Source organism: Oenanthe melanoleuca, chromosome 4A, assembly GCF_029582105.1.
Source record: "Oenanthe melanoleuca isolate GR-GAL-2019-014 chromosome 4A, OMel1.0, whole genome shotgun sequence".
Classification (NCBI taxonomy): domain Eukaryota; kingdom Metazoa; phylum Chordata; class Aves; order Passeriformes; family Muscicapidae; genus Oenanthe; species Oenanthe melanoleuca.
This window is the reverse complement of record NC_079338.1, coordinates 12,477,550-12,599,445: the sequence shown is the minus strand read 5'-3', so window position 1 is coordinate 12,599,445 and position 121,896 is coordinate 12,477,550. Positions and strand designations below refer to the sequence as shown.

The following is a 121,896-nucleotide window of genomic DNA, read 5'->3' as shown; positions in this document are numbered from 1 at the left end:
ATGACAGCCGGGGCTGAAGGAAGGGAGGTACGGCGGTGGCCTGGGGACAGTGGCGATGCACCCTCAGCAGGTGGCGGTGGCTTTGGGGGCAGGTGGGCTCGGTCGGAGCGCGGTGGCTCCGTGTGGCGCGGCCGGGCCCGCGGGTCGCGCGGGCGGGGGTCGCGGGGAGGTTGCCATGGCAGCAGCCGGGCGGCGCGCGCGGCCGGCGGGGCGCGGCGCGGCGCGGCCCCGGAGCGTACCATGTGCGCCCGGCGGCGGGAGGCGGCGGCGGAGGGGCCACGACGGCGGCGGCTGCTGCTGCTGCCCTGCTGCTACAGCTCCGCCGCGGCGGGCCCGGCGACCAGGAGCCGCTGCGTCAATGTAACGGCGGGGACGGGGGGCGGAGGGGACGGGGAGGACGAGGGGGGACGCTGAGTGGCATTTCCACGCCGCGCGTGGCCGCGGGGAGAGGGGGGTGAGGGGGGCGGAGGGCGGGCGGGAGGCGTTAAAATGGCGGCGCGCAGGCGGCCCCCGCGCTAAACCGGCCCCCGTGGCTCGCCCCGCGCCGCCGCGCGTGGCACGGAGCGGCCGCCGCTGCCTGCGAGCGCCGCCGCCGCTGCGAGGTAAGGCCGGGGCGGCCGCGGGGCGCTCGGTGCCCCCCCGAGCGGCGGGGGACGGGGGGCGCGCTCCGGGGAGGGGGCGCGGCGGCCGGTCCCGGTCCCGCTGTCCCGGGAGCGCAGCGGGCTGGCCGCGGGTGCTGGCGCGGCTCCGCATCGCTCCTTTGTCTGGCGGCGGCGGGCCCGGGCTCCGCTCCGCTCCGGCGGGCGGCTGCGGAGGGCGGCTGGCGCGGTTGGAGCGTGGCGGGGGCGGCGTTCCGTTCTTTAATAGGAAAAAAAAAAAATCACAAAACCCACACCAGAACTAATTTTCGCAGCCGAAAGTGTTGCAGGCGCTGCCGTACCCCCGGCCGCCTGGTAGCGTGGCAAACCCCCGCTCGGAGCAGCGGGAAGCGGAGTTTTACTTCTGGAAAAGCAGCCCAAACTCTCCGGAGGGCTCCGGCCGCCGCAGCGGCGAGAGAGGGGCCGGAGGGGAGGGGGGATTTTTTTCTTTCCTTTTTTTTTTTTTTTTTTTTTTTTTTTTTTTTTTTTTTTTTTGACTCCTATGAAGACATGCGCATTTGTTCATTCTTGCCACCGCACTGGAGTCTGCCTAGAAACAAAGAACACAGCCTGGCGAAGTTGATGCTGGCTCCTAAAGTGTCTGGCTTTTTTTTTTTTTTTTTTTTTTTTTTTTCCCTTCTTTTCCTTCATTTACTTGTGCTATCGGTAAAAGCCTCGAGATGTTTCCTTCAATTATTCCCATATGCCTGCTGATGGAAACACACCCCGCTCCCCCCGCCTCTCCCCTTCGCCCCCCTCGCCCCTACCAGGCCAGCTTACGCATTTTGGAAAGTGCAGCCATGATAGACAGAGCAAGTTGTGTCTCCCATTTTGCCCCGGCCCCGCGGTGTGACAGCTCGCAGGAGGTGTGCCTTCTCACCGGGAGCCACCCCCTTGCTGAATCATCGCCGAGCCATGGCCGGACAGCGCGTCCGCCCGGGCAGCGGAGCGTTCCCCGGCCGGGCATGAGGCAGAGACCTGTTAACATTCGGCTCAGGCGCGGGCGGCGAGCGGCTGCGGGGACAAACCTCCCCGTCTCACGGCAGCGGGAGCCGCCGATGCAGCTTTGAGCTCAAAGGCGAGACGTGCGCTGCTGTAAGGAACATCCCCTGCCTCTGAGGTAGTGAAAGTCCGACTGCCTGGTCTTGCAGCTTTTGCCTCTGAAAACTCCCCTCTTGCTCAGCTAGGCTCCGTGTGTGCTACCAGGCTCAGGGAGCGACGTGCGAATCCGTGGTGTTGTGGCTCTTAGCAATCATTCTGTATTGCGTTTGCATAGAGAAGTGTATGAACAGTAGTGTCACGTCTGTGCTATTTGCCTAAAACTAGTTTATTCTGCACTGATGGAAGTCATTGCCTTTGTTACCGCAAGGAAATAATGACTTAATCTTTATGGGGCTTGGGGTGCGAGTGTGTCAAATGCTGAGGTGTTGCTAGGTATCCCTGCCTCCATTCAAAGGTTTCCAAAAAGTAAGAGAGTGAGAGGTGGGATGAGCAATTTTCAGCTGGGATGTATCGGGCAAGACTAAATTGCAGCAGTTGTTGGACATGTAACATGATCCTGTAATTAGAGTGAGGTTAGTCTGTACCAGGTTGAAACTATTGAGTGTCTGAGTTGGAGCAGCCTGAATTAAACTAGTTATTCTGGGATTATACAGAAGCAGAAGTAATGCAGTTAAAGTTTCCATAGAGCAGCTTCTATGGAGTTGCAGAGATGTTTTTCCTCTATGGGTCCTCCTTTGCTGTTAAGGTAGTATGTGGAGGCTGCTCTCCAGGTTGGAGAAATACCTTACATGGCACAGTCCTGCTCCTTGGAGCTTGATTTATTAATGAACATTCAAATTGTGCATTCCCTGGGAGGGAAAAAATCCTAAAGAGAGGACTTGGGGGTTCAGTTTCATGCAGAAGTGAAGGACTTAAAGGACTCTAATTCGATCTTAAAAGTTCCCTGCCCCCATTACTCTCCATACCCCAAGAAAGATGAGTGTTAGCAAGTCTGGTGTAGAGCCTGGTGTGGTGGAGAGCCTGCAGGCTGTGGTCTTTTCATTTCTCCTGCCAGTGGGGCAGGATCTTCCTGGGGCAGCTTGAAGAGGCTCTGTGGGGTTGTGGTGTGGAGCTGCACGGGCAGAGCTGGCAGGCTGTGCAGAGGTACCGTGTGTGGGCACCAGCTCTGCTCACGGGTGCTGATTTCCCTCGGTGTGTGTGCCTATATATAGATGTGGTACACATTTAAATGAAGTCACTTTAAAGTAGAGATGGCCCAGAAAAGTTTTGAGAACTATTTCAGTGTTTTGAGTGTTTCTTTTTCAAAGACAGTGGACTGTGCTGAAGCTTCTAGGTATTATGGGATGTGCTGATAGCAGGAGAAGGAGCAGTCTACTTCAGGCTTTGTTGGCCTTCCTAGAGTAGCTGAGTTTTATGTGTGCACCTGGTTCAGCCTGTTTACAGCTCTGTGGCTGCTGCAGATCTGGTGCTGCCTTATGGGCCTTTTGGGATATGTTGGCAGGGGCCCAAAGCAGACCTGGTGGTCAGCAAGGAAATGAGCCCCACGGTGCTGTAAACTGTCCTGCTCAGCCTCCTGCAGCATCTGGCCAGGTCAGCAGAATTCAAGGTGCCACATCCTTTCCCCTGCTGTGAGGGAGAGAGAGACTCACCTGGAGAAAGAGGAAATGGATCTAGACCCGTCAATCCTCCCTCCCAGTGCTGGACCATGTGCTGCAGGAAGGTTACTGACAGTAGGGATGCTGGACAGTTGTCCCTCTCAGATGTTGAATCCACACAGAGGATTTCCTACTGGTTTTCATGCCCAGTTCCACATCACAAGCAATGGGGGCCTGCTCTGCCCTCTTATTCTCTGTTGGGGAATGGTTGGCATAAGCCTTAAAAGTTATTCTTAGAATTTTACAGACCTAGAAATTTTCTCCTGAGCTTGTCCCATCTTGGCAAGATGAGTATGTGGAGCTTAGAATTTTGCACTTATGATGCCATCAGATGTGAAGTTTTGAGGGGCTGTTCTTCACATTTAAGAAAAACTCAAAACTTAAAAACTTGTGACTGCAGAGAGAGGCTGGCTTTCTTGCTTTTTGCAGCATAGCTTGCAAATCAATTTTGAAGCTGGTGCTGTGGTGGAAGTGGTGCTGCTTCTGGCCTTTTCCTCCAGTCTCTTCCATCCTTGTGATTTAAGAATAATTTTGCAGAATAACAAAAAAAGTAAGGACGCTCATTTTAGCCATCACTCAGCTTCTCCATGTGGCCACAGAAATGGTTGTGTTGGCACAAGGACTTGGGGGGCCCAGGCAGGACAGGATGAGGCTGGACCATGGAATAACTGCATTACTAATGCCTGGCAAGTGGACCTTCCTAAAGGCTCAGGTCAAACCATGGCTGGCCTAGTCACCAGTGCCTGCAGCTCAGTTAGGAGCTGAAAACAAATAAAGATTTTCTTTGTAGCTAATGCAGGCACAGGTGAAGATGATGAATCTACAGTTGGGATTTGGTGACTGATGCCCACAGTAGGACACCCCTTCTGTGCTGGTGGTGACAACTTGGCTTTGTCAGTGGAGTGAACCATTGCATTACTCAGATATGTTGGGAAAGAGTATGGGGCATTCATAGGAGCAGGCTTTTTGAACCGTGAGCATGCTAAAAGTCATGTGTGGAAACTGAGTACTAGAAACACAAGGCTGCTCATTGAAAGAGAGGCTGAGCACTGAAAAACACGGTTTGCTTAGATTTCAATATCCAGAGGTAATCATAGCAGTGATGGCTGTCTTGGTGTGCTTTGAGAACAGTGCAAAAATCCAACCAAAGAACTGCCATGTCAGACAGACATGGATGGCATCTTGCATTTCCATTGCCCAAATCCAGCTCCTCCAGCCGTCAGGAAAAATGTGAGAAAAATCTTTAGCAAAATGCTAGAAAATCTTGTTTGGGGAATGACTGCAGCCTGGAAGCAGAGAAGAGAGGATGTCTTTATTGAACAGTGTGTGTTTGCTCTTAAAATCCCTTAAAAGCTCTGAAGCTCAAGCTTGCTTGGTTTGCTGTGTTTGCCATCTGTAATATTTCAGTGAGAAGTTTCAATTCATTGTGGCTGAGTTGATGCAGGAGTTCCTTTTTAGGTGATAGGGATCCACTTCCCCATGTGTGATGTACTGGTTTGCTTTTTAGGCTCTTTGGAGGGGTGGGTTGTGAGCTTCTTTTTAATTGGTGTAGTCCAGACCTCTGGGCAGTGAATGCATTTATGTCTAGGGCAATATTCAGGTCCTAATTTGTCTTATGATTTGAGCACAGACTTATCTCTTTTGCTGAAATTCAGCCTTTAAGCTGGAGCATTTATAATAAAACATTTTGTAATTCTCTGTTCACCTCCAATGCAACACCACAGGTTCTCCAGACCTTGTGTCTGCTGCTGAAATGGAATTCCTTATCGTGCCCCCTAAGTATAGAAATTGTATAAATGGATCTTTTTAGTTTGTTTTCTCCAGATATCCATGTGTGCAAATTGCTGCTCCTGGATAGATGATTTACCTGAATTTGTGCTTGTGATGCTTTTGCAGGTGGTCACCTCTTGCCTGCTAAGCTGTGCAGTGCATGTTGTTCTTTTAAAAGGTGTGTATCCTCCCCTTTTTCCATGCCATCTTCCAGGAAGGATTGTCTACCCAGAGCGATGTTATCGTTTCCCATTTTAAATGGTGTCAGCAGATATTTGTTTTTTCCCTTCTCTCATTCTGATGCTAAGTACTCACCATGGGAATGAGTCGTCTTGTATTATTCACATGGAGCAAATCTGTGGCTTGGCCTGCAAATTATAAGGCCCTGCTGAGCGAGGGTGAGGGCCTTGGGAGCCCATGTAAAGGTGCCAGGATATGTTTGCCTGGGGTTTTTCTTTGTAAAAGCACGTAGGCCGATAGCAAGCTGGAAAAGCAGTGGCCTTCTGAGCCGGGTATTTTATGTCTGAGGGCTTCTGAATGCATAAAATCAGAGAGAATGTGTCTGTGTAATCCGATCTGCTCTTGAAAGCCTTGTGGAGGGCTGCATGCTGCAGACATAAGCTGTGTCAATAAGAACTCTATTCACCCTCGGAAAACGGCCTCGTGATCGGGTTTGATTGGCAGGCTTCCTAAGGGAGGGCCTTTTTTGAGAAAGAGCTCTGATTTTTTGGCGGTACTTCTGACTGCCTTTTCGGACTCCCACTTATTGTTCTTTCCTTGGCGTGATAAACTTGGATATTTTTGCTGGGAGCTTGCTGGGGCAGAGGGAGGATTTCATGTAACAGGAGCGTGGGGTGAGTTTCCTTCCTTGCAGTGCAGCTCCTGTGCCAAAGCTGCATTTATGAGCATGAAGGTGAGGGATTTAAAGCAATATGAGGTAGGACTGGAGGTTGCTGTGTGCAGGAGTGTTCCAGACCCTTGTGCGTGCTCAGGGTACTGTCTTGCAGAACAGTGCCACAAACACCCATCCTTGTAAGAGTCTTGGATGGTAATGCACACAAAATGTGTGGTTGTGCATGCTTATGTGCTTTTTCCCCCCCTTGTTTCTGCTGATGTCTGTGTTATCCAGAAGTGTTGTTGGATAAAATTCTGCTTTTGGTAATGCTACCATAAATGTGCTGTGAAGGCAGTGTTGTACTAATGGCTGTAATTTGCTGGTTGCTATCATATATATAAAATTTTTTAAAAAATCACACAAGGCAAAAATTGAATTCTGCTTTATGAAGTATTCTATACCTGGCATGTAATCTCTTAAAATCTTGTAGGAAAAATTTGCTTGAGCTGATGATGATACTTATGAGATTTGCTGAAAGCAGAATTTTAGTCAGAATACCAGGTTCTGAGCTGCTGTTCAGTGTGTAGCATTTGTGTAAATGGCATTTTCTACTACATTACGTGTGTGTTATTCAGCTTTTGCTCTGGTGAGGTCTTAAAGCCGTTCTCTTTGGCACTGAGTTACTGGCTTTAACAAAAGAGATAATGGGCTTTCAGTTTTGCATGTTTCATTTTTTCCTCCCAAGGTCTTTGGTCTATCTGTCAGTTTTTTTAAAGCTTCATGTCCTTTGTCAAGTGATGAGTTGAAAATTAGCTCATCTGTATGTCTTTCTGGGTTATTCCTGTAGCTGCAAATGAAAGCTTTAAAATATAATTAAAATGTAATATGCACGAGCTAAAAAAATAACCCAACCCAAAAAAAACCCAACAAAAAATGAAATAATGCAAAGCTATTATTTAAGAGAAATGCAATTATGTTTCGAGCCAATTGAGGCTTGACTTAATTTCTCAGGGTTTGCTGGTGATGATGTAGTAAAACCAAAATTAACTCTTGAAATATGCTTGTCCTGAGTCAGGAATTTGGCTGGTGAAAATCTAGAGAGCCACTGAAGGAAGAGGAATCTCCTTGTAGAGGAGCCTGTCCCTGTGCAGTTTGCAAATGGATGCAGCTTTTGGGGTGATGGCTGCAGTTTCATTTTCCTGGCTCCTCCTAGCAGAATCCCCTTCAATAAAGGCCTGATCTTTAATAACAAACTGTCTGGTTTAGGTGGGATTGGCCCCTGAGCAAACAGTGTGCAGACCTTGGCAGCCGTGGCCAGGGCGAGGGTGGGCAGGAAACACTGGCTGCTGCTCCTCTTAGTGTGGGGAGGCCGCAGCTGGGTGATTTGTTTTTACTTCCTGTTCCCAATCTGTTTGGGTCAAAAGTAGCGGTGTTTTTCCATATTAAGATGTTTGGCTTCATTCTGCTAGGCAGCAATAAATTTCACACAGTGCACAACGTGTTTCTTATATTTCAGAGACACTTCATTGCTGCCTTTGACTTTTAATTTGGACGGTGAAACCTTTATTGGTGCTTTCTTTGTTGCACGACCTGCTTTTCAAGGAAAACAGAAAGCTTTTTCTTTTTTTTTTTTCTCCTATCCCTCTGTTTTGGAAAGAGCCTTTGAAATATCTCACAGGTCTGTAGCTGAGCAGAGAGAGGGAGCTGGCAGGTCTGGCCTCCTCAGCAGGCTCACAGGGAGATGGGGACACCTCAGCCTGCTTCTCTGCTCCTGGAGTTAATTGGGATGCTGAGACTTAATTCATTAGTGCTAGTGAAGCATTTGGTAATGTTTTGGTGGAAGGTTCTGGGACTATGTAGTGGTGAGGTGTGGTTGTGCAATGCAGGGCTGTGATGCTGGGAGGAGCCTGTGTGGGTTGATGGACCAGTTAAAGTGGTCCTGAAGGCTGGAATGGTGAGCTGTAAAACATCCTCATGTCATTGATGGGGAATCCTGCCTGGTGAAGGACAAGCTCTGAGCCATGGCTGACTGCTGGGCTGCTGCTGGGAGTTGGTCTCCAGAGCATTGGGTTAGTCCACAGCAAAATGTTACTGCAGACCATGGGGTGCAAAACTGATGGAGAAGACAGAATCAGGCTCTTTGGGCTGTGCCCTGGTTGGGCAGCAAAAGTGTTTGGGTTTATCTCCCCAAAATCTTATCAAAACTCTTAATCAATGCTGGTTCACTCTTCTTAAGTTGCTCAGTTTTAGGATCTCCTACTCTGCAGCCAGCAAGTCAGGATGGATGAATCTTTTTATAGCCATACCAGGTATCAGTGGGCTCCTTTCAAATATAGTCTGAACATTTTTATATAAATAGTAATAAGCAGTGCTGGCTCAGGGGGCTTGTATTGCATTCAGATACATTTCAGTGGAGTTATTTTTGAAGTGCAAAAAAGAAACAGTAGCATGGAGCCATCCACTGGGTTACTGGTGGTTTATCCTCCTTTCTCTTGAGCCTCCAGATGCTGGAGTTGTACCTGACTGAGGCAGTCAGAGTGCAGAGGTGTTTTGTGAAGCCTCCATGCCTTTAGACAGACTGCCCAGGTTTTGGCACTGACATCCCCCCCTTGCGTTTGTGCTTGGCTCCTGGATCCACAAACATATGCCTCCATTCCATGTACTCTGCTTGTTCCTCAGACCAAGTCCACCACTGATGAATTTGACTGGACTAATTACTGAGTGAAACACTCGGTGTGACAACCTCAGTGCCCTTCGTTAAGCAGAGCCTCAGTAACGAGCTAAGGTTGGCGCTGTCCCAAGTGCCCAGGCGTGGTCTGCCTAATGAAGCAGCACCTTTCACATGGTGCTTGAGGAAGCTGCACTTCAGGTCATGTAAATAAGGAAACCAGAGTGGGCTGCTCTCCTGCAGGATGAACAGCGAGCCCCTTCCCTCCTGCATCTCTGCAGTGAGGTGACACCTCCCCTGCTGCCTCTGGGTGCAGCCAGCCTCTCCCCCGTGCTCAGAAGTGCAGGCAGGTTATCCCCACTCCTCCCCATGCCTGCACTGCACACTCCCTTGGACCAGTCTGCCCAGGGCACCTCTCTTTCTGACAGGATTGACCACCTTCATCATGATTTTCAGGGTCTGCAGAGCAGTGGGTTGAGTAGCTGTGATCCACGTTTCTTCTGAGACTGTGGAGATGAATATGGCATGTAGGGCAGATTCTGCAGGAGGTTTTATGAATCTTGCTGAAGGGAGAGACCTGCTGAGTTGGGGACTTTCCAGTTCTGGTGACTGTTGTAATATGACTCATTCATAGCTGATGCTCAAGTACCAAGGTTGGAATGAGGATGCTGCTGCCAAATGCCAGATTCATTCTGTGTCCTGTGTTAGGTGGAAGGTTATCCTTCTGACAAGAGATTGAGAACCTATTAATAAGGTATAGGGAAGCTTTTAGTGTGTTTAATAACAGATTTATTTATTTTCTGTATAGTGCCACCCATCTTGTTTTTCTAGAGATACCTGTATTTCTAAATTCAGGTGTAGAGACTGTCATAGATGCCCCTAGCTGGGTGGTGACACCATTTTGCATGCCAGCTTACATGATAAAGTTTTCCCCTAGATCTTGGAACCTCTTGTGAGGAACGTGTGTATTTGGGACAAGAGGTGGAAACCCCTTGACAATGGGGCATTGCCAAGGCAGAGCCTTTGGCTGCTTGAGCTCCCTGGCTGTGCCAAGTGCTCTTGGCTTCATGGGTGCCAGGAGGAGCTAAGCCTGCTCCTTCATGCACTTCATATGTTTTTTGGCACTGAAGGGTGTGTTCTCTTCCCTCACTGCTGCTGTCCTCCTTCCTCTGCTTTGTCAGTCTCATGAATGCTTGTCCTGGCTGAGGCAGAGGGCAGGGATGATGCCTGGGCCAATGCAGTTTGGGTCAGCTGGGAAAGGGGTGAAAGAGGAGCTGGAGGATGCCCAGTGCTGCAGGAGAGCGTCTGCATGGGTGAGGTTGAGTCAGTCTCTGGCAGCCTTTTGTAAGGTGCTGGGGTTTTTTAGTTCAATAAAACACTCTAATAATTATGTAGTGATTTAATTAGAAAAATGCTTAGAGCATCCATTGCAAGGCTGTGAGCTAAGGCAGGTGCCTTTTAGCAGCAGTAATTCCCTTTTTGAAACAAGAAGACTGGGCAGCTGAGTTGGACTGATCCCATGCAGCAGCAATTCACCACACACTATGTTTCAGAAGCTGCCCACTAATTCTGATTTTGTAGGTATGGGATGTGTTGGCTTGACTTCCCAATGTAGGGACCAGGAGAGCAAGTGGGGAATGCCACAGTCCAGCCAAGCATGCCAGATTTGGGACTGACTGGCAGTGATTTGCAGGTTTATTGACATGAAGTTCCCTTTCTCTCAGTAAAGTGTAGATTCAAACACTTGTGAGACGCTTTTTTAACACAATCATTTGTGATATTCTGCAGCAGACATGACTGGTGACTTGCTTGCCTGATAGCTTTCTCCTGAGCATCCTCAGATATTTGTCTGTCAGTGTCATGATGACTGAGGAGAGGGATTTTACAGTTGAACTGAAACTGAAATTTCAAAATGAGTTTTTTCTCATGAAAATAAATCTGTGTCTGGCTTTGCTGCTGTTACTGTTCTCCATCTTCAGTTTGCTGTGCTGGCTGTAAAACCATTAGATTCCTAGTGGGGTGGTACAGAGCAGTGTCTTCAATTTGAATTTGAATGTTAGTGAGGAACAACTCAAATTTAAAATCAAGTTTGGTCACCAGCAACAGACACTTTTTTGTTGGTCCCATGGGCCTGTGACATGTGCTGGTGTTGTGGCATGTTCCACACTGGTGAGTGTCAGCTCCCTCTCCATGGTAGAGCCCAAGGCTGAGCACCACTTGTTCTGTCTGCAGGAGTGACACTACTACAGCACAAGGGAGACTTACCCCTTGCCTGTTGATAGACAAGGAACCCATAAGGATTGCAGAAACTTCTTTAGATATTTATGCAGCAATTGTAAGCATCCTAATGCTACAAATACTTTTTTAAATAAGACTCCAAATACAATAAAACTGTCGAGGGGAGAAGTCCACTGTGATTATTGTCCAAATATAATAACTTTGTGATAGGCAGAAGGTGAGGCTGACTACAAATGGGAGTGATTCTGGCAGAAAAGTAAGAAACCCTTAATATTCTGAATGATGGAAGAATGAATTTAAATTCATTTAATGTCGGTAATCTTTGTATTATTAACCATAATCTGCTTTTGAGAAGCATACAGACGAGGCTTCTTTTTTTCCCCAGCTCTCTGTAGAACTGCATTAATAAGAACAGAGCGTTTCTCCTGACCTCTGCCTTTAGACTATGAGCTCCCAGGGGCACATATTTTTCTTCTATATTTTTGGACAGCATTTGCAGGTAGTGAAAGCTGCCACAAATAAATAGTAAATCTGGCAGCGTGTTACCATAGCCCCAAATCATTTAGCAGGGGGTTAATCCTGCGTGATACTTACAGGAGAGTGAAACAAGGGCTGCAGTCTGATATCCTTTAGTGTGTGTGGTTTTAGGATGGTCTTGAACCTTTGTGTTGCCAAAGAGATTCTCAGCAGGGTGATCTTAGAGGAAACTGAAAGAGTGTGAGAGGGTGCAGGCTGCTGTAGTTTTGTATGCATGACTTTCTGGATGGTTTACCAGAGGGGAGGTACAAATGCAATGGTATCAATGAATTTGATGCAATATTGTTAGCTGGATTGTGGAGGTGAGGAGGCAAGACTAGCTTTAGGATTGCTGTTTGGAGCTTTCAACATGGGGAAAAAGTGCTGTGGCACATCTGACATCTTCGAGTGGGAGGGTATCACGATCAAGCTCATGCATTTCCCTTTTCTGAGGGAGAGAGCTGCTGCACATGAGCTTAGGTTTCTGTAGGAATGTGATGTTGCTCATCCAGGAGATCCAGGCAACCAAAATGAGAGAGAGAGAGAGAATTAAAGCTTGAGATGTGCTTGCTTATGACGTGAATCCCCTAATCACAGCCCCGTGTAAGTGAAGGTCTTAGGCTGGGTTGTGTAGAGGGCATCTCCACCCAAGAAAATGTACATCCACCTGCCACACTGCAGAATTAGAGCTTACTCCTGATGAAATACAGTTGTAAGAACCTTAAACCTTGCCTTAAACCAGACCTGCTGTTTGTGACATTTCTTCCCCTGTGGCAAGCACATAGTGAAGAGAGGTGTGTGCTACCTGTGCTCCCTGTCCTCAGGACATCTACCCTGGAAATGTATCCTGGTGATTCCATACCTTTTGGAACTGGTCCTTCATTTGATGGCCTGGATTAAAGCCTTAATTGTAATTGTTGTGATGCTACTTACTTACTAGAAAGTAACATTGATGCAGTTCATGCAACAGTGTGGCCACTGTCACTGACCCTGTAATTTCCTTTTGACTGTGGCTGTTTATCCTAGGGCGTCCCATTAATGCCAAGCCCATAGTAATCCCGTGCTTTTCAGCATGGCCTTCAGTTTATTCCAGGTTGTAAAACTGCAGCCAGTGATGTAAGACTTGCTGGTTTTTTCATGTATGTAGCTAAACTGAAAAATAAATTTTTAAAAAAAAGGAATTTATTCCATTTTGAGTGGCGTCTGCAAAGAAAAAAGAAAAAATTGTCAGCACATTTTTGGCATGGAGGTGAAGAGAAGAGCATATTTTTCTGAAAAGGTACATAATTTGTTTATTTATTAGATGAGAGGTAGAAATGTTTCAGCTGAGGAAAAAAGGAAAGGAAAAACAAAGAGGAAAAAAGTAATGCTCTTTGCCTTTTGTAAAGAAATGCTTCAGTTTTTCTTTTGAAGCAGTCTGGAAATTCAGGTTAGTCACTGTAAAGCTGAATAAATAATTTCTCTGAAAAGCACTGCCTAACTTTCACACATAGCAGGAAGATTAAAATATTTCATAAAAGGACTTTAAAAGCACCTTTGGCTCAAATCTGTGGCACTGTAAACTGAGGGAGAACCTCTGATTTTTCTGTTACCTGAGGATCTGGCTTTTGGTTTTAATCTCTTTTTTTCTCCCTCCCTTCCTCCTCCCATGATATGAAAGGTGTGTTTGTATGGAGAATTTCTTGCAGCTCATTCAAAGACTGTTTCAGAGCTCAGACAATTTGATCCAAAGGCTCTTCCTAGCCTTGATGGAGTTTTGCTTTTACAGCTCCTATGAACTAGGAGAGTATTGGTTCAGCATCATGTCAGATACAGATAACTGAGGTTTTGAACATCACCCACAAACACTTAAAGCACTGTGCAAGTGTTTTTGAGAGCTAACAAAAACCTGCATTGTTGCCTGAAAGTTGAATCCACAGCTAGCTGCCTTCTTGGAATTAGCAGATAGCAAATTAGCTACTAGTACCTTATTTATGGTTTGATATTCCCACTGCTGCTACTGATGTGTGACTGGGGTCGAGGTTTTTGGGTCACAAGGTGGAGTGCAGGAGTTAGATCCTGCTCAGTGTTGATACCCTGTTTGTATGGTGTGTTTGGGCAAGATAGAACAAGCTGTTGTCCATCCATCTCTAGCCTGTGCCTCCTGCATATTGGCCACACGGGGTGGGGACAGCAGGGACCAGGGCACATGTGGCAAAATAGAGGAGCCAGCTTGCTCTTTGACTATTGCAGCAGGTCACTGAGCTGTGCCTGGTACCCCTGTCAGGGGGTGATGTGGTTTCTGGTTAAAGTCCTTTGTGTTCATTTGGTGTCCTGACTTGTGTTTCTGACAAAGGATGAGTAAGTGCTCAAGGCTGGGTTGGATAGAGCTTTGAGCAACCTGTTTTAGTGGAAGGTATTCCTGCCCATGACAGAGGCATTGGAAAGAACTGATTTTGTAAGGTTGGTTTCATCCCTGTTCTAACCTTTAGATGAAGCTGGATATACCAAACTTGGCTATGGTTTCAGTGTGAGGCCAGAGCTGCTTCTGAGGAAACTTTGGGGACTGTTGATTTAAGGTTCGTGTCCTGTCGGGTGAGCTCTAGGGTAAGGATTCAGCTTTCAGAAAGTACTGTGTCTTTTATTTGCTTTTTGGCTTTTGAACATGTGTGGTTTTTAAGAACAATCAGTTCTGAGTGAGCCTCCTGTCAATAATTGTTGGTATTTGTGTAGGGTGATCAAAAGAATCTGCAGGTTGAAGGGGAGACTGAGCACAGACAGGCCCATGTTGGAGTCGCTGTGTGTTCGCTGTGCCCTTAAGGTATAGGATTAAACTCACAGAAAAGGAACGAGGTCAGGTCTGGACCAAGAAGTAGACTCTGGAATCCAGCCAAGAGTGTAAGGTTTTTCCTGTAACAGCATCCTAGATGTGGCAGTTGTGTTGACTTAGCCGAAATGAGGCTGACATCTGTAGGTCAGGCCTGATTAAAAGGGAAGAAGGGTGGAGAACAGCTCTGCAGAGTAAAGAGGATTTGAAGATAACAGTGGAGGGAGATGTGTGGCCCTTACTTGCAGAATTTGGGTTGGCCTTGGGAATCTCTCTCTGCCTGGGACTTCCTGGTCCCTGAGTTCTCTGTGAGCCGCAGGACACTGAGGCTGCTGCTGCAGTTCATGGGTGTCTTCTGACTGATCCCTTCCCCCCGAGTCTGACTTTTTGGATAAAAGTCTGACTTAAGCTTTCCTCTTCTGCTGTTCAAGGGAAACCTCCCACACAAACCTTTGGCTTGGTGTAAAACCCTGCTGTGATGACAACACCCACCCCTCACTTTGTTGTGCTGGAGGGTTAAGTGTCTGGGTCTCCTGCTTGGTGCAGATGAAAGGTGCTGTATTGCTGAGCTGTGCTGTATGCTGGAGCATTATGTGCTGGAAGCTGCTTCAGAAAATGTCTTTTTGCTCCTTTTGACCTCCATTGTGTCTTCCTGCCCAAATTCAGTTGTGCTGGTGGCTGAGGATGTTGGAGGCTGGTTTTTTTTTTTGAGAGAGAAGGAAAGAGGAGGGCGATGACACTTCAGAAACCAATAACTAACCCCATACTTTGGTAGAACAGTGTAGTGTGCCCAAAACTGTGCTTCATGATCATTAGCTGCTGCTTACACATTAAGTATGTTGCTCTCAGAAGAGCTGTGACACTAGGGATCTCTGTCCTTTGGGATTGGCCAGGTGACACTGCAAACAGTAGTAGGAAGGAATATGCCACCTCCAGGGCCAGGAATGTAATTTATCTGTACTTCTTATCTGGAGAACTTCAGGAGCTGGTCTGCTGTTTTAATTTTTTTTTCACAATGATGCCTTCCAGAAAAAATGTCTGATTTGATTAGATGAAACCTTCTGTAGTATAAATCAGAAAGGAAGAGGGTGCTTAGCTTCTTCTTGAAGGAGGAGTTTTAGTTTCCAAATGAAAAACTTTCTTAACATGATAAAAATAGAGAATTACTTTATGGGGAAAGTACTTACTTCCCTCCTGGCTCTGCTGGGCAGCCTTCAGCCGGGAGGAAGTGGGGAAATTACCCTCAGCTCCCTTGGACCACAACCAGTCCTAGTGGTTTTCCAGTGAAGTAACTAGGGTTACACCAGAGCTGTGCTTTTGCTCTTCAAAGTTAAGGGATAAATGACTCCATTTGAAAACTGAATTTTAAATCCTGCTAGGCATGATGTCCCTCCCTGTAGGACCTGCAACCCATGTGGCACTGCATCATGAAGCACAGGCCACGCTGAATGGTCAGATTCCTCCTGCTGGGGTGCTCAGTCCAGCTAAGCAGCATGTGATCACCACTCATGTCAGTCACTTAGTAACTTGTACATCTGGAGAAACTGCATAAGCAGCAGTGGCCTCACATAGAATTCTGGGCCTCTCTGTCAGGGGATGGGCAACTATTTGATGATTTTGTAGAAAATAAATTATCTTGGCCTTTATTCTGGTCCCTAAATTCATTTTCAACTGTGACAAGAGCCAGGATTTAAGCCTGGGTTTCCCAAAGTAAAATGCAGTTAATTAGCCCACTCCATCATGTAGCCTTCTCTGTTAACAAAGGCAGTATACTTAGCCAGACAGCTCTTGCTCACAAGTGATGCTCACCTTTTGTATGGCAGAGTGTGCTTGCTCAGAGCCTGGAGTCCTTGTTTGCATCCCTTTTCAGCAGTGCTTTTTAACCCCTCTGTGCAGCCCCATTGTAGTGCTGCCTGTCTCCAGTTGAGAAACTGCTGGCACCAGGATGTGTTTAAGTTTGAATGATGGTTTGTGTTACTGGTAATGGCTGTGGAGTTTTACCAAGGTCAGAGACTGCTGCAGGATAAAGGGGAAGAGGGTTTTTGTCCGAGGATCTTGTAGCCCTCAGGGTGATGTGACATTAGTGTTAGTAGCTGTAAACTGTGAATGGGGTTCAAGCAATGCTGGGGGGCGAAGTGAGACAGTACAGCTTGATTTCTGTGCTGGAAGAAGGATGTATGAGCCACGTTCTGGGGTCTGTGTTTGCTGTTCCCACCAGACCAGATCTCCTCACTGGCTGGAAGCTTGTTTGCATCAGACACTGATAAACTGGAGCTCAGCATCAAATGCTGCTGAGGTGGATCAGGTGTGGGGAAATAAAACAGCAAGAAAGATGGGTAGCTGGGAGACTCTGCAGCATTGCTCCAGGCAGATTAGGGGATGTGTTAGACATTTTTGTTTGCCATCTCCCCACTGATTTGGGTTCAGAGGCTGGGGAGAGACAGAGTGCTTCCTGAGCAGGGCAGGCTGTTGACAAGTTTTCCTAACTGGCTGCTGACCTCAGGAGGATCACTTAATTCTGTTCTCCTGCAAAGGAGTTGCTTGGGTTAAATGTCAAAAACTTCGAATTTTGCAGTATCATGATACTGTACAGTTTCAAAATACTAGTTTTCTTCCCTGTGAGAATATCTAAATTTGCCTGTTGTACCTGTAATGTTATAGGATTTAGTAAACTGGGGAGAGGGACAATCCTTAGTCTAGGTATAACTATTGGATGTAGTCTGTAAAAATGTGTCTGCACTTTAAAAAACATAGGGAATTATTTTCAGATCCTATCATCTATTTAAACCCAGGCTCTTCAATACTTGGCTGCTTCCTGAAGACTGCACTCACTGATATTGTAATCCAGAGCCTGTGTGTTCAGGCAGTGCCATGTGGTTGAATGCAATCCTTGCACAAAAAATCATCTGTATGTAGATACTAGAATGTGAACAGTGATGTCTGTGTGAGTGGATAGCAGGTCACGACCCCCTGAAAATAGAAACATATTGATGTTGTTAGCAAAAGCTGTGGAGCATGTTTTCCTTGAAAATTGTTATTCAATGTTGTTCTTGCTGTCTTTTGAATTAAACATACTGTAAGAGTTGGTTTGCTGGAATTTTGACTGTTCTGGAGCACTGGATATTGGGTAGTCATTATTAACAGAGAAGCCAGAGAAGGTAGCATGACCTACTGAACAGACAGCAAGATGCATAGACACTAGCAGCAGGGAAATCTAAGACAACACATGGAAAAATATGTACAAGGTAAATCTTGCACAGCCAGCCCTTATGCAGCAAATAAAGCAAGGTCTTACTGACCTTGGCAGCTGTACAGGGCAGTCTTTGCATAAGAATGACTTGTGCTTAATATACTAGAGAAATTGTTCAGGGACAAATATTCCTGTTTTCTGCGGTACTGGGGACAATGTCATCTTCCATCTCCAGTCGCAACACAAACACGAATGCATTGCAGACAGGGTACAGGGAGGACCTGACCCTCCTCAGGCACAGCCAGTTCTGCTTTCCATGGCCTAGAGAAAGAGATTTGGTACTGTCCTCCTGGCAAAGCTGAATCCAGTGCCTTGTAGCAACCACCTTTGAGACTGGCAGTGGCTGGATAGAAAGGCAGCATGATGGGTGTCTTCCTTAATTAGTAATTAATCTTAATCTGCAGTTTGTGTCTGCTCATAAGAGATCTACTAGACTCTGAGATCAGAGGGGCACTTTGCTGTTCCTGTTGTTCTGTGTGGAGGCAAACAGGGGGACTAGACCTGCAGGCTGGTTAAATGCCAGGAGATACTGAGCCAGCCAGGCATCTCCTGTGGCCCAGTGCTTGTGTGCAGCTCTTGCACAGGCCAAGCCCAGCTCACCCACTGTTTGGAGTGGGCAGCAATTACAGTGGAGCCTACACTTGGTGGCTTCCTGCTTCAGAGTCCAGTTTTCCTCCAGCCAAGGTGGGAGTGGGACAGATGGATGTTGAGCTGGCTGGAGTTTCTGCTCCCCATGTGCTGGGGCCAGGCCAGTCCCTGTGCCACTACTATAACCAGGTCTGCACCTGGTATTGCTTACTAAACCTTGCTACTTACTCACCATTGTTGTTTCTCATGACTTTTTCCTTTCTCCTCCTCTTCCACTGGATAGATCAACCCCCTAAATGTCCATGTTCAAGAGCAAAGCTGTCTTGAGTGTTTGGCAGAGCAGGGTCTCCAAGGTCTCTCTATCAGGAGAGGGCCAGAGACAGTGTTTGTTGATATTGATCATGGGAAATGTAATTAATGCTGGTATAAAGTGTTAAATGTTAAATTAAAATGTGAGATTTAAAGACAGTCAATAGATCAATTCTGAGGCTGGGATGAAATGCTCAGACTTTCAAACAATAATCAGATTTCCGATAAAATCTCACTGTGTGTAATTAGAGGGGTTGAAATACTAAATCAGGTGTTAAGGGAGTGATATTTAGATTATGTTGAAAGAACAAAGATCCAGACAAAAAGAGCCCTCCTGTCTGCAGGCAGAGCTCAGGCTGGGCAGAAATAGTGTGGAGCTCGGCAGATGTGCTGATCTAGCAATTAAAACTGCCAAGAGATGAGAGTGATGGGAAAACTGCACAAATCTACAGTGCTGAACATCTGCCTGGATGGAAACAAGACCATTTGGACCTCATAGCTCTCTTGGAGTCTGATAACACTTCTAAGACCTTGGTCCATCCACATGCACAGATGTCTACATCTGATGTGGTCTTGGTGAGCCTTCCAGAGGAGTGAGGACATGTTAAGACCAACCCCGCAGGAAGTACTGCCATAAAAAACACTTCCCAAGAGTTAAAAATACTAATTACCAACTGCCACCACATTTCAGTGGTATTCCAGCTAGTCAATAAGTGCAAATGCATGCAGTTGATATTTTGTTAAGTGTAACAGTTTAAGGAGAGGGGCAGAGTTAGGCTCAGTGTCCTAGGGCACATTTCTTTGAAATCTATATTTTGCTCTATAATCCATAAAAAATAAGCAGAAAAGAGTCTGGAGTAGCCAACTCCCTAGTTTAACTGGCTTATGAGTAATGATGCTAAATAACTTTTACTTCAGGAGCAGCATCAGGCTTTGCTCTTCTAGTCATCTTAATTTTCTGATGCTGCAAGCTGTGCAGGAGGCTGCAGGAAACATCAGTTCCCTGAATATGTATCTTTGCTTTCATCCCTAAAGGGATAATTCAGAATATGGGACAGACATAGTGTTTACTGTGGGCGCTGCACCTGTCAAGGTAACATTACTATGGAATGGAGGGTAAAAACCACTTCTCTGCTAGATAAAATGGATAAACTGGCTCATCAGCTCTGGGCACTTGCTTGCTAACCTTGTCCTGTACCTGTGATTATCTGTGAAGATGTAGCTGTAAGGCTCTCCAGAGCCTTGAAAGATGAATGTTTTAAAAGTATCTTCTCATTTTGTGTTATAATCCTGGTGCAACATCTGGGCAGTTCCAGAGGTTGAGATGCTGATTAAGTCCATGGATGTGATGTAACCCCACCCAGCTGGTCATCAGTGCCTTGGAAATGCTTTGTGGTTGTTATTGCTTAACTGCAAGCCCTGCTTTAGCCATATGTTGAGCCAGGCTCCTGCTCATCTTGCTCCTTGCAGAGCAGAGGGTGAAGAGCAAATAGGGCAGTTTCAGCACTGGAGAACTCTTCTGAGCTTTTAAATAAAGGTTTTTAAGATTTTCACTGTGGTGTGGCTGGGCTGAGGTAACCTGATCTTTGGAAAAGTGCCTTTGTGCTGTAGTTTACAGAATGGCTTCTTGATTAACAAAGCCTGAGTGCAGGTTAGTTAAACTGTAGCCATTGTGTTCAAGGTCACTGTTAATTTTTTTAATTGCAATATTTCTCCCACTTCTGGGGTTGGAAATGAGACTTGCCGTGTCAAGCTCCCAGAAAGGGTTGGAAATTGTGGCATTTCATCCTGCAATTACTCTGTTTCGCTCTGCCTCTTCCTTTTATCCAAGGAAAATAAGCTTTGTAAACCACTGTACATAGATTTTAAGTTCATTGTTGATACTAGAAGCCCCAAGAAACATGTGTCTCTGGGAAGAGACTGATGCTCAGTCTGTGAGGTATCATAAAACCAGCTGGGGGAAGGCAGAGATATAAGGGCATGACTGTGGCTAGGGACTTACAGGAGGTCTTTCCCTTCACAGGAATCATAGTGGAGCTCTGGAGGTCCTTGCCAAAAGGTGTTGTGGGCACATGAAGCTTTCAAAAGTGCTGTGGAGCATGGGCAAGCACTAAGCAAGGTGTTGGATAGGGAATAGTGAGCAGGCAAACAGTGGCATGCTTAGGGAGTCCTCAGGAGTGGGAGGCTGGAGCACCAGGGTGGGAGATTGTGCATGCCTGCTGTGCTGTTACTCCTGGGCACCTCTGAGGCTGCTGGATCTTTTTCACAGTTGTAGCCCAGCTGGAAGGAGGGTCATTCCTCCATTCTCCTGCTGCTCCTGCCTTCTTTGCCCATACCTGCCTGTGGACAGGAGCAGAGGAAGGACCCACAGCACAACGCACCACTCTGAAACATGATGGTTGAGGGCTTGCATGCTGGAGGGGAAGTCCAGTCTGTCATGGCTCCCTGTCAAGAAGCATTTTCTTGCCCTTCCTGAACCATTCCTGGGGTTCTGGTTCCAGTCTTCTGGGTTGTTTCCATCTCTATATTTGGCACAAGTTAGAAACCTGCAGTACTTGACAGCACAGGAAAGGGTGAAAGAGTGCTTTATGCCTGGTCCTGCACACTTTCCCCCTAAAGAGTTTTCCCTTACTCCTTCTCTAGACAGAATATTTCAGGAGGCAGAACAGAGATTCTAGTCTCTGGTCTTCTCAGATGCCTCAGTGTTCCCTAACTAATACTCCCCTGGGTTAATGATGTCCTTGCACCTTTTTAAGGTGAAACTCCTTGCAGTCTCATTCCTAGCAGGCAGAGTTGGCTGCTCTTTCACTTAGCTCTGGTGATCCTGGCAGAGCAGTGTCTGCATGGTGCGTGTGGCGAGTCCCAGTTCTGTTTTTTGTGACCTGAATGCATGGAACAGCTTGTTCTCTGCTGTCTGTTAACCCTTGGAAAGACACTTCCTCTTCTGCTCCTTCGTTCTGCATTGGCAGTGCTCAGCAGGGTCAGCTCTGCACTTCGGGTTTTGGGGCAGAGCCTGCGAGGGAGTTAATTGCTGAGTGATGATGGCTCTCTCCAGCTGAAGGTCTGCTCCCATGAGCTATTTAAGCCTCTGTTTCTTGTATCTCTGTGCCAATCAGATTAGCTGATGCCAGGAAACAGACCACAGCCTGCTTGCTCTTGAATGCACCCTTTTTCCTCCTTACCTGTTTATCCTAGTCAAGCCCCTTTCCGCTCTGCCTCGGTTCTTTAATTTAGCTTTGTTCCTTCCTTTTCATTTTCACAGCCTTACTCTGGCCCATCTCCCCTCCCTGAGGCTGCCTCTCTGGGTTTTGACATCCAGCCTTAACAGCAGTCAATCCTGTTTCCTGTCCTAGTCATGACTGCTCCCTTTGCAGAGCAATGTGCCCCTCTGTGCTTCTGCACTGAGCTTTTCTTGCTCTTGATTCCCTCCATGTTTACCCTTGTTACTTGTTGTAACTTGGATTCTCTTTAAATTGCAGTAGAGAGATCCACAGATCAGTGGAGCAGCTGAAGGGGCTGATCTTCCCAGGAAAGAAAGGGGAACAGGCTGGGGAGGGGAGTGTGGCTGAGAACTGCCCCTCAGTCATTCCCCAGGGCTGCTGCCACCCTGCTGTCTGTGCACCCCCAGGCACCACTCTGCTCTTCTGCCAACTGGACCCCTCCACTCAGTCACTGATTTTGGCAACGGATTCGTTGTTGTAATTAAAAAAAAGCTCTAAACCCCTCAGGCTCACAGGACCAAGCGTTCTAGCCTGTCCCTCTGTGCCAAAACAGGCCCATCCCCTGCCTCTTGTGAGGCCCCACCTTTATCCTTCTTCTAAAAATAAAACGCAATGACATTCCTTCCTAGTTACTCTGTTCTCTTATTCTGACCTCATTAGACTTTCCCAATAGAAAATTTCATTGAACTCCTCTATTAGTGGTGAAAACAAACAAGACCATTGGACTTCCTCTGGAAAAAATGCATCTATATAACAGGGAATTGCAGGGAGCCAAATTTCCACTGCTGAATTTGTGCTGTACACATATGTTCCCTCGTATGCGTTTAGTAAACAAAGTTGTCTTCACACTAAGAAGAATTTAAAACAATTTATCCTTTATATCTGATTTTCCTCCCTTGTTGGAAGAAGATTGCTTCTGTAATATTATAAGGAGCAAAGTACTGTTAGCTGGGGTTGCAAGAAAAGCCTCTTTTTTCCAGATCCCCTGAGCTAAATATATTTTGAAGCTTACGTATGTGCATGTACACAGGAATGATAGCCAGGTGATGGATTGCTAAGCCACATCATAAATTCAGTTTGTTGGACACCTCTGATTACCTCCTCTGCACTCTGCCCGTAATCATTCTCCTTCAAACATCCTTCTAATGTTCTTAACAGCAGCCAATTAAAACAAAGACTTCACTTGCCATCTATCCCCTCTTCCCTCTGCCATCACCCAAGCTCCTTTTCTTGGGTGGAGGGATAGAAGTGCATTAATGGACAGTGGTTCAGAGTGTGTGCTCAAGGTTTAACAGAATATATCCTTACTTGGGGCTTTTTTGCCAATTCTTTAAAATTCAGCTTGGACAGACACCCAGCCAGGCAGGGCTGGTTCCTTGTGTGTTTTCATGTGGCTGGGGCTGCAGACTGGTGGCAGGAAGGGTGGGGCACATGGAAGACATTGTTCATCTGTACATCTGCCCACCTTCTTGGGCTCCTGGTTTTGATTCAGGGGTTTCATGCTGGTTCAGATGCTTTCTGAAGAAAAGCATGCCTATGGGCATTGAGGGGGAAATTGAAAATAATTCAGATCACTAAGACTTCCATGGGGGAGAGGAGTAACAGGTTGTGGTGTTACAGATGCAGGAGGGTAATGAGATAATTGAGGATCTGAGGATTTCAGTTGGTGTCAATGACTCAGGCATGTCAGGGAAAACAGAGGATATTCAGTCCCTGTAAAGTTGATTCACCCACCTGGCAGTGAGATAAAGAGTAATGAATAACAGATTTTGGGGTGCATGGAAGGCAGGAGAGGCCAACACACTAACTGAATGGCTTGGGAAGTGCCTTAAGGGTGATTTTTACTTCCTCTTGCCTTTTTTAGGGCTTAGCTGTGCTGGCTTCTCTCTGCATGCACCCCTAAACCCTGTTTCCCACAGGGGCACTGGACAGAGAGTAGAGTGGGTGGTGCTTGGTGCCAAACCTCACCCTTACACCTTTAGGTGCCCTTTGGTTTGGGTGCTGCCCTGTAAGTACAACAGCAGTGCCTCCCCTGCACGCTGGGAGGGTGTTTGCTGCTGTGCAAGCAGGATTGGAATTGTTGGATGTGCCTTTCATCCTGTTGCAGCCTGCTGGATTAATGGGGCAGATCTCTGTGCGTGTGCATGCTTCCTGCTCTCTCTCCTCTATCCTGCTTCATACTGTAATGGCTGTGGGCTCTGAAACAGATCTGTTCATCTGGTGCCTGTGCAGCCTTTACCGCAGCAGTTTCTTAATGCCTGATTGCAGTTCCTGTGTTTTATCTGCCAGACATCACTGAGAGATGGGAAAGTAACAACCCCCATTTGCAGAGGGATTAAGTGACTTGTCACTTGTGGCACCTGTAGCTGCAGCAGTGTTTGAGCCCCTGTTTCCAGGGTCCCATTCTGACAGGACAAGAGCATCTTTCCTGTCAAAATGATGACTACCTGTGCAATGATAATGCCTTTGGGGTTTGGTACTAGGCTGCTCTAGGTTTTCACTGGCATATGGAAGTGATAAATATGCTCTCAGTTACCACTGTGTTTGGTTTTCCTGCTTTCCTACATGTTCTAACTTCTTTATTTTAATTCTGAAAGAAAATATTGTAAATACATTGGATGTTTTTGTTACCAGCCTTTCAGTCTCCTGCCATTGCACATTTGATTTGCAACCTGAGGATGCTGTTAGAGGTCTGAGTTGGGAAATTAGTCAAGGCTTTACTTTTCTCAAGTGCTGAATTGTTTGACCAATGTATTTTGGGTACCTTTGTGCACTGTATTCCCTTCCATGTAGCCCATAAATGATAGGTGTTTTCTCTATTGTGAATGAGTCCTCATTTTTAACACATCATGTAACTCAGATGGACTTGAATGTAGGAGCACAAAGATTTTGGAGGCCTGCCCTGTGCGAAGGGGAAAATTACTGTCTGGCCCAGAGCGGTGGCTTTGTGATGCCTGCATTGTGTTCTGGTGTGCTCTGTTTGTACCAAACTGGTTTGCTGCCAAGTTACTTATGGCTTATCCAAGCGCTCAGTACAAAGAATGTTCAAAGAAAAACTTTTTTTGTTTTCTCCGAATTCTTCCAGCTGAGAAAGAATTCAAACCACAGTCCAAATGCTGTCTCCTCTTTCTGCAGGCCTGTGCCCTACCCTGCCAGGTAGGGCAGTTAACACTGGGGTGTCTTCAGCTGTAGTGTGTGTGTAGGAGCATGTATGTGCTTATAGAAGATATAATATGGGACCTGCAGGGAAAGTGCCTTTTTGTTAGAGAAAAGCCTGTCTTTTTGAGCAGAAGGCTCTATGATTGAGAAGTCTGAAGAGGGAATTTTCCAGGCACAAGTATGTGTGCCTGGGCAGGGGTGCCTATGAAGCACCAGACCTGGGTTGGTCTTGTCTGTGTATAGAACACATCTGATACCTCCTCAAAGTCCCAGGCTGCCTTTCCAGCACAGTTAATGACTGAGCTGGGCTCCTGTTCCTGTTTTTCTCCTGACTGACGGGGTATATTGCCTGTCTTGAGGGATAGGATCATGCTTGGAGCTTAGGAGATACCTGTAGGTTGTTCCTGTCAGCAGAATCTCTGGAAGGGCAGTGGGGTAAAAGCATTCCCTCCTCTCAGCTGTCCCAAACACATGCAGACACTTACCTGATTGGCAAGGACCTTGGGGGTTTCTTGAACACTGAGTAGGATAATCAGATAGATTGTGGGATACATCTGCTTGATCCTATTTCTTACGATTACATGGTGGGGAACAAGCCTTAATGAGCCTTGGCCTTTCCTGTCTCCTTTGTAAATTTGTTTGACTCAATTGAGCTCTCTTTGTGTGAGACAGCTCTCTTTGTGCTTGGATATGGAAGCATCCACCTCTGAAGCTGGCTGTGCTTTGAGACAGGGTTTGGATTAGCTGACCTCCAGAGATCCCTGCCAACATTTTTTTTTCCCTTTTCTTTTGTGTTTGCAGCTGGTGTAATTGTGGTCCTAACCCCTCCCAAGTGGTGCTGGCACTGGAGAGGATTTTAGCACTGTTTCACAGCAAGTGCAGTAGCTGCTTCTGCACTGCAGAGGAAATGCTCCTTTTGGGTCAGCCACCCCGCTGTAAGGGAGCTCCTGGCCCTGAGCACTGGGAAGTTGTCTCATGTAGGAGGACAGAAGGGATTTGCCAGGCAGGTCCTAATAGAAGGGAGCATTTTTCTCCATGTCTCTTACTGGTGCTGTTCTTGGTCAAACAAAACTCTCACTTGGCTGCCTAATCAGTAGAGCATCCCCTAGATCCCACAGGGCTGGGATGGCAGTGAGTCACTATCAGTCCTGGTAGAGAGCTGGAGTAGAAAAGGGGTCTTGACCTCTTGCTGGTTCCAAATAAGCTGATGGCAGAAAATCAAAAGCCCAAAAGAACAGAAATGTGCATGTGTGGTTATTCTAACAACAAATCTATTTAGTGAAAGGGGGAAATTCCCTTTGAAGCACCGCAATGCATGCTGCCCTGGAACACCCTATGGAAAGGTATTTGTTCTGCCAAGGCACGTGTGTGGGTCCAGCACAGCAGCTTCTGTGACTTTGTTCAAAGACCAACAAATAAACAAAAAAGCTCCTTAAACTGCAATGTTTTTGTAGTGCATTTTTGGCTTAGAAATCCCCAGCAGATAGCGAGAAATAATTCCCAGCCGTTTGCCTGTGGAAGCATTTTGAAGAACTAATCTTGTAGGAGTGAAGGGGAGAGGAGTTCCCTGAATTCTGGTGGACAAGAAGTGCAAAAACAAAGGGATTTTTTCAATATTTCCTTAAACTCAGCATTAATTTTTCCTGTGATTGTTTGCTTCAGGGTGTAAGTGTGGAGAATTGCATGTACACAAGGGAAGATAAAGTTCCCTGTATTTTTACATTCTTTTTCTCTGCAGTGAAGGGCTTCCTTCCATCATGATACTTTATTTTGCATCTTTTCCTTCCCACCTCTTTGTTTTTCGTAATTGCCCACCTCTGCATGTACGAGAGGTGCTGAGGCTGTGTTAGGGCATCTAAGAGCAGTGGGAAGCACCCAGAGGCCAGTGATGCATGATCCATTTTCCCAAGGACAGTGGCACTGCTGGCCCTGCAGAGCCCCACAGCCATCTTCCAGAGTGCCATAAATCCAGGAGTTTAGCAAGGCTGGAGAGCCTCTGAAGAGATGGGATGCAGTATGTACAGCCTTCCCCACTGAGGAGCAGGAGGATGTTCCTTGTGCTGCTCTGCCCAGAGAGGTCACAACCAGTATCAGCCACTCTGCAAAGCTGCCCTAAGCCAGCAGAATGAGAGAGTGTGAGGAAGGAAGGACAAGGGTTGGTGATTCCTTCAGCACAGATTTGTGTGGTACCTGCATGCCCAAACATCCACCCTGTCACTTCTGTACTGTAGTGGGTTTATATCCTGAAAATGAGGCTTTTCCATTGCAGCAGCACTGGGGGGTTGTTTTACTTTCATGGCTTTATTATTTATTTCTGGGTTCTGCCATCCTGCTCTGAACAGACGGCACTCAGAGCTGAGTTGACTTTTTGGCACAGGTGTGACCCCTGGTGATTCACGGCCCCTAACATCTGTGATTAGACCTTGAACAGAAACTTTTCATGCATGCCCATGGTAGAGGAAACTTGCTTTTTTTTTCTGAGTAACTGGTAGAAGAACAAAAGGTTTATTTTCTTTTAGCTCTTAAGGTCTACCTTAAATTAAGTAAACTGTTCCCTGAGGGAGAAAGTGTCCAGGTACAGAATGTTCAAAAAGGAAATATTCAAAGTGTCTACTGTGTCCCTGAAGTGTTTGTTTTAAAGTATGAGGGCCAGAGCAAAAAATAGATTATTTTATAATTTGAAAGCAAAAATACCTCTTGCAGGTGACAGAAACTGAATTGACCTTCTTTGGTTTTGATAGTGCAGCCCATCAAGTGCAGGAGCGCTGAGCAGCCCTGGAGAAGCTGCCATTGCCGAGATGGCTCCAGTCCCAGCACACAGCCTGGAGCCCGTGGCCCAGGCAGCCCTGCTGTGTGCAAACTGTCTATGTTCCACCATTGGAACACGGGGAGGAATCGTGTCTCTGGGAATCTGAACACTGCTGTGTTTTATGTGAGGGAGGGGAGGAGCATTGTCACTGGTGCTTCAGCAATGGAGGATCCACGCCTGGACTTTATGGGGGTTAACTTTGTGGTTTCTTTTGCTGTCACGAAGCAGCGCTTTTGAATCAATCCCAAGTAAAGCCTTGTGATCCAATGGTGACAGCACCTAACTTGCCATGGGCTTTTCTGAGGCCCAAAATGAATTTCTTTACTGCCAGCCAACTCAACTAATGTCACCGTGTTCCTGGCTTGGTAGATCCTAGATGAACAGTTTTTTTTAAACTTTTTTGTTTCCCCTCCTCTGACTTGAAAAGCTGCCCACAAATGTGCATTATCTTAATTCATGCATCACTGCCAATAAATGTAACAGTAGAACACTTTTCAGTAAAACCTTGCCTTTGACTATAACTTTTTGGTTCCTTTGATAAGCAAGGATATAGTTTCATGTATTCTTTACTACTTGCTGTGAAAGTGGAAGAGAAAGGAAGGCTGTTTCAGAACAAAACAGTTCAATGTGCTAATTTCATTGCTCCCATTTCTCTTTGCCTTTCAGTGTTTCCAGGAACACTGTTTATTTGGGAGATTGTTTGATAATGGAAACATCTCACTGCTGTTTGGGTGAGGAGTTCCCTATTCTGGCTTATCAAGGATATGGTGGTGGGCACACCAAGCTCTTCCATACTCATTAAGGTGCAATAAAAATACCAGGTGACAGAATCATCTCAAAGGTGCAAGGACTGATGAGTGAGTGTGGCATTTGCACAGCCAGCTGAATTTAGTGCTTTAAGGAAAGCCCATAGACAAAAGTCTTTTTTGGGCTGTGACAGTATCTAGATACTCAGTGAACATTAATAGTAATATTTAGTTTTAGTGGAATTGGTATAAAATTTGAGGTCTTGATTTTGCAAGCACAATTTCTCTGTTGTTGTGCACCCAGGATATCCATCCATCCATCCATCCATCCATCCATCCATCCATCCATCCATCCATCCATCCATCACTTGCAAAGCTAGGTAAAGCACAAAGCTCACTGCAGCCTTGCAGGGCCGAGCTTGGACTCAGGAGAGCTGGTCCTCAGTTCCAGGGTCACAGGCTGGTGGTTTGGGTGGAAGAGGAGCATGGACAGAATAACATATGATAAAGAACAGGCACGGCTGGAACTTAACCTTGGGAAAACTCCAGTGTGTCTGCAGCATCCCTGTTCCTCTTTAGGCGAAGGGAATAGCTGTGTTCTTACTCACTGGACTGTGAGTTAGGGCAACAGCACTTCTGTTTCTCAACTGAGCAGTTGTGACCTAGAAATCCTTGAGAAACAGTAAATAAGGAACCCACCTTGGCACTTCTACTGAGTCATTTTTTTCTTAAAAAAAAAAAAAGAAAAGAAAAGAAAAAAAAATATTTTAAATAGCATCATTTACACTTGGGAGCTGCTCAAATCCATCCTGTCACATAAATTACCATTTCTGAACTCGGCTGTCAGGAAGTGTCCTCACAAGTTGACATCCATGGGGGCTGTCAGTGGAAGGGGATCAGTTTCGTGGCAAGCAGGAGGAATTCAAGCGTCAAGTGAATACACTCGTCCTCATGTTACCTCAAGCAGTCAGGGCATCCCAGTCCCGCCAGAGGCGAGCCCTGCTGTGACCTTTGCTCTCAGACTGCCCTTGTTCCCTGCACTTTGCTAGCTGTAAGGCTGGGTCTGACATCTGGAGCAAGCCCCATCCTCCTGCAGCTCAGGCAATTAGAGCCAGGCCCAGCAAGTGGCCCTGGAGGGATATTGTAGTTTCAGGGATTTTGTAGTTTCTTTACAGGGACAAAGGCCACGGGCTTTTCTCTCTGCTCTGCTGCTTTCTCCAGCTTTGATGCCGATGCCGTTGAAATGAGATTGGCTCATCTGGTAGTGGAGGAGCTGAGCCCTGCCAGACGGATCTGGCTTGCTGGGAAGGGTTCAAAAGGCAGCACCTAGCCTTTGTTGTATTTCCTGCATGCTAACAAAGCCCCTGATTTCTGGAGCTACTTTTTAATCCTTGTAGGTTGTATGTTGGTTTTGGCATGGATGTTTTTTGTTAAATTCCTCCCATTTGAAATCTGCAGGAGAACAAAGGGAATAAAATGCCAGTCACCCCACACCCTCCCCCCCAAAAAAGGGTAATACAAGGGAATTGTAAGGGTGCATTCTGGTGAGAAGAGTTGTTTGCTGCCAGGAGTTGCAGCCTGGAGAGCTGTGTTGTCGGTGGTTCCTGTCTGAGGTGCTGTCCTTGGGCTGTGCGTGGGAGCCTCGCTGCAGCAGTGAGCAGCGCTTGCTGTGATGTCAGCCCTGCATGCACGCCTTTCCAGCCTTCCCCGTGACCACATGGAGAGGGATTTGCAGCAATCCAAACACTGACAGAACTGTATTTGTTGACTTGCAGAAAAGCCTAACTCGTGCTCCTCTGGGCTGTGATCATGTAAGCCGAAACACGGTGACTACTGCCTGTGCTTGCTGGCCTCCCAGTCCTGATAAACCTGTGAAGCAGATTCATTTATTTAGGCCCTAATTCAGCAAAGCACTTAAGTACATGCTTCAGATTTTCTTTCCAGAAAGACTGTTGGCATGCTTAGAGTTAAGCATGTGCTTAAGTGCTCTCCTGAGTGCCCAGCAAACAAGTGATGGGGCAGTGTGTGCTGCTCTGTGCTCTGCCAGGTGCCTCGCAGGCTGCAGAATTGCAGTATGAAGAATATATTCATTAATTTGGCTCCCTCCAGTACAGGAGCTCTAGTGCCAGGGTCTGAGATGAGTCAATCCTTCTGCAGGGAGGTGGGTTGTTTCCATAGCACAGAAAATTTCTTGTCTCTTGAATGTTGCACAGATGAGTGTGCCCTTCTGCAGGGTGTGGGGCAGGAGCAGTTTCCATCACTGGATTTGTTTCCTCCCCCACGAGTTGTAAAGAAAAATATCCACCGTGGCTGAATGTTTTGATATTTGTAGTTTAATGTTTTGTAAAATTCATTTGATTTAGCTTTCATTAACATGACGCCCTTCATTTTGAGGACTGAGCAGTTTAGTGCAGCTATGTACCTGTGGGCAGTGTGGGCTCCTGAGCTCTGCATGGCTTGAGAGCAAGATCAACACCTGGTTTGTTACACTGGGATTTCTTGAGGTTGAAGGGCTGGGAAGGGCAGATGTTACTATATTGTTTGGACATATTGGTGTTTAGTGTAACTGTGTTAAGCCAGACCATTATATTCTATCCCCAGCATTAACAGACCCTCACTTCCCTTGGTCGTCTGAAGCTGTGGAATAGGCACTTAATCCACAAGATGGTTGTATTTCAGTCTGCTTGAAAGAACTTCTGAGAGTGCATTCTTTCTAATCCCCACCCATATCTGACCTGTTCTAGCTCGTTTATAAGAGCTGCACCCAGCTAGTCCTTAGCTCCCTGCAGAAGGTTTCTGCCCATCTTTTCCTTTCTTTTGTTTTCTGAGCCCATTTGAACAGTGAGTCCACATACCAGTGAATGGGATTCTTTTATAAATTTGCCCTGTTCGCAAAATTGGAATTGATTTAGCGCGTCTCTTCTTTACAAAACCCAAAAGACACGAGCATGGTTAGATGTGCCTTTTCCCTTCTCTTTGAAGTTTAAAACACGCTTAGCAAATATGACGTTTGCAGTCTCTGTTCCCCACCTGATGTGCAAAAATGCAAAGGTCCTCCTGGAAGCATGGGTCAGACCAAGCTATGTCCTGTCCCTCAAGCTGGATTGCAGCGATCTGGGCAGGTTTTGTTATCAACTTGAGTCTAATTAAGCCTAGAAAGTGTAGGTTTAACGAGCGTTGTTTTTTCTAAATTGAAATAATTCGATCTGTGAATCAAACAGCCTCTGTGCCCCACCCCCTGCTGCTGATGACAGCCTCTTCCCACACTTCTTCCTTGGTAGCATTGTTTCCATTGTTTCCAGCTCCAGTAGGTTTCAGTTACTGATCAGTGTAATTGCAATAACACACCAATAATAAAAGAGGAATTTAAGCTTCCTTTTTTTGTAGTTGAAGGCTCTTCTCCTACGAAAGCTTGAAATCTTAATAGCAGTGACACAGGCAGCATCCCGCGCCTGTCAAATGTTTGCAAAAGTGGACGGTCGTACTTTAGGAAGATAAAGGTCTGGATTTTGGCAACTTGGAAACGGCCCAATCCTATCAGGCGGCAATGGTGCAGCTAATATTAGAATGGGAGACTCTAGGGACAGCTTAACATTTTAGTGGATGCCAAGGAAGCCTTCAACTGGAATGCATTGGAAGTTGTTTGTTGTATAACACGAGTTGCTGGAGTCAGAGTAATTCGAGTTGCCTTTGGTCTGGTGGAAAACTACAGCTGTGAGCAATGAGTTAATTTTTTCCGTGTGTGTGTGTGTGGCTGTCGGGTTTCTCGGTTTTGTAGGCTCAGTGCATAGCGGAGTCTCCATGCGCCACGGCAGGAGCAGCCCTGCGCTGGGCTGGGTTTGATGGAACACCTCGGGAGTGCGGAGCGGGGCTGAGCCGGAGCCTCGCCTGTAAGAACGCTTCCTGCCTGAGCGCTTCCTACAGAAGAGGGGATGGGTTAGTTAATATTAATTTAAAATATATAAATAAAGATGCTGAAGAGCGGACCGCTCCCCGTAGTCCGGGAGGGTTTGTGGGGTGCAGCCCCCCGCAGTTTGGGCTGTCCCGGCCGGGCCCGGAGCGTCCCGGGGCTGCGGCGTGCGGCGGGCACCAGCGCGGCGCTATGAGACGGGCTCTCCTATTGGTCGGCTGCCCGCGGGTGCTGCTGTAACGGCGAGCGCCATTGGTCGGCGCCGCCTCCCGTGCGCAGCGCGGCGCGGGCAGTGCCCCCGTGCCCGCAATGGCCGCCGGCGCCGCCCCGCGCCCGCCCGCCCGAGCGGGGCCGCAGGCTCCTGGCTGATTCTATTTCTCTTTTTCCTGCAGGTTGCTGAAAAGTGCCTTTCCTGAAGCCACCGCTGCTTGGATTTCTGTCTAGGGCTGCCTCTCTCTGCCCCTCGCCCCCCTCTCTGTTTAATTCGGCGTTGCTTGCGGTCCGTGCCCTGACGGCGGCTCCTCCAGCCTTGCCCTTTTTTTTTTTTTTTTTTTTTTTGCTCCTCATTTACACGCAGTTTGCTCAGCCATTTTATTTTTTTTCCTTCCCCCGACTATGTAGCAAATATTTAAAAGAAAAGAAAGAGGAAAAAAAAAAGCAGACATCCATTTGCCTGTTTTGATGCTCGTGAACCATAATTTTTAGAAGCAAGAAATAGAAGGAAAAAAAAAAACAAAACCCGAAGTTTTCTCCCCAAGGACCGAGACCATTCCACAAACTGAAGTGCTGCCAGCAGCATATGCTTTTTGCAAGAATAATTGAAACCATTAACTGGAGAGCACAGAATTCTTTTGAAAGTCTGCCAGTTATTTGCAAGTAACTTTGGCAGTGGCACAAAATATAACACTTGTATTTTAACTTCTACAATTGCACTTTTAGGAGCTGGCCTCTAATTTGATTTTCAGTTGTTCTGATAAGATTTCTATTTTATGATTGGCTTTATGTTTAATTCTTGTTTAAAGAAACACGATTTGACTTAAATGAAAACCTAAGTGCTGATGAATAGGAGTTCTACCAAAGCAACAAGTTAGTTATTTCTTCACGTTTAACTTGAATTCACTTTTTTACCCTTTTTTTAAAAAAAAAGAAGAAAAAAGAAGATCAGCAGTAAATATTACCCTGAGGAAGGGTGCGATTGCTTGCATTTTAATTTTTGTTTTTTAATATGGCTGTAAACGTTTCCCTGGTTCGTGATACAAAATGGCTGACGTTAGAAGTGTGTCGAGAGTTTCAGAGAGGGACTTGTTCTCGGTCTGATGCAGAGTGCAAGTTCGCCCATCCGTCACGGAGTTGCCATGTGGAAAATGGTCGAGTTATTGCCTGCTTTGACTCCCTAAAGGTGAGGACTGGAACGCGTGCTTTACCTCAGCTTCCTTGCTTTTCTTTCCCTTTGAGTGGCTCGGCGTGCCGGGTGTGGGATGTGCAGAACAGCTGTTGATTGCTCTGTGTCTGCAGGGAGGATGCAGCTCCTGCAATCCAGGCTGGGTCTGACATCGGGTGCATTGCAGGGAGAGAGGATTTTACCCAGGGCATTTTTCAGCGGTAGCTCAGGTCTGATACAGCTGTCCCTGAAACAGAGAACACAGGTTGTGGGCAGCAAATGAAATAAAAAGAGTAGAGAGAACTAAAACCCAGTTTTGAGTGTCCAGATCATATCAGCTGTGCATTTGGTGCAGGAACCAGAAATGTGCTTTTAACGAGCAGGAATGAAAGCAGCATTTTAAGATAATGAATCAACTTTACAGGTATTTCCTGGAGATAGAGTTGCAAATGCACTTTAAGGTTGTCCTGTAGATGAGGACCAGCCAAAATATTTGGAGAACAACATTTCCAGAAATGGCTATTGGGAAAATGCTTTCTGCTAGGGACACACGAAGTCGATGACACTGCCAGGCCTGCTGGAGTTATGGCTGTGCCTTAAGGTTGGTGCTAATCCTTGCAGAGTCGATTTTGGAGGCAGTAAATGGCTCGTGGTTGCTTGTCCCTGCTGGAGTTCCAGGAGTGACTTTCATAAATACCAAAGACCTGGACTGTGGGTCAGGGTGAGGAGTGGGGGGGGCTCACAGGAGGGGGTTGTGGGCATCTCTTTCTGGCCTCATTTCACCATGGTTCTTGGGAAAGGAAGATCCACTTTTTCTTTTCTTTTTCCTGAATGTATGACTTCTCTAAAGTATTTTTACTCTGAGACCATATGGATAACTGATAGCAAATGAGAATCCTTGACATTGTGTTTAATGTTTTAACCAAGGTAATCAACCTGGTAGAGTTTCTAGAAGGGGTCTGGAAAATTTTATAATCTTAAAAGTTTTCTCTTCAACTTCAACTATTGCTTGAAAAGATTTGTTTTTATTTTTATGAGCATAATGAGTAACAGAACTAGTAAAATTATATATGCAGAGGTTCAGACCAGGACTGGATGTGGACTAACACTAGTTTACCCATTTGTTCCTATTAGTGGCTTCTTCATATTTTCATTTCTGTTCTCTTTTTCCAAGAAGCTCAAGTTTTCTGTTTGCATTTGGTTTTTTTCTTTTTAATCTGATTATATAAAATGACTCTTAGTTATACAGTGACTTTCAAATGTTCATTTACATTGCTGGTTTGCCGACAGTGAGAGACAAACAATTTTTTTTTTTTTTATCATCGAAGGAGGAAAAAATCTTGTTCTTTATGCCCTTGAAACTTTTGAATTGTAGCCAGTGGCAGTGGAGATACTTTTAATGAAGAGATTCATGTATTCATATTTTATAGTGTTTATTTGTGAATGGAAAGGAGGGCTGTCACACTGTGGAGGATAGTTTTGTGCCCCTTGGCTGGTGTTTGCAGCATCTTGGGGAGGTGTTCCTGTGCAGCCACCCAGCTTGGCTGGGCTCTGAGCTGTGCTGTCACCCGGTGTGTGACGCTTCCCCACGTGTGCTGTTGGCAGTGCAGTTCCTGCAGCACACCCAGGCTCTCTGTGCCAGCCCCTCTCTGCACAGCTGGGGCTGGGACAATCTGCAGGACCACGGGCAGCTGGAATTCAAATCCCACCCACTGGTATGAGCAAACACTTTTTCCACTTCAGCAGTGGGAATGGGATGGGGAACACCATGTTAAGAAAATACAAAAAAAAAAAAGAAAACCCCGGGGGAAGGAGTAGGGCGTGATCTTCTACAGCTCGGAGTGTTTCCTGTGTAACTGGCTGTTAAATAATGTTCTGGTTGCAGTTTCCTCTTGACTCACTAGCAGATGCCCAGTATGTGCTGGTTGAGTGGCCTGAATTTTCCAGAGAACAGATTTTTTGGACTTAGGAAGGCCTCATGGAGGGCTGACAACTCTGTCTTTAGGAAGTACTCGAGGAGAGGTCTGACTGTGCAGAGCACTTGGCCAAAGGTGATGAGGCTGTTTCTCCACCCCTCTTTGCAGAGAAGAAAGTGGGTCTTGGAGCACTTCCTTCAGCCCCATGGATCCAGCAGCTCTCAGTGGGCAGAGCCCTGTATCCCTGTGCCATGGGGGGCTGCTCCAGTCCAGTGTGTGTGTGTGTTGATAACTCCCCCGGGGACTAAACCCTCAAACAATGGTCATTCTGTTCCTGGGCCAGAGCTGGGCTTGCAAAGCCCTGTTCGCAGTGGTCTTGAGGGGCTCGTGGCTGTAAGGGTCACCAGAGAGATGTTACATTCTCAGACCCTTTAAGAGGCTTTTCTGCCCATCCTGTGGATGTCTTTGTGCCCAACAGCTGTGGAACACTGACCCTCTCTCCTGTGGAGGGCTCAATAGCTGCTTAGGGCTCTCTTGTCTTTTCACGCCCTGCATTAGCAGAACATCTGTGTTGCTTTATTGGAGGCAGGATATAGGATGCTTGTGGCTAATAAGTTTTCCCCTTGTCTTGCAGCCGCCCAGGGCTTTGTTCAGACCTTGCTTATCGGCATCCATTGTGTGCTGCTGTTGCTTGTTTTTTTTTTCTCACAGACCTCTTAAGCTTGAACAATGCCTTCATACAGGAACTTCTGATAACCCAGCAAACAATGGTTTCACCTCGCTGGTCAGGTCATGCACAGCATCCATGTGCTTACTGAAACCCTTTTTCTCCTTTTTCCTCCATCTCCTATAGTAGTTCCACACCTTTTTCAGTGGGAAAAAGCAGTAGTGTTTCCAGAAGCAGTCATACTGCCTCAGTGTGGGTTCTTTCACAGGCAACTATGTGCTACCTGTAATCTTGTGAAGAGCACAAGGACTCCTTGAAGGTAATGGGGGCCCTCCCTGATGCTCGGGTGGGGGTCACCAGAACATGATCTGCAGGAACGTTGTGTGTTGTGCAGTGCTTTGGCTGTGAAATATCTGGTCTTGATTAGGCTGAAAGTGCAAGGCTGGATTCTTGCTGTCCTGAGCTGTGTTTCTTTGAAGAGGGAGTTTGCACATTTGTAGGCAGCAGAAGGAACCTTTCTCAAGCAGATTGATACAAAACTTAAAAATAGTTCCTTGCAAAAAGCTGCGATTTGAATCAGATGCCAAGAGAGCTCTCACTCTACTCGTGCATCCCTCCTTGTTATTCTGGAAGCAGTGTTCTCTGAATTAATTTGTGTGAATGGCAGGAGAGTCTGCACTGCTTGATTGCAGGGCAATCCAGAGGCACAAGAGCTGGCTATGCTGGGCCACCCCCTTCCAGAAGTGACCACCAGGGCTGCTGACTGGCCACTGCTCTCTGGTACCTCCTGGGCAGGTCCTGTGCCATGTCAGAGACATTCTGAGCAAAGAAGAGGAATAAAAAAAAATCAGGAGGGTGGGATATGAGCCTGTCCAACTCTTAATTTCTGGACAGAAGGTCATTGGTCCTGTTTTCAGTTTCTGATGTTGACAGGAAGGAATAAAAAGCATCATCTTTGGTCACTAATGGAGCAGAGAGCTGAGAGATGGGGCATTAGGAGATGGTGACATATTATATAAAAATGTGTAGGTAATGCACATCAGGTGTTCACAGAGGCTTTGATTTATACTGCTCACAGTTTGGGTATCTGCACTGACAACTTGGGGTTTAAAAAAAATTACAAATGCAGCTCTGTGAGGTGTGGGCTGAGGTTTTTTGCTGTTTAGGGGTTTTAAAGTTTTCTTTATGAACTTAATATGAATTGAAGCTTCAAAGAGCATTTTGAGATGGAAAATAGTGGGGTGAAAAATTTCAGTAATGTGAGTTTTGACTTTGGGAGGTCTCATATGAAAAACATTGTTAAAGTATTGCATGTTTCAAAGCAGTGCTCTATAAAAAGAAGGTGAAAAGTTTTCTGTGAACAGGCAGAAAGAAAAGTTAAAAGTAGTTTTGTCTAAATTGTCTATTTTCTAAAAGAAGTGTTATTCTCTAGTAATAATATTCAAAATCCCACGACAATCCAAAAAGTTCACACTGCTTAGGCAATGGATGTACTGTATGATCTTGAAACTGATGTACCTGAGGCTGTTCCTCACAGTTTTCATGCTAATTTGTACCTGGTTTATGCTGACTTGACTAGAATTATTTCTGACTTACTGGTTGGCAATCAAATCTATTTTTTTTTAAATCTAAATAAACTCCAAATTAGGAAACAACTAAAAACACCCACTAAACTTAGCATATGGTTACACTTTTAGAGAGGAAGAAGAAAGCAAACAAAGCCATAGTGATATTTTTGGAGGCATTCCGACTCCATGTCTCAGCTCAGTGTAATGGAGATGTATATATTCCACAAGAGCAGTGTTGAGTCAAGTGACCTGTGTGTGACAAACATTCACTTTTCCTTGGTCATTAAGCCACTTACCTGTGTGGCAACAGTAGATTTGCAGCAGCTTCCTGTCCACTCTGGATGCTTGTGTGTATTACAGCATGTCATAAGTGCTTTTTATAACTATCAAATCAAACTACTTAAAGTAGGGGAAATGGATTTAGACTAAATTTTATTTATAAAAACTGTTAATACTGTCTTTCTCTGTTAATTTCTATATTTCTCTTCATATTTCTTTCTGAAGTAAATTGGTATTTCAAGGAGAATAGGAGAGTTGTGGGGGAAAAATAATTTGGGCCTGATCTCTTCTTGTCTATAAGTTACAACAAGCTCCATATTTTCACAGCTTAATTTAATTGGCACATATTCTCTCTATACTCTCTGTAGTGTCTTCAGAAGTTTTTGGCACATCTGTGGGATGGAGAGCACTGATGGAGAAGCTAACCTGGCACTGCCTGTGGCTGAGCATCTCCCTGGCCTGCCCCAGAGTGTGCACTGCAGATGCTGTCTGTGGGGTTAAGGCTGGTTACTTGAAGGTGATATGTGACCTCCCTAGTGATGTTCAGCTTTCCAGGGAAAGGATACACCTTGTTTCTTTAATCTGCCCACCTGATCTTTCTGTGGGACAGAGGTGTGTACACAGCATGTTTGGTTTGTTTAGTCTAATCCAGTGGTTTCTCTGATGGCCCTGTAGTCTCATTTCATTTATCTGTGACTTTTTGACAGCTGAACCGTGGCAGATGAGCACTGGTGGGTTTTGCAGTCAAGGTTTAGAAGGTTGCTGCTCTGAGCTGTCCCCTTGCTTCTCTATTGCAGGTTGCTGCCCCTGTGGCAGGGTTAGCAGGAGGACAGAGCACCTTAGGCACTGAATACAAGGTCCAGCAGCTGGAATTCCCTTGGTCCTGGCTCTCTTCAAAGCTGCTGGGTGATGAACTTGTGTAACTGGAAGCAGACTGGTGTTACCTGGTGACAGTGCTGCAAGGACAGCAATAGACAGGGAGATGCAGGAAGATCTTATTCATTGCCAGCCATTTGCAAAGGTCCTTGCAGAGTCCTTGGCTGGAATTCTTGTCTGTGCTTTAAAGCAAGGAGGTGATCTTTGAGGTGTGTTAGAGAGCAAAGAGGTTTGCCTTGTCCTTATCTCTGCTGGGTCTTTCTGTAGCTGAGCAGCCTCTGCAGGGAGCACTGCCTTGGCTTTACATTTACAAGGACATGTGTTTTGTAATCTTGGTGTTGTCCAATGTAACATGGCAAGAAAGGTGAGGTATCTGTTGGTTTCCTGGCATAGACTAGTTCTGATGCCACCCTGGAGAGATGCTCTCAGCTCATTGCTCATACTCCTGCAGAGGGTGGATGTTTGGTGACTGGGTATTTGCTTTGCAGTAGATGGAGCACCATCTGTGCCCCAGACCTCCTGACCCCACATTTCTCCTGAGGTCTTGCCCACACAGGAGCACATGCCTTTGCCTGTATGAGAGTGCCAGTCTCATGCTTGGTGTCTCTGGGACAGATTCAAGAGGCTGGCAGAGGTTTAGGCACAGGCTGGCATGTTGGGAGGCACCCCTAGTGCAAGGGGCAAGGACAGGAACACCATCCTTGTCTGTCTTCTTGCAGCTGATTAATTGATTACAGCTTTTCCTTGGGCCTCAGGCTTATGTACTTTTCCCCTTGTGCGTGTTGGAAAGCAGAGCTGTGCCCACAAACTGGTCCTGAGACCACACTTTGGAGGCCTCTTCAGGGAGATGGGCCAAGCAAATTCAGCAGTGGGGTTTTGCTGCCAGCCTCGCCCCTCCTTTCCTCACCAGGCAGCCCTGGCAATGCAGGACCTCTGCTCCTGCCTGCAGCTCATGTTGCTTCGTTCTTCTCCCTGTGGCGTGAGCAAACCACCATCCTCAAAGGGTAAAGCCAGAGCATTTGCATTATTAATATTAGCCAAGAGTAACCTTGGGTTTCTGGTTGGGAAGATGATGGTAAAGTGCTGACTGCTGCTCACGCTTGCCTAAAAAAGCAGGAGAGAAATTCTTTTGGGATGTTGACTCTAAACCCTTCTGAGCTTTTGTGTGCCTAAGCAGATAGATTTTGAAACCTTTTATGGGCATATTGCAATGTTCACTGGCCATGGCATGCCACCTCCTGCTCCTGAGGCTTGCTTTCCTGTTTGAAGGGCAAAGCCCTGCAGACAAAGGTTCCGGTTCTGCAAAATCCTTAAACCTGATTTTAAGTGCTGTAGGATTCCTGCAGGCAGCAAAGAGCTCCTTGTGCTGGAGTGAGCTGTTGCATCAAGTTTTGAGTGTGGAAAGTGGTCTTCTTGGCCACATTCTAAAAGAGGACAGCTGCCTGTGGTCATTTGCTCTGCCACCTTTGGCTTTTGAGAGTTTCTTTGCACACACACCTTGAGTTTGCAGTCTTGACAAGCCTGCTGGGATCTGCAAGCACAAGTTCCATGCCTGTGACCCAGCACAACTGCAGGGGGATGCTCTGTGAGACCCAGGGGCTTCCTCTGCACAGGGAGGAAGGAGATGAGGTGCTGGGTTCAGATAGCAAGTGGCTGTGCTGGCATTCACCCTGCCTGCTGTGAGTCAGAAGTTGGCCAAGGGAGCACAAAAAGGAGGTGTGTGTGTGCGTGTGTGTGTACAGTGAGCTCTGGCACCTCAAATGGTGCCATGTTGCAAAATATGGCTCTGCCAGATTCTTCTAGGGAAGAAGTTCTAGCATTATGTCTTCCAGCCCTGATGGGTAGCAGTAGCTGGGATTGAAACAGAAGCACCAAACCTACAAGTCTCTGTGCCTAGGCAGAGTCTGGGGCAAAGAGGATGCGTGGCTGTGGTGCCCTGTCTTGCTGCAGTGTCAGTGAAGCTTTTTAGGGACTTCTCATGCTCCTGATTGCATTAGGCCAGCAGAGTGAGCTGGGGGGAAGGTGATGAAAGACGCCTTCAAGGGAAGTGATGAACAAGCACGTGGATTTGGTGGATTTCTTCAGTGGCATAGCATCAGTTTGATGTAATCCCTTAGCTGACAATAGCTTTCTGCCACTTGGTTCACCCGTCTGAAGGAGGGTGCAGCAACACTCTTTTATGTAATTGAGCTGTTTAGAAGCTTTAAAACAAATATAAACAAGATGTGCCAGGCTTTTTGGAGAGCCCATTGCCTGACATCTCCCACAGAGCATTTCAATAAGTGGTTAGATTTCCAAGTGAGGAGCTGAGCTCTTTGAAATTCTGCCCCTAAAAAATACTGTTTTGCTGGTATTAAAATAAATGCTTTGAAGACCTTGGGTGAATGTTGCCCCATACAAGGCACAGTTTTACTTCTGGCTTATTAATGCTGTTTTATTGCTGTTCATAAAACAGCAGGGGCCCAGGCACTGACCCCCTTCCTCACCCCATATAGTGCTCGTGCCGTGTATGATGACAATCTTTTGATTAGAGGAAAGGCCAAGGATTTGGAAAACCACCTTTCAGAGCCTTGTGATGATGCAAACTGCTTCAAAGTGTTGTAATGTCAGTCTCTGTGCGTAATTGCACTTTTTGACCTCACAGGAGCAGTACCAAAAAAAAATGCCTTTGAAGGCTGAGTGTAGCTGAGCTGCTGTAGTAGCAAGAGTCTGGGTGTTTTAGGCAGGTGTCCTAACTGAGTAAACGTTTTAAATGCTGGCTCCTTCCAAAGGAATAGCTATCAAGCATGCTTAGTTCTGTAAGCTTACCTGCCTGTTAGGAAAAGCCCCCTGTTCTGTAATGGCAGTGAAAATATTCAGCTTAACCATAGCTAATGTGTTAGGATAGTAAAATCCTTCTGCTGTCCACACAGTAGAGAGTACATGGCACAAAAGTAATGCTGATCCCTTGGGAGCCCTGGGTTTTGCATCTGGCTCTCTGAATGTCTGGTTAGTGTTTGGCTTTGGTTTAGGATTTCAGTGACATGGTTACTTGATGTCCTCACTGTCAGAGGAGCCGGATGCTGAAGTGAGGGATTATTAACCACTAACTCTGTATTTTTACCTCATCTGTCTGAAGCCAGCACTTGGGAATGGCTCAGTGCTGTTCTCTGCATGCTTCAGTTCCAAGCTGAAAAGACCTGAAGGTGCCTTTCTGCAACATTTAGCTTGAAGCTGTGAGGAAGAGGCATATACCTGAGAGGGCATGATTGGCTTGCTGGGACATGAGCATACTCAAATCAAGCAATTCCCCGAGTTTGTAGTGAAATGTTACGGCAGATGGCCTGCTTACAATGCGGGATATTATTAGAACCATGATCGGTGCTAATAAGGTCATTGGCGGTGGGGGAGGAGGTCAGTGTCTGACCTTGTTTGGAAGGTGGCAGCCTGTGCTTTGGGAAGTTTTCCTCTTGCAGCAGTGGAATGTGAATGTTTAAAACAAGCTTCTTTGTGTATTAGTCTGGCTGCACTGTGGAGAGAAAGACCCACCACCCAGTCCAGCATAACTGCTGCAGGGGTGCTGCTGGCCCCACCCCTTGCTGAGGTAGGTGCACAGAGCACCATTAACAAGTGAGGCAAATTCTGCTTAATTCTGGGAATGGGAACCAGGAGCAGTTTAGCTAGTACTCCAGAATGGGTGTGGTATCACAATGCATTGCCGAGGTGACTGGTGAGTGGTCTCCAAGTTTTATCTTGCCTCTGACCATGCTCTGCATTAACACAGCACTTTCAGCTGTTCTTCTACACTGGTGTCAGAAAAAGACCCAAAACAACCACTACAGATAGGAGTGTTGGAATCCAGTTGAGTTGCATGATGATGTCCACATCTCTGCCCAGCGGTACCCACACCAGGTGATGGGGATTTAAGCCAATAGCCTGAAACATGCTTTAACTGTGTCTCATTACTTCTTCTTTGCCTTAGGAACTCTGGGTACTGTGATCAGCTCTGGGTGCATAGTGAGAGGAGACAACTCTTAAACAGAGGGGCATTTGGGGAAGTGTAGAGTATCTGGGGGTTCAGAGTTGGCCAGGGCAGCACCAACACAGTGGAGTTGCAGCCCACGTGCCTGAGAGCGCAGCCGTTATGACTGTGCTTCCCTAAGTCCCCGTTATCCTCAGGGGCACGGCTGATGCTGGGAACAGTCACACGGAGATTAGGTCCTTAAAGAGCCCTGCTTCAGCTGAGCAGAGTTTGAATACAGAACCTCAGCATGTAATCCCAATGGCATTGGCAGATCCCACTGATGTACGTTTCTTCCTCTTGCTCTCCATTCCTAAAGGATCAGAGCATGGGTAAGGCTTGCGGCCATTATGTGCTCTTGATCCCAAATGGTTGGTTTGTGCAGTGCTGTGCTGCGTGCAATGCTTGGGCTCTGCTCCCAGAGTCCCTTCCACGTGATGCTGCAGATAGCAAACCCAGGATGAGTTTGCCAGGAGAGAGCTAGAGCCTCATGGGGTTGGACATTTCAGCCCATGCAGTAGCACTTTAGTGCTCAGGGTATGGGGAGTTGAAAACCAGGCATAAAGATGAGCCTTTAAGGAGGGCTTGGAAGGTCATCCAGGCATGGCAGAGATGATGTGATGTTTTAGATCAGCTGTAGGAAGGAAAGCTCTTTCTTACCTGTGAGGGAATCTTGTTTTTATAAACCGGCAGACTTTCAAGGCAGAGAGTTGTCTTTGGAGGGAATGTTGCTCCTTCCCAAACATCGTAGGGGAAGGTGTTAAAGATGCTCCTGCTTATGCAGAAACCCTCCCAAATCTTGCTCCGATGGTGCAAGACTTGCATCCTTATTCTAATGCCCTGTTTCTTCTTTCTGCTCCGTTTCCTCCTCCCCTCTGGGCCTATTTGTCCCCAAGCCCTAGTGCAGCTGCCCTCTTCTCTTTGTCTCTGTTGTAGTGTCTGCAGGGACTGTACAAGGCAGCCTGAGAATCTCTTGCTCTCCTCTCCTGTTGCTTCAGCAGCCATTTTTATTTCTCAGTGCATCTGGTGCCCTTGCAGATGAAGATATAATCATGATTACCTCCCTGCAGACTTTGACTCCCTGCTGTGTCAATCCTGTTGCGTGCAAAACCTCAGTGATGTGCTGCAGGGTGGGAGCTGGAGCAAGGAAGGCAGGCTGAGTGACTCTGGTTGTCAAAGCTGGAAAGCCATCAGGATTGATAAAAGCAAGACAGGGGTGTCTAAAACCTTCTCTGAGCTGCGAGGGATGAACTCAAGGGAAGGAGGTGGGGGTGACCCTGGGGAGGAGCAGTGCAGCTCCCCAAGCCACTTTCCCATAGGACTGGGGAGCTCAGGGATGTGGCAGAGACCCCAGGTACCCATCTGGCCAGCTCTCAGCGTCTGCTGGCTGGCATGTCACAGCAGGGCATGGATTACCCGCACAGCCCACATCACTCCTGTCACCAGAGCCCACTCAAACTGCTCTGCACCATCCTTGGGAGAGTTGGGGGCGGGAAATCCCTTGGGGGCTGGGAGACAAATGGGCAGGATTGCTTTTAGCTGGCGGTGCAGAGGTGGGACATGGGCAGGCTGCCGGGAGGAAGGAGCTGGGGAGGCATCAAGGGCATCAGGGCTGCAGCAGCCCAGCACGGAGCAGCTGGAATGCAGTCTGGGTGTTGCTGAGGCTTCCCCTGGCTGCCTGGGGTTTTTCCACCGAGTCTGGTGTATTTAGACTGAAAACTCTTCAGACTGGGACTGTCTCATTTTGTGTTTGGGTAGTAATTGGAGCAGGACCCTGAGCTGTAGCATTGATGAGTATTTGTATTCCCACAGCCAGAAATCCCCTGCTGCGGCCTTGTGCGATAAAGCACAGATTGAATTAAGAGGATTTTCATTGTTGTTTTGTGTTTCTCTGCATGGGTTTTTGAAGAGTCCACAGTAATACAAAATCTATAGAAGTCTTGGAATAGAATTCACATTAGGTAGGACAAAAACACTACTCAAAACCGGTTTTTTTCCTGTTTTGATTGTGCTAATTCTCAGAGAATGATTTTAAGCATCCTTTCAGGGCTTAGCCCAATCAGGGGAAAAGTGTTAGCACTTTTCTTACTTTGTCCTTCTTGGCCTGTATCAGAGGCACTTGAAGAAAAGTTTGTGCAGGGATTTCTGCCGGGGCCCTATCAGAAGTCCATCTATCTTTGTTTAAACCAGTTTGAGCATTTTTCCAGCAGTGTTGGAGCGTTTGCTTACGTAGGCACTGGTCCTGCTGCATTCCAGACTTGCTAATGACCCTGGAGCTTCTTTGCAGCTACTCCTCTCACGTGGCAGAGAGACTGCAGATGTCCTCAAGAAAGGTCACTCTTCCTTGCAGAAAAAAATCCCTTCAGTCCCTCCTACCCTCATCTATATGGGCCCATCCCACCTAAAAACAAATGAACATTTGCATTGCAGCTGACTCATCCTGACTGTGCCCAGTGAGGGCAGTGAAAGGTCTTTTTCTTGCTATCCTTTTAGGAAGGAATTGTGCTTTATCTGAAGATACCTCTTGTCAGTAGCAAAAGCAGAATACATGAGATAGGTGTCTGCTGCCTAAGGAAGTCATGTTTTTGAACATGATTTTGATTGCTTTCTAATAGAAAAGAGCCTTCAAAAGGTAACCCTTGCATTCCTCCTCATCTACAAAAGGTTGAGCATCTCATGCAGTCTGTACTGCACTTGGTGAATGGGACAAGGATAAGCAGTTCAGGGCAGGAGTTTGGAAAGCAGAGCAGCAATACAGGAAAGACAGAAAAACCCCCTGGTAATTTGATCAGTTTGCTTTTGTGCCTCAAGTCTGAATAAGCAGGCACATCCACATGGATATGCTTTAGTTGCTTCTGCCTCCCCCAGCTTTTCTCCTGTGCTCACAAACCTAAGTAAGTGAATCTGGTGGTTATTAAAAACATGAACTCCAAAGCACTAAGCAAATGAAAGGAAAGCCCTGATCGGTTCCATTCTTGTTGGTCAGCTGGGACAAACACACATGTATGCACATGCAGGACACATTCTTTTCTTAGCTGTTCTGGCTCTTACACTAGTACTGCTTGAAGGAGAATTTAGGTCAGACCAGAAGTTTCATCCCACAGGAGTAAATGGATACATCCACCTAACAAGGCATACAGCCTTTTCAGTGTCCTGTCCTACAGCTCTTGTTACATGGAAGGGAACAGATCTCAGTGGCTACATGGAATGTAGCCACCTCTCAGCAGCTGAAATAATGGTTTCTGCAAAATGCATTATCAGTTAACACCCATTTTTGGCATCCCAGGGAGAAAGCAGACCACTCTTGATAGATTTTGGAGTCTTTGAGCTGTATGTCAGTGTAGAGAGCTACAGACCCCGAATTTTGGCTATGTAGGTCAGCATGGAATGCAGGGTGAGCAGAAAGCCTCCTTGAGCAGATTGGTTTGCAGCATCTGTGTTGGCTTATTGTTCCTGGGAAGGTTTTTCTTTGTAGCTGAGTGTGCTCAGTTAGGGACAAGATCATGTATCTGCTTTGGCTGAGTGAGGTTGTCAGTGTAAATCTGCACAGACCCTCAGGAGAATGCATAACAGACTGTGGGAGCAGGGATCTGTGAGCAGTGTTGTAATTAGAACAGGTAGAAGTTTTGCTCTGGCCAAGGTTGTTGTGATAACCCTGTTAACAGGTTTTCAGATGTTTGCACAGAACTGGGCATCGTGTTCATTAAAGCTGGCTGCCTGTGTGGCACTTGTGACTAGTGCATGGGAACTGCACCTAAATATGTCTCACTAATTGCAGCCTTATCCCAGAATTGTCATTGCCAAACTCTCCTTTTCCCATAGAGATGTCTGTGTAGTATCTTTGGCATTGTGAGCCCATCGTGTTTGCCTCTGTGGAAAAAGGTCAGTGCTGTTGCTACCACAGCCTGCTATGCTTCTCCATGGGCTCAGCTCCTAACAAACATTGACACTGCCTTAACCTCCCTTTCACTTGAGATAGTAGCAAACATTGGTCACATATCTGCTTTCTGCTGCCAGGTGCTTTTTAAAGAGCACTTCTGAAGGTGTTTTTTAAGAGAAAAGTCTCCTCTGTGACTTAAATGTGCATATGTTACTGGCTGTAATAAACAACTCACTAAATAGATCAGTCTGCAAAAGCTGACCGAGGTGGAATATTTGCCTAGGGCAAAGCAGGCTTTCTTTTTGTTTTTGCTTGGTTTTTTTTTCCCTTTTTTTTCCTCTTTCTTCCTTTCTCTCCAAGCCTTGCTGCCTCCTAGATGGAGGGCTGTGATTCAATGTCACTTGGCCTGAATGTCCTCTTTGGAAGCCAAGGCCAGTGTGAGATGTGTGGTCCTTGCCTGCTGTGCCTAGCAGGCTGCAGGAGCCCTCTTGAAGGTATTTTTTGTGTCTGCACCTTTAATCCTTTGACCAACAGCAAGTTCATTATTCTGTGGGCATGGAATCTGAGGACCAGAAAGCTTTGGGGTCCTTGCTCAGAGATGTGTGGACTTGGTGGCACACAGTCAGCCTTTTCTGGTAGCTTCTCTGCAAAGACAGAGCAGAGGGGAAACGTGCTGCTGTGCACAAATATGCCTGGCACGTGTAGCTGAAACAGGAGCACAGGGACAGAGCTTGGTCTATGGTGAACTGAAATGTAGCCTGAGAAAGCAGCTGGGGACATCAGGGTGAGAAGCAGGCAGGCTGGCTTTGCTCTCTGCTGTGGGGCAAATCCTAGCCATGAGCAGGAAGGTGTCCTGTGCCTTGGAACTGACAGATGTCAGGGAGCAAATCCTGTGGTGGCACTGAGGGCATCACCCTCCTGTACTGCTGCCTCTGCTGTTACCCTGCAGTCGCCTCCTTTGTTGGCTTAAGCTATTGCTATTGTCTGTCATGTTCTGACATATCTTGGTCTTTCCACCTGAAATGTGGAAAGCCAGAGTGGCAGAGCCCAGCCTCATCATTCCCTGCTCAGGGAATTCTGACAAGTGCTTAGAAAAACCCAACCAAACCTAGCCACCTCCGTATCTTTTTACTTGCAATTTCATTTTGCTTCCTGAAACACGGTGAGAATGAGATTTCCTGAGCATGACTTTGCCCTCTGCAGGACAGGAGGGAGGGTTTGGGTCAGACATTTAGTTATCAATCTCTGCTCTTCCCTATTTGCTTTTTCCCTTGTGTAAACTTGAGGTGTAAGGCTGCCAGTGGTGGTCACATGTCAGATATTTGTATTCATGAACACAGTATTTTAACATTTATTCTCCTGGGCTTTAATGTACTTTGCTTGGTTCTGTCTACGTGTGGTTTGCCTGCTGCAATTGTAATATTCAACAGACGCTGTAGGTAGAGGAAGGTCAGAAGCATCAACTTTCCATATGACCTTGACAGATTCAGCTGGTGAAAGTTATAGAATTGGATTATGGGATTTACAATGAAAAGATGGTTTAAGGGACAAGAGAAACTGCACTTGCTGTTTTCAAATGCTGGCCTGGTGTAATAGCGATCAGGAAGGACACAATTGAGGGAGATGGAAGGTAGAAGACATACTTGAAGTTTAATTTTGTTTGTTTTTCTTTGGGGTTTTGTGGGTGTTTTTTAATACAGTACTTGTGCAGTATTGTTCCAGAGAGCTGGCATGGGCTTTTTTTGTAATTTATTATAGAAGAAAAATCAATGACTTGCCAGTGTTTCTATCTCCCAGGTAGAATTGATTTTTAACTTAGAAATAGTCCCACACTGAAACCCACAGGAATATTAACATTGCTGGATGTCACCCGCTCCACATCCTACTCTGCATGCGGTTGTCCCAGGGCTAAACATGCTCCTAAATGTTCTCTCTTTACTGGACCCTAAATGCTTTCTTTTGTAATTGTTATCGATCATTTCCTTCAGCAAGTCTTTAGCCAGGCAGGTCTCTAAAGTCTTACTTGTATTGGAGAGAGCCTGTTTTTGATACTGTATTAAAGAAGCCTATTTTATTGGGCTTTTAACATTCCTGAACCTAGAAGACTAGAAGAATAATACTTGGAAGACATTAAAAATGCTCAGTTCAGAACTCTAAATGATGATAATTCTACTCTGTTTAAACCTCATTTCAAATATATGGTGGTAACAGACTGATATGGTTCACAAATGTAGCATAATCAAAATGTATTGGTGAATACAAAAGGAAAGAACTTGATGAAGTCTTTATTCCTGTCTTTTGTGGCATGAGATTGCTGTTATTGGAAGTACTAATCTCTCAGATAAACATGTTTTTCTACTCTGTGACAGTGCCATACTCTTTTAATATATATTTCTTGGGCTTGGTAAATACTGCCCATTGCTTGGAGCAAGCTAAATGTTCCACAAACCAAAAACATTAAAATCAATACACTTTTTTCATTGAGCATAACACAGCGTGCCATTGGCCTCAAAGAAGAGAGCTTGGCAGGGGAACAGAGCTGGAAAGAGTTGTCAAGATGTAAAAATATAATGAAGGAGCTACAGGGCTTTTCCCCAACAAAATAACTGCTCTGAGTTTTTAAGAACCTTCAAGTATAACAAACAGCTTGGAATGAAAATCCTGCGTGAAAGCAGGAGGACAGCTATGACCTCTTTGTGCTGTCCTGGGGAAACTCAGTGGAACATTGCTGTATTCAGCAATGTGCAAAACTTCACTCACAGCAGCTCTCAGCTTCCCTAATTGCCAGGTGAATAAGGATTTGGGAATTTAGGCTAGTGCCTGTGGCTGCTTAGAGTCTAGTGGAATGCAGTAGTTGCATGTCCCCCCTGTTCCTAATTAAAATATATTTTAAAATGTCAGGGTGATAGTACTTGAGCTCTGTGGTAACAAGCCATCCTTTCTTTCTGGAGCTGGCCTAGCCTGCCGAGGTCAGTGGTTTGGGGTGATTGGCAATGGCTGTGAGTGGCTGTCACCAGTTAAGGTGCTACCAAAGAGGAGATGAGGACATAAAAATGCTGCTTTCTGCTTTGCTTTTGTCTCCTGCTCTGGTTTGAGCTATGTAACAAAAACAAGCTTGACAAGCATTTTGAGGCTGCAGATTTTAAGCGAGTCCTAGATAAGCACCAGCAGAGCACATCTGATCTTGCAAACCCCCCTGTCCAAGTGCTTTGCACTTTTGTACAGACTATTTGAAAGGACTGGCATGTGCAGATGGGCTTGGCCATGCTGTGCATCTGCACCTGATCGCTCTCTTACCCTGGTGCGAGAGAGGCACTGTGATGTGCTCAGGGTAAATTTTTAATACACTGGTGAAATTGTTCAGCTGATAAACTGTTTGTGCCATGTGGTGGGAAGCCTGTCCCTGGCTGGGGCAAAATGCTGCTGTCCCATATGTGTCTTTTGGTGGTGACCTGTCCAACTCTGCAATAAGTGGATGACCAAAGCCCTATCACCTTGGCCATGTGCCACAGGGGTTGGTCATTGTGAGTTGGTGGCAAGGAGCAGCTTTGCAGTCCTGTGATGGGAGCCTTCAAGCACAGCACATCCCCCTGAGCCAGTGGCACACAGCACAGCCCCTACAGATTGGTTTGTGGTAGAGGTTGGCCTTCACAGACAAAGGCTGGAATGACAAAGAGATGGAAGTGTCATGGGTCTTTAGCAGTGTTTGTTCAGTAATCTCCTCAGCTGGCTGGTGGCAGCTTTTTTTCTGGACTTGAATACCTTTAGCAAAAATGATGCTGGTTTTTTTTACCTTTTGTGTCTTTCTTTCCATCTTCTCTGCAAAGCAAAAATTCTCAGCAGAACAGCCACAGGGAGAGGTCAAAGAGCAGCATCAGTGTCTTCGAGCCAGAGATTGCTGTGTTTGCTTTCTATTCATTGTGCATTTTTCTAACTCCCTGTACATAGAGCTAAACCCTACCTGGACTGAAGTGGTTGTGTTTCACTGACCTGTTCTTTTAAAGTTGCAGAGGGATATAACATTTTGGGGTTTTTAAGCTCAAGCATTTGGTTGGCTTCCCAAGGCTCTGCCCCTCAGCTGTAGGGAGAGAAAAACTGGGTAGACTGGGACTGTGCAAAGTGTACCAGCCTCCCTTCAGTGTGGTGAACAGAGTATCTGCTTGCTGTGCTCCGAGGGTTTCCAGGCTGCCTTGCACTTGCATGTGCCACTGAGCTTTGCTTTGAGCTCTCAGTTCAAAAGGACCCAAAACTCTTGTCATAGCTGCCAAATGTCACCTGCTTTCATTTGGAATCATGCAAAACATCAAGGTTCACTCATTTCAGTCAAAATCAAGTCTAGGCTTGCTCAGAAAGGGCTTGACCTAACATTCATTGAAGCCATGTAATTCAGTTGCTGTTTTAGTGACAAGCTGGGGCTGCCTTCAGAGTGCTGGGAACGTTGGTAGCCCTGGGAGCTTGTGATAGCTGTTCTGGTTTTTCCACTGAAGCTGTGTGGATAGGCAGGTCTGGCTCTTGTCCTCTGTACCCTGACAAAAGACATGTCCCTGTTCACCTCAGCAGCCCTGGGTCAGAGCTGACATGCTGCTGCTGCAGCTCAGAGCATGGTTCAGAACAGCATAAAATCTGCAAACAATTCTCAAGTGACTGCAGGGGAGCTGAGTTGGGCCAAAATAGCACCTGGAGTGTTTTTAGCAGTTTTCTTCTCATCTGTCTGTGCAGGCTCAGGGAGGTGGCTCTTTATACTCAGAAGTGGGAATTTCAAAGTTAGGCAAAACTCACCCTAGAGATATTGTAAAACTGTGATTTGTGCTTTTTGTGGGCTGTTTGAATTCTATTTCCAGCAAATTCTGTATTCATGAACTCTACTCTTTCCTGGCTAGAATGTGCTTTTCGCAGGGTCTGTATCATCCATAGCTGGAAATGACCAGATTAACCTTAACTCTAGCATTTTTATTCACATACATTGGAATTGAAACTTCTGTATGGTAGGAAGTCTATGTTGCTTCCCTTGCCTTCGAGGCTGATTGCCATCTGGTAATGCTAACTAGAAGATACATTTTGCTTTTTCTTTCCAGCTATGATCTATTCACAGCAGGATCCTTGCCATAACAGCAGTCTCTGGACTCTCTGTAAATGGGTGTTACACCTGCATTGGAAAAATGTCAGCAGCCAGCTGTGCTGCGTGTTTTTTTTATTGCTGTTACAAGTAACTTTAGACCATCAGCTTCTTTGTACCCAACATTGTATAAGCAGGGCTGCTGGCATAGGAGGGGTGCAGAGTGCAGACTCTCCAGAATTCCAACATCTGTCCCAAAATGAGCAGAAAAAGCAGTAGAGCTGGAAAGCCTTTAAGGTGAATTATTTCAGAGAGGGAGAATGAAGTGCTGGCGTTAGGCTTGGGAGTCTTTGACGCAGCACAAATCCACTTCCAAACAAGACCGAGAACAAAGCACAGGATAAACTTTTATGTGACTATCCACAACAGCTTGGAAAACTGAGTTCACTGGCAGTCAGGAAGGATGTGCTTGGCAGGACTGTTCAGTTTTGTTTTGTTCTGATGGCTTGAATGATGGAATAGAGAGAGTATGCTTGTTAAATTGGTAGGGTGCTTTGAGCTGGGAGGAACTACAGACACTCTTTAGGGAACCAGATGTGGAGTTGCAGATAGTCTTGACAGGTTGGAAAAGTAATCCATAAAAAGGCGAGTGAGTTCAATAAAAGCAGTATGAAATAGAGCATTGGAATGAATCAGCTGCCTCATACAGGGTGTAGCATAGCTGGGTCTGGAGTAGTTCTGTAAAAGGCTTGTTGAGAGTGAATCAAAGAGCATTATATTGTTAGGAAAGAAAATGCTTTGCAGGGATGTAAAAGCAGCAGTGTCATCTGCAGGACATGTGAAAAGATCTGTGTACCTGCACAGCACTGGTCAGGGGTTAGGTGGAGCACAGTGCCCTGTGCAGGTACCCACAGCAGCAGGGACTGGGGGAGTGGCCTAAGAAAAAGCTTGGAGACTGTTCTGGGAGTGTTGGAAGAGGATAGTTTGCATAGTCTGGAGCTGAGAGTTTTAAGGAAGGGGGTAGATATGGCCACAGCCTTTAAATATGGGCTCTTCCTCAAGGAGGAAGGGAATAATTCCTGTTCTGGCCTAAACCAGAAGTTTTAAGTTTCTGTTGCAAGTAGAGCAAAACTGCAGTTGAAAATCAGCTGATGTGTTGGAGTCCTGTGTCTGGGAAATACACAGGTGATGGGTACAAAGAAAATAGGTGATCTGTGTGGGAATGGGGAGATGTATCACTTCACTATATTCTTATAGACCTTCTTTTTGGGATCCTTGTAGGGGTCTAACAGCCGTCCATGAGAACATATTCAAGGATTGTTTTCGACATAATTTCAGTTTAAAACTTCCTGTGAAAGTGAGCTGCTCCAGCACAGTAGAAGGAAAGCATTGATCTTAAGCAGAAGTTACCTGATATACTGGGACAAGGTCAATGTTCAAAGGAGGTTGCAGTTCTCACTGACTCAGTTGGCAGCATAATTTCTGAAATTTCATTAGCCTGTAGAAAGGGTTTGCAGATAAAGGTGTGTTCAGGACTGGCTTTGAACTGCAGCAAGTGACAGCTGGGGCTGCATGAACACCTATCTGCAACGTAACACTCGCTAATGATCAGACTGACTTGTCAGCTCCAGCCTCCTTTGTTTTCCAGTTGAAAACATGCTATTTCCATGCTATTTGATGTTTGCCAGTGAAAGTTGTTTGATCCAGCAGTGAGATGGACAGCTATCTCCCTTCCTCCAACGCAGATCTGTGCCTGTGTGGAAAGGGGAGTGTGGTGCAGCATTGGAGGTGGCTGGACGAGCCATGCAGTGCACTGGAGGTGGCAGGATGAGCCACTCAGTGCAGCCAGCATTCCACTTGCTCAGCCCTGGAGCAGGTTGCTTTAGGGACAAACTGCAGTGAGCACAAAGCACTTGAGTAGAGGTGGTGTACTGGTGGTTTGATGTCCTGGAAGAGTAACTTTGAAACATCCTTATAGGATGGGTAAAGGACCTAGAGCTTGGGCACCAGGTACCAACTCTGCCTCCCAGGACCTCTTTTCCTACAGAGCAGGTGGCAGTAGGGGTAGACCTGAAGCAGCATGTTCTTATTTGTGCTGCATGGACACAGGGATCCAACCCCGAGCTTCCCACTTTTTGCTTCCCACTGTTGCAGGACAATTCATGGTCTGTGGCATGAATTTTGCAGCCTGCCCTGCAAATGTGTGGCAACACCATGGTGGTTGAGGTTGTATTGTGTATGAGAAAGCCATGCAAGGCTGTGGCAGGAGCAAGGATCCATGGCCAGGAGAGAGCCTTTGTGTGCATGTGGTGAGTGGGATGGAAAGCAGAGAGTTTCATGCCTCAGCACTGGAGCGACAGGCACTGAGTGAGCAGGGCCAGCACATCTCTGAGTGTGCCTCCCCACTGAGCTCCTCTTGGGGAGGTGGAAATCTGCTGCTTCATGCAGAGAGAAGTTATGTAGACAAGCTGTGTTTTGGTGCCTGGTTTTGTGCAAAACATGGAAATCCTTTCCTGCCTGGTCTCTTTTCATTCTTTTTGTTGTCAGTCATTGCACATGTCATCAGTGTCTGTGGAAAAGACTGCACAGTCAGGGCACCAACCTACTGCAGCCTCCAGTGTGCAAAAAGCTGCATTAGCTTGAAGATTTTAACATGAGAGCTGTGTATGATTGATGGGACATAGTGTGCAGTCATTAAAACCAGAAATGTGTGTCTGGAGCCCCTTACTGGTGTCTGGGATTAAAGAGACCGTAACAAACTGCATTACTGGTGCACATGTGAGCAAGCTTTGGGGTTTGTGCTGGGAGCCCTTGTTTCTGCAGCACAGTCCAAGTCACTTCAGCAGCCAGGAAGGAGAGAATTTGTGCAACATGCTTAGGGAAGGTTCATCCAGCCTTGTGCAATAACCAGAATACTCTTATTTGCATCCTTCTGGGCTAGGATGCAGATGACAAGGTGCAAACTCCACCCAGCCAGGTGTAATGCAGGTTTTTCTACTGGATTTTGTGTGCTGCTGTCAGTGCTGCACTCCAAACAGCTGGCTTTGTTGCAGTGCAAGCTGCTGTCACGTTAGCTGGTGTCAGATGCCAGCCATTTACAGTATACGCCATCACAGCATGACTTAAGTTGGCAACACAGAGTCAATCACATGCCAGCAGCCTACTGTAAGGGTGGGGGAGTGTGTGGGAAGAAATGGGGAGATGATACTCTTATAAAATCCTTTAATGATTTATTTTTAATATCCATTTTTCAAGCCTTGGGAAGTGCAGTCCATATGCTTTTCCCTCCTGGCTGTAGTTGGCAAAGAAGAAGATGAACATGGTCCTTCAGACTCCTTCCATTTTGTGAGGAGCCAGAAAATACAGCTATATTTAGCATGTTACCAAGGCCAGCAGCAGTCTGTTACTGAGTGGTGATTCCCTGGCTGCAGGCTTGTATGCCACCCGGGACAGGGTGGGAATGTGCCTGTCCTGGAGTCAGTACTCAGGCTAAATTGACAGCAGCAAATTTCAAATTTCCACTTCCAGGAGGATGGCTGCACTGGTGCCAGCAGGCTCAATGTGCTGCTTAGCAGCACAGATCAGTCCCTGAGCACCAGGCTCCTACCAACACGTGCAGTGGCCACTCCAAGTGCTGTAATGGTGCTTTTTGGTGCCACATTCAGCTTGGAGAATGTCTCAGTTGGTCTTTTTTGCACAGTCCTGAACTGTCCTGTGCCCTGTGCTGAGCTTTCAATATGCTGGAGCCACAACTAGTCCCTGCAGGAGAACTGTGCCTTGTAGCACAAATATGCTCATCTAAAACAGGGGGCCTCACTCCTGTTGTATCTTATCACGTTGTATTCCAGGTATAAAATGGAGTTATCCTTATTTATCCCCAGCCCAGTATCTACACAGCAGATTTGCTACCAGTTCCCTGTTGCTTTCCCTGCTGTGGTGCAGCTGGTACTGAGGAGTTAAAAATGGCAGTTCCTTTGTCCTTCTGGCAGCTTTTGTCGAGCTGAAATTGGTCTTGAAGATTGTGTGTGTTTCTGGGAAGTACCAAGAACTATGGGTGTTGTGATGTAAGGGTGGAAGAAGGGCTCACCCCTACCAGTGTTGGAGTTCAGGGGGTACTAGTGGTGCCCATCACTACAGAGCGAGACGTCTTGGAAGTTGTTACATAGCAAGATGTTTAAATTTGGAACATTTTGTTTCACTTCATCACCAGTTCCTAAAATTCGTTGTCTGAGAGATGAACTTACTGTGGTGCTGGAGAGGGCAGCTCAACTCAGTTGTGGCTTCCAGTGAAACACAGTGGTTAATGGTGCTCAGGATCAAAATGTTGGTGAAGAGTTAAGACCAAAGGTTTTGAATCTGAGTGTAGCAGTGATTCATTTAGTCTTTCTGAGCCCTCAAAGGCCTGACAGACAGCATTTCACAGCCTTTGCTCTGCAGCAGCATCTGCACAGCTCTCTTCCTTACAAATGTGTGTCCTTGAAACTAGTAGCAGTGTGTGGGCACTGGTTTCAGCTTACAGACTGTCTGCAAGACCAGTGCCTCGTTCTGTATGGTGGTTTTTTTATTGGTAGTAAAAACATTCTGTTTGTAGAACCCCCTGTTGGAATTAAACAAACTGCTTTGAGGAAAAAAAGTAGAACAAAGCTTCACACCAAGCTGGGGTTGCTGGTATCAATGATATTCACAATTACAGTTGAAATACCAAAGTCCTTCTCAAGTCGAAGTCAGCTGTGTAAGTATTGTTTACAAAAAGTAGTAGTTCTTTTTTTCATCTTCTCCATTCCTTCAGTGTAGAAACATCTACACAGATTTATTCCAAATTTGGTAGAAATGAGTTTCCCCAACCCAAAGCACTTGTGCCAAATTACAGTCAGGAGGAATCTCTAAGGCTGATGTGTAAGCCCGTGGAGGCTGGAGCTTAGAATGGAGCAGCTGCCTGGGCCATGGACAGCCTGTGGTTCCATGGGGTCTGCTCCTGTCAGCAGCAGCCCTGCAGGAGCTGCAGAGGTGGAGCACTGCAGGTATGCTCTGAGGCTGGACCCTGCAGTCTTGCTGGGTCCCAGGTGATGGGAAAGGCTGAAAGAGAAGCCTGGTCTCTTGCAGCAGGAGAAAAACCTGCCCAGTGCTGATGAGTGTTCTCCTTGCAGATTAGTGCAGTTATTTCCTTTGTAGTAGCACTGGATGTCTGAGCACCAGCCAGCTTCATGGTGCCATTTTACCCTCACTTCACACAGATGTGAGAAGGTGTCTGGTGAAAATTCGTGTCCTCAGGGCCACTGAGCAATTAACTCACTGCTGGGGATCTGGGACTGTTGGATTGCTGAGAAGCCAAAACAACAGCATTAAAATACCTCTTTCCTTTTGAGTTGGGTTCTTGGGAGCCACCAAGCTCTTCTAGGAGCAGGGCAGAGAGTTTCATTCCACAGCCAGGCAGCTAAAGTTTGGAAGTGTTTTTTTCTCATGTCCCACTGCCTTTAGCCCATTTAATCTTGCATTTAATTATTTGCCTTTTGTTTAACTGATCTCCTTGAAGCAGATGAGAGGAGCCTGTTCCCATGGCACATGTTGAACAGCTCCTTTTAAGCTGCAGTCAAGCTCTGCAGCCCTCTCCCCAGTGAGGCTGTTACCCCACCAGGCAGGCAACAGAGTAAAGCTTGGAAATCTCTGGGTTCTCTACAGCAACCTGCCATGCTGGGGACCCTGGCTTGGGATTCAAAACCAGCCCCTGCTGTAGGTCACAGTGTTGGCCTTTTGCACTGGTACTTGAACTGTCCAGTGATCCCCCTGGTATATTTGCAAAAGCCTTAAAGAATCCCCAGGAGATATCCTGGATGCATCAGGGGCTGATCCCAGGAGTTCCCACCTGAGCCTTGGGTGAGTGATATGGAACAGCTGCATCCTTTGAACCTGGTTGTGGGGTCACAGCTCTGCTGCACGTGATCCTGCTAACAGGGGCAGGTGCATGGAGTCATCCAGTGTGCCCCTTTTGGAAAGCAAATTTAATTACACTGAGACTGAGAACTCTGTGTCCAGCCCTTGTCGACTGGGACTGGGACAGGCTGGGTAATGGATGGTCCTGTGCCTGTGCTGGCTGCAGGAACCATTATTAATCATCTGTCATGGAACAGCTCTGTAGCCTCCAGGTCTGGCCTTATTTTAATAGGCTTTGAATAGCTCAAAAGAATTTGTTCCTCAAAAAAGTCACCATTTTTGCATAAAGTTACATTAAGTATTTCATGTTTTCTGTATGCTTCTTGTTTCTTGAGGAAGAAATTAAAAAAGAAAGGGAGAGAAAAAACCCTATTTTTCAAGAACTATTTCATCTTAATGACAACATTTGTTACTAGCTTTCTTATTTAGTGGTGTACTGATATTTATCTTCTTATGCCTACTTGCAAACACTATTAAAGTAAGGCACAGTTTATACATATTTTTTAAGTGATGATCTCAATTGATTTGTAGGGATTACATCAGTGGTCTCTTGCTTTTTAGGAGCTACTGGCATGGCCAGTGCTTATGTTTATTGCAGAGGGGCAGGAATCAGTGATGCAACACACATCACTTTTGACAAATGGAAGCATGAAAGGGGAAAATGGTTTCAGTTCTTCCTCCTGTGACTGCCAGTTCTCAGCATCTTGGGGTACCTGCATGTTGTGAATCAGAGATGCTGCCTTACAGAGCTGTCCTCTTAAAGTTTTATCCAGTGCAGCTGGGGAAGTGGTGGAGACAGTTTTGTTTCTTGCTGTCTGGTTGTCAGGGCCAATTAAGTGGTCTGGTGTTGGGAAGGAGGGGAAAAACAACCCACACAAGGAAATGGGGAATTTTTGTTGTTGTTTCTGGAATTGTTACCACTGGCTTCTGACAGTATTGGTGTTTGTGTTAGATTGTTTGGGGTTTTTTTCTTACAACAGTCATTTTAACATCAGGAAGCCTGACTTTTCGGTTTGGCCTGATAGTATTCAGTTAGTGTTACTGCAGGAGAAGTCATGTTGCTCTTCTCTTCACCTACTATAGAAAAATCACAAAAGAGGCACGGTAGCTACCAAGCCGCCTCCACCTCAATGATTGTGTTGTTCCAGTAACCCAAACAATCCTTAATTAAATTTCTCTGGCTGCCCTGGGTGTTACATTCACTGAAATGCTGTTCCATTATGTTTTTTAGGGCCGGTGTACCCGAGAGAACTGCAAATATCTCCACCCTCCCCCACATTTAAAAACACAACTTGAAATAAATGGACGCAACAACCTGATCCAGCAGAAGACGGCCGCAGCCATGTTTGCTCAGCAGATGCAGTTCATGCTCCCGGGCGCGCAGCTACAGCCAATTGTGAGTTCAGCCAGCACCCATGGGCTCACACTGCTCCCTGTTCCTCCCCTGCTTGTTCATGCAAGCCCCAGCCTGTGCCTGAGCTCAGGCCATTGTCTGTGCTGCACAGAACCAAGCACAATCTTCCAGAGGGGTGTCTGACCCTACGTTTGCATCTCCTTGCAAGCTGTGTCTCTTTTCCTCTGGTAACTGAGGAGCTGTGAGATTCAGGGCTTCAAGTGGAAGGATCTTGCCACTTATTTGCTTATTTTACCAGTTGATTGATGTACATCCCGGAAGTTCTGAGTGGCTCAATTCCAGTGGATCCTGTTTTGGAAAGTTGTTTTGCACTGAGATGGTGCTGACTCCCTTGGACTGGATGTGTTGCACTGTTGGACTAAAACTGGGGAAGATGAATCCTACCATTTCACTGGAATTGTCCCAGCAGAGAGTTGTGCTAATGTCACAGCCCTGTCACTTGTTTTTCACAGTAATGCTGATTTAGAGTAAGAGCAGGGAAGATTTGCTCCTCTTCAGGTAGGAAGGGAAGCCTGTGGGAGATAGGTGTTTGCAGAGCAGGTAGTTCAGAGAAGCCTTCACTGCCTGTCCTTGCTTTTGCTTGTCAGTTAAAACAGGTTTCAGGCTGGAGAACCCTGTTACGCCAGGGAGAGGATGGTTGGTGTATCTGGGAGGGGATGACGTTTGTCAGCTGAGTTTTAGTTTGTCACAATGTATATTTTAAGAACTGTCAGAGGTCTTGAAGCAGCTCTTCAGTGCTGATGTGAATAAGCTGCACTGAGAGTTAATTAGGAGTTCTCAGTTTAAAGCTGGGGCTGAGTATCTTTCCTGAGGCAATGTGCACTAAGTGTGCTGTAGTTGGGTGAGGCTCCTTGTGCTGTGCCACTTGAGAGGACTGGCCAGATCCTTCAGACAATCTCTTCTAGCCTGAAGGTGTCAAGTCTGTGAAGCAGCCTGAATTTGGCCTCCTGGTGTCCCACCTGCAGTGCCTGGCTTCTCTGCCCTTGTGGGATACAGCATCTGTCGTCCCAGCTTTGAAAAGCTCAGGTGTTTCTGTTTTATTCTCACCAGAGAATAGTGAAGGATTCCTCCTCTTTGGAGGCTGTTGTGATGTTTGGTGTAAGAGCTTGTGATGGGGGTTTCCCTCTTTCATCAGGGAAAGCTGGCCAGTGTTCCTTCATGATGGTGGTCTGCCACCAGACTGGACCATATTCTTCCTGTGTTTTGGGGGCTTTTCCATGTTTGCTATCACTCTGATCATCCTGTATGTCTGCTAATAGCTTTATCTTGGCCCTGCCCTATAAGCTAGGAAAATGCTGTTTATTCTTCCCGTTTTGAAGATGGAAAGGTGAGACAGAAGAGAAAATTTGCCACAGAAAAAGGCTTTAGTTGTTCTGTTCCTTAGGCTCTGATCTGCTATAGTCTCACATCTCTTTTTTGAGGAGCTTGAAAGTATGTCCACATCAGAAGGAAATCCTGAATTCCCACAAAATAATGGCATTGGTTTCCAAGCCCTGTACCCATAGCAAACCCTTCCCATTTGGAGTTTTCCTCTGTGGGGAATTCACAGTGGATGCTCTTTGGCTGGCTATTCAAAGCATCTTTGGGATTTCCTCTTTGGAAAGTTTCCATCTTCCCACTTTGCAATCTTGCAGGTCCAGTATGTTCCTAAATTTTATTCCTGCCTTTTAAATTGCCTCTGAGACTGAATGTGTTGGTTTGTCTGGTTGGTGCTCTCATTTCAGAGGTAACCTTATCTGATGAGAAAGGCCCCTGGTTTCTAAATTGTGCCATGAGGTAGACATGGGCAAAGAAGAAATATAAAAATTTCTTCTGCAGTGACTGCTCCCTTCATGCTTTCCCACACTTTACTCAGACTAAACAAGCTCTTGGTCTGATTCCTGCTGCCCGACTTGCTCCACACCAATTTCAGGACAAACAAGAGATTGCTCTTTCAACTGCCTTTGATTTCCCAAAGATTCTGTCAGTGGAAGCTGGCTTTGAGAATTTTTTTCTCTCTAAATGAGAAGGGTGGGGCCTCCTTCTGGGTACACATGAAATTCGTCAAAGCAGAAAGTATTGTATCTGATACAGCAGCAGAACAAATCCCATGTGATCAGAAAACTGATCAACTGGATGCCTGCTTAATTGGGATGCTTGCCAGAGATGAGATTTGAAACAGCATGCTTAATATAAGCTCCAAACAATAGCTGAATGCTTAGACATTTTAAAGTGCAGTTTCACCAGAAAAGCTACTAAGTTTAAAAAAAACCCAAACCATCACTAAACCCCCCCCCACCAAATCCAAACCAAACCAGCACTTGACATAGCAGGTTTTTACCAGGCTTCCTGAAATGGCACCTGTCTGTGAGCTGGGCTCTGGCATTGATAGGAGGAGCTACTTTGGTCAATGTTATGTCTACTTTCTCAGATATGGTCACTTTGCATCCTGTGTATGCCAGTGCAAGACCACCCAAAAAGTGCTGCAGCCTGTGCCTAGTCCCCACCCTCTCCATCCTGCTTTATTCCTTTGCAGCAGTGTAGGGCAGACTTTTGGAGCTGACCATGGAGGTGCTTCAGCCCAGGGTCCAAGTGATGTGGTGGAGCAGGACACTGGTTTTCCTGGTGTTTTCCCCATTAGTGTCTGAACAGGCCATTGATGGAGCATGGCAGTGACACACCTGCCACCACTCCTGCCCTGCAGCTGCCTCTGCTGCCTAGGGAAGCTGTTTCCTCTCTTTGTTTTCAAGCTCTTCATCTTTTCTTCATGTCAAGGTCTTTGTTGACAGGACTATCCTGATAGTTCTGAGTCACTCATGCCCCTGAAGACTGCCCAGACTTTAACCCAGCCCTTTGGCCCTCCTGAGGCAGCAGGATCCTGCTGCCACTCCTTGGTGCTGATGGAGGGGTTAAAGCAGAGGGTGAGCTACTTGTCCAGTGGTGCTTGGAGCAAGTGCTGGAGCCAATTTCAACAGGTGCTTTGCACAGGCATTTGTTCCATGCAGCAAAAACCTGATTTATATCTCAGCCTCTAGTCAAAGGCACGATAGGAATGAATAAACGTATGTACCCTGGCCCACCCAGGAGCTGGTATCTGCCAAGAGACAATGCTGTGGGGTGTTAACACCTGTCTTTATACTACAGCAGTCCACAAATGAGAGATCCTTTGAGCTAGGAGTGTGTCTTTGCAGTCTGGTTGGGGAAATGAGCATCCCTGGTGGTAGGTAGCTGGACGCTTTGGCCCATTAGATTCACTCCACCATGTTCAGCCTTCATGTTGGAGGGTGGTTTTGTAGCCAGCCAGCCTCATGCAGTTGCACTGGAGGGGAACACAGATTTTTGGGTTTTCTGACAGCATCAAGTACGTTTTTAATATCAAGGTTTTCAATCTTTTCAGTACGAGATCCTTATCTTCAGTTTCTATCACCAGACTGCCATTGTTTTTTGTGTGCTTTCCATATATAGCTGCTTAGCAGTGACCTGTCTCCCCTCCTTCAGGCTATCAACACCTCTGTATTTACAGTGGGCCTCTCATTTTCAGGCTTTCCCTTTTTTAGGGTCTGAGGTAACTCAGAATCAACACTTCCTGGCTGAGACAGTGCTTGTGTTTGACAAAACACCAACCGCTCCTCTGCCTTCCTCTTCACACCCACTCTGTGTTTCTTCTCTAGCTTTAGCACAATTTCTGCTAGCCAAATCGAAGGCAACTTCTAGATTGTTAACAAAATCAGCTGTTTGGAGTTCTGTCGTCACCTGTGGTGACAAATGTCCCTCCCTGGGACGGTTCCTTCTCTTTGCTCACACCTTCAACCCAACAGCTTCCATGCTTGAGGTCTGTGAGGAGCTCAGAGATATCAGAGTTCTTGGCAACCCTCCCCCTGAGATGGGTTCTCACAACAGCCATTTTGGCTTTTTAAAATTATTACTATTCTTACAATCATTTTAATACTCAGTAAACCAGTCTTGTGAGCTGCTACCAACCCCAACCCTTTGCTGTGCACTGTAGCCTATTTCCCTCTGCACAGGAGTTACTGGTAGTGTCTCTATGCTATGATTTATAAAAGTTAATTTGAAAGGAAACTTGTCTCTGTATTTCCTGAATTAGCAAAAGCTTTAAGGGGGACAACAGGAGTAAGTGCTGATAATTTCAGTCCCTCTGTTTTGCCCTAGAGCACACCAGCAATTAAGTTGGCAGTTTGGTTTTTTAGTGTACAGCCATAACATTGCTCTGTCATGTCTCCTCTCCCTCCCTCCCTCTTCCTCCCGCTGCTTTATATCAGGAACATGATGCCATTGGGTCTGGGGTATCCCTTGGGTCAGCTGGGGTCAGCTGTCCTCTGTCCCCTCCCAACTCCTTGTGCTGCCCCCCATAGTCATCAACCTGGGTGAGTGGGGTGAGAGGCAGAAAAGCCCTTGACCCTCTGCAAGCTTTGCTCAGAAACAACAAAAACATCCCTGAATTATCTACACTGTTTCCAGTACAAATTAAAACCACAGCCCTACACCAGCTACTGTGGAGCAAATTAACTGTATCCCAGCCAAAAGCAGCACAGCTGTCACAAGAAGTGGACAGGAGGCATGTTGAGGAGGGCAGTGCTGTTTGGAGTAAAAATTACATTTGGGTTCTGGCTGCAAGGAGGAAATTTGCTCACATTCCCTGAGGACATGGGGGACCTGCACAGACGTAGAGGAAGGAATTGGCTGGCAGCATCCCTATTACTGGTACTGATGCATGAGCCAGACTGGATTTCCCAATCCAAGACAGGCAGCCGGGTCTGGCAGTGAGCACAGCCCATCTTTTCCCCTCATCAGCTACAATAAATACAGAGCTCCCTGGTGCCAGCTCACAAAGGCACAGTTCTCAGAGTGCTGCACACACTCCAGACTTAAAACCCCAGCGCTTGTAGGTTTAATATGTCGAGTGAGGTCTGCTTGTTCCCTGGCTGTGCACCCGCTTGGCTGCGAGCTCAGCCCCAGCCTGCGGGCAGGGTGGGGAGCACAACTGGCACTTCCAATCAGGGAAGCAGGCACATGGTGCAGGCAGGAGGAGTGCTTGTGAAACCTTGGGAACGCAGCAGCAGCTGTCAGGGCACAGAAAAGGCTGAGCAAACAGCAGCAGCAATAAAAACTCATCCTGCTCCTGCAAGCATCACTCTGCAGGTTTCCAGGATTGCAAGTGGATCGTGCTACTCAGTTGTTCCTCATACAAATATTTTCTCACTTCAGCTTGGTTTGGATCCCTTAGCCCTTGCTGATTGCTCCCTGTGAGAAGAGGGACTGCTTTTGAGGGAGATGGGGATTGTGTTTTAGGGAGCAAGTCCTGCTTCCACCTTTGTCGTAGCTTTGGTGAAGAGGCTGGTGTATCATTTTAGTGAATGTTTCAGGTGAATTCACTCAGTGTGACGTGTTGCAAGCCCCCAGCATTCCCAGTCTGCACAAGTCCCTCCTTCAGCAGTGGGAGGAACATCTTCCTTTTGTCTCAGAAACCCACGAGGTCCTTGGCCTGGCTGCTGGCTGTGTTTGAATCCAAGCAGGAGAAGCCTGCTTAAAAGGATCTCCTGGCATTTTGGAGCAATATTTGTGCCACACCTGCTCAGTCAGGATGCTTCTGCTGTATTAGGTGCTGAAAAACATAGGGTAGGTTTGCCTACACATTTGTGCAAGCCACATGCACTGCAAGGTTTGGGCTGCTATGGGTATATAAATAAAATACTGACATGTCAGGCCCTACTATAACCTGTGCAAACTGGCCAGGTGGGAAAAGTTCCTTAAAATAGGGTTTATAATGCAAATGGTGATGGGAGTTCAGCAGATACCATAGTAATTACTGGTACTCACACAAAAGAAAACAGTCTAATGATGCTGCCTCTGTTCACTGTTCACAGTGGAGTAGGTGACAGGAGGGAAAATAAAAATGGTTGCAAGTTTGAGGCTGCTTTCCCTGGCGGGTGCTTGAGCCTGTGCTACAATAACAGGAGAGCTGCCATGCATGCTCTCATCTTCAGTGGGGGCAGGTGGAGTTTTTCATCAGCTGGAATTGGCTTCATTGCCAAAAATACTTTGGATCTGGTGCTTTAAAACCTCACAGGGGCTAGTCCCAGACTTTAAACTGAGCATCTGCTTAGGAGCTTTGTGCTCACCTGCCTGCCAGCACAGCAGCTCCTTTTCCAGATGAGTGCTACTGGAGCAGCTCAGGTCAGGGAAGTGCTTCTGGCCCCCAGCACTGAAGCCCTGCTGCACTCAGAGGACCTGCCTAACACAATGTAGGGACCTGAGGCTGTGGAGATCTTTGTGGCCTGTTGAACATGGCTCCTTGTAGCACGGGTGGGGTCCTGGACCTCGCACTAGTACACCTGTGCCATCTCATCTGGTACAGGTACACCTGTACATCTCATCTGTCATTGCTATTCCAAGCCCAAGACTCATTGCTCTTACTAAAGCCATGAGATCTGGCACACTGTGACATTAATGGGTTTGGTGTCCTCTTGCTGCCATTCACATGGAGCACAGGCTTAGATCCTTCTGCAAAATGGCTTTTGCCTGGAGTCTGTTGATACTCTGAAACCCATCCCAGATGTGCAGGATGCTTGACCAACTGAGTGTACTGCAGCAGGGCTACCTTCCCTGCCTTTGGTCTAACCTGAGGCCCACTGGCCATGCTAACATGGAGCTCAGGGCAGGCTGATGGTGGATACAGCAGTGTAGCTAATGGGTTCACCTGCTTCCAGGTCCTGAAGCTGCAGTTTACCTTGGAGTCTCTCTACAGCATTGCAGTATAGGCATAAAGGAGCTGAGACATTATTTGGGAATGAGAAGTCTGTTTAATTTGGGCCTACCCTAATTGCTGGCATGAAATCCTTAATTGTGTCATTAAACTATAAAGATCATCAATATGCTTTGATCTGAGAAATAAAGATGCCTTGTATTCAGGATGAGTCACAGATCTGTGAGTCAGGAGAAGCGAATGGATCACAAATAAATGGCAATAAATGAATAGATTGGAGAGCACAGCATTTTGATGTGGCTAATCAAATTGTCTAAAAGGATTGAAGTGCGATGCAAGGCTTTGATGGGAAATCCAAGACAGAGCTTTTTAACTAATACTTTGTTTTTTCTCTTTCTCTACCCAGACAACATTTCCTGTGACTCCATCGCTTGCAACAAGCCCCACAATGGCTTTTAGTCCCTACCTGAGTCATGTTTCTCCTGGGATGGGCTTAGTTCCTGCAGAGCTTTTACCAAATACTCCTGTCCTGGTTTCTGGAAATCCTACTGTTACAGTACCAGGAGGCTCTGCTGGGCAGAAACTGATGCGTACGGATAAACTGGAGGTATTTGGACATCTGATACAATACTGCTGACAGGGATGAACAGGACATGTGGTCCCAGCTGTTGCTCTCTGCTAAAATGACCTGATGCAGCACAGTACAGAGTTTGACTTGCAGCTTTCCTAGCACAGCGCTTCTGCTCTCTGCCAGAGCAGACACTCTTGCAGGGCTTTTTCTCAAATCCTTGGAAATTTGGGAAAGCTCACTCTTCTCGTATCAGTGGGTGTTAGAACAGGGTTAGGATTGGTTTTTTGTATGTGATCTGCCATGCTTTAAAAAACCTCAAAAAACCAAGTAGATGGTCTGCCCTTAAACTTTGTTGAGTAGAAGATGTTTTGGAGGTAACAGATGTTTCCCTTTTCTAGAGATGAGCTTATTGAGCTTTTACAAAAAGCTATAAGCATTACACTGATGAGAATGGTGAGTGTGGATTGTTGCAAAGATGTCTTTCCGTCCCCAGTTGGCTGGACATGCCGGGACTTATTGGTGGAGGAGTCGTAAATGTCTTTCAAACCCTAAGCAGAGACTCTGCAGGAGATAAGGGCTCAGTACCTGAATTCAGAGGCCCCTGCAGGTGTAAATTATAACACAGGAAGATAGCAGAGAAGGGTGTAATTTCAAAACACATTGTTTTGTGTTATGTACTTTATCTTGCCTTGCTGACGTCTCACCTTTCCCCACTCTCAGTGTGATTGCACATTGGTATGTGAGCTACACCACTTGCTATATTATTCAACAGCTTTCTCAGTTCCTCTGACAAGAAACCTTGAAGACTTTTTGTGAAACCTTTTCCTCTGCCTCTGATGCTTCAGTGGTCATAACTTACGAGGATCTGCGAGATCCTAGTACAGCCAGTAATTTTGGCAACACCTTCAAACGCATTGCTGTGTAATCAAATGTGCTGTCACGTAATGCCAGGGTTGGGGATTTATTGTGAAGGGCAGGGAGACTATTTATGTGAAAGAGGCGCCTCATGTTTAAGAAAAAGTACTTGTTGCAAAGAGCAGCAGCATGTAACATTTAGAATTAAATGTATCCTACCCAAGAGTGTGCTCCGTAACAAATGCATAATCCAGGTGAGACACAAATGGCAAAGTTATTAACATTTAAGCTTTAGAGGCAGGGAAGGAATCCTGAGCTGCAAAAAGTTTTGTCAAAATGACATTGATTTTCTGGGGTCACTTTCCATTCTGGCAAATTCTGTCCTTCAGTTGCATTTGGTAATTGGCATTATTAACACTGTGGTTTTTTCATCCCCTGAAGCAGTTGTGAGTAGCTCCAGTTGCCCCTGTGTCTGTTGATGTATGTGCTACCCCACATGAGCATGGATTTAGAATATACACTTGGTTTAGTGTGGCCAACTGAACTGATACTCTGTGTTGAAAATACTGAATGAAAAGTAACTTGATGTTCTGCTCAACAATGTGACTTTCTTTTAAGGTTTGTCGAGAGTTTCAGCGTGGAAATTGCACACGTGGTGAGAATGATTGCCGCTATGCTCACCCTATAGATATTGCAATGATAGACACAAATGAAAATACTGTTACAGTTTGCATGGATTACATCAAAGGTCGATGCTCTAGGGAGAAATGCAAGTACTTTCATCCCCCTGCACACCTGCAAGCCAAAATCAAGGCAGCTCAACACCAGGTGAACCAGACAGCTGCAGCTGCAATGGTAAGTAGAGCTCTTCTCAAGCTGCATTTCCATTGCTAAGAGATTTCACGTGTCATATGTGTCATTTGTGGAAAAGTAGAGAGCTTTGTAAATGGCTGACTAGAGAGCTGAGAGCATGTGCAAGATGCATCCCATCTCTTTATCCTGTCTCTGTGCTCACCATAGCATGAAGCTCTCAGTGGTACAGAACATCTCACCAGGTAGGGAGGGACATGGTGCCCAGCCCTATGATTTGCTGACATGACATTGTGATGTGACATGAATGCAAGTGCAGCAGCACCCAACACCTTCCCTGGCTGAGGCATAGGGATCAGTTCAGCTTCCCCAATACACAGTATATCCTTTTCAGGGAGATCCTGGCCTGTTCTCTGCAAAAAGCAGATAGTACCAGTTGCTTGAGTTTAGCAAACTTGTGACTTAGTGGAATTACAGGACACAAAACAAGGGTGACTTCCTGACCTGTTTGATTCTTTGGACCTGGTAGAGATGGTCCCATCTGCATTTTAAGTTGAATTGTAACTACTTATATCTACAGTTCTGAACATGAGTCAAGGAAGACTCACCAGGGAACTCCTATCTTGTATATATATGTTTGCCATTCTGTTGAGTTTGGTTTAATGGGACCTATTAATTCCAGAGATAAGAGAGCTGGGGAGGGAAGAAGAGGCCCAGGGTATCCTGATGTGGGAGGTAAAGAAGGTGAAGGGAAACTCTTCCCTGTGTTGCCCAATGAAAAGATAAGAAGCAATGGGCACAAATTTAAATTCAGGACATTCAATTTAAACATAAGGGAAAATTTATTTACCATAGAAAGGTCTAACTCTACTACAGGACTCTCCATCCTAGTAGAGACTGAGAACCTGCCTGAATGGAGTCTCAAGCAAGCTGCTGTAGTTGGCCCTGCTTTGAGCAGGGTGTTGCTCTAGCTGATCTCTAGAGGTCCCTTCCATCTCTTCTATGATTTTTTAAAATTTTTTAAAATTAATATTAAAAAGGCTCTTGCCTCCTCTTAGTTTAGAATCAAGGCCACTGAAATTTTTCCAAATACCTTTTTCTCTGTTTTAAGATAGTAAAGGAAGTTGCTTTTAATTCATAATGAAATTTAATGCAGAGCCAGGGCAGTTCTAGAAATTAAACAAGTGCCCTCCTTGTAACATCAATATTACCTGGAATGTAATTTGAACAATTAATTTATACTGCAGTATTTATTTGTCCTGCAGAGTTTATTTATTAGTTTTCTTGCTATTTTTATTGTTGTTGAAGTAAGAGTCCAGGTCTGTTGAAAAATAACCTTCTGAAATGAAACTCTTGTGTTTTTCACAATTGCATCTTTACTTTTTCACTAATTATCTAGGACACTGCTACTTAACCAAAGCCAATGCATGTTTTATTCATCCTGCTGGCTTCTCTTAAAAATGTAATTAACCCTATTTGTATGCTGTTAACTAGAACCTTTAAAATATTTATTGATGGCTTGTTGCATTACCCCTGCTACCAAAACAGCCTACATTATTCATTGACTTTTCAAGGCTTGATGCATTTACTGTACCTGTTGAGGTGTAAGACTTTATTAAAGGGAAGAAAGGTGCTCCATTTTCTTGGAGGGAAAAACAGATGCCAGGCTATGGGTCTACATTTTAAAACAGATATAGAATGATTTCAAATCTAAATTCAGCATTTCTGAGGGATCATAACCTGCAGTTACTTGATGTGCACAAGTAGTAGCTTTACTCACTCCTGCTTGGCTGAAGTCAGTGCAGCACTGGATGAACTGGGTAAGGCTCAGTCCCCAGTTCAGGACAGCACTTAAGCATGTGCTTGAGGCTCCTTGCTTTTCCAGTGGTCCTTCCCTCTCCACGAGTGCTCTGCTGGCCTCTGCATGATGTGTAGCTGCAGCATGAGGGCTGTAGCCCAGTGCCAGTCCCTGTGCAGGTGCTAATCCCCGAGTGCTCCTGCCCTGCTGTGCCAGCTGATGTGACAAAGCTCCAAAGCACGTGTCCTGTGATGACATTTCTTTACTTTTAAAACTTACCGAGGCAAAATAACTGACTTGCCACTAGGCCAGGTAATTACCCAGCCACCCCATGTTGTGCATGCCTCGTCTTCTTAATATATTGTATAATGCATTCACTTTTTTTTTTTTTCTCTTCGCCTTCCCAAATTGTTGCTCTCTCTTGACACACCTCTGCTTGCTGTTTTTGTTACTGTGCTTGATCCCCCTCCCCGGCCCATTGCCATCATGTGCTCGCTGCCTGCTAATTAAGACTCAGCCAGCTGTCAGATCACTGAAGCGACCGCTCGAGGCAACCTTTGACCTGGTACTTGGACCTTTCACCTTCTCGCTTTGCACGTAACCATCTTAGTCTGCATGACAGCCTTCTGCTCTTGGTCTGTGGTGTTAGTGCCTGGGGAGACTGCCCATCCCAACCAGAAATGTTCAGTGTGCATTCAGACATGCCAATCCTGTGCCCCACACGCCATCCATTAATGTCTGAGCTTTGCCTCCTGAAGCCTGGATGTGTTTTGGAGACAGTGAATAATCTTGGGGGAAGGCAGCTCTGGCTTTTGAAGTGTTTTTCCAAGCACTGGCAGCTTTGGAGTCACAAGGTGCAATGTTTCAGGGAGAATTTGAGAATTTAGCTGTTAGGTCTGCAGCATGCTCTGAATGCCAGAGGACTGGGTGGTTGCAGACAGATCCAGTAACTTTGCTTTGTATTCCAAACATCACAGCATTGCCTGGTTATGCTGTGCTGGTAATTACCCTGCACAAGAGTGTTCTGTGTAATGAGACAACTGAGATTTATGGGGAAAAGGGCTAAACAGCATCCTTAGGGATCTGTGCTGGGAGCTGAAGCAGGTGCAGTGTGGGACTTGACTCATGTGTTGGGCAAGCTGGGAAGATGTCTGTCTCTTCAGCTGCCTCTGTCTGTGTGGTTCATCCCCCATTTCCCAGTGAGGCAGTGTCAGCAAAGGGACCTTGCTCTGGGTGCCTTTTGCTTCAGTCTCAAGCATGGGATCTGCTTTCTGAGCTTCTGCCTGCAAGGTGTCTTCCTATATGCTGTCTTTGATTGTTTTATGACTCTCAAATAATATGTTTTACTTGGCTTTATGATGCTTATAGTGAGGCAAAATCCATCCACATAGTGCTGTCAGTCCTGGCTCCATAGAAGACAACTCCTTCCTGTTTTCTCAAATAATAAGGGGTACAATACATTTTAAAAGAAAGAGCCCCTCTATAGCAGGGAGAGGGAAGAGTGGACGCAGAGGAGCTGTGAAACCATTAGGCTGATGCTGCTTCTCATTCCCAGTGCTAGGGAGGAGAAGCTGATCTGCTCCCCTTCCTCTCTAAAGACTTGTTTTTGGGTTTAAGCAGTTGAGAGGCTTCCTTATCAGAGTTTTAGGCAGCAGCAGTAGGAAGCCTTGCTAGGGCCCAGCTTCTGCCAGCAGTGGTGGAATGGTGCTGTGAGTGACAGCAGCCTCTCCCCTGCCCTGCTCATGGCTGACACAGACACAGCCCCAAAGCCAGGGCAGGCAGGACCTGCACAGTGCCTCACTGCCTTCTACAAGAGCCACCACTCTGAGGAGACACGGTCTGGCAGAGAATGGGAGATCCCATAACCACTGCCCTACTGAACAAACCCTATGGGAGAGGACAACCCAAACTTGTACCAGTCTTCCTGCTCTTGACACAACGAAAGGTTTGCAGCCACTCATGTCACCTCTCTGAAACCTTCATGAGTGATAAGAGCATGTATGATCTTCAGAGGAAACTGCTCACTTTGCTTCTGCTGCTTCCCAGGGAATGGGTGCTACCTCTGCCCTCTGTCAGATCACTCTGTGTTTGTCATGCCTGGCAGCAGACCCAGCCCTTCTTTGCTGAGTGCAGAAGGGTGAAAATGTGATCTGGTCCCAGGAGATAAGAGATCTGAGGGGAACTTTGAGGTGCAATTAAATTGTTTGTTGCAAAGATTTAATCCAGTTCTTGTCTTGCAAAAAATAATGAGAGGTTTGTTAACCAGCACGTGGGAAATTCTGACTTTGGCATGCAGTGTGTTTTTATCTGTCAGTTTTGCTGAAGAATTGCTTTCCATGCCATGCAGAGAAGTGGCACAAGCCTCTTTGTTCAGATGCTCATTCGAGCAGGAATGTGGCTTTCCCAGCCCAAAAATGGGAGGCTGCCTGGAATTTAATTAGTGGAAATTGTTCATTTGGATCACTGCAGGACTATCACATGGATACTGAACTGAATTAACCCTTTCACTGGTGCAGATGGCCAGATCCTATTGCAAAGGTTGCATGCCCATGTGTACACACAAACACACAGGGAAAAAATAAAGTCAGAAAAAGTTAGTGTCCAGAGCTGCTGCTGTATTTGTGGTGGTCAGAGCTTGTCCAGAGGGAAAACACAAGCAGGTGAATGAGGTAAACTCAAGTAAGTTCTTTGCTACAGGCGTTTACTCTAATTCCTCTGCTGGCGACAGAACTTGGTGGTGAGGAGTCTCTCTTGCCTTTTGTGTGTTCTGCCTTTGGGATTCCTTCAGAACCTCCGACGTGGTGCAAGAAAGAAATGTTGTATCCCCTCAAGCTGCTACAATTCCTGGAGGTCCTGAGTGATACAAAAATTGTAGCCCATGTCCAATGAGACACATTGTTTGATACTGTGTCCCTGCCAGATCTCTGTGCAGAAGCTGTATTGGCCCCGGTTCATCATGTGCAATTTTAGATACCTCTTCGAGGCATTATGGAAGGACCTTTAAGTGGACCTCCTGTCCTGAGGCTCTTACCTCAGCACACGGCCTGGAGAAGGGCTGAACCCAGATCATTTTGCCTCCTTGGGCCCTCCTACACCTTGATATCTAAAATAAGGTCGGTTGGCAACAGGAGGAGCACATCTGCATGTATCCTGTGTGAACACTCCTCCAGCTGCTGGGGAGGAGGGATGACCCGCAGGGCTGGGTCAAACCAGGAGCAGATCCAGATGGGTTCTTAGCTCCCCTGCTCACAGACCCCACATGGGAGAGCTGGACTTCAGGTGGCACAGGAGCTGCTGCAGAGTGCTTGTTTCTTTAGAACACTCTGGAAATACTGCATTTATTTGCATTTCTCCACCTGGCTGCTGTTGAGGGAGCATCAGTGAGGCTGCCATAGCTTCTTTCTGTACCTTGCTCCCAAGGGGCTGTAGCAGGTTAGGAGAGAGGGTGGTGCTGGAGAGGTGATGGGATAGTCTGATGTGTCTTCACATCCCTGGGGCCTTCTGGTATCTGTATGGTCCCCTCTGACTGCAGTGCTGGGCTCAGGGATTGTCCTGTGATGCACTGGGACATCACAACACGGTCTCAAAGCCTTCAGCTGTTCTGCCTTTGGCACTCCCATTGTGGGATTTGGGGTGGTGACAGCCTTTGGCCAAGAAGCAGGGAGTCAAAAGTCCATTATGTGCCTGGCACAGTTGCTTTGCTATAATTAGTACAGTCTTCTTCTTGGGCAGATTTTGGAAGTGTCTGAAAAGGATTATTTAGCAATCGGGTACCATAAGGAGCATGAATTTAAGTAGCAAGTTCTTCAGTCACTGTAGAGCTGTAAAACCTCTGTGATGTACATGAAACTACTCCAGACTCTGTAAGCTGCAGATTTGTCCTGTGCCTGGAGGAACATTCACGTAGCCATCATTAAATAGACAAGTTGTAGATAACAGGCAGATTCAACACAGATACCAATGAAAGCTTACCTAGAAATGAAAACACATACAATATCCTAAAATAGGGATCTTAGGTAAGAGATTTCTGTGTCTGAGAATACTGTCCCATCTTTGACTACTGTCTTTTGGTGGCTGCCAGAAGCAGTCTGGGAAGATGAAATCCTAATGCTGAGAGTGAATGCCCACTAAGCATAGGCAAAGGATGTGTGCATGTCTGAGGGCAGTTTTGCAAATGCAATTTCTTCTCAAATTTTCTTTTTTAATATTAAAACCACCCAAAAGCAACCATGTGAGTAGAGATAGGATGGAGTAATGTTTTGCCTGGAAGTATGTTGCTTAACATTTCTCAGATGAGCAGTCTCCTATAGCAAATTAAAGTGAAACCTGTTTCTAGATGGCAACAAACTGTTGCAAGCTTTCACTTACATTCTGTTGTGTGTTTATCTTCATAATGCTTTAAAATCTCTTTACTTGTGTCCTTTCTTCTGAGTATTGTGTGTTTGTAGCTTTAACCCTTCATTAGCCAAACCTTTTCCATTACCTACCATTCACTTGTGACCTATTAAAATAAAAATAGGAGTGATAACCCTGTTTTTCAGCCATTGCTTTGCTACATGATACAGACTAACAACTAGTCAGAAATGACCTGATTCTGCATGACTTCCACGTGCATAAATCTCATTGACGTCAGTGGGAGTGTTAGTGCAAAAGGACTGCGGGGCATAATTAAAAAGGACCCTTTTCTATCACAATGTGGAGAAAAAAATGTGGTTTCTTACTTGTTTTCTTACAATGAAAAGCTGTAAATCATTAGAAACATTCCTGTCTCTTAAGAACCTGACATACGACTTAGCTGTTGAGACATGCTTGGATGAATGATGAGTAACTCACTGAGAAAAGTTCCCGTGTTGGGTTAATGCTTTTTACCAAGTCTGATCATGGAACAGGTTTGACGGGCTGGAAGAAGCCCGGTGGTGTGATAGAATGAAAAGAAGGGATTTGTCAATGGCTTTTTCCACTGTTAATAATGAGTGAGCAGTATTTGACCGATGGAGGCCACCTTCTATGAAGTGGGAGCTGGTCCAAATCTGCTGGTGGTGGGCTGTGCCTCTGGTGTGAGCAATGGAGAATCAGGCCTGGTCTTGACCACGTTGCTCAGCCTCTCTACTAACAAGTGGAAATGCATTTTACTGTGAACGTAATGTTATGTGCGTAATTGGCAACAGCTCCAGCTTTACCGTCTGGACACATGGGTTGGCTGCACAGTGTGCATGCTTCCACACATGCACACATACTTGTAGGCAGGTGTTGAACCAGAGGCAAGCATTTGGTTTTTTTCCATAGCATTTGTTGCTTATGCTAATCTTCATGGGTTTTAAATAGTCATCTACTATATTTTTCCTGTTTGTTTTGGGGTTTTTAATGCTTGTTGCCTGCAACTGCTCTTTGTAGCATCCTGTCCAGATGATCACCTCTCACCTTCCTTTTCCCAGTGCTTTTTTCTCCCTCTCTACCCAAGTCAGTCCTGCTGAAAAGCTTCTTAGCATCCCTCCTCTTTCTGGACTCTGCCCCTTCTCCTGGTGCGTTTTCTAACTGCTTACCTAGTGAAGCTGTTGTTTCACCAACTACTTGTCCTGTGACTTAGCTGCTCTTCTCTTTCCTGTCTTGCTAAGTTGATAGAGTTGCAGGTGATTTGCAGCCAAGACCCCCTATTATTTATTGCATGCTTGACCTACATCTGGGCCTCTTTATTTACTCCACTTGTCTTTAATGACTCCCTTATCCACAGGCCCTGCCGCCTGGTGCACTTCAACCTTTACCAAAGAGGCCAGCACTTGAAAAAAACAATGGTGCCACCACAGTCTTTAACCCAAGCGTTTTCCACTACCAACAGGCTCTAGCCAACATGCAGTTGCAACAGCCTACATTCATCCCTACAGGTAAGTGTCTCCTTGCTTTCCTACCAACTTGGTTGTTTATTTTATGACCCCTGTGTTCAGCTAATAAGCAGTTTTTTAAGAGTCCTTAGCAAAAGAATATTGGTGTGTAGTTTCATGTTAAAAATGGATGAAAAATTAACGTCTGTTGTTTGATTATTTTTTTTTCCCTTCACCTACTACAATTTAGAGCTTTTCACATGTAAAGATCCTTCTTAGCCCTTTTTGTGTGGTTTGGGGTTTTTTTTTTAAGCAGTCAAACTAAGAAAAATGTCTGCATGTTTCTTGAATTCATACTTTCTGTTTTTCCTCCTTATGGTTCAACTGGTTAATCCCAAATTAATTCTTTGACTCTTGTGTAGCACTCTTTTGGACTCATGTTAAAATGTCTTATAGACCTCTCTGCCTGCTCTCTTGAAGCTGTAGGCACCTCTCTGAGCTTGTATTTCAGTGACCTACATATTGCTGCAGCTGTGATGTTTATAGAGGGAATAGTTAGTCTTTAGTAAATACAAATTATATAATCCTCTTTAAAGGCATATATTTCCCTCTTCCTTGTCTTTTGACCAGTACAATACCCTAAGCTTTTTAAAAGCAATTTAACTCCCAGCTTTTATTGTACCTTTAAGGTCTCAGAGTTAAATTGAAAGATGCAGTTCAGTAATTCTTATAGGACTGGAAATATTAGTGTGGCAGATGTGACTGACTTCTGACTGGCCAATTAACTGCAGCCAAATGAAAAACAAAACCTGCTTGGAGTGGAAAGTATTTTAAGTGGCTGAATTAGGAATATTACAGAGTTGATAGCTCATATTTCAGTATCATTATTATAATTCAGAGCATCATAGGAAAATTAATGCTTTTAATGTTTAATGCTATATTTACTTGTCAGATTATATTTACATAAATGCACAGAGTGTCACTCTGGAGGTGAACACCCAATGGACCTGTACCTCAGCACTGTTGTTCTTTGGGGTTGGGGAGAAGCTTTAGAGACAATCCTGCCCTGAGAGCCAACTTTCTCAGGTGGAGTGTGGATCCAGGGAGCGGGGACCTAAACCCTCTGCTCGTGTTGCCTTTCTGTTATGGGAGCCCTTGGAAACACTCAGAGCTCAGCAGCTACCAAGATGTTCTTCCAGGGAAGTGGATTCTCATGTGGAGAGATGGATTAGCAGCCTCTTACCTTGGGCTCTGCAAAGCATTAGAAGGGCTGGGCTGAGCTGTCCACAGCTCTGACAGATGCCAAGTGAAATACTTCTTCAGGAAACACCCTGGGGAATGCCAAGTCCCCCAGCTGGCTACACACTCCTTTTCCTCAAGGTCACCGTTGCCAAAGTTGACATAAGGACACACATTTCTGATGGAGCACTGTAAATCAGCTGTACCCAGCAGTTGCTGTGCTGTGGTGCTGCTGTCACGGCACTGAAATTACACACAGGCTGATGCATTACAGGCCTGCTTACTGGCACCTGCTCTTGTCTGAAGACATTAGTGCTGAGCAGAGCAGCAAATTTTCAGTCAGGGGATGGGTCTGTGATGGATTTATGTTACACATCAGACTGCAGCTCTGGGCTTGGCCTTGGCAGTGCTCAGGAAGGCAAAGCAGGGAGAGGTGGCACGGTGCAGCTCTCACTGTGGCGAGGGGAAAGCAGCTTTGCTTTTCTTAGCATCTCCTGTTCAATTGTTGAGAGATCAGCATCATGGGTTGCCATGGCAGGGGGGAGTCAGGCTGAAATGGCATCACCACTGCAATTTTTTCAAGTCCAGGAAAATAAGTGCCTCTTTTAGCTTAAACTAGAAACTTTGAGTCACAGTCCCTGCTTGCAGGAGTAAATTGCTTTTGGAAAGTCAGTTTTAACATGAGTGTGACATTCTTTTAGGGGCAATTTGTTTTCTGTTGACACAATCAGAAAGAAATCAACATACCCAAAACCCAAAAAATCCCTAACAACCTTGATTTCTGGGATCAATCATATCATTTAATACCAATGTAGGAGGAGTTTATTCTCTACTACCCAAGAATTAAAGAATTAATTTGGTTTGCTATGATCTCTTAAAACTGAGTTTAAACTATTGATGTACCAATATGCAGAATCTGATTGCATGTGCTTAAATACTGAATGCTGCAAAGAGAATACCTGCTTTTTAGTTAAAGTGATATCTAACACTGAAGCTTCACTAATGAAATATCCCTTTTGTTCATCTTTCCACGCTTCAATGCATGGTGTGCAGGGTCAGTTCTGTGCATGACACCCACTGCAAGCGTTGGTAGGTTTTTCTACACAAACTTCTCAACTTTTCCTAATCTGAAAGAGACTGCAAGTTAGTATGCATCAGTGAGAACCTGGGTGGCTGAATGGTGTGAATGTCTATCTGCTCTCTTCTTTGAGGCTTAAATGGTTGTATCCCTTTTAATTTCTGTGCAGTGCAGTGTTTCATGTGACTTACAATAAGAGAATCCAAGGTGATGTGTTCCCACCCCTATTTAGTTCCACTTCAGAGACAAGAATCTGTCACTTAAATGTCTTTACAACCAATTTAAGTCATCTGACACAAGGAAATAGAAGTGGGAGGATCCTGTTGGCTTATTTTTGTTTTATTTTGTATCGAGCAAAAGGCGAACTTAAGTTTGGATTTTTAGTTGTCCTTCTGAGGATGTTATAGGAGACTGGTTCAGCAAAGGTGCTGAGGAGGAACACATATGGGGTCAGCCCCTCTGCCAGAGCAGGGTGCTGCTTGTACAGCAAGAGAAGCAGGGTTTGACTCATGGACTGGCTGGAAAGTCATCTCTGTAGGGCAGTGTTAGGTGTGCATGTACAGGAGGTCATAGGAAGGTACCACTGCAGGTGCATGTGGGATGCAGGGAGACAGTGAGTACATGCTCATTAGTGCTGCAGGGATCCACTCTGTTCAGGCTCAGCATCTGGGTCTTGATGAAACCTCTTCAGGCCTTTGAGGACCTTCCCCTCTGTCTACAGCTGCTAGGCACAGCAGGATGGGTGAAAGCTGAGCTTTCATCCTCTAGCCAAGGTTATGCAAGACTACCAGCATCCAGGTGTGTGCCTGCTTTATGCAAGACTACCAGCATCCAGGTGTGTGCCTGCTTTAGCCAGAGGGAGAGAGGCAGCAGCCCTGGAGGGGGTGCAAGGCTTTCCAAGAGCAGGTCTGGAAACTCTGGCATGAATGGCTACACACTCTGCTCTTGAACCTGCCTGTTCCCTGTAGTACAGGCAGGACACATCGCTTGCATGACGAGGAGCTGTGTCCCTCAAATCCACCTCTGCCTGTAGGAAACCCCAAGCCACACGTTCCAACATCTCATGGCTGGAGCGTGCCCAGCCACAGGCACATGCTCCTTCTCTGCTGGGGTGCAGGGGAAGGCAAGTCTGCCTCCCCACCGCATGTTTGTGGGGATGGCTGGGCCTTCCTGTGGGCTCCTCGGCCCCACAAACCCCCCTGGGTTTGGGGATGCCCGTGTGTGCCCCAGAGCATCCCTCCCAGCACTGTGCTCTGCGGGACGTGCAGCTTCAGGAGGCTGCCGAGCTCCCTGCTGCCGTGCCGTCCTTTTGGATGCTCTTCCTGCAAATTGTAGCTGTTCAGGTGCATTCGTGTATTTTTCCCCTCTCTGTCCCTTCCCCTCTCCATCCCCCCCACCCCCACCCTGCAGGAGGGGAGTTCTGCCAAATCCGCTAGAATTAGGGTGGGAAGGAAGCATGTTGAGTTTGTACGGAGAGAGCTCAGTGTGCCAGCCGCTCGTTTGCCGTGCCTCCAGCTCTGTCCCGTGCCGAAACATTGTCCCCGCTAGAGAGAGGCGAGAAAACCTGGTGAAAGGGCTGCGGCAGCCGCTGCAAAGTGCATCATGTACCTCTGGTTGCTGGCGGGGACTGGGTGGGGAGGGAAGGGGACAAGCTTTCCCAGGCGGGCGGGAGGGTGCGCTTGCCAAAATGTCCCCACCCAAAGGAACGTGCACTGGCTGTGTCTAACTCCCCACGGGTGCGAGCTGACGTGGGCTTTTGCTAGCACACCCATCCTCTCCCCCCTTTGGAAATTTGGCCCTCGGAGTCTAATACATCATTGTTCTGCTTATAAATGTACTAAGTGTTGAGAATGTTTTGGTTTTTTCCTTAATTATAATTGTAATTGGCTTTTCCCCTTCTCTCTTGTTTATTTTTTTCCCAACGCTGTCTTGCTTTGCACTGTGATTGCATGCTGCGCCCCGATGTGTCCTTCATGACGATGTCACATGGCTTGTTGCTGTGATTCCTGCCACGCCCCCAAATCCACCACATGTTGCCATGGTTACATAAAACCAACCAAACAAACAAAATATATATACGCTCCACCCTCCTGTATGTCGCTTCCATGGTTCCCTTCCGAAAGTGCCCATGATGCACGGTGCTACGCCCACCACTGTGTCTGCAGCAACAACTCCTGCCACCAGCGTCCCCTTCGCTGCAACAGCTACCGCCAATCAGGTTTGGCCCTTTCAATGGCTTTCTTTCACGTGTTCAGATCTCGAGGACCGGCCGAGGGCTGGATCCCGTGCGGGGTCGAGCGCTGTCCCGCCCGGCGCGGCGCAGGCTGGGGCGCAGAGGCAGCGTGTGCGTGCGTGTATGTGGTGTGTGTGTGTGTCTGTGGTCTGTGTGTGTGTGTGTGTGTGTGTGGGGGTCTGTGTGTGTGTGGTGTGTGTGTGTGTGTGTGTGGTATGTGTGTGTGTGTGTGGGGTCTGTGTGTGTGTGCTGGGATCCGAGAGCGACCCTCCTGCCGCTGCGGGATGGGCGCGAGCCTGGCCGCAGCGTAAGGATGGGCGATGGCAGGGCGCAGGCTCTCCTCCAAAACACACCTTCCCCCGCCTGCTACATACACAGCTCTGAATCTCCCAGTCGTGCAAGACTTCTGCTTTCAGTCTCAAGCAGAAATACCACTCCGAGCATCCTTCCCCGTGGTATTTTGGCATGTCCTCTCTGGGCTGGAAAGTGGAAGTGGAAACAGAAAGTGGCCTCTCCTCACCACAAAATTGGACTCTAAAAACTACCAAAAAATCCCCAAACAACCAAAAACCAAAAGTTGGGGGTGAGGCTGTGAAGTGTGAAGTTTTTTTTATTCCAATGGCATGTCACCCATCCCTACAGAAAGGACTCTGGATGTGCAGTATGTGCCATTGTAGCACTGCCATAAGTGTACAGGATTGCATGCATGTCTGCCGAGCCATAATTCTCTCCAAAACTTTCCTCTGAAGATACTGAGTGTGATGGCTGCTTCTGCACCAGTCCTGAACTGTATATGCACAACCTGTCCTAGTGATGCTTCCTGATAATTTGGTGTGACACAACTTCTCCCAGTTAGACCAGAGACATTTCAAACACTTTTTAAAAATTTTTTCCCCCAGGACTAATTTTAGCATTTTTATTTGTCATGCTCTCAGGTTTAGAGCTATTGCAAAGAAATCGGGGTGTCATTTTGCTCTGTAGGAGGCTGTTAGCCATGCTGAATGCCAGTAATATCTCTGGGGGCATCCTCTAGTCTTTTGATGGTGTGAGGTCATGAGGATTTCAGTAGGAGTTTTGCCTGCATAAGTCCTAGGCAGTGTTTTACTGCTCGCAGTAGGAATTGCCAGTCTTTTTCTGTGCTTTGTTGTTATTTTCAGGTAGAGCAGGTCTTACTCAGACTTGTATTGGTCATGAGAGGAAAGTAGAAATTCCTGTGCAGTGTTGCTCTGTGGCTGTGTGAGTCCTGTTTCAGCCAGACAGTTTCAGGGTATTTCTGTTTTACTTGTAGTCTTTAGAGTCAAAATCCCAGTACAATCACCAGGTACTCCACAGGGCATCAGTAGTGGTGCAGCTACATTGTACTTAATGTGTAACAAAAGAAAGACTTGGGAGTGGATCCTGTTTTATAAGACTAATGTACATATTAACTTGATACTGAAGACAGAATGAGCAGCCCAATCTCAAGGCAATGTTTTAATGTGTTGTGTTCTTTGTTTTTTTCTGCTGTAGATATCCCAGTTATCAGTAGATGAACTGAGTAGCAGCATGTTTGTTTCACAGATGTAGAAGTTCCCGATAGAACAGTAAGTTCCTTTTTGGTATTTCTCTTTATGATGAATTGATTTGTACATGGGCACTGAATCCCCTAAACATGGGTCTGGCTCAGGCAGAGGGACTGAGCTCACGGGACCCCATTGGCTTCATGCTCTGCTGACTCAACAGGAATTCAGCAGTTACAGCACAGGCACAAACCAGCCCCATGGTTTATTATGAGTTTCTGTGTCTCAAGTACCTGTGTGGTGGTGCCTGCAGCCTCCCTGTGCATCCCCCCAGTCCCATGGCTCTGTTTACACGCTGCTCTTGCTCTGCACAGCTCCCAGCTGCCTGCAGGTGCCTCAGGGATTTGCAGTGTTGATGGCAAAGACTGCTCTGGTAATGAGTCAGCTGAAAAGGTGTAACTTCTCTTTTGCTGTTAGTGACATATTTTCTTTCCTGGGGTAAGCAGGATTGGATCAGCAGCAGCTGCTGTGCATCTGCAAGGCTGGCTTGGTCTGGGCAGAATTCTGCTGGTCAGCTGCAGAGAGGGCCTGGCTCATGGTGGGTTGAAGACCAGAATGAATGTCATAAGCAACATAGTCTTCACTCCACCTGCAGATCCTGGACTTCCTAAAGATGATAGTTTCCTCTAAGGGGAGTAATAGAGGAGTTTGTCCTTGGATTTACAGAGTACTATTTCACAGCTGTAGCAGCAGTGTCATTTTTCCATTGTTTTCTTTGTGAGTTTTAGCTGATGTTCATGAGCTAAAATCTCTGGGCAATTTCAGTTCTTGACTGCATTTTTTTACCCCAAGAAAGTAAAGAGCTGTTCAGCCAATTCAACAAGAGGTCACCAGATTTTTCTCAAAGCAGCCATTCAGTATATGCACCCATTTCTTCCTTAGGTCACATATTACAGGCAAGTCCTTGAATACTGGAAATTAATTTGGCAAACAATTCTGTAATGATATCTATTAGCAATCAACAGAAGTGACTTTTTTAGTGGTGGCCCTTATCTCTGGTGACCTTAATTAAATACCATATGTATACATGACTTGCTAACTGTGGCTGTGGACCCTGTTCATGAGGGTTAACACCACGCTTATCCACATTAGTAAAAATGTTCAGCTTAGACTGTGCTGCTGTTCCAAATGACAGACTGACATGACATTGGACACGTTAACCCATTTCCATGGCATGTGTAAACCAGACTGTTTACCCAATAAGGAGATAATTTGATTGGAAGAGCTTCATCTTGAAGTCTTTGAGATTGTTTTTAGCATTTTTTCAGGAGACTTTCCCTGAATGAGACTTTGGTAACTAAAACACTTGCTGCTCTGACAAATGTTTTTCTTTTCCTCCATGGTTGAAGTAGTCCTGGTAGCCAGGCTGGTTGTTCTAGCTCTGCAGGAGATAAGTTGTTGGGTCCTTCAGTGGAGGATTTTCATGACTACATCACAAAGAAGCAATTTGCTCCCAGAAGAGGGTCCCCTGAGCACAGGGTTTTGGTGTCTGTGTTTTATCTCTGGGCTCAGTTTGCCTTTGGCTTGTGACTCCTTAGGATCAGATTTAATGTGGCTGGCTGAAGGAAACAAGAGCTAACACAAGGATTCCTTTGGCCCTCTCCTTAGCCACCCTCTACTTGGCATCCCATCCAAAAATCAAGACTGTTATATGTCCACTCCCTCTTTCACTAATTGTCCTGTCATTGTGTATGGGAAAGAGAGAGCCATAAGTGCAGATTTAAGAGCATGCCAAGTGTGTTATTGGCAATTTCTCTCTACATCAGAAAATTAATGGAATAAAATGTCTGTCTACAACACACTAATGACAATCTCTTGGGCAACACATTGAGGATGTAAATGTATTAGAATGGCTTTTAAAATATAGATGTATTAACTTCTTACTATTTCTTTGTTGTTTTTTTCTTTCCCCCTGCAGCAGACCATGTTGAAATTCTGAACAGTAAAATTATGGAGCACCAGGACTTCTTGGTGGGAAGCTGCGCATGGCCTTTCTGTATATATTCCCCTCTTCCCTCTATCATTCTCTACCACCTCTACAGTAAGCCTGTTGCAGCCTACATGTTAACCAAAAACTGATCAATGGGAATGTCAAAAAAAAAAAAAAAAGAAAAAAAAAAGCACTATAGAAACAATTAACAAACAGCGCTCTGTTATATGAGATATACAAGTAGGAAATTATAATAGACTTTTATAACACATTACTTTAACACACTTAATCATTTTATGACTACCATCATGATAAGTGCATCTGCACAGTGGACTGTTGGTTTACTGTATACTATCGATGGATAAATGTTTGTCTTGTTTTTAAAGTGTTATCTTACTGTTTTGTTTACATCATAGTCTATTGATTTGTTTTAAAGTGTACATCATTATCAAGTATACTCAATACCATTTTTTCATTATTGTTATGTCTTAAGTTTTCATATACTGTAGGTTTTATGGGGTTTTGTTTGTTTTTTACTAAAAATGTTATTGTGGGAAACAGGAATTATGTGCTTGAAAAACACGACACAGAATGTTCTGCCCTTTGCTGGATTTTGCTGTTAATGTCAGCTAAAGTTGCTTATGTTAAATATGCTCCTTTTATCATTTAAAACTTGCCTTCAGATAGTCTCCAAATTTTTAGTACAAGTGATGTGAAAAGACAGCTATTGTTTTAGTCCAGTTCAGGGTTCTTCTTTCAATACAATGAGCTGATTCTGGAAACTTTTGGAAAAAAAAAACCACAAAAGCCCAGGCTCAGTAAGGGCACAGGAACAATTTGCTCAGACAGGGGTAAGCATCAAGGGATTTCTGCAGCTCTGTTGTCCATTGAAGTGCATTCTCAGCTGCAAACGGCGCACAATCTCTCTCGCTGTTCTCATGGTGCAGTCAAAACAAACAACAAAAAAATGGTAGTGGAGTGAGACAGCTTCAGTTGGGCAAAAGCTCATTGCATTGGAGAGGAGCAGGTGCCAGCCGTGGCTGGGGAGGGCCCAGGGCCCGGGTGGTGGCTCAGCCCAGGCTGGGTAGCACCGAGCCCTGGGGCTTGTCTCCACCAAGCATGCTGAAACATTTTGGCCTGAAATCTTGTATGTGTCTCTTGTTGAAATTTTGTCAGCATGCCCCATTTATTTAATCACCATTTTCCATAAGTGGGTGATTCCCCCTTCCCCCACCATGATCTCTGGCCCTTTAAAGCAAACACATCAATAACAAAGCAGCAAAAAGCTCAGCATAAGCTTTCTGCTGTAGATAAACATTCATCTTAATGGAGTTCCTGTCGGTCAGTGGATTTATTTTGGCACCTTCTACTTGATCAAGAGCAATGTTTGCTGCACAACAAGGGCTAGTTCTCAATACCTCCTTTTCATACGCACGAATTAAACCGTTTCAGCCCGTGCACCCTGGACAGCCCCGCCTGTCGTTATGCTGCGTTGCTAAACAATCTGGCTGCAGAAATGCATTTTGGTTGAGGATACCTCCAAATTCATCCCTGTCATATCCCTACAGTATCATTGGCATTATGGGAGTGATGGATTTGCTGCTGTAAATCCACAAATTCCATACAAGGAGAAAGAGAATCAAGTAAGAGGCCAGCTCACAGTGTCTGGAGGGGTGACCACCCCGAGCCCAGAGTGGTCCTGTAGAGTGCCAAATTCAGACAACCAGATTTTCTTCTCTTTTCCCAGTTCCTTGGCCTTGGTCAGATTTTCCTTACCCCTTCTCTTACAGTATGAGCACAGACAGGTTGCTAGATATGTATGTCCATGGGCCATGCCCCAGGGCAGGCTCTGACCATCTGCCCTGGAGACTCACTCATAGCATGAACCTTTGAGGAGCCCAGCTCAAGAAGGCCTTGAGGAATCTTTTTGTTCAATTTGGCAGACTTTGAACCAGACCCTGATAGAAAGGGGAAGAACCATCCCCCCAAGACCTCCTTTATGGACCCTGAGTTTTGACAGTCACTTGTGTCCGTGGATGTTCTAGAGTCATCTGTGCTCACAAGTGATGGGGTGGCCTGAAATCAATGACTCTCATTTGTATTGGCGACCACATACCTGTTCTTTTCACCACTGTGTTTCTGTTTCCCGAAACCATAACATTGTTAGTGGAAAAAGTGGATTTGAGTACTTCCTGTTTGAAATTATTTGTGTATCAAAAATGGGTTTTGCACAACCTGTGCCAGTGCCTCAACAAAGAACAGAGCTGATCTTCTTAAGCCAGAAAGGATGCATTCAAGCTTGTATGGCTTTATGAGTTCAAGGAGGTTGAATTTTTTTCAGTGCTAAATGGATTTTTGTATATCTTGAAACTTTGATGTAACCTCCTATTTTATTTATCGACTTAAACATCTGGCATAGATGTGCATAGAATGTAAACCTAGAATACAGCTGTTTTCATGTCACATTTAAAGCACTGAAAAAAAAAAGCGTTTAAGGATTATTTTTTATTAAAGAGGTCCAATGAGGGATGTTCAGGGTAGTTATATTAGGTGCCACAACAGTTTTTATATTGCTGGCAAATTTAGAGTTAATTTGTAAATGAGTTTAAGGAAAGAAAAGCTTGAAGCACTAAACTTCACCAAATTCAAAACAATCTCGGCAAAAATGCCATTTTGAGGTAGCACTATTTAAACTAGTTGTGCAATGACTTGCTCTAATTTTCTTTGTTCAAGAAAGAAAAGAAAAAAAAACCAGTCGCCAGACTATAAATTTCCTAAATAGACTATTACAAAGTCACCGAGCTAGTTAGTGACTCTAAACAAATGTCATAAAAGCATGAATATCATCCTTTATTTGACAAGAGATGTATGTAAGTTTGTTTAAATCGATATAATTTTAGTGACATTTTTATAAGCTTCCCACTTTCCATGAACCTATATTTTTTATTTATCCAAAGTTATTTCTCTTTGTCCATTTCTCTCAGCCTTATGCAAACAATATGCAAGAAATGCTGAAACTTGGATAAAACGGGTCATGCAGAGGGAAAATGAAAGCTGAGATTGATCATTTTCACGAAAAAAGGTTGTTAGTAGTTTCAATAAAAAGTACTACTACTAAACTGTAACATAAGCAGACAATAAAAGAGGGATTTAAAATAAAATGGATTCATAAAACTATTAAGATTATTTTTGTTAAATACAGTGTTTTTAGTAATTTGGAGCATGATTTCACAATCAGCCGTGTTTTTTAGTTGGGGTTTTTAGCCGATGATTTTTGACTGTGTATTTTTTTGGCATGGCGACGTTCCGGAAGCCGCGGGGGGCCGGGGTCCGGGCACGGCTGCTCGGTGGCCGCAGGGACACCAGCAGTGCAGGAGTAGCTCTAGGACACGCCGGGTACACAGCGATTGAGAAACTGGAGTCCTCGTTTTCTTTATCCCTTGTACATTTCACAGACGTGAGAATTGAAAAAAGGTGAAATTTATGAGGAAAATCTAATTTCCCATTCCTGTTGAATGGATTTAGTTTGATATTGACCTGATTTTACCATGTGCCTGTTGAAGGCCTTAGAGTATATACTGTATGTTAAAGACTGTAATAACTTTAAAAAAAAAAAAATAGTTGATAGCCTAATCCAAATGTAAATAGAGCTACAACTCATTGTTACTAGGCTACAACGCATTAATTCATGTCATATATTTTCATTTCTCTACCATTAGTTTTTAAGGTTTTCATTATTGCTTTTTTTGATATCTTTAGTAACTAATGAATTTAATTTTGAAGGAGAGTTAGAGAAAGTTTAAAGTTTTTAATACATGTATTCAGCCCATTTAGTTATATTCTAAACCAACACTGAAGCATGGTAAGGTATAGAATACAGTCCATAACTAGTTTGTATAGTTTACAGTTTAAGAACAAAATTAACTTTGTATGTAACTCCTACAATGATAGATTCATTGTTAACTAATTATATTAAGTTGTTGTTGCTATGGCAACAAAACTACAACATGGCTACCTTTGTATACATTATTTGTGAAATTTTCACATGTAAATTAAAAGTGATGTGTAACAGTATGAGCTTGTTAAAGGTACAGTTCGATACTGTCAGATAAAGATATGATTGAATATTTTTAAAATCCCAAAGTCCCATGTGAACGCTGAATTTGTGTCTTTAAGGTCACTTTTTCAGTCAAGAAGTTTACAACACATGGATTTAGAGTCAGGTTTTATAGCTTGTAGAAATTGTTGTGTGGCAAGGGTTATTCCACAGTATTTTCACTTCGGAAACACAGCAGCCTGTATTACAACGTAGTGACCGGTCTTGCTTTCATTTCACATCCATTCACACGGTGGGAATTCAGAATTAATCAGTTTCAGTACTGTAGCTTTGCCTGCAATTTTCTTTTCTTCAGAAATTGAACACTCACACGATTACGTTACGATCAGGGCTAAATGATTACACATATAACTATTTTAATACTAATTTATATTAGCAAAAACTGTACATAAGAAAAAAAATATTGTGGAATGACCCCGTAACAGTGTTGAAGATACAAATATGCTGCAGTTAAACTGATTCAGTTAGTGTACGAATGTGTGAGACACACCTTTTTTGCACTTATGTACATAGTCCACGAAAGAAATCCTTGGAACTTATTTTGAATATAAAAAGTCTGTAATAATACAGGAAAAGTTTGTAAAAGAGATAGGTATTACTAAGGCTTTGAAAAGGAGGAGTTTTTTGCTATAAAACTTATCTGAAAGCATGATGTTGCTTTGCTGTTGTAAAAGCTTTGTAGTTTGCCATAGCTTATTATACAGCAGACTGATAACAGGTCAGCTCCAACCTGCAGCACAGAGAATGGGAAACGGTGTGGAATTAATTAGTAAGGTCACTAGCAAAGATTCAAATTACTTTTTTTAATCAGCCTACATTTTCAAACACACCCCAGGTCATGTTTCTGATAGGTTGTGTTCTCAGTGAATCCTATTAGGACTGGTAGGTCCATGGCAGCACACACACATTTTTCCTAGCACCTAATCCTATTTCTGTCTGGAAGTGTTTTATCTGTGGGAGGTGACTGTCATTGTGGCGAGTGTTTTAAATCCCAGAGTGAATTTGAAAGGTCACAACTTCTTGAATTTTTTTTTTTTTTTAACCTTTTGGGGCAAGGTAACCAAATGGAAGGAGCTGGTGAGCCGTAGATGGACAGGGAGGGGTTGGGATTGTCTGGGACCAGTTCTTTCTGCTGTGTGACAGCCATGGTGTTTATTTGAGAGGCACATGGTGGTGCTGCAGGTGCTTGCTGGGGCAGGAGGTGGGGGCTGGTAGCAGGGGCTAACAACCCCTTTGAGTTGCCACCAAAGGAGAGCAAAGCTGTGGCCCCTCAGTGAGCAGCCTCTGGTTCCTGTTTGTGTTGGTACTGCTGGGGCTCTGCAGTGCTGGGGGATTTTGGAGCAGCTGAAGGGCCTGCGTTGACCCATTTATTTTTGATTGGAACAAGTTTCAGTTTTTGTTGGATTTTTTTTTTTTTCTTTTCTGCAAAACCCAAGCCCCAGTTTTGCATCAGAAAGGTAGCTGGTTTTGCCATGAGTCTGGTCCTGACTCGAGCAGAGTCAAGTCCCCCAGAGCAGAACCGGTGGGGGGTGGCACGTGATGTCACTGTCACCCTTTGCTGGATGCCCCAGGGCTGGGGGCTGAGCCCCAAGACCTGTTCCTTGGCCAGCATTCCTGACTCCTGGCCATGCCAGTGTGTGCCCAGCCAGCCCACTCTGCACCACGGGCTGTGCAAGTGGTGCTTTGCTGAATTGGAGTGGCCCCAGGGTCTTTAAAATAAGGAAAAATCAGATGTTGCTTCTCTCTGTGGTGTTATATAATAACCTAGATTTTAATACTAAATAATCAGCTAGTTCAATCCACCACATGATTATGGCTTCCCTTTGCCATAATCAGTTTCTATAATCAAGCTCTTTCTCATTTCTAGGATTATAAGAGAAAAATATTTTGCACTATGTGAAATGAATCATAGCTGGTCAAACTTTGTCGGAGTATGAGCATGATCATGACAACACTGCTAAAATCTTTGCTAGTGATCTTTACTGACATCCTCTATCATCAAAAATAACTCTATATGCCTCTCAAAGGAGATATTTAAACATGCAAAATAACACAACTGTTAAATAAAATGAAGTTATTTTTCCAAACACACAACAGAGAGAATTACCTGACACCGAATTACAAGGTTCCAGTTCTTTATTACTGTACACAGATGCTATTTGATAGTGGTGGAAGCCAAATGATTTTGTTGCCATGGCTTTTGTATCCTAGCAGATGAGGGGATGATAAGACCATTCTTAGATTGGATTATGGGATTTTTTTTTTCTTTCCAATTAGCTTTGTTTTAATTTTTTTTTTTTAGATCATGAAAATGAACCAACTCCTCACCCTTTATTACATCACCTGACAACAGATCACTATTTTTTTTTATAAATAGAGAATTGTATTTTAGGCAATCACTAAAATCAAAGAGAAAGAATGTTCTCCTAAATTGTCAATTTTTAATTTAAATATATAAAAACATTTATACTGTACTGTGTAAAGTAGATCTTTGAAGCACATTCTTCTTTTCATAGGCATTTCTGGTAAAACAAAGTAAGGGAAACATTAGGTATCAATTTAATGGAATAGTTTAGAAAATATATACAAATGATTACACTTAGCCCTGTGGAATTGTAAGAAATTAAAATATCATTGGATCCAGACAGGCGTAGGTTAATGCAGTATTTCAGTTCCATAACAGGATAGTTCATTCCCTCAACTGCTACCAACAGGGTGTACGCTTTGAATTTATGTTTCTTTTTGCCACATTATATTGCTGTAGTGCTTGTACGTGCTTTAGAAATGTGCATAATGCTACTCATTTTAGTATGTTACTTCTATATTGTTATTGTTTATTTTTTGATCTTTTAATAAAGTGTATAAAATTCTTGGTTATGTTTTTTATGGATCCATATCTACACATTAATAGGAGTTTACTTTAAAAACTTTTCAAGTTCCAGTTTATTAGTCCCAAACTTCAAAGATTCTGATGTAAAAATAATAACTAATGAATTTGAATCAATGTTATATCTGAAGTGTAGATCAACAGAATAAATTTCTTTCCAGAAAATATCTTCAGTATTTTGAATTCTGTAGCCAGTGCCTCCTTTTTACTGGATGCATTTGGCCTATCCTATTAAAGTTACTAACACAAGACAGACATTTGTATTTTAGAAAAATAAAAGGTAAAACTTTCCAGATGCTGCCTTTTGGTTTCTCTCATGCCTTAGACCTTCGGAGACACATGTGATGTGGTCTGCTTGGCTTGTATTTTTCCATGCTTCCTTTCTGACCCTGTCTGTGATGTGATTAGAGAGGAGATCAGAGCTGTGCATTTGAAGATAACCATGAAGAATGAATCAACTCCCATTCAAAGGCCTGCAGCTTTTGTAGAACAGTGATGTGTGTATTAATTTTTCTCTTTCAGCATTCGTGTCAGATCCTGTTGTGAATGTCCCAGTGCAATCATACAGCAGTGAGCTCCCCTTTGGCAGCAGCCTGGATTCCCCAGCTCTCTTCCCAGTGCCCAGCTCATCCTGGGCTGCCTGGCCAGGCTCACACCTCTGGCCAGCACAAGCTGGGGCTGCCTCTCACCATGGTCTGCAGCCACTGACTGAGCTGGGTCTGGGCTGCTGCAAGAGAAAATTGCTTCTTGCTGAGCTTGTTTGTCCTTTCTGTAACATTGCATAGGTTTAGATGTAAGAAAACTGCTCACCAGTGAGGCCACCTTGGTCAGCACCCTCTTAGCAGCAGCACTGCATCAGAGGGGCTCTCACCCTTACCCTGGCCTGTGCTCACCACGCTCCATCAAGGCTTGGGCTGGAGGCACCGAGCCAGGGCACGTGGCTGTCCCAGGCCACAGCATCACTGGCTCCTGGGCAGCAGAGCACAGCGTGGGGAGCCCGAGGATGTGAGCAGGATGTGAGTAACTGCCCTGGTGATGTGTGAGTGTCACTGCAGCCCTGGCACTCACCCTGAGGTGACAGTGACTGTGACAGACACGGCGTGACGGGTGAGCCTGGATGGTGCAGCCAGAGGAGTTTGGTGCCAGCACCAGGGAGTCCCCTCACAGCAGGGGAGGGATCCTTGGCTCTTTTCCCAAAGGAGTTTAAGAATCTGACTCTTGGGACTTGTGGGAGGGATTTGGAGTTTGGAAATGTGTTTCAGGGGATGTGGGTGCAGCAGGGCTGCTCGGGCAGGAGCAGTGGTGAGGAGGCACTGCCAGAGGAGGCTGGGCAGACCCTGCTCCTCATCCCCAGTAGGACAAGCTGCTGACTTTGAGAACAGACAGACTGAGCCCAGGACAAATTATGTAACTGCTGCTTTTTCATCAGCCTGTTCCCCTGACTTCTCCTTGCAGGTTAATTGACTCTATTTGTGTGTCAAGGCCACTTAGAGCTTTCTTCTATAAATGACTCCTGCCTCATCTGATGGCACAGTTAAATGTCTGAATTTTCTTTGATTAAAAAAAAAAAAAAAGTGGAACTGAAACTTTTCTGGGCAGTTGATGTGAAAGCATAGGATCCTTCCTGAATGGATACTCATAATTTTTATTGCTGGCTTTGGTCTGGCTTGCTTTCCCTGCAGGATGGAGACAGGGGCTTTCAAGTGATGCATTTCTTGGAGATGTGGGATGGGCTGAGCCTTGGCTGCTTGGAGACACCAGCTCTGGTCAGAAGCCTCTCCCCTGGAGGAGTTTGGGGATGGGAGTCCCACTAGCACTGAAAGTCGAGGGTAATCCATCAACAAGAGACTTTAAATTGTGTATCAAAGCCAAACAGCATCCTTGGGCCAGGGATGTGGGATTTTACCTGGGGCCCGTTTGCAGAAGTTACAGGAGGAGATGCTTTATAGATGGAGTTGGGTTAAAGGATCTGAGCAAAATTATTCATGATGCTGTATTTACAGCATGTGTCATTTTGAAGTCTTACAGCACCTGGCCCATCTCCTTTCTCATTGGGGCTTGTTTGTGCAGGAAAGTCAAGTTTAATACAAAAATCTCTTTTAGCTCTTTGGCTGTTGAAGCTTCAGTGGGAAACATGGGAAAAATTCAATTTCTCAAGATTTGCTCTGTATTCAGATGGTCCAAAGCCAGTTTTTATTCATTCTGGTCTTGTTGCTGGACAAATAGATCAATTTGATCTATTTATTATGAGAAATAAGAATGGAGAAATGTTTGACTAATCCCCAATGAGTTTGGATCTCAAATATGCTCTCCAACACTAGCACTCCTTAACTCTCCCCAGCAGGGGTCATGTCAGAGTGCAGGGCAGTGTGAGGAACAGCCTGTACCCTCTCACTCGTGCAGACGAGGGACTCAGGTGCCTCCTCCAGCCCAGGTGAAATGTGCCTTGAGTACATCTCTGAGATGCCAACAAAGGATCCCTGTTCAGTGGACTGGGAGGCCTCTGAGGTGTCTGTGGACAGGGAGACAGAAAAAGCCACAGCCTGAAGGCCATGGGGACAGGCTTGGAGGAGCAGCCACCCAGCAAGCCAGCTCTGATGGGGTCCCAGCAAGGCCTGGCTCAGCTGGAAGATGTTTGCTTTGCCCTTCCCTCCTCATTTTGCCTTTTTCAGGGTGGCTCTGCCAGTCTGTTTAGCAGGCATGTGCCCTGGCATCTGCCCCACTGTTGCCACTGCCCTTCCCCTGGATCTGAAAGTGTAAATCCAGCCCCGAGGGGATGGCACTGTGACACCTCACCAGCTGCCTGAGGAACACCTGACACCATCCTCTTCCTGAGGAAGGTCCCTGCTGCCAGGCAGGAGGCCTTGGTATGGTGCTGCTGCACCATTTCTCACTTCACAGCCACAGCTGGGCTCCACAGAGGGATTTCTGCTTTGCTCCATGGTTCATGTAAACGATTTGCTTGCAAATGTTATCAGAGCCTTCCCGAGGGAGCTGCTGCCTCCCACCTCTGCAGCCACCGTGTGCTCAGAGCCTGTGTCTGTAATCGATGCTGCCTCTGCTTTAATGCTTCACAGCACCAACGCTCAGCCCACCTCCCTGGCAGTGCTTCTGCTGCAGTTCCTGCACGTCCTGGGCTCCCCACCTGCCCCACAGCCCTGCCAGCCCTCAGCTTTGCCTCCACACCTGCAGCACAGTGGCACCTGAATGTCTGGCAGGGTGAACATCTCCTGGTGATCACATCAAGGGCTGCTGGGGCTGTTTTCAGCTGCATGTAGCTGCACCAAAGCAAAAGTGCTTGTGCTTTGTAAAGCTTCTGGAAAACTCTTATTGAAGAAAACTGTGTTTTGCTCTCCCCCACAGAAGCCTGAATGAAAGCCATCAGCCCTGTGGGGTGAGCCTGCCAGAGGGTCACACACTGCCATGCCAGTAAGGAGACAGAGGATACTGCCATCACTGTTCTCAGAGCCAGGTGTGGCTGTGCCAAGGCAGAGGAAATACAAAGGTAAGACCATTCTCTGGGGTGCAGGGTGCTGGTGGCCACCCACAGCCCATGATGTTGGGGAGTGCAGGAGCAGCAGGTGCTGGCTCAGCAGCTCCCCTGCCTGGAGCATCCCTTGTGCTTTGGAAGCTGGATGTGCCCAGTCCAGCTGCCCTGGCCTTGTTGTGACCCTCAGCGAGGTTTGGGACAGGCAGTGCTGGCAGCAGGAGGACGGGTGATGCACAGGTCACACATCACAATGCTGCTTGTGCTATTGCATAAATCAAGGGGATTTTGGTGAGGGTAATGAGGGCTCTGAGCTGGGGAGGAGGAGGCCTTGGAAGATTTTGATTTCCTACACTGAACAGTGCAAGGGTGGGGCTAGACTGAGGGTAGCCCATGCTGAGGAGGGAGGTGGGCTGCAGTCCCCCCTGCCAGGATCTTGCTCCTCTGCCAGCTTTGCTCAATTATGGGAAATCCTTTAAGCTTTTGCATTAGTGCTGTATTTAGGTCTGTGCTGTATTAGGGCTTGGCGTAGGGAGCGCAGTGAGATTTCTCACTTAATAAAGAATGTTTTAAAGGCATTTGTCACCGTGGCCCAATGCTGGGAGCCAGCTCTGGGCAGGCAGGGAGGGTGCTGTGGAGGTGAGGGAGCTGGCCTGGCTCCAAGGCCTGCCATGCTTGGCCCTGGCCAGGTCCCATCTCTGCCCCTGTGCTCCCACACTGAACCTTGGGACAGAGGGTCCTGGTCTGCCCCCTTTACCCACCCAGCCAGGGGTACATCAGGCTGTGCATGCCAGGGCTGCAGCTGGTGACCTCCCTGGCCATCTGCATCAGCACAGCTGCTGGCAAAGCCCAGCCAGCCTCCCGTGAGGCTGCAGGGCTGCTGTGCTGGCGGGAGGCCCGTCCTGCTGGCAGGGAACGTGTCATGGACGGTGAGCGGGGATCATGAGTCACGAACGCCCACTGCCAGCCAGCCAGCCTGGCCAGCCCTGGCACAGCCCTGCAGAGCAGGAGCTGCCAGAGATCTGCTGCTCCCCCCTCTCCTCCTCTGCCTCTCCCCACCTGCAGCCTCACCAACCTGCATCTTCCACAGGGCACCAAATGATGGAGCGCTTACCTGGGGCTGAGGTGACAGTCAGCTTCCCTGGAGCAGTGTGGGGATGTGATGGGCCCCCCACACCCCTCTCACAGCTGTCTGACACTGCCACAGCTCTACCCCTGGCTCTTGAACAGCTTGGCAAGGATGGGGCTGAGGGGGCTACCTGTGGAAATATGTGTCCCCTGGACTGGACTATAAGTAGCTTAAGCTGGGGCTGGGCCTGCTCAGGGTGCTGGGAGCCAGGAGGAGCCTCTGGACTCCCCTTTCAGTGTGGATTTTTCTTTTAATCTGGTAATTGTTGAGGCAACTGAGTACTAGACCCAGATTTTGAACCGCTGTGGCAAATGGCCACACTCTTGTGGAGGGGCAAAGCTCAACCCTTGGCTTGTGGGCAAGTGAGGAGCCTTCTGTCCCTGCTTGGCCTCCCATGAGTGACACTTCAGCACTTTGATCCTTGTCCCCAAACTCCAACCCCTGCAGTTGTGTGCAGGCCTCAGCCTGGAGAAAGCCAGGCTTCTGCGTCAGACCATGGCTGCTACACGAAGGACAGAAGTTGTGCTGTGGCTCAAGTGACATCCCTGGGCAAGCCCAGTGGAAGTGCATGTGGCAGCCCCTTGTTGGGGGCTCAGCTGGGAGCCCCAGCAGCCTCCTCCCCTTTTCCTCACACCTGCCAAGTGAGCAGGAAAAGGAAAATTTTGTGGGATTGTTGTGGATCTGCTGCTGAACCAGGCCTCAGAGCAAAAGCACCCCCAGTGCATCTCCCAAAACCACCACTGGGATCCCCAGGGAGAGCCCCAGCTCCAGAGAGAAATCATCAGACAGGGAAAGCTTTTATTTCCTTTCTGCCTTTGCCTTCTCCAAGGCCAGGCTTGATTATTCCTTTCAGCAACACAAACTGCTAGAGAGGCTCAGCAGCCAAAGATCAATTTTCTCTGCTCTTGGTGCAATGTGTCTGTGCAGGGGGAAGTGGCTTTTTTCCTTCCCTTCCCATTGTGCTGAGACTTGGTGAGTGACACCAGGGGCACTGGCAGCTGCGTTGCCAGAGGGAGGGTGGCAGGGAGGGTGTGCCAGCCCTCACCTAATGCTGTGCTGATGGAGGGTGTCAAAGCCTTTCACTCACAGCCATTGAAGAGCAAAGATACTGCTGGGGAAGAAATCCCAGCTGGTCCCAGACATCAGTATCACTCAGAGGCACAGTGCGGGGTGGGACCCTCCACTGCTGCCTCTGCTCCTGCTGTGACATCCCCTCTCATTCACCACAAAGCACTTGCTAATGGAGAATGACTTTCTTTCCAGGGAACATGCAAAAATTTGTCTCCACAGGAATAATACGCAAAGATCTCATGTTTAAGTGATTGGAACATACTGATGACACAAGATATGAAGACTGAACACAGAGAGATTCAAGATGGTTCTCAATTACGCAGACAAGATAAGGAAAAAAAAAATAAGAGAATTGCAGAATTTTAAAAGGATGAGAATTTGGCATGGGATTAATTATTAGAGAAAAGATTAGAACAGCAAAAAAGCAGAAGAGAAAAACCAGAGGGGTGAGGCAGGACCAGAACAAGGAGAGCTGTCAGCCCACAGACAAAGACTAACCTAGGGATGAGCCCTGGCACTGTCCCCACAGCATCCCAAGTCCACATGCCCACACTGGAGCTGTCTCCAGGCCTGCTGTGGCACAAGGCAGAAGAACATTCTCTCTCCCCAGCACTGGCATGGCTGGACTTGCTCAGGGGCTGCTGACAGTGAGGTGTCCATGGCTGTGGATCAATGAGGCAGTGAGCCCTCAGTGTGAGTGGTGGCTTGGTGCAAGCAGGGCTGTTTGTTAGTCCATCTGTGCAGGGATGGGATGTGGTTGCCTATCCTGGAGGCTGGGAGGGAGCACCAGCCTGGCAGAGCCACAGTTTGCTTCCACCAGCCACTGGTTTGATCCTCTCCAGACTGTGCAAATTAGGAAATTCTTTGAAACACCAAAGTGTCACACTGCAATGCCAGGCAGCACCCTTTCCTTCTTAAAGCAGAAATACAGCTGGGGTTTGGATCACCAGCTTTTATCCACAAAATGCTCAGGCAAGTTCATAAACTGCAGAACAAAATACTAAAGACTGCATGTAATTATGGCAGAGACCTCTGGAGTCCTCCCCAGCACGAGGAGCCCCAGCAAAGCTGTTGATGGCTCCCACTGCTTCTGATCCTGGCTGGCAAATATTAATTTTGGTTTTTTTCAAGTTGAGAAATTAACTGCTTTACAACCCCATCTAATTTGAATACTCTAATTAAGCAGTTTCGGTGCTTTTCTCCTCCCAGGACCTTCCCTGGCCAAGCACTTTAACCCCTTGGTTCCCAGACTCCTGAAGCAGTCAGCCTCTGAGGCCTCTGGTTTGGCTCCCTTGGATAATGATGGTGGATGCCACATGTCACCCGGGCTGCAGCTCTCCGGGGTGCTATGAAGACCCTTGCTGGTGTCTGGATTGACTCCAAGCAGCCAGGTGTTCTTTCCAGCAGAGCTGACAGGCTCTGGTGTGGAGGACACACAGCTTTGTCCCATCAGCCTCCCTTGGCAGGGAAGCTGATCAAGTGTCTCATAATGAGCTCGCCGTGCTCCTGCTCTGCAGACGTTGGCTGTTGGCAAAGGCAGCCTGGAGAGAAGCTCTGCCCATGGCTCTCCCACTGCACTGCTGCAGAAAGCCTTTCCCTCTGCCTCAAGCTGATCTCCTCTGGAAACATTTCATCCAAGATATGCTTCTGCCCTCATCAGAGACACCTGCAGGGTGGCCATTTGGGGACATGTGCCAGGCACAGAGACCCTCTGCTGCTCTGGCTGGGGGAAAGAGATGGATGGGAAAGTGAGTGTCAGCATGGGGAACAGGGCCATGCCAGGAAGATGGTCTGTGATATTCTGATTTGATACTCCATGATTCTAAATTGAGTAGGATGTGCCACCCTGCAGCATTTGGTGACAGTGGCACTGCCCACCTGGGAAATGTATCTCCCACATGCCATGAGTGCTGCCAGAACTCAGATACTGTGCCTCCCATGCCAGCCAGGAGTGGTGCTCCAGGAAAGGACCAGTATTCCAGGAGAAATGTCCCTGTGTCACCCACCCAAGGCACTGAGGCCCTGCCACGAAGACAAGGTGCTGGGCTGCCTCAGTGCCACTGCCTGTCCCAGGGCTGGGGACAGGACAAGGCAGGGGCTGCTCTGGTCTCAGGTCAGTGCACAAGCTGGCAGTGCCCTCCCGGGGACTCAGCACGCTTTAATGAGCTCAGTGCAGAGCCTGCGCGCAGGAATTAACGACTCGGAATAATACTTGTCACTTTGCTGGGAGGAAATTGTCAAGTGAAAAGCAATTTACTAAAAAAGAGGGAGGAAAGAAATGGTTTTGCTTATTAATATCAACATCATATTAAAGTATTTTCTCAATACCCCATTTGGGTTGCATTTTACATCTTCTCTCTCTTATTCTCACCAATGGGAGTAAAGCAGGGGAGTTCACTCTAATTAATTGTTGGCTGCTTCATTTGGCCAGCAAATTTCATGAGCAAGGTTATACATTTCTGTAGCATTTGAATTGCAAATGCTGCAGGAATATGATAAAAAAGGAAAACACGTGGAATTCTAAAAGAAAATGGGAACCTTTCTGTAAGACATCAATTTAAAATTGCTTTAATTTTACAAATCTTAAAAATATATCTTGACAGATTATTTACCTTCCCCCCTCCTTTCTTTTAATTTGGAGTTTAAAGCAACAGGTTTGCCTTATGTATTCACTGTTGTCTTCTGGTTTTTTAGCTTTAAGGAGCTGTATTTTCAATTTTACTCTACTATTGGCTGGAAACTGTAAAATAGGTATGTATATGTATTCCTATAAACAGCCTGTCCCATGTGTTGGTGATTTAACAAAGGCAAACCTGAGGACAGCCCCGTCCCCTCGGCTTTGCAGAAATCTGTGGAAGGTGGCACCCAAGGAGAGGGTGCTGTGCTGGCATCATGTTGGGTGTGTGGAGGACAGGCCTGTTTTTGAGAGCCATGGAGCTGCAGCTCGGCGTGAGCCCGGCACAGACCCAGTGAGCAATAGCTGGAGGCGCTTCCCAGGCACTGCAGAAAGGATTACAGCAGCTTGGACTGTGAAGGGCAACCAGGAGAGAGCTCGGCGGCGTCTGGAGAAAATGGGAAGAGGAATGACCCGTGAAACCACATTTCTGGCTTCATCAGCACCGGAGCAGTGACTCATCCCCACCCAGAGACCCGCTGGGATGGTGATCCTGCAGGCAGGAGATGCAGCAGCAGAGGGGATAACCAGGAGAGAGGGCTGGTGGGGGGGTGAGGGGCTGCAGGCAGTGACTGTGGCAGGGTGTAGCAAGAGCATCTTCCCCTGTTCAGCTCCTGGGCCAAGCTCTTCTAAATGGATGCTGGTCTGGTACTATGTTTGAGAGCCAAGGAGAGATGCTTCTCCCAGAAATCCCAATAGCCTCCTTGTTGTATCAATTATATTTCAGTGCAGCCCTACTTCTGCTTCAGAATCGATAATTGCTTTGGAAAATGTCCTTTACCTCTTTTGAAGCACCATCATGCCTTTTGTTGCTACTAAAGTAATGGCTAAAAGCTGAATGATGGCAGAAAATCAGAACTTTCTGAGAAATGTCCTAAGGATTTGCCTCTGAGTCATCTCTATATTGGCAGGAAAAGTTGGCAAAAAAGAAAAGCATCTCTGCAGGTTCTGAAACAGCCCCAGAATTAGGAGTCTGGGACAGGTGGACACATCCAATCCCTAAGACACATTTCACTGGAACCTGACAGGGCTGAGATCATAAGCTGTCACTGCAGTTATGTGACTGGTGTGACACAACCTCCTTGAATGAGCTGCATGTGAGAGCAGCTCCTGGTGCTCCAGCAGCCATTTGAGCCCTGAGGAGCTGGTCCCTACCCTGCAGCTTCCATGCTGAGCACCATAAGGCACAGTAAGTGGATTAGCAAAACCTCTGGAAGAGGCAAAGAAGAAATGACACTGGGTCTTAAGCTGGTTTTGCATGTATTTACGCAAATGATGTCCCCAGCTAGATGGTAACTGAGGTGAAATCTGGGTTATCCTTGCTGCTCTGGCTCAGCAGCCTGCTGCAGGCTTCCTGGCAGAGGAGAGCCTGCTTTGTAGCTGAGGCAGACACAGGGAGTCAGAGCAGATCAATGATGGCAGCAGGGACAGCCCACAAGAGGTGGTGGCAGCTGCACAGCATCCACACTGTGTCTGCAGTGGGGAGGCTTTGGCTGCTGGGGGCTGGTGCAGTCCCACCCTGGCATCCACAGGACATGTTCCAGACTCCTCACTCCATCCATGGCTTGGAGATGCTCCTTTGTCACCTCTCAGGGTACTGCTCCCAGTCCTGCCTCCCTGCTGGGCACAGCACCGGGCAGGATTCATCTCTCACACCGGTGAGATGGGGATTGCAATTATTCCTGGCCCTTGCTTGTGCCATCTGTCTGTTCCCTGAACATCCCTGCAGGATCTGTGTCTTAGCAGGTTAATTTAATAAGAGCCTGCTTTATTGTTGCTGGCTGCAGGCACAGCACAGAGCAGCTCTGGCAGCAATCGAATCCTGCCCAGATGTTCATTTGGGAAGGTTGTTTTGCTGAGAAAGGGCAAACCCTCCTGGGGCAGCACTGAGGGCTGAGCCCTGCTCCTTTCTCCTTGGCAGGAGCAGTGGAGAAAGTGGCAGCAGAGATTAAATCAGGCCTTTGACCCGGGATGTGCCGCACCTCACCGGGAGGAGATGGTGACAGCGAGGGAGTGGCAGAGGTGGCATTGGCAGGAGGTGCCCTGCATGGCTGGCTCAGGGCTTGGCCATTTATGGCAGAAGCAGCTCTTCCCATCCAGAGTTTCAAAACCTTTTACATCACCAGCTATTTTTGTGGCTCGGGATATGTGGTAGGGCACAAGGCGGTGAAAGAGCTGCATGAACTGTTTAATGAAGGGAATGACTCGTCTTAAGGATTACAAACAACCTGGTGCACTTTGAGATCAGCCCTTTTTTCAGCTCTAGGCATCTGTGCCCAGGTATAAAGTGCTGGGAGTTGGGAAATAAATCTTGGCAATGCAAATCAATACTGGAGGAGGGCAAAAAAATCCAGTTTCCCAATCCTGTGTCCACCTGCTTGGGTTTCCCCTCAGCCCATGAGCGAGGCGTTGCTGATTAAAGTCAATTGCACAAAAATATATTTGGCTTTTCTCCCACTGTGCTCTTTGCCCCTTCCTCTCCCACAGTCATTCCTCCACCCATCACAAACACAATGGACCAGCAGTGCCACAAAGACGTGCACAGAATGAACCTAAGTGACCGTGTAATCTTATTATTGTCACCCTCATCCTCCCTTGCCCCTTTTCTCCCTCCCCCCATTTGTCACTGTCGCCGATTGTGTCATGGTTAAAATTAGAAGGGAAGCTCCTCTGGGAGCAACTGCGGCTTTCCTTTATCCCCAGCACCCTGAGTGCATTAAGGTACTTTGCAACAACTCGTGATTTCTAATGGGGTTAAAGTAGGAGGCAGCCTGTTTTAATGCTCACCTTTTTACATTTTCGAGCTGATTCACCAGCCACATGAAAATCTTCCATGCAGGCACGTCTGCCTCCTGCCAGCAATTCACTTGACAACACAATTCTGGAGGCAATGGTGAAGGAAGGAGAAGGCTTTTTACTTACATGTAATAAAGAAAAGTGAATCAAATTTGGTGTAACTTAAGCAAGATTTGTTCTGGAGGATGAAAGTCCTCACTGACATTTTCCCATAATAGACATGTTCTCTTTATGGAAAGAAGTTAATAAAATAAAGCTGTTTGTGAAAACAGCCACAAGCAGAGTTACCTCCTCAGTACCTTTGGATGGTTTTAGCCTTGACCCGGGCTGCTGGAAGGCCAAGGATGTCCTAGGATGGACACAAAGCAGCAGCCGTGACTGCCTTGGACTTGCCATCAAACAGGGAAAGGGACAAATCCACACGTGCCTGCTGAAATTCTGCAGCCCGCAGGGAGCAGCAGAAACACATGTGGTAATACTGGCGGGCAGCTTCTCCTGCGGGTGGGAATCATCGAACTGGGGGGTTTTATTTAGAAAGAAAATAGGTGTAGATTCTTTTGAGTTCCTTCCTCTTTCCTTCGGGGAGTTCCAGTGCCGGGGAGCAGCGGCCGGTCCCGCAGCGCCCGGGATGGATGGGATGGGATGGGATGGGATGGGATGGGATGGGATGGGATGGGATGGGATGGGATGGGATGGGATGGGATGCGATGGGATGCGATGGGATGCGATGGGATGCGATGGGATGGGATGGGATGGGATGGGATGGGATGCGATGGGATGGGATGGGATGGGATGCGATGGGATGGGATGGGATGGGATGCGATGCGATGCGATGGGATGCGATGGGATGCGATGGGATGGGATGGGATGGGATGGGATGCGATGGGATGGGATGGGATGGGATGCGATGGGATGGGATGGCTCCGGTGCCGTGCTGACCCCTGCTGTCAGCGCTGCTGCAGCCCAGCCCGGCACGGGAAACTCCTGCCGATCCGGGAGCATTTTCATGGAAAGGGCTGCGATGGAAACGGGGAAAAGCGCCCGGCAGCCGAGCAGCGAGGCTCGCGGCAGCTGTGGCAGTGAACAGACAGGGCAGCACGGCCCTGCAGGTAGAGGCAGCAGCTCTCGCAGCAGCCCGGGGCGGTTCGGCTCGGAAGGGCCTCACGGATGGTCTCTGCCATGGACGGCCCGGGACACTCGGGGACCGGGGCAGCCGCAGCTTCTCTGTGCCAAGGCCTCCCCACCCCGACAGCAAAGCTTTTCCTCCTAATATCCAATCTAAACCTACACTCTTCAGTCCCAACCCATTCCCCCCTTCCTGTCACTACCTGTGTTTGTGAACAGTCCCGCTCCGTCTTTCTGTAAATTCCCTTCAGGCACTGAAAGGGGCGATTAGATCACCCCGAAGCTTTCTCTTCTCCAGGCTGAACAATCCCAGTTCTCCCAGTTTTACATCATATTAGAGGTGCTCCCTCTCTCTGATCAACTTGGTGACTTTCTTTGTCACCAGCCCAGCGGGCTTCCAGGGACGAACGGCGGTGCCCGTGTCCCACTCTCGACACCCGCCGGTGTCATACCCGGGTCTCTTCCCGACAGGGAGCTCAGAGGAGTTCACTAAGGCGTTCAAGTTATCGAATGCCGAGCAGGAGCTCGTGGAGGGACAACGCGCCCCTCACAGAGCCGCCCGCGAAGCGGCCGCGGCTGGGACCGCCAGTTGAGCCCGCCATGTTGGGGGCGCGGGCAGGGACAGTGCCTCGGTGCCTCATGCAAATCTGTCCCCCGTCACACGGCGGGGCCTCGGTGCCACACCCAAACCTGTCCCCCGTCACAGCGCGGTGCCTCGGTGCCACACCCAAACCTGTCCCCCATCACAGCGCGGCGCCTCGGTGCCACCCCCAAACCTGTCCCCCATCACAGCGCGGTGCCTCGGTGCCACACTCAAACCTGCCCCCCGGGCGCAGTTCGGGCAGGCCGTGACGCAGCACGCCGGAAGTGAGCGCGAGGCGACGGGGCGGGGCCGCCTCCGGTGCCTCAGCAAAACCCTTCCGGGTGGGGGTGGCCCTGGCGGGCGGGTCCCGCGGCCGAGGCGGCGATGGCGGGAGCGCGGCGGTGAGGGAGCTCCGCGGGGCTGGGGCCGCGCCGGGCGCTGACGGGGGTCTCGCTCCCCCCAGGACGGTGCGGGAGCAGTGCGGCCTCGCCCTTCACCTGAGGCGGGCTGGGGCTATGCGAGGGCCGCGGTGCCGCCTGCCCTAGGCCCGGGCCCGGCGGGGAGCGGCGAGCGGGGCCCGATGCGGGAGTACAAGGTGGTGGTGCTGGGCAGCGGGGGGGTGGGGAAGTCCGCCCTGACGGTGCAGTTCGTCACCGGGACCTTCATCGAGAAGTACGACCCCACCATCGAGGACTTCTACCGCAAGGAGATCGAGGTGGACTCGTCCCCCTCGGTGCTGGAGATCCTGGACACGGCGGGCACCGAGCAGTTCGCCTCCATGCGCGACCTCTACATCAAGAACGGGCAGGGATTCATCCTCGTCTACAGCCTGGTCAACCAGCAGTCCTTCCAGGTAACCTCGCCCGGGGTCCGTCCTCGGCTGGAGCCGCCCTGCCCCGGGGAGGGCGCCGGGCCGAGGAGGAAGTTTTAGGGGTAGCCACGTGTGCGTAGATTCTCTTTTATCTCGGAAGGGCCAAAAGTGTAAATGCCCAGCTTGAAAGCGCGTTTACTAGCTCTGCTTCCTGATGGAAAACTGCTTGCTTTGCAGCTACTTATCAGGGTGCCACCATTGTTAAATCCCACGCAGTGCTGGAGAACAATGACTAGCTCCCACTTCCCCAACAGAAATCTCTTGGCAATCCCCTTTTGTGAAGAAATCACTCGATATTAAAATCGAGACTTCCCCTTCCAACCCCCTCTCCTTCCTAAAAGGCATGTTTCTGCAGTTGCTTTTGAAGAGAGTCTCATTGTTCTGCAGTTGTGACTTGTTAAGTGAGCTGCTATTTTCCGCTCCCTGCCCCCAAAATATATTCCTGTCCAGCACGAGCTTGATGCTCTCCCAGCGTAGGTGGAGTACTGGAGAGGAGAACTAGCTATACATGATTATTTCTGGATCTGGATTTGATTTCTACTCTTAAAACTCTCCAAAAAAAGACATTTTGTCTCTGAGACATTGTCTCAGCCAGCAACTGGTCTAAGCTGCCTGTAGAAACGGGGTTTTGTTTTTGGGCAGTAAGTGAATTTAGCAGCACTCCGTGCAGCGCAGGGATTTGCAGCTCCTGCCTTGGCTTGGGCTGCTGAGCTGGGTGTGTTCCAGCTGCTTGGCAAGACCTTGCACACCCCCACTGTTTGCTTCTGCTGAAGGCTAAACCTTATCTTAGCAGAGGCCTCGAAACAACCCTGTGCGAGCTGAAGACGTGCTTATCTCTGGGAAACAACAGCAGTGACATTGGGATGATTCTGCTCTCATTTTCACTGATTTTTGGGTTCCAGTGAGCCCGCATTATTTGAGGAATGGGTGTAGAGTAATCCACCTTGTTAATATTTAATTGTTCCCGTCTGTCTCTAGTGTGTTTGCTCTGAAGGCTGTAGGTGTAAACCACTCCGCAGTTCTTTACACAGTGGTAACTTCAAACGCTGGGATTGCTTTGTCTCAGAACTATGCAAGAATTTGTAGTACTGATAGTAACTTAAAACACTCAGGGGGCAGAGGAGGCTGACTCAGACTTTCAAGTGTAAACTCCCCGTGTCGGCTCAGACTTGAATAAATGCATCTCTAGGTAATAAAATCTCTTTACAGCATCTAATTTGGTTACTTACATGTGATTAAATGTGTTCACAATGAATTATTCTAAGCATTCCAGGACTGAGAAGGCTTTATTTAAATTGATGGCTTTCTCAAGCTGTAAACTAAGCACAAACTTCCTAAATGGTTGTGTAATGGCATGCCCCTGCTAGGGTTACAGGTCCTTAGACTTGACTCAACTTCTTCAGAAAGCTGAAACCAACCTTCAGAGCAGCAGTACCTCTGGCTGAACCACCTGAAAGCAAGCAGTCACTTTCTGTTTGTAAATGCACATGTATCCTATAAAATGTGAATGCTTTCATAAAAAAGTAGCAGCTTAGTGATAGGTGGTAAATTTTCTCTGAATTCTAGATCTGTGTGACTGTGAGTTTAAAAAAAATCTTCTGATGTATTTTTTAATGTTCAGTTGCACGTGAGGGTTATTAAAATGTGTTTCTGTAGCAGCTCCCTGTGATTTGATTGCTTGCATGTACTAACCAGCTGGATTGTTTGACCAGGACATCAAGCCAATGAGGGACCAGATCGTCCGGGTGAAGAGATACGAGAAAGTTCCTCTGATCCTGGTGGGGAATAAAGTGGATCTGGAGTCGGAGAGGGAAGTCTTATCTGCAGAAGGCAGAGCCCTGGCTCAGGAGTGGGGCTGTCCCTTCATGGAGACTTCAGCCAAGAGCAAAACAATGGTGGATGAACTGTTTGCTGAGATCGTCAGGCAAATGAACTATGCCTCCCTGCCTGAAAAACAAGATCAGTGTTGTACAACTTGCATCGTCCAGTGAGAGAAATTAAGAAAAACCTCAACCATGGCCATACAGAGCAGGTTGGTGGAACAGTCATAACTAGCTGAGGTGGCTAAACATGGTGTTTCAGTAAAGATAAAGGGACAGGGAGTCTGAAAGGAGGCAGCCTTCCTCCAAAAGAGATGGGAGCTCATGTGCACACGATTGAGTCAAATGGACTTCGTGTTACTTCCAGTAGGGTTAGTCAGGGAATGCTGCATTTGCTTGCAGTAATTTCACAATGACACAAAGTGAATGATCTCATCTGCACCTACTTTGACTGTCAGTGCTGTATTTGATGCTGTTATTCTGCATAAGTGCTTTGTGATGTTGCAGTGGGTTTATTCTTGTAGCTGGTATCTGAACTATTTTCAAGGAATGGGAGTTACCTTGGACTTCAGTGGGATTATTGTGACCAAGTTTCCCAGGAGTTTTTCTGAGAAGACTTTGAGCTTGTTTAAAAGAAATAAAGTTCTGTAGTACAGAACTGATAGTACCCTCCTGACTTATCAGTGGAATAAGTTTCTCTTGCAAGAGAACCACCCTGAGTGGTAAGTGGCTCTAAGCCCACATGTAATAGTCAAGGGCATGCACAAAGTGCTCTTCATCTCAAATCTCCAGAGCAGAGAACACACTGTGAAATGGCTTCCCAATGCACAACTCCCCTTTCCCAGTGACTCATGAGAGGTGGTGAGAGTGTGGTGTTCAGAGGGCCCACTGTAAAGCTTCCCCTATGCCAGGTGTTGCTTTGATTTTTTTTTTTTTTCTTTTTTCCTCCAGGACAGCTACCTTTGGCCTTTCACATGTATGAAAGACTACATGTGTGTTCTTTTTCAGCACCTTTTTCACCTGACTGTGAACAGGTCTGTTCCTCCCTGATGTGTGTTCCTGTGAGGTGGTTCTGAACCCCCCACTCTCCTGTTTCCCCTGTAGCTGTTGCAGGTCTCGTTTCACACTGGCTCAAATCCATGTTACTGCAAAGCACTGTTGGTGCTCTGTGCTGCAGCTGGCCCCTCAGACCTCCAGCTGTCTGTTGGACTTGTCTTCACAAACAACTCATCCTGATGTCTGAGGGCAAGTGCAGGAGTGAGGGATGATGTGGAAGTTCAGGGGAAGGAACTGCCCCTCCTGACAGCTGCACACAGACTCCCACTGCCATGTTAGTGACTTTCTTAACTCAAAGGAACTTTTTGTGTCTGAGTGACAAGAGGGAAAATAGGTTATTACTGGAAGCTTTGGACCATGTATCCTCTTTAATCTTGAATGCAAGGTCAGAGAGTGAAGTCTCAAAGCTTGTATTTGAGATTTTTATCAAGTGCTTTGCAAATAAGAAGTTTTAGGTGCTCATGGCCCTAGCACTGTCATGCTACAAATAATACATGATGTTTTTATCTCCAGTTCTGTGAAATTAGGAAGGGTTGCTGTCTCTAAGAGGTGTGTGTAAGTTTGAGATTTGCTTGTTGAAAGGTGAGTGAGCTGCTTGTTTTGGAGCAGAGGAAAATATAAATAAAGTCTTTTATTGTACATTAATCACACCTGCAGAGTTGACAGAGTTGTAGGAAGAAATGAATCTTAAGAAATTACTGCCTTTTTTTTTTTTTTTTTAATTGTGTGCTGCAGGGGTGGTCTCCTGAATTGTGTATAGTAATGCAATGTTGCAGCTATTTCTAAGGCAGCTTCACAAACAAGATTATATGGACTAGAAGTATCATGCCAAAGGATATAGTAATTCCCTGGGTTACTAATGGTTCATCTTGTGCAGGTTACTGTCTTAAACTCTTAACAAAATCAGGCCTTTCATCCTTGAAATTTATAGTTCTGGACTTAATTGCTTCTAGGGCAGGCTTTGTAACCTATCTGCTTCTGGATTTAGCACTAAGTAGTACATTTAATCTTAAGGGTGAAATTGAAGAAGGAGCAGGGCAACATTTTATTCCTTTGAATGATAACTTATGCCTAGATTTGGTGGGTTTCCTAAACGTGTTCTTGTTTCAGAAGAAACATCTGTGAGCTCTTGAGACAGAGGATCTAAGCTTTTGTGACAGAGATTTCCTCTCCTTCCTTCTGCCTGGCTTAGACAATCACCCCAAGCCTTTAGCAGGAGCTGCTTCCTTGCTTCTGGGGAATGCTGTCTCTACCCAGTATAGGCTCATCACCTGTGCCAAACAAGTCTTTCCTTCCTGATCCATTTCCTATTCAGTCCAGTTCTCATTATGTCTGGAGCTTTTATTACTCATTCTGGCTTTTCACAGGCTTCATGCTCTTTATATTTCGCTTCAGCCGAACACTTTTGGGGTACTTTCCTCTTCCTGGCTCCCACTTTATCCTTGTTCTTTGATTGAGTAGATGTAGGATCTCATTAACTTTATCATAAGCCTTTGCTGCTTGGTAATTTCTGTCTGATGTGCTCTGGTAGGAGAGGTGCTGATGGTGTCTTGTGATAGCTCTAATCAGCTTTGTAATCCTGCTTATCTGTGATCCAGGAAACAATTGCTGCTTGTCAGACCTCTGCTTTAGGAGTGACCCCTCCTAGGTAAATTGAAACTGAGGAAGTAGAACCAGCTGTCTGAAAATCTGTGTGTAGGAAGTGGGCTTGAACTACAGCTGTGTCCTGGGATCATCATCATAATCTCTGAGTTCTGTAACCTGGCTGTGTCCAGGAGGAGTCTTGGGTGTGTCAGTTCAGAGCAGTACATACAGCAGTTTGTGTTCCTGCAGTTCTGCTGCAGAAACCCATGGGAGGGGTGGGGGTGGAATTTTTTTTTTTTTTTTTTGCTGGGCCTAGCTTTGCCTGAGGCTGTTCCAGTGTCAGTTTTAACTCACAGGTACCACTTAACCTCTTTTTGGTGCTGATACCTCGGCCTGTCTGTCAGCTATGATGTGATTTTTGAGAAGCAATTGTGGAACTGCTGTTCCAGTCAGCTGCCTTGGATGACATGAAGGATGGAACATAACTGCATAGTCAGGATAACCCATAGTTCCTTTTGAAAATGTGGTTTTTTCTCTCATCCTGTTTCCCGCCTCCCCTTTCCTGTTTCTGCAGTGGTCTTCTGTCGTTTTGCTCTTGCATTCAGAGATAGGAGAGTTCCAGGACCTGCTTTGTATTCCTTGCTCCAGCATTTCTCTTGAATTTTCAGTATGACACTGTTTTGTGTTTTGAATCTTCCTTAAAGTATGGTACCTGGTAGAGTGCTCGTAGAGTAAAGCCTTTCTGATACAAATAGGATTGATAATACCTTAACATTGGGATGAAAGACTGCTTCTGATTAGTGAATTCTGTCCCCTGGGTTCATGAGTAACTGATACTAGCAAGGTTGAAGGAAACCTGTTCCTCTCTAGGAATAAAAACTGAAAGTGTACTCTAGGCTATGTGGCAGTGCAACACAGATACATTTATTATACTGTATTTCCCTGCTCAGAGAAGAGACCAGAGGGTGCTATAAAATGTCACAGGCAAATGAAGCCAGATAAGGTATCATGTAGTGTTAATTTTAGTAACTAAACACAAATGGAGTCATGACAAATCTGAATTGGGAAGTCCCACACCTGCAAACACAAGGATGCTGAAGGGCATGTGGAGAAAAGTACCATTACTTCATTTTTCTGTTCTTACTAATCCCAGCAATTCTTTGCTGGCTACATTTTTGAATGCTGGGTTTAGATGAAGTTTTTGGGGTGGATCTAACTCTGGTAGGATGGGGAGCTATGCTGTTAATGTTTTGCTTCTTCTGTGCTCTGAGCAAAGATAAAACATCTATTAAGCAGGTCCAGTCTATCCCCATTAGAAGCTAAATATTGGTTTGCTGCTTTTGGCAGTTCAGGGACCCTCTCTGTCTAAAATTGTGGACCAGCAGCAGTGTGTGGGGTGGGAGTGATTTCACCAGACTGGGAGAGAATTGCTGTTAGTTGGAAAACAGACAAATAAGCAAGAAAAACCTGGTTGTTGGCTCCTGTCAGGGCAGGAGTGCTGCTCCTGAGTGTTGGGGTTGACCCATTGTTAGGCAGGAAGGGGAACCCTGGCTGTGTCAGAGCACTCTGCTGTGACAAACTGTTAGCTGAGAGCAAATCAACAGCTGAAAAGAAGTGGTGCTGTAGGAAACATAAGGTCTTGACTCCTTTGGTGAAATTACTTCAAGAGTTGAGAAAGCTCTTCAAAATCCCTGAAAAGCTGTGGATCAAGCTAGTGTGAAGTACACACACATACATATGACAGGTTTCTGACTTTGAGCTTCACCTGAGACTTTTAGGATATCTCTGCAGATAAACCCTGGGAGCTACAAGCAGGTTTCCTGAAATGCAGAGATGGTTTGGTCCCATTGGTAACATGTTGGTGTGCTTGATTGAGGATGGTGGTGTACAGCTCTGTCCCTGCTGTCTCAATGCTAAGGGGCTTTTTTTGGAGTCATTTAGATGGTCTGGTTGCTGAGAACACAAGTCAAAACTGACTTAATTGTCTCATCTGCCTGTTCCCAGAACTTGTGCTAAAGGTCATTGCTGTGTAAAGGCTATTGTATGTTTCTGGGTATTACACAGCACTAGGTCCTGCATTGGTGCATCTGTAGAAGAGAACTTAAATTTCCTGGCTTTTTCAGATCTTTAGATACATGCAATTTCGTATCCCACAGCAGGAGCTGTTACAAAGTGAATAGCAGTAGGTTATTACCTGCTTGCCTCTTATATTACCAGAGTTAGTGAAGCATTTGGGAATGCTACTGTGAAAAACAGTGCTTTGGAGCTCAGGATGGAAAAGTGGCAATTCTGGGCAAGGGAGGAGCTGTGTTCACTTTGGATGTGTATTGAATGTGGCTTTCTTTTCCTTTTTTTTTTTTTTTTTTTTTTTTTTTTTTGTTTTTTTTTTTTTTTTTTTTTGTTTAAATTGCAGATAAAACTCAGAGGAAACTTGCACAGATGCTGCTTTGGAGAACTTTCAGCCCAGGTTGCAGAGCTGAGCCTTGGTAAACCTGTCTCTATTACAGCACATTGCCATACATCTAAGTGCATAAGGTTGGTGGCCTCCAGGATCCACACACCTTAATCAGAATGCTTAGCATGTTTACCATAAGTTTTAAAATCTGTTCTTTATCTATCAGTCCTTTTATAGCTTTCTAAGTTCATATAATGGCTAATATGCAAGAGTTCATTTTTAATATTTTAATTGATTTCTTTAATCAATTCTGAACTTGTATTTATTAAATACTTAAACTCAGTATTACCTACTCAATGCCTTTTAAAAGAAGAGAGTTTTAATGGAGAATAAGTTGAGCCTTAAACAAATGGTTACTTCTGTATATTACCTCGCATCAGTGCTTATTTCTATTTGCAAGGTTTTCTCCTATAATGTAGTTGGTCATTCTTTGAGACTTTTTGTTTACGTGTGACAGTGTCATGGAAAGATACTGAAGGCACCTCTGTTGTGTGGATGTAGTATCCCTTTTCTTGGCAGATGCAGCTGTGACAGTGTGTTTGTAACCAGTCCAGTTTGACAGTAGGGATTACTTGGAGTGGGATATAAAGTCTCCAGCTGATGTTTCTGGCAATCTCGGGTTTCTTAATTGAACGTGACAATTGTAGCATTGAAAAACAGCAGCACACTTTTCCTTCTACTGAGTTTCTAAACTTGCTTGTTTACAAATTGCTTCTTTTTGCCTTTGAAAAGGGATAATGTATCCTTCAAAACAGGCTGTATGCCTACTCTGTCAGCTCAGCTTTGCCTGGCACAGTAAGAGACATCTACTAGACCTCTGCATATGTAAATCTAATGCAAATAAGATCACTTTACCTTTTATAGTTCCTTATATTTGTCTTTCTGAATAATATTTTAAAGCAATATTTGTTAAAGTTTTTCTTGCACTGTCACAAATTGCTTTTTAGTTTGGTTTTTTTTTCCCCAATAAACAAGTTTAATATTAGAGACAAGTTGGTGTAACAAGGGGAAAAGCACCAGGTTTCAGTGATACTAACTGCAAGCGTGCTTTAAACAGCCATTGCCTTCCTTATTGTTTACCTGATCAACATTTTCTCTGAATACTTGAAAATTTTAACAATAACACAGGTATAAAGAGCAGAATGAAAATGTACAAAGAACAGACAAAATCTTTTTGTTCACCTTTATTAACGTGTTGCATACATGAGAGCTTTTTCTAGCAGTGGTTTAAAATGTGTAATTTTTTTTGCAGAAATTTAATAACTGCAGCTCACCTACTGCACCAAAGTTCTAGGTTTTTAGGAGCCCAGCTTTAGTCATTTGAACATGCTTCTAGAAATGTACATTCTTTCCCTGTAATAGCTAAATATCTATGAGAAAAGCTCCAGTAAAAGCAGTGATGGATATATGAGGTTAAGCAGTTGAAAACTCACAAATTGTATTGTGGATGATGGCATTTAAAACAATAAAAGATCACCGGTACAGTATCTCAATATTAAAGTGTTTTATTGGTAGTAATGCAGGCTGACTTTACAATATTAGCAGAAATAAAGATTCTAGGTCTACATTCAGTGTTGGAATTTGAATCCTGAAGAGAAGAGGACACCAGGATTTCTGCCTGGTTATTGAAACACCTGATTCTTTTTCTGTGGGGTTACTTGAATTTTTTTTTCCTGTTTGTACAAATTTTATAAACAGGCTGAGGCTAATACTTAGGTTTGCACTTTAATATCAGAATTAAACCAAACCTTGTATTCAAAGTAGATTTTTTGGTTTTTTAAGTGATGGTTGTTGATCTTTTTTGTAGGTTGTAAGGAAGTAATAGAATATGAAAGTAATTCATAAAGATCCTAGTTTTCCTTTGTCTAAGAAGGAAAAAGTTGGTTGATATTGGTCAGTGGTTCATTCCTATGGGTAGTTTTCAAAGCAGTGTTCATTTTCATTGACCTCAGCAAAAAAAAGAAAAAAGAAAAAAAAAACCACAAAAAACAAACAAATGAAAAAAAACCTTAAACTTGAACTAGCTTAGAGTGACAGGACTGGGAAAATGAGAGATGGTTTCTTCAGCACACTTTGGGGGGAAAAAGGGACCAAAAGTTTATTTAGGCTTCCTCAATAGTTTGCATGTGAAGTTGCTTATTAGAGTAAGAGGCTAATAATAAATGCAATATGTATTGTCTTTACTATGGCATCTGTTTAGGAGTTGTTCAAATCACTGCAGTAGGGCTCTACAAACAAAAATGTAACCTAACATCTTGTATCTAATGTACTGTATCTTTATCAGTGATAGGTGAAATCTGGAATAACAAGTGCAAAAATGGAACAATTACCTATAATGCTTTGTAAAAAGTTTTTTCCAGTAGAATTCATTCTTGTCATTTTGTAAGACAACCCTACAGTCCACCTGTTTGTAACTTTTTTAATAAAATAGATACCTGTATTACCAAACTGGGGTGTGTAGTCTCTGTTCAGTTTCTTCTGGAGTGGGCTGAACTGACAAGCTGTTGCTGCTTTTTGTTTTGTGGGTTGTTTTTGAGGTCGTGGTTATTCTAAATGCAGCAACTACATTTGAATTGTCTTGAGTGAGTCCTGGGTGTACACCTGTGCCCCAGCTGGGTGTAAGGCTCACAGTCTCAGGTGCTCAGAGGAGAGAGAAGGGGGAGCAGGGGCTGTGCTTCACCTTCCTGTGCAAGGCAGGCACTCCCTGAGCTGGGGGCTGGTTCAGAGCAGCCTCCTCACAGGCCAGTGTGATGGAGCTTTGTTCAAAAGAAATCTGTGTTTGTCTTCTGTGAATCTTTAACATTCTTGTTTTCATGCAGGCTTTATGTGTGAAGATGGCTGCAAGTCCTGATATCACCTTGCAGTGTCTGTAGCTGCTTTCCAGCCAGAGCTGATATCTTTCCACCATCCTGGCAGAGTGAGTGCTCCTGGAGCTCTGCCACAGGAGAGGCAGAAGATTTTTCCAGAAAACCAAAGTGCCCAAAGCTATTTGATAGCAATTATCTTAAATGCTCAGTAAAAGCCCTGAATTTGCCAAGTCAGTGATCGTCACTGGGCCCTGTAACAAAAAGTGCATCTTCCTCAGGACACACAGTCTTGGCAGTGACCTTTAGTACTGTGTTTGTAGCTAAAGCTGTACATAATGGAGAATGTGATTTCAAGTTCAGAAAAAGTTGGTATCTTGGTACCTTCAGTCCTCAGCAATGTGCCAACAGGCAAAACCACGCAGCCTGCTCACCACCCCTCCTCCAGCTGAGATAGCATTTGCCTTATCTTGTAGGTAGGTTTTTGTGCTGTTTCTTCTTCCTGCTCACACTTCCTTTGCTGAAATAGAGAAGTAGTTTCCATCTCAAGAGGAAAATGATAGAGAAGAGCAGGGTCTGTGTCTAAGTGATTTTGGGTGAAATGTCTGCTTCCCTAACCTAGCTGAGAGGGGAGGGTGAAGCATGCCCTGTGTCACTGAGGGTGGGAGCTGACACTTTAGGATCAGTTTGCTTTGAGGTTTTACTATTTCATTCATTGCTGTGTGAGTCTGTCTTCTCATGTGGTTTGAAAGAAGTCAGAATGCAGCAATACTCCCAATTCCTTATGGCACTCAGTGTAACTAAGGAAGCTGCTTCCTGTTTCCCCTTGTAGGTTGGGAAGTGATGCAAGTACATATGTGAGCCCCTGTGACACTAGTGACAGTGTAATGCAGGCTGGGTTGGGGATTTTTAGGAAGGACATAGGATTGTTATTTAAGGCTATTAATCTTTCAAAAGTCTTGGTGCTGAGAGTGAACTCAGTTGCTGCTGCACAGATTTGTGCAGCGTTCTTTGTTAAATAGGTGTGGCAATGTCATGTTGCTCTGTCTGGTTTTGGGGCTGTTCATGTAGTGTTTCATGGCAGCTTTTTCTTTGGTCTACCAGGTCTTGCTATACAGGTACCTGCAGAAATCTCCCAGTGTCCTGCTTCCCCCTGCAGCCAGAGGACAGGGATGTGCCAGCTGAGAGCAGGAGTCAGCAGCAGCACAGGGGAGCCTGTCCCCACCCTGCTCCCCCAGCCAGCACGGGTGACACGTAGCTGTGTCACTGCCCAGGGCAGAGCTGGGTGCTTTGCTGGGGTACAGCAGCCTGACTGGGTGTGCAGGGGTACATCCCACACACCCCACAGCCACAGCAACCCCACAGTTGGGACAGAGACCCTGCCAGGGAGGAGGGTGAACCACCGGCCACACCTCGCGTGGAGCTGCATGCTGGCATCTGCCCCAGGAGGCTGGGCTGTAATTACAGTGTGAAACTAGGTGGAAGTGTCTAGTCTTAATTAAAATGAGATAGGGTTCCAGAGCAGTTTGTGTTGCCCTGTGTGAGTTATCTGTGCTGCAGAGCAGAGCCCGGGTGGCTGCTGGGGCTGCCTGAGTCACGGTTTGCTCGCTGGAGGAAGCACCACCAGCTCCCGGAGCTGCGGGCAGGAGGTGACGTGGCCCGGTGTGTGTGCTCTGAAAGTGAAATAATGTGGGTTTCTGGTGTTTTACATAGCCACTTTTATCTGTGCCTGGTCAATACAGCTGCAAGGAGCAGAGGAGAAGGGCTCTGAGCTGTACATCAGCACAGCGTTCTGTTCAGAGGGGATGTCCCACTGGCAGTCATGTGTTGGTGCTGCTGAGGGCAGCACTGAGCTTGGCTGGCAGTGAGTGCTGATTGCAGGACTGTGAGGGATGAAATTGCTCTCTGTGGAAACAATCTATTTAGTATGGAACCAGCTTACTTGCCTCTGGTGCTCTCCTTCAAAGCTGTTTTCTTCAAGTCCCTCCGAAGGGTCTGGAGCAATAACTGCAATAATTGATGGGAAAAAGTCTCTGATGTTGTAAGAACCTGTAAAATATTCACTCATAGGGGAGGCTTTGCTGCTTGTTTGGTTTGTGGCAGTTCTGTGCTCCTTGGTGTTCTGCTGGTTCAGTCTGAGTGTGCTGTGACAGCTCTCTTTGCAGTGCCTTACTTCCTCCTAAGCATATTTCTGGTGATTAGGCTTGCGTGGGATTTGAGACTCAGCGACACTGCCAGTTACTGGGTGACCTCAATTGTTCTTGCCTGGGAAGAAAAATCTTAACTGTAGCACTTCTCTCCTGGGGCATAGGGGTAGGGTGTGTTAGAGATGTGGAGCTGCTTGGACTTGCTTGGAATCAGATCCACCAGCGTTGTAGAATAATTTTGAAATTGGACTTCTTGCATGTAAATAAATAAGTGGCCTAGAACTTGAATAACAAAGTTGAAAAATTCTCAGACTTATGAAAAGGATTAGTATTTCATACATTTGTGAGACTACAGTATAACTTGTTCAGTCTTAAGACTCATACTTCTACTAAAAGGTTTAATTAAGTCAGTAAAGCAAACAATCAGCTTTCTGGGAAATTTCTGGCTTTTCCAGAAATTGTTTATTTTTTCCTGCTGCTAGGCCAACTAGTTCATACAGTTTTATGTCCTTAGAAGATCTACCTTGACATTATGTTTAAATTATTTGGTCAGCCCAGAAAAGAAAAAATACACTTGCTATCTCTGATGTTCCTGAAGGGTTACTTGTCTTTTTGGGAGCTGGCAAGATAGGATGATCAGTCATCAGCTTGGGATTCATCCTACTGCTGGGACAGATCTTAGACCCCTTTTCCTCAAATTAATAATGATTGTATAATCACCAACAGCCTGGCTTCTGTGGGAAAACAAGAATTTAGCTGAATTTTCAGAAAGCTGATTTATGTTGGAAAAGAGAGAAGGCTGCTCACAGAGCACATGTAAGTGCTGGAGCAAGTTGCAGTTATGTGGGATGGTGAAGGATTTTCTAAGATGATGCTGAATAACCAGTGCTGGAGGAAGGAGTGTGTTGGGCTATCATGTGGGATCCCTGAAGTCCCTTGCAGTGCTGTGTCTCAGTGACCACAGTCACATTACTAGTCCTGTCATTATTTTCCATTCGTTGTTCCAGGAATTAGCACAGCCTTGCCAAATGCTCTAGGTCTAATCTCAGTAATGCAGATGTTTTAATAGGTTAAAAGGAAGATTTTAGCTGCAGGGCCTGCCCAGTGTCAGGCTGTGGTTAGAAGTGCTTGAGTGTCCACTGCATTCCTTTCCCTTCAGCTGTCTGCGAGGTAGTTGTGAGCTCAGGATCATCCAAATGGCTCCATCTGGGGGCCCAGTTTAATCATCTGGAAAGGTTTTGTGAAGGTACCCGTGAGACCTCGGGACAGTCACAATGTAGGAATGTTTCCTGGTTTTGGAAATGTCTGTCAGAAGGCCCTGGAAGAGGGGTCATGAAGTGGGGATCACTACAAAAGTCCCCAGCTGCCAGCTTCAGGTGGATACTGCTCTGTTGTCCTCCTCTGCCTGCTGTGAAGAATAGCTTTGACCTGCTCTGCTGTGAGCTGCATTCCTGGAATTTGGTGTGCGCTGGTAGGACTGAAATGTGATAAGGGTCTTTTGAGAAAGAATAAAAGGAAAAAAACCAAGTGGAGGTACAGAGGCTACCTGAGAGGGAAGTGTTAATAAAACTCAGGATCAAGATCCATATGGTGGCATGGGTCTGGTCCATTGGCCTGGAGGTACCTGGAGAACACGTGTGTTTCTGTGTCTAGATGTAATCAAGGCTTACTCAACCAGAGTTATTTGTCTTGAGCCAAGAGGGAAACCACATCTATCATGAAAACAAGTAGTATAGTTCCTTAGAACTCTATCCTTTCCACCAGGATTCACCTGGCATTGCAGACTCCATTTGGCAGCTTCCTCAGACATTGGCTGTAGGATCCTTCCTGATGCTCAGCAAGTGGCCCAGCAGCAACATGTGTGAAAAAATAAAGCACAGCAAAAAATAAAGGTACCAGCCCAGTGCTGTGCACTGCTCACAGGTGTGGTGAGGTGCCTCTGCCCAGCTGGAAATCACTGAGTACTGTGTGATGCCCAAGGCCCTGGAGACAGCAGTGTTCCTTTGATTCAGCACATTGAAGAGCTTTCTCTTGCTGCAGAAATTGCTTTCTCATGGCTTTGAAGTGACCTATTTGAATTAACCATCACAAAGTGCTTTTTATATAGCTGTGCCAACAACACAGTGTAACTGGCATATCAAAAAAGAGATAAAGTGGTCTGGATATCACCAGAGCCAGGGTTGTATCTAGTTTCTTGTACAGCTTGTGCTGTCTCTTGTATTTGCTTACAGCAAGCTGCTTTCTGCAGTCCTTGTAATAGTTTTTACATAACATGTAACATCTGAAAAAGGAGCAAAAGCCAGCAAAGGCCATGGCTGCAGTGATTGCTGGGCTGACCTGCTGCTCCCTGCACACAGAATCCTCTCCCGTGGTTGTGGTGGGGCACCAGCAGCACCACGAGAGGGAGCGTGGAGGCAGCGAGTGCCTCGTCCTGGCTGCTCCAGCTCGGAGTGGGGCTGTGCTCCAGCCCTGGCAGTCAAACACGTGCAGCACAGGTTAAACACAGAACAGAAATCAACATAAATTTATATTTTGGGGCTTTGGGACTTCAAAGAATGTTTTGCACTTAGGGTTAATTTGGAATTGCAGTTGTGTTTGGAGTCTTTAGTGCATAATCGAGGTTGTTGCAGGTAGGTAAAAAGAGCCACTTAGCTGCTGAAGCTGAAATAAAAATATCATCACAAGAATGAGAGTTGCTTTTATTCTGTGATTCCTTGAGCATGAGATTATGCACTAATTTTGCCTTAGGTGGGACTGGGGCAAACTGGAGAGGAAAATGCTGCTGCGTAATGTCACCTTCTGATATCAAAATGCTGCTCAGAGAAGTCTTATCCTGCAGTTGGAAGGTAATGGGTGAACCCCACCTAAACACAAAATAAAAAATGCAATTATTCCCATTTTCCCAGTGATTACTTATGAGTAATGAATTTCAGCACACTGATGTCAGATTATTTAGCTGATCGCTGGCAAGCAAAATTTGATGAAAATGTAAATGTATCACTGCTTATTATATTCAATAAATAGAACAGTTTTGGGGCTGTTTTTAGAAGGGCAGGACACAGTGAGTCTGCTCTTACTGTTGATATATGTTCAAGATACAATATGAAGTAAATGTGAAACAATGATCATTGTTAAAGGTTTAAAGGAAGGACCATGTATCTAGACTGTCCCCAACAGGTGTGTCTAAATCAATTCTGGTTTTTCCAGCCTGCTCCAGTATTCTGCCTCACAATATAAGGGTCTTTCCTAGGACCTAACTCAGATCTTCCTTGTAATGTCCAGCAAAGTCTTCATTTTCTCTTTAGCTTGGGAACACAGCTGATCTGTTCTGGAGTGGCTCTGCATCAATCAGGTGATTGTTATTCCTTTCTGCTCTTTTTAAGCTAAACAAACCAAATATTTTCAGGCTTTGCTTTTTAAAAATACTTTTTAGGAGGTCTATTTTATGAAAAGTTTAAAGCAACTATGAATAAGATGGGACCCCAGCTGAGAGTGAAGCCATTCCTCCTGGAGGGGCAGCAGGAATGTGGTAGGTACCCTGTTCTGGAAAGAAATGTCCCTGTTTACAGGGTTGGTGCCATGCCTTGGATTCATTAACCAGCTGGGATATGCTGTTGGGAGCCTGGAGCTGTTCAGAAGGACTTTGGCTGTCCCAGAGCTGGGCTGCTCCTGGCCCTGCAGCTGGAGGAGTTATGGCTGGGTGAGGAGGGAACGTGGGTGTTCTCCCTGCAGCTCCAGCTGTGGAAGAGGAGGTGAAATGTGAATGTAGGAAAGGTCACAGCTGGTCAGAGTCCACCTGGGTGAGTCCTGTCTGGCATTTTGAGTGTGCACTTCTGTCTGCTCAGCAAAGAGCTGGGTGTGGTTCTTGCCTCTTGGACTGTGGTGTTAAAAATCCCCTGGTTCAATGACTTTATCTAGCCATCTCCATTTCCTTTCTCAACCAAATTTGAAGATAGGGACAGCAATGCACAGAGCTGCAGGGATGCAGGGGTACCATGTTATTGTGTCCCTTCTCTGTCGGTCTGTTCTCTCTCAGGAGGCAGTGGGGAGGTTTGGGGCATTTCCTTGCCCATCCCCAGCCCCAAACCAGGACAGCAGCTCTGAACTGGCTCACTGGCTGCCCAGTGACAATGGCTCCCCATTCCAGGAGGCTCTGCAGGGTGTAGCTGCAGTGCTCAGCTCTCTGCCCTGTCCTGTGGGCTGCTCCAGCACCAATGGGGAACAAGGGAGAAATGCCCAAACATCAGTGTGAGTATTCCTTGGAAAAAGGGGCAACAGGGTTTGGGAGAAAGGAAACTTCTTTCTTGCTCTGCTCAGTCCATTCCAGCAAGCTGCAGGGTATTTGAGGGGCTGAAGACACTGAGACAATGCCTCCAGCTTAATATGGGGTCAGATGCACTTGGTGGAACAAAGTCCTTCCTGGAAGAGCTGGTGTAGCACAGGATGGTGTCAGCAAGGTCCAGAGTATTTAAAATCAGGGGCTGAGCAGGCTGAGCAAGGAGCCCTGAAGCAGAGCTCACTCCACCATGCTGCTGCTTGGAGTCCCCTCCCCACCTGCCACTATGGCCGTGTTTCCCTTCACAGATTCTGTGCTTTCCTGCACCATTTTCACATTATTCCCTGCCCCTGCAGATGAGGAGGACATCCATACCAGGCTGGTCTTGGGCATTGGCTCAGACCAAGAGCTGGAATTACTCCTGGTGCTCCCCTTGTGTGCTGCTCCTGCTGGCCCCCAAGTCACCTCCAGAAGGAGATAGGTGGGGGTTAAACAGGTTCCTCATCTGCTCAGACTGCAACAATCTCCATGCCCCAAGCAAATCTTGCTTGTCCCACATCTCTTGCTGTCCTTTGGTATCCTGTGCCAAAAAGTTCTTGTCTATGGAGTTTGATCCTGTTTGCTGCTGCTGCCTCCATGCTGGCTCCATGGATAGCTTTATAGGGTGGTCTGAGGTCCTGTCTGGCCCAAACCAGCCTTATTCCTTCATAGCAAGGTAGTGAAATAAACCTTTTCTTCCACTCACAGCCCAGCTGGCCGGTGCCCAGCTTCTACCAGCATCTGTGGAGTGCAGGGTCAGTGCCCCTGGCATGCCAGGAAAGCCTGTAGCAGAGACTTGGCTTCTTCTGGGCTTTGGGGGCTCCTCTACTGCACCCCATCCATCCCTCCTGCCAGTGCAGTGTCCCCACCGTGCTCCCAGTGCAGAGCTGTGCCTCTGCTGTGAGAGCCATCGCAGGAGAGCTGCTCCTCTCCTTGGTGCCTCTCAACATTTGACAGCACAAACATTTTAAACTGCAGAGGGAAAGTGCACTCAGCCCCCCTGGATGGTTGTACGTGGTGCTGTCCCTCTCCTGTGACACAAAGAGCTCAGACCCCAGGGCCATGTGCAGAGCTGGGAGTTTGTCCCTGGCATGGTGCAGGCACAGCTGTCCCCTCCTGGCAGAGCAGCACGATGGACTCAGCTGCTTTGTGCAGCAGCTTCACAGGGAAAAGCAGCTTGGCTTTCACTTTCAGGCTCCTTTCTGTCCTGGTTAGCAGAAGACTTGTACATTTTTCTGTGGATAAAAAGCTTTATGGTTTTTCTCTCTGCACCAGAGGTGACAAGTTACTGT

General features: G+C 46.2%; 2 protein-coding genes and 1 long non-coding RNA gene across 9 annotated transcripts; 2 read left to right on the top strand and 1 right to left on the bottom strand.

Annotated features, from left to right (window-relative positions):
• The first annotated feature begins 240 nt into the window (after window positions 1–240).
• Window positions 241–90,982, top strand: MBNL3 (muscleblind like splicing regulator 3). 7 transcript variants are annotated; one of them, XM_056491246.1, is made up of 9 exons: window positions 1,543–1,758; window positions 32,513–33,519; window positions 58,906–59,070; window positions 66,198–66,398; window positions 67,836–68,072; window positions 75,557–75,707; window positions 80,085–80,179; window positions 81,704–81,777; window positions 83,672–90,982. In XM_056491246.1, the coding sequence occupies exons 2-8, from the start codon at window positions 33,346–33,348 to the stop codon at window positions 81,758–81,760; spliced, it is 1,080 nt and encodes a 359-aa protein (XP_056347221.1). In that variant the 5' UTR covers window positions 1,543–1,758; window positions 32,513–33,345; the 3' UTR covers window positions 81,761–81,777; window positions 83,672–90,982. The 7 variants fall into 7 exon arrangements, 5 of the variants coding, with proteins under 5 accessions (XP_056347219.1, XP_056347220.1, XP_056347223.1 ...); XM_056491244.1 differs by lacking the exons at window positions 1,543–1,758; window positions 32,513–33,519 and adding an exon at window positions 241–360; XM_056491248.1 differs by lacking the exons at window positions 1,543–1,758; window positions 32,513–33,519 and adding an exon at window positions 476–602.
• Window positions 90,983–95,248: 4,266 nt separating this feature from the next.
• On the bottom strand, window positions 95,249–103,674 carry LOC130253295 (uncharacterized). The gene is made up of 3 exons (XR_008840538.1): window positions 103,173–103,674; window positions 101,836–101,929; window positions 95,249–99,436 (listed from the first exon to the last, which is right to left on the bottom strand). It is a non-coding gene; the product is annotated as an uncharacterized LOC130253295 (long non-coding RNA).
• Window positions 103,675–103,898: 224 nt separating this feature from the next.
• RAP2C (RAP2C, member of RAS oncogene family) lies at window positions 103,899–113,786 on the top strand. Its single transcript, XM_056491429.1, has 3 exons — window positions 103,899–104,405; window positions 106,136–106,455; window positions 111,297–113,786. The coding sequence occupies exons 1-2, from the start codon at window positions 104,133–104,135 to the stop codon at window positions 106,412–106,414; spliced, it is 552 nt and encodes a 183-aa protein (XP_056347404.1). The 5' UTR covers window positions 103,899–104,132; the 3' UTR covers window positions 106,415–106,455; window positions 111,297–113,786.
• The last annotated feature ends 8,110 nt before the right edge of the window (window positions 113,787–121,896 follow it).

Coding starts and splice junctions, on each gene's coding strand:
- MBNL3 (XM_056491246.1), top strand. CDS start 33,346: ATGGCTGTAAACGTTTCCCTGGTTCGTGATACAAAATGGCTGACGTTA. Junction 59,071..66,197: donor GCGCGCAGCTACAGCCAATT/GTGAGTTCAGCC, acceptor TTCTCTACCCAG/ACAACATTTCCTGTGACTCC. Junction 66,399..67,835: donor TGCGTACGGATAAACTGGAG/GTATTTGGACAT, acceptor CTTTCTTTTAAG/GTTTGTCGAGAGTTTCAGCG.
- RAP2C (XM_056491429.1), top strand. CDS start 104,133: ATGCGGGAGTACAAGGTGGTGGTGCTGGGCAGCGGGGGGGTGGGGAAG. Junction 104,406..106,135: donor TCAACCAGCAGTCCTTCCAG/GTAACCTCGCCC, acceptor TTGTTTGACCAG/GACATCAAGCCAATGAGGGA.